At 39.9% G+C, this 124,405-nt stretch overlaps 3 protein-coding genes and 1 long non-coding RNA gene across 7 annotated transcripts; 3 read left to right on the top strand and 1 right to left on the bottom strand.

Annotated features, from left to right (window-relative positions):
* The first annotated feature begins 9,041 nt into the window (after positions 1–9,041).
* Positions 9,042–48,652, top strand: LOC120301559 (sushi, von Willebrand factor type A, EGF and pentraxin domain-containing protein 1-like). 3 transcript variants are annotated; one of them, XM_039328964.1, is made up of 17 exons: positions 9,042–9,168; positions 10,283–10,474; positions 13,487–13,654; positions 15,509–16,181; positions 16,716–19,495; positions 20,055–20,280; positions 22,857–23,012; positions 24,446–24,509; positions 25,595–25,768; positions 25,885–26,058; positions 26,314–26,487; positions 30,643–30,819; positions 31,942–32,112; positions 36,572–36,667; positions 39,686–39,781; positions 42,339–42,432; positions 44,449–48,652. In XM_039328964.1, the coding sequence occupies exons 2-17, from the start codon at positions 10,419–10,421 to the stop codon at positions 44,477–44,479; spliced, it is 5,310 nt and encodes a 1,769-aa protein (XP_039184898.1). In that variant the 5' UTR covers positions 9,042–9,168; positions 10,283–10,418; the 3' UTR covers positions 44,480–48,652. The 3 variants fall into 3 exon arrangements, with proteins under 3 accessions (XP_039184898.1, XP_039184901.1, XP_039184899.1); XM_039328965.1 differs by lacking the exons at positions 9,042–9,168; positions 10,283–10,474; positions 13,487–13,654 and having other exon boundaries at positions 15,861–16,146; XM_039328967.1 differs by lacking the exons at positions 26,314–26,487; positions 30,643–30,819; positions 31,942–32,112; ... (2 more) ...; positions 42,339–42,432; positions 44,449–48,652 and having other exon boundaries at positions 25,595–25,764; positions 25,885–26,024.
* Positions 23,968–30,129, bottom strand: LOC120301560. Its single transcript, XR_005554945.1, has 3 exons — positions 28,227–30,129; positions 25,589–25,808; positions 23,968–24,462 (listed from the first exon to the last, which is right to left on the bottom strand). It is a non-coding gene; the product is annotated as an uncharacterized LOC120301560 (long non-coding RNA).
* Positions 48,653–63,977: 15,325 nt separating the features above from the next.
* Positions 63,978–78,963, top strand: LOC120301578 (thioredoxin-like). 2 transcript variants are annotated; one of them, XM_039328990.1, is made up of 5 exons: positions 63,978–64,090; positions 65,374–65,478; positions 69,066–69,125; positions 70,580–70,645; positions 78,791–78,963. In XM_039328990.1, the coding sequence occupies exons 1-5, from the start codon at positions 64,067–64,069 to the stop codon at positions 78,851–78,853; spliced, it is 318 nt and encodes a 105-aa protein (XP_039184924.1). In that variant the 5' UTR covers positions 63,978–64,066; the 3' UTR covers positions 78,854–78,963. The 2 variants fall into 2 exon arrangements, with proteins under 2 accessions (XP_039184924.1, XP_039184925.1); XM_039328991.1 differs by lacking the exon at positions 69,066–69,125.
* Positions 78,964–97,241: 18,278 nt separating this feature from the next.
* LOC120301561 (thioredoxin) lies at positions 97,242–121,442 on the top strand. Its single transcript, XM_039328968.1, has 5 exons — positions 97,242–97,586; positions 110,324–110,428; positions 113,801–113,860; positions 119,989–120,054; positions 121,252–121,442. The coding sequence occupies exons 1-5, from the start codon at positions 97,257–97,259 to the stop codon at positions 121,312–121,314; spliced, it is 624 nt and encodes a 207-aa protein (XP_039184902.1). The 5' UTR covers positions 97,242–97,256; the 3' UTR covers positions 121,315–121,442.
* The last annotated feature ends 2,963 nt before the right edge of the window (positions 121,443–124,405 follow it).

Consider the following 124,405-nt stretch of genomic DNA (forward strand, 5'->3'; position numbering starts at 1 on the left):
CGGTTGTGACACCTGTGAAGCCTCTCATGCAGAGAGGACAAGATTCTAGACCTCAATGAGGTAGGGATCACAACCCTGCTACCCCATAATAGGCAACCTTTGAAAGTGGAAAACTCATGCTTCTTTTTCCAGAAGCTCTGAAACTCCGTATCGGGACATTTGTTAGGCCACCCTGACAATACCCATGACAACATGCATGTGAGCATGTGATCAGTGGCAGTTTCTGCAGCCACATCCCTGGCATTGAGGGGACACTCTGATAATTCCTGAATTGACAGAATATGAACAGCTGGAGCCGGATCAGGCTCCAATTGCTGCAAAGACAATCTACTCAGGCCATCAGCATGACCCATATCCTTTCCTGGTTTGTGAATTAAAGTCGTGTGCTGACAGAAAAATGGACCATCTCAGCATACGAGGAGAAATGATATGTGGGATCTGTTTGTTCATGGTAAACAACCCCAAGAGAGGCTTATGGTCAGTAAAGACTGTAAATTTGCGGCCATATAAGAAATCATGAAATTTCTTAATGCTGACCACTATGGCCAAAGCCTCTCTGTCAATCTGAGCATAACTACGCTCAGCAGAAGACAGGATCCTGGAATAATAGGCTACAGGGACCTGAGTCCCATCAGCCTTCAGATGGCTGATTACTGCTCCTACCCCGTAAGGAGATGCATCGCAGGTGATGCACACAGGCAGCTGCTCGTTGAAATGAGCTAAGACAGTATTGAAGTCAGCAAGACCTTAACCTCATTGAAACTCTTTTCATGGACCTTAGTCCACTGCCAAGGAGCCTGTTTGTCCAAGAGCCTATGTAATGGCTCCGCCACAGCTACCTTGTGAGGTAGGAAGGCATGATAAAAATTTAAAAGGCCCTGGAAGGCTTGCAATTCACCCTTGGATTTAGGGCTAGGGGCCTCTTGTATATCTCGCAGCTTGCCTTCAGCAGGGTGGATACCCTGGGCATCTATTCTAAATCCCAAGAATTCAGTGGAATTGACTCCAATTTTGCATTTTTCCTTTTTAAGTTTAAAGCCTGCTTTTCTGAAACGAAGCAAGACAGCCCTTAATCTCTCAGCTAGCATTTGAGATGACTCTCCAGCAATGAGGACATCATCAAAGTAGGGGCAGACTCCTGGAATTCCACACAGCGTGCTTTCCATGACGCTTTGGAGTATGCCAAGGGCTACACTAACCCCAAATTGCAGTCTCTTGACTTTAAATGCCCCTCTATGAGTGGCTATAGTTTGTGCTTCTGCAGCTGCCTCATCTACAGGCAACTGTTGGTAGGCCTGTGCCAGGTCAAGCTTTGCAAAGATGTGGCCCCCTTTAGGGGTTGCCAGAATGTGACTTACCACTGGAACTGGATAAGCATGCTGTTGTAAAGCCTTATTTAGAGTACATTTGTAATCTGCACAAATACGTATCTCCCCATTAGCCTTTAGAGGCATTACTATAGGGTTTTCCCATGGACTTGAATCTACAGGTTCTAAAATACCTTGCTGTAGCAATTTGTCCAGTTCATCATCAATCCTGGCCTTGAGGGCAAAAGGTACCCTCCTTGGCTTAATCCTGATGGGGGTAATTTTTGGGTCTAACCTTAATGAGACTGGAGGCCCCTTGAAGGATCCAAGCTCTGAACTAAACACATCTGCAAACTCCTTGCAGACTTCTGCCAGGCTTGACGTTTGCAAATTGTGCAGCCCAGTGATTTGGATGCCCAGAGCCTCGAACCAATCGAGTCCAATAAAGCTCGTGCATTCCCCCCCTTCTACCAACATGTCTAGAGGACCTTCAAAATCCTTATACTGCACATTAAGGGTGGCCTCCCCCTTAACACACACTTTAGAATTCTGAAAGTCTGTGAGAATTACGTTGGATCGTCTTAATTTGGCCTTAATGCCACTACTGTTGCAGATCTTTCTAAATGTATTGTTAGAAATAATAGAGAGAGCAGATCCTGTGTCCAACTCCATAGCTATAGGAACCCCTTTCAACCTTACTTTTAAAGACAGTTTTTTCTTTCAGGGTTTATGTGTTCCTGTCCTCAAAATGCTCCTGCACGATGCGCAGAAACCCACCCTCTTTTGGCTGGGGACCCTGGTACCTTTCAGACACAATTCTTCCTGAGGTTGTGCCTTCTGTTGACTCAAACATACGGCTGCAATGTGGCCTCACTTCCCACACCCTCTGAATATGGCGGACTGGAGTCTGCACTCAGCTCTTTTGTGGCTTCCACCGCATCTGAAACATTTGATGGCTGTAGTGGCCTTGTCCAGATGCCTCTTCTGCTTCTTTCCCAATGGCAGGTAAAGTCTATTCACCTCGTCTTCAGGATCTGTGTCTGACTTATCTTTGATGTCTTCCTGATGGACAGTTTCCATCTCAGGAACCTCCTGGTTGGCCATAGAGACTTTACAGCTCCTCCAGCTGCTTCTTCAGCCGTTACCTCTCTTAGTGCATCTTGGAATGAGATATCTTCTCTGGCAAAAAGTCTCTGCTGCAAATCTCTGTTTCTTAAACCGCAAACGAAGTGATCTCGCAGCCTCTCTTCCAGATCCTTGAACTCATAAGGCTTGGCTGCTCTCCTTAAGGCTGCAATAAAGTTTTTAGTAGATTCACCTGCCCTGTGGTCTCTTTGCTCAAATGTGTGCCTCTGTCAGAATCCAATTATATTTCATCTTTAATTATCAAACATAGAAACTCCCAATTCTGCCTTCTCTGGATTCTGCCATAAGAGGGAGAAAAGGGGCAGAGCAAAGGGGCTTTATGGCCCTCACTTCCTTCAGCACACTTCAAAGGACTGAATGTGTGTTTATTGTGGCCTCTAAGCTTTAACATATCAAAGAAGAGTAATTGCCTTTCATGTAGTTATCTGAAGTCTCCAGCCAGACGGAAGAAGAAAGGGGATGGAATTGTGATACTTGAAACTATCACTGGAAGGGGGGTTGATTGGGTGGGACTACTGGGGAACCCCTTAAAACCTTGAATGGGAGAGCTTGAACCCCAAGTCCTGTCTAGCATGCCTGCAACCATTTTCTCTTAAAAAAGGATTCCTGTTGGAAGAATTATTCCAAGAGTTCTGTCTTCTTAAGATGCAAAGTGGGGTGGGTCCTTACATTAGACAGGACTTGCAAAATTAATCCACCTGGAAGGAAGACCCTTGCCGGGGGATTTTGCAAAAATTTACCATGTCAGACAATGGAGCAAAAGAGGGGGAAAACTCCCTGGAAAGAGAGCCGCTGACCAGTTGGAACCTTGCCAGATGTTGGGATCCGAGAGGCCAGATTCCTCAGGAGAAGAAGTGGTGGAGACACAGGACCACACGCCTCGCTGGTCGATGGGCGTTGGACAGAAAAGTGAGTGGGGAAAGGAATCAAGAAAGGTGACCCTGAGACGGGGGACCAAGCAACCAGAATGGAAGCAGGAGATGGAGAAATCCCTGCACGCAAGTGAAAAGGGAGGAAGCTGGGCACCGTACTCAGACTGGATCCTAGAGAAAGCTATTGACCTGATGAAAAGAACTCTCAGCTCCCTAGGAGAGGAGAATCCTGAACCCTACGGCCGCCCCAGTTCCTGGAGCCGCAAAGGGAGAGACACCGAGGGGGACATGGAACCTGCAACCCCAGGGACATCTACTGATCCAGGAGCTCCCACCCCCTACCGGACCACAGATGGCAATCTGGACGGAAGACACTACCACCCACAACAGAGGCACCGATCCATTCCAAGACATCCACCGTTGAAGTGAAATTCAAAGGGGAGCCAACACGCTTGGGGTTTTTCCTAACCCAAGATCCTCAGCTACATGAGGAATATGGGCAGGACATTCCCAGCGACAAAGCCCGCATCCGGATCGTGCAATCTGCCCTGGATGGACCAGCTGCGGATTGGGTAGTGAACTTGCCTGACTCCAATGCCCCAGAACTCAGTAACTTCAACCGTTTCATGTCCTCTTTGAGAAGACGATTTGAAGACCCCCTGGCTGATCGCAAAGCCCGTGAAAGAATAACAACGATGAGGCAAGGCAAACGCCCAGTGGCCGAGTATACACAAGAATTCCGGGCCATTGCCAGCAAACTGAATTGGCCAGAAAACATCCTCCTTGGCCATTTCAAAGACGGACTAAACTATGATCTATATGAATGCTTTGCCTGCCCCGAGGGACCCACATCGACTTGAGGAATGGTACGTCTTTGCAGAGGAAGCAGAGATCGACATATTGAAGAGGCACCGCCGAGGAAACATGGACGCCGCCCCCCGCCCTGAATCTGACACACCAACCCGTTGAAATCATTGGATACCAGCCAAGAAGCAAATGGATGTTTCAAGTGTCGGAAGAGGAATGGCATCGACTGGTAGAATGCCGCTCAAAGGCCCCCCAGCACAACCCAAACAGAATCCCCATCACAAACCCGGAAAGTATTCAGCTAAGCCAAAACCAACGGCCATGAAATGATGGAAATTGCAAGAAACCCCCACCTCTGCTCACCAAGGGGAAAGGACTCCAGCCTACACCACAGGGCCGTTGGATGCCTCAGATGACAGCTCGGAGGGCGAACCCCTGGTAAGTGGATGCATCACACCCATCTTCAAAACAGTGACTATATTAATCCCCCCCATGCCCGAAGCTGTGAAGGTGAAGCCTTAATAGACTCTGGCTGTACCCGCTGCCTCATTAGCCCAACACTAGTGGGGAATCTGGGCATCCCATCCAGGAGACTGGAACAACCAATCTCATTTGGCCAGCTAGATGGATCCATAGCAGGGGGGGTGCCGGCTACCCTAGCCACTTTGCCAATACATCTCTCCCTGGGCAACCATGAAGAGGACTTAACGTTTGTGGTGACCCCAGGTATTGAATGCCCAATGATTCTAGGGATGGAATGGTTGAAAAAATGGAACCCCTGGGTAAATTGGAGGACGACAGAAATCAAATTCCCGAAGGGGGACCCTATGGACTTAAAACCCCAAGAGAGGCTACCAGAATCAAGAATAGAAAAAGCATCCATAGGAGAGGAAAAAAGATTAACAGAAAGACCAGAGGAATATAGGGACCTTGCTGAAGTCTTCAGTGAGGAGAGGGCGAATGAGCTTCCCCCCCACCAACCCACAGACTGTACCATTGAATTCAAGCCTGGGGCAAAACTCCCGAAGCCCAGATTATACTCCATGAGCCCAAAGGAGAAGGAGGAAATGGAAAGATTTATAAAAAAAAACCTGGAGATAGGGTTCATTGAGCCAGCCAAGCCTAAAGTGGCTGCCCCGGTCCTTTTTAGAGAGAAGAAGGATGGCTCTTTACGTTTATGCGTGGATTATAGGGCCCGATACAATCAGTGAAAGCAACCTAGACCCGCTGCCCCTCATGAAAGACATGCTGTCACACCTATCGAAAGGGAAAATTTTTCTAAACTAGACTTAAGGGAAGCTTACTATCGAGTGAGAATCAAGGAAGGGGACGAATGGAAGACTGCATTTAACTGCCCCATGGGGTGCTATCAATTCAAAGTCTTGCCATTTGGATTACAAGGGGGCCCTGCAGTCTTTATGCAATTAATCAATGACGTTCTAAAGGAGCACCTGTTTAAGGGGGTCCTTGTTTACTTGGATGACATTCGTTTCTTTAACCGAAAACATAAAGAAGAACACGTCAAACTTGTCAGAGCGGTTTTGTACAGAAGCTGCATCCGCCCACCTGATATGCCAAAACTCTCAAAGATGGGCTAATTCCACCAGAAAGGATAGACTACCTAGGCTATCGCATAGCCCCACAGGGCATTGAAATGGCCCAGCAAGAAGGTTCAGAGCATATTAGAATGGGCACCACCCCCACAATAAGCACTACAAAGTTCCTGGGCTTTGCAAATTTTTACCGGCCATTCATCGCTCCTCATTTGCACAGATACCTTGCCCCTCACTAACTACTAAAACGAAGGGAACATCCTCAGTAAAACTAAGCCAGGCCACTAACATGGACAATGGAGTGCCAAGCAGCGTTTGAGAGACTAAAGAGACGTTTTTCTGCCGAACCAGTACTAAGGCACCCAGACATGGACAAACCCTTCATAATACAGGCAGATGCAAGTGATGTGGCAGTGGGGGCTGTGCTATTACAAGAAAATGATGATGCAGTATTGCAACCCTGTGCATATACATCCAAGAAACTCACGGAAACAGAACAGCGCTGGCCCGTATGGGAGAAGGAGGCTTATGGTATACGTTGGGCATTACTCACATGGCGACAGTTCCTGGAAGGCAACAAAATCCCCTTCCAGGTGTGGACTGATCACAAAAATTTGGAAGCCCTGAAAACTTCCAGGAAACTCACTCCCAAACAAGCCCGCTGGTCCCAGCATTTTCACCAATTCCAATTTAAGCTCAAACATTTACCAGGAAGAAAGAACTTCCTGGCAGATGCACTATCTCGCATGCCCCAATATAACAGCGCACGAACCACAGACTCTAGACCAATAATGGCAGAGTCACAACTGGCAGCACCCGTAACCACAAGAACCCAAGCCAAATTAAAACCACAACTGGACAGCCAAGACTTGAATTGAATTCATAAAAAGTTTGGAAACAGATGATTGGTTTCCAGAAAACAAAAATGGTGCACCATGAAAACGGGTTGCCCTGGATAGGGTGAAAAGTTATATATACCAAACACTCAAAGAGTACTTTCATCACCTTTGCCATGACACAAAATCAGCAGGGCATTTTGGATTTGTAAAAACTTTACATTTAATTAAACGGCGATTTTGGTGGCATGACCCGAAAAGAGGACATTGAAAGTTATATAGCCATTTGTCCTAAATGTGCCACAGCAAGAGGTTGCAAGGGGAAAGTGCCAGACTATTGGCAACAGTGGCAAGTCCCTCGCCCCCTGGCGATAATAGCCATGGATTTTATAGTGGAATTGCCAAAAAGCATTGGATACTGTGGTCTGGAACGGTCACGACTTGTTTTCCAAACAGGTGCACTTTATCCCTTGCCAAAAGATTCCCACGGCAAAAGCCTTAGCAAAACTTTTCATCCAACACATTTACAGATTGCATGGGGCACCCCAACGCATCATCTCTGACAGGGGGGTGCAATTTACGTCTGCATTTTGGAAAGAATTTTTATCCCTCTTAGGAACCACTCAGGGACTGACATCTAGCCACCACCCTCAAGGAAATGGGGGGGCTGAAAAAATGAACTCAGTACTTAAGCAATATTTAAGATGTTTTCTTAGTTTCCAGCAGACCGATTGGGCGGACTTACTCCCCTTTGCAGAAGTTGCCTACAATAATGCAGTCCACTCCAGCACAGGTTACACTCCTTTTCAAATAGCCACCGGTCAAAGTTTCAACCCCCTGCCAGAATTAACCCCAAACGAACCAACGATCCCCTCGCTGAAAGAATGGATGGAAAAATTACAAAACACCTGGCCAATAGTCAGAAAAGCACTAGATGAAGCTAGGCAGGCTTACAAAACACAAGCCGATAAAAAAAGGGTTTAGCCTACACCATTCATTATAGGAGAGATGGTGTACTTATCTACAAAATACCTAAAGTCCCTACAGCCCTGTAAAAAACTTGGACCAAAATACATAGGACCTTTTCCAATTAAAAGAATCATAAATCCAGTAACAGTAGAATTAGAATTACCCAAAAATCTCAGGCAAATACATCCAATTTTTCATTGCAGCTTGCTGAAAAGAGAGCATCAGTCACCTCTACGGCCAAAAATCCCCCCCCCACACCTCCAATCATGGTGGAGGGCGAACAACACTTCGAAATAAAAGAGTTCCTTGACTCTAGGAGATATCATGGAGCAACTCAGTACCTAGGTGCCTGGAAACACCTCCCTCCCTCACAAAATGAGTGGGTCCATAAACGTCATGTCAGAGCCCCGAAGCTATTGAAGAAGTTTCACACAGAGTATCCTAACAAGCCTAACTAAAATTTTTACTTGCGTTTTCTTTCAGGTGGATCTCTCTTATTGTTAAGAGGGGCCGGATGTCAGAATCCAATTATATTTCCTCTTTAAATTATCAAATATAGAAACTCCCAATTCTGCCTTCTCTGGATTCTGCCATAAGAGGGAGAGAAGGGGGAGAGCAAAGGGGCTTTATGGCCCTCACTTCCTTCTTTACACTTCAAAGAGCTGAATGTGTGTTTATTGTAACCTCGAAGTGTTAGCATACCAAAGGAGAGTAATTGCCTTTCATGTAGTTATCTGAAGTCCCCATCCAGACGGAAGAAAGAAGAAAGGGAGTGGAATTGTGATACTTGAAACTATCACTGGAAGGGGGGTTGATTTGGTGGGACTACTGGGGAACCCCTTAAAACCTTGAATGGGAGAGCTTGGACCCCAAGTCCTGTCTAGCATGCCTGCAACCATTTTCTCTTAATAAAGGATTCCTGTTGGAAGAACTATTCCAAGAGTTCTGTCTTCTTAAGATGCAAAGTGGGGTGGGTCCTTACAGTATGTTTTGAATACTTATTATGATACAGATAGAAATCATGACAGCCTGGGGTAGGGAATTCACATATTATTTATAAGGAAAAAAATGTTCCTAAACATGATACTTAAGAGTTCATAGATTTCCTTTCATAGGTACTAGTACTGGGGTTTATAACTTAAATAGATGTTGTTATTGATAGAGACTTCCAGTGCTGTTTTCAGTTGTGATTATTTAGTTGCAGACGTATCAATAATTCACACTTAAGATGGCTGTACAGCCATTGCTTCTCATAAAGGAAAGGGAAATATTCCTAAGTCATTCAATGAAGTGATAGTGGAGCACCAGCATTATCTGAAATTGTGTAAAAACTATTGGATATTGGACATCTCTGTTGCATTCCAGAAATGCAATAAGAATGAAATTCTTTCTGAATTTCTGTTCCACCTACATATCTTTTTGTTCCAAATTTACCTTCTAATAGTATAAGATCTTTCTGTTCTCCAGCTATTTAATACTGACATTTAGTGTGATTTCCATTTCCCTTTTGGGGGTGTAGCAATGCTATAGCAATATATTTTTCATAATTTTGCGTAATCCAAATGATTGTTTTAATCTTTTTTTTTCTTTAAGCTATTTCCTGTGGTGTTCCACCCCTCCCTAAAAATGGTGCAATTGATGGCTCCAGATTTACATTTGGTAGTAAAGTAACGTTCAGGTAGGAAATCATTATATCTGGAACTCGTTACTTGGCAACAAATATGGAAAATATATAATAATCATTAGGGAAAAAATTAATAAAATATGTGATGTATTTATATAAGAGATAACTACAAAGTATTTATTTATTCATATCCCACCTTTATTGTGAGTACAAATAACTCAAGGCAGGGAATATATCCAACATATCTTCCTCTCCTATTTTCTCCACAACAAATCTGTGAGGTGGATTGGGCTGTGGTACTGAAAATACTGAAGTGCATATTGTTATTGAAAAAACTATCTGCTTCTCTCTGTGAAATTATCAAGTCACATATTTTGCATTTTGGAAGAAGCTGGACATTAATACAGGTAGTCCTCAAGTTACAGTGTAATGGAGCCTGCACATTACACTTGTAGCTCGAAAAGTAGAGTGAATCTCTACTTTTGTAGAGTGAATCTCGTACCTCGAACAAGATCACTTCCTTGCTCGTTAAAACACATATGGCTCATTAAGTGCACGTGAGGTATCTCAGGGTGGGGAAGGCCATGAGGGGCTATTGATGGAACAGGCCCCCAAGGCCTCCCCGATCCACTAAGATACCGCATGCTTCCCCCCTTGATTCTTGCTGCACCAGACTCATTTACCTTGAAAAGATCTGTCTCCTCTCTGCCGCGGGTCCTGCTTTTGAGGGACAGGAGAGTTGATGGAAACCCCTGTAATATCGTGCAAGTTCAGGCACCAATCCTCTTTCTCAGAGGATTCTCACGCTGTTTGCAGTGCCTCCCTCCTGCTTCCCCCCCAACTCCAGAGCCACGCAGCCACTGCTCCCGGAATGAAAATTGGGGGGGGCTTCTGCATGCCTCCATAGGTTGGATCCAGTCATTGGAGGACTGCTTCAAGCCGTTTGCACCCAGAAAGGAGCTTCGATGGCTGGATCCAAGCCTCAGAGGGGTCTTCCAAGCCGTTTGCACCAGGAACGGAGGTTGGGGAGGGCTTCTGCATGCCTCCGTAGGTGGGATCCAACCACTTGCAGTTTTACATTTGAGAAATTGAGCTAATACATCAGGAGAAATACTGTGAAACAGTCATGTACCAAAATATATTTATACCTATTTTTTTCTACCTACAGATGTGATGAAGGATACGTTTTAGTGGGTGAAGCAGAAGCAACATGTCTAGCAAACGGCAGATGGAACCATTCTTCCCCGTTTTGTGAATTAGTACAATGTCCCCTCCCAAAAGAAATAAAGAATGGAAAATATATCATGAATGGTGTGATGTACCTTTCTAATGTATCTTACACATGTGATGTGGGATACAGGTAATCAGAAAACCAGGATTTATTTGGTATATACTGCAGAAGAAAAACTAACATGTATTTATGAATTGAAAAGATAAGGCAAAATGTTCCATATGGAATTTGAACTTCTTTTTATTATTTGGTGCCGTATATTATTGCACATTGGAAGGTTATATGAAATTAGTCATTATTAACATTTGTTCAGAATTTAAACTTAAATTTTAAAAGTCTCACTGGGAAGTCTTGAAATGTGGATCAAAACAGTCCATGTTACCTTGAACCCCAATAAAATCTGAAAGGTATCTTAATGCTTAGGATTTTTTTTTCCTTCCTAGTAAAACTGATAAGATTTAACTAGATATCCATTTGGAAGGCTGGTAAGATTGTTCATTTGTTCGTTAGCACGTGTGTTCTGCTTTTTTCAAAGACATCAGGCTGCTAACATCAGACAGTTAAAAACATGAGACTAGTAATATTATTAGAAACCATAAAATGAGTAATAAAAGCTCAAAAATGTTATCACCTGTGTAAGCTTAAAAAAACAATTCCTGCCATTCCTCTTGATCTCCAGAAACTCACCGAAGTCATCAAATCTTAGTTGCTCAACAAAATGACAGGCATGTTCATGGCTTACAGATTACTGCAAGGAAGGAGCAGCTAGTAGTGACTTGGGAGGAATAAGGAGTCAGATAGATGGAAACAGGGTTGCTGTAGAGACAGTGCAGTTCAGCCAATAACCTGGAAAGCCGTATGTCCATATTTGTTCTGTCAAGCTATTCCCACAGTCAAAATCTTCTGAAGCGATCCCAGTATGATGAAATATCACTAAAGGCACAATGAACAATCAAACATTATACTACTAACACTGAAAATTCTGCTTCTTGTGATGGAAAAAAAATTCACAGTTTCTATTTAAGAGATGATGAATACAGGTAGTCCTTGGCTTACAAGTGGTCCTTTAGCAACCATTTAAAGTTACAACTGACCCTCAAAAGCTATTGATCATTTTTGAAGTTACAATAGACCCCTCGAAAGCTATTTACAATCCATTTCAAAGTTATGATAGATGTGTGTACACACATACACATATGCATACAAACCCAGAGTCATGTGATTACAGTTTGGGTGTTTAGCAACCTGCTGACCTATATGGCTGTTTGCCGAATCTGTGGTCACATGACTGATTTGTGACTTTGTTGGTGGTTTCTGGCATTTACTTACGGTTTCCAGCAAAAAAAAACACCCATTGGGAAAAATTGATTTGCTTAACAACTGCTTCACTCACTTAACAACCATCACAAAATTGTCAAAAAAATGAGCCTGGTCACCTGCTGCCTCATGTACAACCACAATTACTTACAATTTACTTTTGGGTTGAATTACAATCGTAAGACAAGGAGTACCAGTATCTAATTGGTTAGGTGATAATTGGAGAGTTCATTGGATAATTGGATCGCTTCAGAAGATTTTGACTGTGGGAATAGCTTGACAAAACAAATATGGACCTACAGCTTTCCAGGTTATTGGCTGAACTGCACTCTGACTTTCCAGCAAACCTGTTCCCATCAATCTGACTCCTTACTCCTCCCAAGTCACTGCTAATTAGACAAATGTGAATTAGACAAACAATACTTGTTTCTAACTGATAGGATCAGTTCAAGTTATTACCAAGTTGTGAAAAAAAATCCTTGTTTTATAGATTAAAATTATGAAAATAATATGATTGCAAAATCTGGTATTCTTTGACACCACGGAATCTGGGACATATTTTTTTTCTCTTCCTATCCAGAAATCATTTTGAATAGTGAATTTTGACAACTGAATTTTGAGCTTTATAAACTCAGGACTTTTTGAAAGTGTAAAAAGTACAATTACAGTGCTCTTTTACTATTTTATAATTTGAAGAAAAATGTTGATAAATAGTTAGCCATTCTACTGTGATGAATATCTTCATAAGATCTGCTTCACTTTGATTTTCTTTTCCTCTTGCAAATTGAAACAAACAATGCATTTATTTTTCTGTTTTGAAGATTACTGGGTTTTTTTTACATATACAAAAAAAAAATCTCTTCCAAGTTTCATCAAACAAGTTTTGTGGAATGTTACTGTTAACTATTTTTGTTGTTTTTTATTTCATTTGTCTTACTCCCTTAGTATAGTGATTCGCTTTCAAATTATGTGCTCATTTTTTTATATATATATATTTTTTGCATAAAAACAGTTTTCTGTATTTTGAGATTCTGTATTTGGTGAGACACTAATCATCAAGCCTAAAGAGAGAACATAGCTGCTTTAATGAACTAACTCATTAAAGCAGCACATGTTTTCAGGTTGAAAAATGACATGGCCTTTTTAATGAGCGGCAGAGGGCGATCTTGGCAAATGAGTTTCAAAATACTGTTTTCTAATCATTTCTGAGATGTGCACTGACTCAACACGGTTATTCAAGATTTGTGTTCCAAAGGTTATTACTTACAATTCAGAAATGGTGCACAGGCAGTCCTTGACTTACGACCACAATTGAGCCCAACATTTCTGTTGCTAAGTAAGGCAGTTGTTAAGTGACTTTTGCCACATTTTACAATCTTTCTTGCCACGGTTGCTAAGCGAAACACTGCAGTTGTTAAGTTAGTAATACGGTGGTTCAGTGACTCTTCCCCGTTGTCTTTGCTTGTCAGAAGGTCACAAAAGACGATCACATGAACCCAGGACATTGCAGCCATGATAAATACATGCCAGTTGCCAAGCGTCCAAATTAGGATGCTGCAATGGTCATAAATGTGAAAAATGGTCATAAGTCACTTTTTTTCAGTGTTGTAGCTTCAAGCGGTCACTCAATGAATAGTCATAAGTTGAGGACTACCTGTATATACCCTTGGACTGATTGTTAATCAAAGTTGAACAATTTCAACAAATCCTCAAATGAAAAAGAACATTTGTTGACCTACTTGGACAGAAAGACCTTTTTTTTCCCCCCTACTTTTTTATCTTACCCACTATCTACTCTATGTTGTTTATTTATTTGTTCCTCAGTCTACAAGGACCATCTGTGCTTGTATGTGAAGCTTTAGGTAACTGGAGCAGTTCACCTCCTGATTGTGAGATCATTTCTTGTGGCCTTCCTCCAGTAATCAAAGATGCTGTTATTACTGGAAACAACTTTACCTTTGGGAATACTGTCACTTACACGTGTAAGGAAGGGTACGTAAATCAGCATTAGATTCGAACTCTAGTAGTATCGTTTGATGAAATGTTATTAATAATTCTGTGGCTTTTTTTCTAAATCCATATTTCTGTATTAACCTAAGACAGGTTTCTCAAGGTTTTGCACCGCTGCAAATTTATTGTTTTAAGAACAATAAATAACTTTGTGTAATCCTCCATGAACCTAAATAACGATACCGTTAAGGTTGGGATTGGGCAAAGAATGATATCATTTCATTTTAATCATTCATTTTAAATCCGCATATCACAGGGCTTTTCAAACTTCATGGCCTCTCAGAGCAGCCAGATGCTATGCTGGCTCAGTAAAATGGTTTGAAAAATATGAGAGAGGAAAATGTGTTTCCCACTCCATAAAAGATTATTAAGATTGTGCAGCAATTAAGACTCAAAGGGCAAGATGTAACATACTGTATGTGTGGATTTATGCAATATTTGTTGGGAATATCTTAAAATGTTTGCATTTTTTTAGAGCTTACTCAGTACCTGGATTTCAGGTTGATGACAGATGCTACATGCATGATATATTGCAGCCATGATAAATACATGCCAGTTGCCAAGCGTCCAAATTAGGATGCTGCAATGGTCATAAATGTGAAAAATGGTCATAAGTCACTTTTTTTCAGTGTTGTAGCTTTTATTCATATTTTGTTCTTTAAATCCAGATCATTGTGCCAAACTGTATGCGTTGCCAAGGAAGCTTTCTAAGTAGTTGAGAAACTCAGGGAGAAATTGTCATTGTACATTCAAAAAGTAAAATTGCATTACTGCAGACTTCCACCTTTGTTCCTATTCAAAAGAATGCCCCAAACCTGGATTTCTGATTTGTTTTTTAAATGGACCATTAAACCAGGGAACTTACTTGATTAAAGCAAGAAAGCAAGCAGGCAGGATTTTGGGAACTAACATCTCCAGATGGGATCAAAGAATTAATTTATTGAAAAGCAGGAACAGGTGGTTCTTGAAAATCAACTAGGATAGAAAAATGGCTACCTGTTTCTGTTTATTTCAGCTTCTAGAAGGGCAAGAGATTAGTTCTTTTTTAAGAATGATTTATCCAATAATCCATTCTTGCAAACGTTCAATGTTTTGAGATAGATAGATAGATAGATAGATAGATAGAGATACAGATACAGATACAGATATAGATATATAGAGAGATGTATTCCTCTATAGATACCTTTTGTTCTCTTTCCCCCCAAAACTGCATCCAAGGAACTTTGTGGGGATATATATATACAATATGGAGGCATATGAGAATATTCTATATCTGCAATTTTCTATTATTATTGTCATGGTAAAAGAGAATTATCTGGAGGGAGGGGCAGGGAAGGCACAGCTTGCAGCTTCATAAAGTTCAAAGAAAGAAATTCAGGAAAAAACCCTCCATAACTTTTCAGACTCTACAAGACGGCAGGAGATTTGTACAATCCAACCTGCAAGATTCTGTCAATGTGGCCTTACAATAAAGTCGAATTAGCGCATCTGGTCATGTTTTCTGTCTGGTATACCTGAGAAGGCTGACGATTACATACAGTGCAGCTGAAGTTGTCTCCGTTCTTTAAAAAAAAAAAATGAAAACATTCTATGAAATTGATTGGAGTTAAAAGTGCTTAATTAAAGTTCTTGATAGTACACTTTTTTTAAAAAAAAACACGCATTGGATTATTTGCAATAACAATGCATTTTTACCTATTAGCCAGTTTGACAGTGACCTTGGAATGTGGCTTTCCCCCTGTAGTCTATGAGTTAGAAATCCATTTGTATAAGGCAATAAAAATTGTCTACTCAGTCCTTAGGAATCTATCCCTGCTGTTTTTTTCTTACCCATAGCTACACATTACTCGGCCCTGACACTGTGTCATGTTTGTCCAACGGCAAGTGGAACCTCAGTCAACAACAGTGTGTGGCAGTGTCATGCGATGAACCGCCTCCCGTGGAACATGCTTCTCCAGAGAGTGGTCATCGATTATTTGGTGATATAGCCATCTACTATTGCTCGGATGGGTACAGTCTGGCTGGCAATTCCCAGTTACTTTGTAATGCCCAGGGCAAATGGATGCCCCCTGAAAACCAAGATATTCCTGAATGCATAGCTGACTTCTGTGAGAGACCAGAGTCTGTATCATACAGCATCTTGGAATCTTCAAATAAGGCCAGATTTGCAGCTGGGTCAGTTGTGAGCTTCAAGTGTACGGAAGGTTTCGTTTTAAACACATCTGCTAAAATAGAATGTATCCGAGGTGGTCAGTGGAACCCGTCTCCCTTGGCCATCCAGTGCATCCCTGTTCGTTGCGGAGAACCAGCGAGCATTGCAAATGGGTATTCCATTGGCACCAATTACAGTTTTGGAGCCATTGTGGCTTATAGCTGTATTAGAGGCTACTATATTAAAGGAGAGAAGAAGAGAACGTGTGAAGCAACAGGAACGTGGAGTGGTACTATGCCAACTTGTCATCCAGTGTCCTGTGGTGAGCCACTAAAACTTGCAAATGGAATAATTAAGGTATTGGTACAGTCTTGAATGTAAGAAAATAATGTTTGTGCGTTTGGTGCAGTCAACATGCTGTCTGAAATCCTGAAAGCTTATTAAAGATCCTAAGATCCTGAAAGCTTACTAAAAGTGAGCTGAAGTTTGTAATTTTGAGGATGTATTCATGTTAGGTAAAATCAGAAATGTGGTGCCATATGATAGCTGCAATATTTACCCCACTGATACTTTCAAATCTGGGAAACTTTTCAGTAGGTAAGCAAGCAGATTTGCAGTAGTGCTAGAAATATTTGATTGTTCTGCATAAGCACTGAAAGAGAACTAAATCTATATATACATGCACATACACAGACACATTTTAAATACAGATACATACTTCATGTTTGTCAAAGCTTTGTAAACTAACATATTTCATTAACTGGCTGCCGAAAGCTTACATTGTGCCATTTTTTTAAAGTGAGGGATAAGTTAGCTACTGTTCTGTAGCATCAGATTGTCAAGACTTTGATCACTTTATCAGCTATAACATTTATTTCATCCATTTTGCAGAATATGACAGGACGATTCTTTGGAAGTGAAGTGACATACCAATGTAATGAAGGTTACCAGTTGACTGGAAGTTCAAGATTACTTTGCCAGTCAAACCGTCAGTGGTACAGTGAAGTACAACCTTCTTGCGTGATCCTCAATTGTCGAGAACCACCTACCTTCCAGCATGGATTCAGCAAGGGAAAAAAATTTGAAGTGGGAACCAAAGTCAGTTTTTTTTGTGATGAAGGCTATGAATTGATTGGAGATATTTCTTGGACCTGTCAGAAATCTGGAATGTGGAACAAAAAACAAAGCCCCCAATGTATCCCAACCAAGTGTCCAGAGCCACCATTAACTGAGAATCAACTTGTCTTGAAAGAGATGGCTGACCAAGTAGGGATAGTGCAGTTGTCATGCAGAGAAGGCTTTATTTTGTATGGGGCTTCCATCCTAAGATGTTTGTCATCCCAACGGTGGAATGACACTTTTCCTGTCTGCAAAATGGTACTCTGTCATAGGCCTCCTTATATTCCTTTTGGGGACTCCGTGGTGTCTTCTCTGCATTTTGGTAGCAAGGTGAGCTATACATGTATGGATGGATTTTTGCTCAAGGGAACGTCTACCATTATTTGCCAAGCAGATGGTACATGGAGTTCTCCGCTTCCAGAATGCATTCCTGTGGAGTGCCCGCAGCCAGAGGAAATTCAGAATGGTATTGTAGATGTACAAGGCCTTACCTATCTCAGCACAGCACTATATAGCTGTAAACCAGGTTTTGAATTAATGGGAAACACAACAATTCTTTGTGGAGAAGATGGACGTTGGCTTGGAGGAGAGCCTTCTTGCAAACCCATTGAATGTTCCAAACCCAGAGAGATTAAGAATGGTCGGTATTCATATGTTGATCTACACTACAGACAGACAATTACCTATTCATGTGACAGAGGATTCCGGCTTGAGGGGCAGAGAGTTCTAACGTGCTTGGAAACAAGGGAGTGGAATACAGGGGCTCCATCTTGTAGACCAATTAATTGTGATCCTCCTCAACCTATTGATAATGGGTTTGTAGAAGGTGCAGATTACAGCTATGGTGCCATGGTTATATACAGCTGTATTCCAGGATTCCAGCTTTCTGGTCTTGCGATGCAAGTCTGTGAGGAATCAGGATGGTCTAGTGTTAGTCCAGTGTGTCTACCAACTGATTGTGGCCTTCCTCCCCATATAGACTTTGGGGGATATGTAACAATCCGCAGTGAAGAAAAGCATTTTGGCCAAGAAGATGTATTCGAAGAGAGCTTACTTATGGCTAGCCAGTCTTATTTATCTCCAAAAGAAACACAACATTCCTCAAAAGTCATTAATAGCTTGCCACTATCCAGCTATTTATATGGCACTGCAGTGTTGTATAGTTGCTATTCAGGGTATGAACTCTTAGGAAATTCCGTGCTAGCGTGCCAAGAAGATGGAATGTGGAATGGTAGTGCTCCTGCCTGTGTTTCCATTCAATGTGAATTACCACTGTTCCCAGACAATGGCTTTGTACATTTTACAGAGAACACTGTTGGTAGTACAGTGAAATATTCTTGTAAGCCAGGGTATAAGTTGATTGGATCCAATACAAGACACTGTACGTCTAGGAGACAGTGGAGTGATTCAGCACCAACCTGCAAGATAATATCATGTGCAGTGCCTAGCAGACCCATGAATGGCATAATAAAAGGAGAATCTTACACCTATGGTAGTGTGGTCCAATATGATTGTGATCATGGGTTTCAGCTAAATGGCTTACATAAGAGAACCTGCCAGTCTGATCAAAAATGGGATGGAAATGAGCCACTATGCATTCCCACTTCCTGTGGCCAAGCTCCCTATTTAGAGAACGGTGAAGTGAGTGGAGAAGAATACACATACCAAAACTATATTGAATACAGCTGCAAAGAAGGTTTTCTGTTGGAAGGGGACCAGAAGAGTGTTTGTCTTGCAGATGGAAACTGGAGCGGGAACACTCCAGTGTGTAGGCCAGTTCAGTGTTCTGAACCAGTGAAACTTGTTCATGGCCAGATAATTGGATCAGAATTTGGCGTTGGAAAGAGAATTAAGTATTTCTGTGATGAAGGATATATATTGCATGGCACACTCCTTCGTACCTGCCAGGCTAATGGAACATGGGATAAAGAACCTCCATTCTGTGAACCCGTTGACTGTGGGCCTCCTGAGGACATCTCTCATGGTTTCCTGAATGGTTCTGTCTTTAGTTTTGGGGAATATGTAGAGTATGTTTGCTTCCCTGGTTATGAGTTGCAAGGTAACCCAGTGAGGCAATGTCAGTCAAATGGTTTATGGAGTGGAAGACCCTCTTCTTGTCTGCTTTGTGAGTGCCCTATACCCACCATTCAGAATGGGATAATTATAGGTAACCATTTTGGCTGTGGCAAGAAGATAGAATTTCAATGTCTAGAAGGTTTCAAACTGCTAGGACCTTCAGAAATCACATGTGAAGCTATTGGCAGATGGAGTTCTGGCTTTCCGCATTGTGGGCTCATTTCCTGTGGCCCTCCACCTGTGATTCCCAATGCTTTTATCAATGGAGGCAGTTCAGTGGATCAAAACACCATAATTTATAATTGTGAAATGGGTTATGTGATGCAAGGAAGCTCGGAATTGACTTGTACAGAAACGGGAGTCTGGAGTAGGCCATACCCAAATTGCACTTTACTGACTTGTGGACCACCACCTACTGTGCCTCATGCGGTTGCTTTTGGAGAATCAGAAGACTATGGAAGTAAAGTTCAATACAGGTAAGAAGTGTTGATAGTTTCACATTAGGATGGATGGATGGGTGGGTGGATGGATGAATGGATGGATGGCTAAGAGTTTCACAGAGTCTAGAGTTCTCTAATACAAAATAATTTCTGAATTACATTGTCAGGAGTTCTCCGCCATTAATCAGGACTTATACATCCAAATAGGTTGTCCTCAATTGCATTGCAGTAATTAGCTTTTGAATCAATAAGATGCAATTCTGCAGAACACTATCCGAAACAGAATGAGGCATAGCCAGGAAGCGTAGCAATACTCAGTTCCAGCTATTAGATGAAACTCTCTATGAATGATGTAGTCAGTGTGTTACCACTATAGATGTAATTGTTATCAGTCATATTAATTGTCAGGGTCACCTCTTGTTGGTGACTGTTTCTAAGCTTGTTCTTCCAACAAACAAACATTTGCAAGAGTAGGTCCCTGAAGGTAGTTTGTTTTTTTTAACTGAAATTGCCAGGCACATAATTAAAGGTGCAGAATGATTAATGTGGAATGTACAACAATTCATATGGGTGACAAATATTTATCTTGTTTCAGATGTCTGGAGGGCTATGTGGTAGAGACAGAAGTGGATATATGTACCTGTCAGGAAGATGGGCACTGGTTCCCTAACACTATTTCCTGTTGTCCCAGAAAATGTCCCATGCCACCCAATGTAACCAATATTATTATTTCTGATACTGAATTTACTGTGAATAAAAGCATTACCTTATCATGTCCAGAAGGCTATTTTTTGATGGGTACCAGCACCTCCACTTGCCAGGTAAATATTTTTTTTTCTCCAATCTGTTTTGGTTATAAAAAGCCCTGTCTTATAGCCATATATCAATACTGAGAGTCTGCCACTAGTGTTGTGTTTATTATAAAGAACCGCACCAAAACTGTTTTCAAAATTATTCTGCCCTTTAAGCTTTTGAATGCCAATAAGGGAAAACCTGGATTCACTACAACTATTGTTTTACAAGATCTTGCAAGATATTTTGAAATGTCTCTTCAGCCAGTTAAAAATCAAGAATGCTCAGAAGGTCACATTCCTCTGACTTAGGTAGCAAAGATCATATTTACCATAAAATAGAGGCAATTTGTTTATTTTGCTTTGGGATAAAGATGGTTAAAATTGTATGGTCCTGCCCTCAGTAATTTTTTCTAATGCATTTTGTCTGTCAATGCATTTCATCCTGTGTAATGATTCTGCAGGCATCAACAAAAAAATGATTAACAGGTTTATTATTGAGAATGGAATGACACAGGTTTCAGAATGTTCAGAATAAAATAGAATGTGATATAATAATTTAGAAGAAAAACTTGCTCCTAGTATTTGCTGCTAGTTCTTTCAATAACCTGATATTTGCAATGTTTCAAAAATAATCCAACCCAATAATAACCTCGTGTGAAATAATCTTGTTCTGCTGACATATGTGCTATCCAAAAAAAACAGAAATCATACTTCCCTTTGTATTAATCTACTGTAGATCTTTGACCCCTATACATTACTGTGCTGCATATCCACAGTTCCTGAAATACCTCAACGTTCCTGTAAATATTCTTGCATGCACTCTTATACAATTCTGTTTTCTTTCCCTTTTTCAAACCCATCAGTGTACTTTTAATTGAAGTAACATGTAAGCAATTGGCAGCAAACAAATGCCATGCTACATTGCCTATAGCTGGAGTGCAGACAGCTGGAGTACACCGTTTGACATTACAACTAAGTTATGAAATTTACCAGTTGTGGGCTTTCACACGCCCAGCGGGTCTCCCATGAGTGTAGAAGAACAGACACGAACACGTGGTTTCCTCGGGATGGGAGCCCCGAACAAAGCCGAAGCATCCTTTTTATTGCGTTATCAGAAGGCGGGTTTATATGCACCTCGTGACCACATCACACCAATCACACTGTTGCAACACAGCATATTAGCATATTACACGTGCTACAGTTTTGTTTTGCTCACATCCCTATACAGCTGTTACACCCGGCACCAATAACGCACCAAACACATTCCTTTGCACCGCACGGCACTTCTTGGTATTCTCTCGAACTTTTTGACTTCCGTCTTCCTTATACCTTGGCCTACTGCAGCTGATGACTCAGCCTCACAGGCCAGATAACCCAATAACTCCAACAATAATTTAGAAGAAAAACTTGCTCCTAGTATTTGCTGCTAGTTCTTTCAATAAACTGATATTTGCAATGTTTCAAAAATAATCCAACCCAATAATAACCTCGTGTGAAATAATCTTGTTCTGCTGACATATGTGCTATCCAAAAAAACAGAAATCATACTTCCCTTTGTATTAATCTACTGTAGATCTTTGACCCCTATACATTACTGTGCTGCATATCCACAGTTCCTGAAATACCTCAACGTTCCTGTAAATATTCTTGCATGCACTCTTATACAATTCTGCTTTCTTTCCCTTTTCCAAACCCATCAGTGCACTTTTAATTGAAGTAACATGTAAGCAATTGGCAGCAAACAAATGCCATGCTACATTGCCTATAGCTGGAGTGCAGACAGCTGGAGTATACCGTTTGACATTACAACTAAGTTATGAAATTTAACAACACATGTAACATGTGTTATATTTTCCCTGTTTGCTAAAATAGCAAGAGCACTGTTCTGCACAAAGGAAAATAAAAAGTGTTCCGTAACATTACAAGGAGTTTGTTTTGTTTGTTGTTTTTATTAGTATTTGTATTAGGTTTTTCTCCCTGTTTTTATTTTGTACGGGGGGGGGGATGCAATGGCTCAGCAGTTGAAGATGCTCAGCTTGTCAACTGGAAAGTTAACAGTTCAGGTTCAAGACCTGGGCGCCATGTGACAAGGTGAGCTCCTGTTCCTTGCCCCAGTTCCTGTCCACCTAGCAGTTCGAAAGCATGCAAATGTGACTGACAAATAAGTACAACTTCAGTGAGAAGGTAACCGTGTTCTGTGCACCTTGGCGTATAGTCCTGCTGATCACATGACCACGGAAGTGTCTTCGGACAATGCTGGCTTCCTCGGCCAAGAAACAGAAATAACCTCACCCACCCTAGAATCAGACATGACTGGATAGGAAAACCTTTACCTTTTATTTTGTACAAGCTGAGGTACTTAATGCTTCCATCTTCTATTTTCTCCTCAGCACTTTAGAAATTATATTGAGCTAAGAGAGTATAATTGGGCCAAAATTAGCCAGCTGGTTTTCATGCCTATGGGAGAATAGAACTTGCAATCTTATGGTTTTTAGTCCAGCATTGTAATCTCTTTGCTAATCAGGCTCTTTTATATATAATTAACTTGTTTGTAATTATTTTCATTGGTTAACAAAGCCAAAGATATTTTTCCCTTCTTTCAGCATAATGGGACCTGGCTACCATTATTTTCAAATGAGATCTGCGCTCCAGTCTCCTGTGGAAAACCTGAAACTCCAAAATATGGGATTGTGATTGGCAACCAATACAATTACAAAGATACTGTTCTTTATAAATGCAACTTGGGTTATGAATTAGAGGTAAGTCTATGGAATATTTTCTATAGTCTGCTCCTTTGTGTATCATCCATGCAATATCACGTTAGTTTTAGATCAGAAAAAAGTTAATTCATAAACCTTTTCGCTACAATTGTTTTTTGTTGGGACAGCTTCTTCCATTCCTGGGTAGAAAAATCTGAAAATAAAATACAAATTTGCTACAGGAGTATGAAGGGTGCATTTAGGCTTTACTTGCTGCTTGTCTCACTAAAGAAAAAGATCAAGTCATGTTAAAAAAAATTAAATGCAAAAATTGAGATGCTGTGCACTGCATTAACAGTCAACATGAATGCATCTCCTTCAGGGGAACAGTGTTTAAAATGCCCAGGCATTGCTTGCTCATGTTCAGAAGTTGAGGGAAAGAGAGACAAAATAAAGTGTTTAGCCTTGATCATAAAATATAGGAGTAAGGTGTTTCCAGATTTTGGTCATTCCTTAATTTTCATGGATTTGTTTTATTAAATAAAATCATAGTGCATCCCAAAGGGAGCAAAATAGAGATTATGTGACTAGTAAACACAGGATTCATGGATGCTAGTCAGGGAAGGATCCATTTTTTAACCAAAAAAGCAACAACCTAGTGTTACTTTCCTATTGCATACTTGTCTGAATGGTGTTAAGTGAGTATTATTGCATAGAAATCTACCAATTAATTAATTCTGCCAAATTTGCATGAAGGCTTTTAGTATTAGCAGTGGTGGTATCAAATTCTTAGCATTTAAACATTTACTTCTAAAAATTAAAACATGTTGTTTAAAAATAGTGTACTAAAAATAGGAAAGATTTGCATTTCATTTGGAAATTTGTCACATATGCCTGTGGTCATCCAGCCCTTTTTTCAATAAAAGAAATTAAGAAAATACCATAGGAAGAATGAAGATCAGGTTTATTTTTTTTTAAAAAAAAAATGTATTTCTCACATACAAATGAGATTCCATAATTTATTGCAATGTTTTCCTCACATTTTTATCCAAGGACCTACAAAGTGGTGACTCGTATCAAGGGAAAAAAGAGTAATAAAATTATTGTTGCAGTATGGTGGGTTTTTTTAAAAAAAACAAAAACAAAAGTAATATAGCAATGGAGTAGGGACATTGTTTTCTGAAAATGAAAAATCCTGCCCCCAATGCTTCAATAAAATAACAAAGGTTTAGCTTGTATATTCTTTAAATCTGCTTTTTATTTATTATGATGGATTCAGGAGAGAAAAGATCAAGCCTTGTAGAAGCCCAAGTTACTGCTATATAATACCTAAGAGAAAAATGGACATTCTGTTATCAAATATTAGCTTCTTGTCTTTATTAAATCATGCAGAATGTAAAGCAAAGGCATATCTGTTTTTTTAAAGATTGTGAGAGTATGACAATATGATGGATATATCATGGTGTTTTCTGAACCATTCTCTTGTTTGATAGGGTGATGCAGAACATACCTGTCAAGGAGATAAATTATGGAGTGGAGTAACACCAGTATGTAAAAGTAAGCAATGCATTCATTTATTTCCCCTCAGGCTTAGCTTGAATGTGATTTAAAGAAAGATAGAAAGACATTCTGTATTTGCTGATTTTGCCTGCAGAAGCTGAACAGTGTTTAACAATATTTAAAATATCACTTATTTATATGAGAATAATGTTGTAATAATAATGCTAGATAGATAAAAATGCCCAATCCAGTCTAAACATCTGGCTCACTGTGCAATGAACTCTAATAATAATAATAATGAAAGAGAAAGAATTGGAGATAAATCACAAAATACAAAGACCTGCAAATAGAAGTGGCAAAGTTTTTGCCTGTGGCAAATAGCACTTAGACTTATATACTGCTTCATAGTGCTTTACAACCTTCTCTAAGAGGTTTACAGAGTCAGCATATTGGCCTTCATCAATCTGGGTCCTTGTTTTACCAACCTCGGAAGGATGGAAGGCTGAGTCAACCTTGAACAGGTCAGGATCGAACTCCAGACTGTGGGCAGAGTTTGCCTGCAATATTGCACTCTAACCACTGCGCCATTAGGAAAGCAAAATTAGCACCAATAGGTACTATTGAACAAAGGGGGTACATTTGGAACTCACTATATTGAGTTTGATATACCTATTGAATCCACTATATAGATTGCTTATGATTTTAGTAATTACAGGTAGTCCTCACTTAACAACTGCCCCGTTCAAATTTACAATAGCATCGACAAATTTGATTGAGATTAGTGTACCTCACAACCATTATCTGTTCATGATGATCACAGTGATCTGTGCTCGTGTGATTGCCGTTTGCAGGCTTCATAGCTAGCTTCCAATTAGCAGAATCAATGGAGAAAATGGCAGTGAAACTCTAAGTTGAGGTTACGTCTTGCTTAATGAATTGGAATGATTCACTTAACAACCAAATGGGAAGTAATATTGTGAGTCCATCGCAGCCACATAGTATCACTTAGCAGTAGAATTGCAGGTCTCAATTATGTTTGTTAAGCGAGGACTACAGTACTTGTAGACATCTGCAAACCCTTTCAAATGAATCTGTCACAGTCCCACTCTTGCCAGCAAAATAATCTATATGTTCACCTTCAGAAATATCCTGTGGTTCCCCCGAACCAATAGATAATGGATCTGTTGTTGGCAAAGACTTCTTACTTGGAGATGAAGTTTTCTACAGTTGTAATCGGGGATATGAGTTACAGGGGCCAACTCGAAGGATCTGTCATGTTAACAAGAAGTGGACGCCATTCGCTCCGACATGTGTGAGTAAGTAAAAGTCCATGCACATTGGCCAAAAAATCATGTCCTAAGCATACAGCCAAAGAAGAAATAGAATAAGTAATAAATTTCAGAAGTAAGGATTCTTTTTTTTTTTTTTTTAGGCATAAGATGTGAAGCCCCTCCAACAGTAGCAAATGCCTTTTCCATAGCCACAGACAATATGTACAGAAGTAATATATCTTTTGTATGCAATTTCGGGTATCACTTACATGGACCTGAGGACATCACCTGCTTGGCCAATGGATCCTGGAGTCAACCCCTTCCAACATGTGAAGGTGATTATGGGGTTTTGTTTGTGGGGCTTGTTGCTCTTCTAGATTTGTTGTGTCTGGAATCTATTCTAAGCCAATTTGCTCAATATAGTACCCCAATCCTTATACATGTTGTAATGCTCTAGCATTCCATTTCAAAAGTAATTGTAGGTCTTTGAACCCTTTTTAACAATGTAGATTCATCCAGAAAATTCTCTGATTATTATTAAGTGATTGAACAGAGAAGAGATATCTTAACTATCATACCCCACTTTTTAGAAACCAGATGTGAAGATCCAGAATTGATTGAGAATGGAAATGTCGTCTCTGAAAATAATACAGTTGGTAGCAGAACTGCATATTACTGCAATAGGGATTATAGTTTGGAAGGTGAACCTATTGCAGAATGCACAGAAGCCGGAGCATGGAGCCACCCAACACCCTTATGCAAACGTATGTTACTTTTTAATAATAGACAGTAATCTTTACTTTAAAACTGAGTTCTGGATATTGTTTTTCCTCAAAATGTTCAAAATAATGAGATAGAACTGTTTAAATTTAACAAGTTGAGAAACTAGCTTCTGGAATATATATTTCATTATAACCATTATTCTTTTTTATTGAAGTTTTTAATAATTATACAGGTAGTCCTTGAATTAAAACAGTAATGGATCATCACATGACCTTGATTCGGCTTTTGTATTGCCATTTTGGTAATCTCAGAATTATTCTCTTCCACGCCTCCAAACTCTATTATGTTCAGATAAAAGATTTTAAGTTTTTTTTTCTCATAATCTTCTAAAAGTTTATCTGTTTAAACTTTTATCTGTATCCTTCCTGAAATATAATTTATTAACATCTCAGTCCAGTTATCAACAACTCTTTTAAGATAAGAAAATGTTATAGCTGGCTTAGGCATTTTTAACTCTTTTCTATCTAATGCTTTATCTCCCTCTAGTGTCCATTTGCAACCTTCATCAAACCTCAGTTCCATGGATTTAGTTCAAATGGAGTCATTTCCCACTAAGTATATTATTTGTATATTATACAAATCTTACAGCAAAAATAATTAATGTTCCAAGTCTCGTCTCCCAATCCATTTAAAACTTTCTTAAATCAAAATCCTAAGTTGGTTCCCTCCTTGATTAGTTTCCAAAAATGGGTGGAAACTAATCAAATAGAGAACCAATCTAGAACTAAGGAGAAATTTCCTGACAGAACATTTAATGAAATGACTTGTCTCCAGAAGTTGCGGTACTCCACCAGTGGAGGTTTTTAGGAAGAGACTAGACAGCCATTTTTCTGAAATGGTATGTTTCCTACTTGAGCAGGGGGTTGGACTAGAGCAGGGGTCCCCAAGCCCAGGGCATGACCTGCTACCGGGCTGCAGCCCATTGGGAACTGGGCTGCACAAGTGGTGGGTGAGTTTATGAAGCTTCATTTGCACATGCGCAGAATTACACTGAGCGCACAAACCCATCACCGCCCCCACTGCTACCGTGCACCGCCACTAGTCCATGAAGCAAAAAGGTTGGGGACCACTGGATTAGATGACTTCCAAGGTCCCTTTCTGCCAATTATATATTATTTTAAATTATTAAGTCTTTGTTTAAAATTTCTTAAACCCAAAGAACATAAAATTCACCAGGTGTCATATTAAGCTCACTGTTTAAAGGTCTCTAATATCCATAAACAGATTACACTGAACATTTCCAAATGTGATTAAAAATGTTGTTGACTGGCCTCATGTCCTTAAAGACTCCAGTGCTCTGACAACGATGTCAACTCCCTGGTGTTCAATCCCACAGGAGACCATAAAACAATGGTCTCCATGCAAGGAACTGCCATTCAGAGCAATTGTAGGAAATTTACCATTCTGTCCTCCTCCAGAGAGTATCTAAGGATCGGTCTACTCATCAGTCACAGCAGTTATCATCTCCGCTTGTTCAAGGAGATGTCTTCAGTCACCAAGATTCACAGCGGAAGTTGTAATATAACTATCAATTCTTTACAAGACTATCACTTGTAAAGGAATTATCATTTCTGTTTCTGTAGAAGGCCATACTGATTGGCCATAGAATAATTGTCTACAGTGTACATCTATTTAAAATTTTCAACCATATTTCTGTAATATTTATTTCATCTTTGAAAGTGTTTTCTATATAACATTTGCTATAAATATCTTACTTCACCTCAAGATGGCAGCAAAGATACACTGAGCCAGATTGTACAACCAAGCAAGCCATGATGTAATTTTTATCCTGTAAGACACATAACAACATTTCAACATTTAAAAACAATATTAGGAGGGGAAAAGGAAATAATTTTTACCCAATATTTCTAATCAAAAATTGAGCCTTTGAGGTCTGTTCAGAAACCTCAGATGTGTGGATGCAGGCATCCAATCACATTTGTGATTTTGGTAGCATACAAACATCCAAAAGGCAAAGCAACACCATTAAAAAAAACAAAACCTCCTTTAAATAATCATTTAAAAGATCTGGGTAAAAAATGTTTGAACTCCATTTGTAAACTAAAACAATTTTTCATTTAGAACAACAGGAACATAATCTCACTGATATAGTTTAAAAAAAAAAAAAAACCTCAGGCGCTCTTCTCTGTGATCAAACACCATTTGAATTGCTGGAATTAAATATCAAGCCCAGAACAGTTTACGGTCTCTAAATATTTGAAAAAAAATATATATCAACTTGCCTGTATGTTTTGATTATCTTTGGACTTTTTTTCTGGTGCTTCTGCCTTATGTACGACAAGTAATAAAATTATTGTGGAGTTTTTCAGTGCTTTTATTCCATTTATGGAATCCCTCCTCCAGTTAATTAAATGGCTTGAATTGTATGGGGTCATAATTTTCAAGGACTTTCAGTGGTCAACAATAGTGTTTAAAAATCCAATAAGTATAGAGCAGTAAGAATCTGAAAATGCCTTCCCTCCAAATATTTTTCAAGAAAGCCCCATTTTAACTAACTCCTGGAAAGAAAAGAAATAAGAATATAGCAAAGAAAAAGGCAAAATATATAAATATATATATTCTCCTTCATCATAACAAATATAAACAATTTTAGTACAATATCAACTTCTCTTAAAATATAGCCAATGATCTCATCCTATCATATCCCATATCGTATCTATAAACAAATCCACAAAGCCTCATCATTTTAGTCCTGATGTCAGCAAAATTCCATAAAATGTTAACAGAAATAACAGCATATCTATTTTGACCTTGATCAAGTAAAATAAGTTTATATTCCTTCCTTTTACTTCTAACAATCTTGATCTTTAGACCTGTCAAATAAAGTGCTAGAACTTAATTTCTTTTCCATTTTTTTTTGTTTCTTCTCACAAAATTCTTAAAAGTTTTAATAAACCTGTTTTCTAAACACAGTATTAAAAAAGTATCCAGGTCAGTCTCTTGGTGTGTTATTTGTATATCCCTTTTAATTAAGAGATCAGCCCATTTCTTTTATATGTCCAGTGTAACATCTGTCTCCATGTCATTTTTGCAGCCTATCATTTTTAAATCCACTTTTAGATCAATCTCAATTATGTCTACTAAAACGTGTTCTTCTTCCATAGCATCTTTTACACATAGTTTTTCTGTAGAGGCATAAACTCTTAAAACTAACTTATGGAACCATTGTTCAAAAACATTTTAACATTCTTCAGTATGTCCAATGTTAAAATAGTTGCTTCATTCTGTATTCATAAGTCAAGTTTGAATGTTCTTCTTTAATTGTAATTTTTAGTTGTTTATAGTTTTTTCTAAGGTCCATTTTTTAGTCTTGTCTTACTTTGTGTTTTATAAAAGAATTAAAAAAGAACATGTTCTCACAGGAAGGATTATTTATAATGAATTACAGAACCTTGTTTCAAATTTATCAGGAACCCTAATCCCTTTTTTAACTTTCTAAATTCAAAGTTATAATCGCTTTTAATTAAAGTTTTTGCTTGGAAGAAGGATACAGGGCGAAGCAGGTGGTTAATCATGCTATCCATTACCAGCTAGTATTGCCTGCAAGGTAATGGCTGCATTGGCAGTGATGTCTATGACTGGCAGCACCTGAAATGAAAAGAGAGTATTTATTGCACTGTTTCCTGCCCTACTCCCCCAGCAGAATAATAAAACAGTAAAAGGTGCATCCATGTACATTGTGCAATTCTTTAATGGGGGAAGCAGCAGAAAACCTTTAATGCACACTTCCTAATAATTAACAGCAGAATTCCAGGCAGGATTATCTCAAGGTTTTTCCTTTGTGTCCCCTTCAAGACACTTTTCTCTGGAAACATAAAAAGGACCATATTTTCCATCACATGATAAAAAGTAGCAGAACGAATCTTCAATAGAAAAACAATAAAGAAGCAAATGGTTAACATATTTTTTTTCTATTCTGGTAATAGCTGATGGAAGTTTACAGTTTTTTTTTCTGATAAGGAAAGGCAGGGAAAAAAATTGTGTACAATGAATAATGAGTAAATTTCTCAGAAGTAAGGGAAGGAATGGAAATTTGTAAGTAAATAAGGACAATCAAAATGTACTTTGGTAATCTTTTAAAATCTATCTTTTCCCCCTTTCTTTGCTTTAAACAGCAAATCCGTGCCCTGTACCTATTATAATCCCAGAAAATGCCATCCTCTCAGAAACAACGTTTTATGTTGGGCAAAAGGTATATATCAAATGCAGAGACGGCTATCGACTTCAGGGACAATCTGTGATTAGTTGTAATCCTGATGAGGTCTGGACTTCAACTAGATCTAAGTGTGAGAGTAAGTAGTTAATGAAAAACAGCTTTCATTTTGATTTTTTTGTTTAAAATCTTTTTTTTTTTTTTGTCATCTGACTCTTCAGGAAAGCTATGAAACAAAACTAAGAAATATAGATTTCGCAAGTGGACACATATTCATTCCGACATATTCAAATGCAACTTTCATACATGACAAGGTACTAAATTACTAAATAAATTCAAGAAAAGGCTGGGCAGCCATCAGTTGGAGATACCTTAAAATGGACAGCCTTTAGGCTAACAAGAAAAATCCTTGAGGACAAGAGGGCAATCCTTCAGCTAGAATTGCTCAAACATATCAGATGTCATTGCTGCTGCTGTAATCTTTCCTCACAAATTCTTGGCATGAAACAGTTAATACAACTATTCATCTTTTTTCTGGTTGTGGGATTTTTTCTCCCCTTTCTTGGAGCTGAATGGTATATATTAAAGGAGATAATAAAATCTTCCCTTGCTCCAATATACCAGCCGATATTACAGAAGATTACAGATAGCCATGCTTATATATCTAGATCAGACATGTCAAACACAAGGCCCAGGGGCCGGATGCGGCCCGCGAAGTGGTTTCATGTGGCCCGCGAAGCCATCCTAGAAACAGTGAGGGAACGGCCTCCGCTGCCTTGGTCCTGGCTCAGACCAGCCGGGAGCCAGTGTACAATTTTGTAGTGGCCATCTTGGCACTTGCCCCAGTAGACCATGCCTTGGTACTTGCCCCGGTCCCACCCCTTTCTGCCAGAGACCCTCAGGTCTGTCCCACTCCTGCCCAGACCCCCATAGGCACCCTTGATGCGAATGATGTAGAACTTACCATGCCCACCCAGTAGGCCACACTCACTCCATCCACGTCCACCCAGTAGGCTGTACCCACTCTGGCCACACCCACCCAGCTCCCCCCCAGGGCAACCGCAATGTTGATGCGGCCCTCAGTGAAATTGAGTTTAACACCCCTGATCTAGATGTTGGAATCTATCTGCAGCTTTCTGGAATTCAGAGAGATTGCCAAAGTTCAGCTTTGTAATTATTTATTGTCTCTAACCCTGTGATGCACTATGTCAGGTTGTAAGGCAGCTTACCATTACAAATTCTCTGTTGCCATTTTATTCAGGGATCTCCTGTGGGCCACCTGCTCATGTAGAACATGCTTTGATACGTGGAACATTTTATCAATATGGAGATATGGTGACCTATTCATGCTACAGTGGATACATGCTAGAGGGCTCCCTTCGAAGTGTCTGTTTAGAGAACGGAACCTGGACAGGACCACCAGCTTGCAAAGGTAAATTTGCAGTTTCAACAACTATGCAAGGGCAGTTTTCCTTATAAGAGCTACTGAGCTAATAGTATCCTCCAAAGACCATTTTCCAGAAATTTGCCAAAGTTGGCATTCAGGGTGAAATAAACAGCACATAACACTATGTATTTATTTATTTTTTTTTTTTGATGTCCTGAACCATAATGAGCCATCTGCCAGGAAATAACTTATTTTGAACTCGTGTGTATGTTTATGTGTTTCTATTCTTTCAAAACATATCTGTATTATTGTGTGCCATTATTATTGTTAGTTATTCTTAAGGGAACGTCAAAACCTATTAAAGAAAAATTAGACAAACAGACAGACAGTAGAGAGAGTGATAGACAGACAGGCAGACAGATTAAATGTGTGCTCTGGATTAAAACTCTGTTTACATACCAACATCTCATTAAGCACAACCCCCAATTTGACAGGGCACTAATGTGCTAGTATATTGCTCCACTTCTGCTTTCTATAATTAGTTGAGAGTAACAACACACAGCAAGATGAAGCCACTTGCAATCTTCAGATAGATATTATAAGGAAGAGCTTATAATATAATATAAAATCTTATAATATATAAAAGTTTGAAACATCTGACAATTCTGACCCAGTTTTATATTAAGACATTTTGGGGAACTGCCATAATATCCCTATTTCTTGTTGTCACAAATGTTTTGCATTTAGGAGCCCTTTTCTAAACTGAGCTTTGTTTTCCAAATCTGTACCTTTCCTTTGCTTCCTGTTTTGAATATTGGTTGGTATTCTACTTCTGCTCCTAAGGAATTATAGATTCAGGGCAAAGAGATGCAACGTTCCTTTTTAGCAGCTAAAGAGACAACTTAAATAGAAGACTAACAAATGCATTGCAATATGAATTTTGTGAACTGAACCCCCTTCATAAGATACACTTAAGCTTTTAATTTTTTATCCCTAATAAATGTTTAGACTTTAATATGCTACAAGATTCACAGTTGTGTTTGATATAATAAACAGAACCAGCAGCCAGGGATTTAGCAGACTGCTAGCTGTGACTTTGAGTCTACAGCTGGTCACAGTCTTCATCCCTTGTTGCAGAACTGTCCCTTCCCAATTTTTTCAGCCAGAAAGTAAGCAGTTTGCAATGGTGGCAAATATCTTTAGCTCTGGTGTAGGATGAGGGTGAAGGTTTTTTTCTCTGAGCTTGTGGGTTGGTTTCTGAACATTTCGTTACCAGGCTAGGTAACACCTTCAGCAGAGTTTAGGGGATGTCAGTGTTCTTCTGTTTAAGCAGTTTGTTTGCAGGTGTCTTTTCTGACCCAAAGAAAGGGAAATGTGTCAATCACTGCTTGTCTTCCAACAGTGGGTTTTCTACCCCATAACTATGACTGCCTACAGCAGCGGTTCTCAACGTTTGTGTGACGGCGACCCCCATCACACAAACGTTATGCGCGGTGCAGCGCGCATGGGGGCGCCCCCCCAGGGGGGAGAAAATGGCGGATCGCCGCATTTGGTGACCCCCGAAAAATGGTCGATCGACCCCAAATGGGGTCGCGACCCATCGGTTGAGAACCGCTGGCCTACAGCATTCTGTACTTACTAATGCTGGGCACACCTCAAAGATGTTTCAGAGGAAGTGTTTAGACATCACAAGAGCCCAATAGTTACCTGCTTTCTTTACAGCATAATTACATTTTCAAGCGGTATGTATGAGCTTAAAAAAAGACACTGCTGCTTTTAAGAAGTCTACTCTGAACGCAAATCTTAAAATAACAGCATCTTTTTTCCAGAACCCTGAAAAGGCAACCCTGGGTTGCGTTAATGAATAATAGAGAAAAACTGATCATGTGAGGTCCAAGCAATTCGGGAAGTAGGTATAGTCCATATTTAGCACCCAGGTTTCAGTTTTATTACAGAAAGAAGAAATATTCTTACTTTTTGTTTTCAGAAAATGTTGGTAGATTTCAAATTGGTAGACCAAACAGTTTGTGGCAAAACAACCTAGGGCAGGAGGAGGAATGCAAACGACAATATGCTAGGGCAGTATTGTCCTACAAGTATTGTGATTTACATACTCATATCAAATATCAGGATAAAAAATAAGAATAGTATTTGCATAATAGTATGACTATATGGAGGTCATTCTGACCTCATCCTGGTGTGCTGCGCTTGCCACTGTCCACAGTCTGTACAATTTCCTCTTGGATGAAAAACGTTCCATTGAATTTAAAATCAATAGGACTTAGTTTCCAAATAATATTGAATATGTAATTAATCTATTCCCAAATAGAATAGGATTACACAGTGACAACAGTAATATAAATATGCAGTCTTTATATTGTCACAACACTCCATTTGTGAAGTCTTCAAGTGTCTTATGGATTATTTATCACTAGCAAACACCACATAATGAGCAAAAGAAGATTATATTTAAATAATAACTATTTGTATTCATTCTCATCTTCCTATCTCAAAGCGGGTGACAGAAAAGGGTAGAAGTAGCAGAAATGGCCTATATTTTCCCGATTGATGTTATAATGGACTTCTCCTCACTCATTTTTAAAAGTGTGTTATAAATAATGTAGGCTTATTGACTAACAAAAGACTTCCAGCATTTTGCTTTGAAGGACCTACATCAGAGGCAGCATGAAAGCAGATCATGTAAATCTTTAGTATGAGCAATATTAGCAGATGTCCTGAGTTTGCGAAACTAATACGCTTTCAACCAATTACAGATATATCATTAAAGAGTATTATATAATTATAAGCATAGATTTTGTTTTTAAGCCTTGTAATCCAGAACTGTTTCTCAGTAAACAGTGTACCAGATTCAGGCTTCTGTTCATCCTATTATAGAATTTGCCCAGTAGACCCACAATTAGATATTTTCCACACAAACAATCACCTCCTTGGCTACGTGAGATAACATGGAGCCCAGATGACTCCCAGCTGGCAGAAAAGAGCTTGTGGGCAGCACAGGATGGGTGCAGAGATGCCTGTAAAAGGGTTACAGGTGCACGTTTATTACCAGAAGCATTTCTATTGTGGACAGGATATTTTGGGAGAAGGGCAAGGGGCAGTCAATTCCTTAGATTCCCACAAGTGGCTGTAATTTTTCCATATCCAGAATAATATAGACAATTTGGATGTAATTTTGTGGTGTAGTCAGGAATTAGGATCTGGCCAACCCTTATAGGCCACTTGAGGCTGCTACAGATATGGCCTCTCTGATCCTCTGGGGCCATTTTAGCTCAGGCTGCAGGAAACATTAGAACCATCTGCTCTCATAAAGCCAGGCTGATGCTTGTCAGTTCTTAATGTAATCTATCTATGTATCTTTCTTAGAGTTTTTTCAGTATAGTAAAAGTATACAAGACAAACAAAAAAAGAGATCAAAAATAACAGAAACAGAAAACAAGAAGGGGGGAAGGAAACAAAATTATGCCTTCCGCAGAGTAATTACCATCTTAATATTTTCCCCATCTTTGTCCCTTCTCAAATCCTAAAATCAACAACTGAATCTTTTTTTTTCCTTTTTTTAACAGAAAGGCCATTTAAGGTTTTCAGTCTTTTTTAAAAAAAATCTTTTTTCTCTGATCAAACTGATCAGCTTTGCAGTTTCTAATTTTATAATCCAACTTTGATTGCTTTTCCAATTATTTCATATAGTACAATAATCTTGCCTTACTTAACATATACAGGGCTTGGTGCTTTTTTTGAAGAAATAACCATCTATATTTCAAAAATAGCCCTGTGCTGCATAGAACAGAGTTCCCCAACCTTTCTGGCTTTGCGGACCAGACAGGGGACGGGAGGGGATGGTTCTCTGTGAGTGGCAGGTAAGTGCGTGGGCACAAACCTCCAAACCAAAACGCGCCTACACACACCTGTTGCTCAAGCAGGGATGCGTGTGTGCCACTTCAGCCCAGTTCCAAACGGCTCAAGGCCCAGTAGTTGGCCACAGCCCAGGGGTTGGGGACCTCTGGCATAGAAGATTGGTTTACACCATGGGTGTCAAACTTGCCACGTCACATGACGTGTCGCGATGTATAGCAACTTTTTTTGCATTGCTGGAGCTGGGGTGGGCACAGCCTCTGCACAATGCAACTGGCCCCCGGGCCGGCAGTTTGACATCCCTGGTTTACACTGAGAAATGAGAAATGACTGGTTAAAACTGCAAAAGTCCAGACAAAGAACTAGATAGTAGCAAAGAGACATAGTAAACTATTCTTTGCCACTGTCTAGTAACTGTCCAGATTTTTTCATTCCAAATCTGGTAGCCATAATCACATAGCTGAAGTAACATTAACTAAGGGATTTTTGCCTAGTAATTCTAATGTATTATATACCAGATGCTTTCCTTTTCATCAATAAATGTTTTCTTTCCTTATCAGCTTACTAATGTTTACTTTTCTGAGGAATCATTTTTGTTCTGTAATTTCCTGTTCTAACCTGCCCTTTCTAGCTGTTTGCCGGTTCCCATGTCAGAATGGTGGTGTTTGTGAGAGGCCAAATGTTTGTTCCTGTCTTGAGGGTTGGATGGGACGCCTCTGTGAAGAGCGTACGTATCTCCCATTTAACAATATTATATTTATTTTCATCATTGTTCTTTTGGGTGACATTTTTGCAGCTTCTTATAATTCTCAAATGTTAGGCTGAGGAAAGTTTTTAGGATTCTAGACCCTGGTTTTCCTTTAAAAATAGTCTAGACCAGGGGTAGGCAACCTTGGCTCTTTTCTGACTCGTGGACTTCAATTCCCAGAATTCCTGAGTCAGCTGACTCGGGAATTCTGAGAGTTGAAGTCCACGAATCAGAAAAGAGCCAAGGTTGCCTACCTCTGGTCTAGATAGATGCCATGCTAGTGGTGTGCCCAATTATTCAATAAAAGTTATTTTGGTCATTAAGACCAATAGAAGCTTGATTTTGCTTAGTACGTATATGATGAGATCGTTTTAAGACTTATAAATGTGCCTTTGATTGGAATGCCAACAATCTCAAGGAAGAATCAGTAATTATTAATTACTATTTTGTAGGTTTTCCAGCCTTAATCAGTTGCTCACTTTCATGCTATTTAGTGAGGAGAGGCAAATAAGAGAGAAAGGTACATTGCTTGGCCAATTCCCTTTGGTCTCATTATCACCTGTCATACATCTTCCATGTATTAAGGAAAATGGTGTGAAAATTATCTTTTCTCTACAAGTTTAGGTCATATACTTTGGCTGTGTTTGATTGTATTTTAAATCTTGAATATAATAGATGCATTTTGGACAAGTTGCATGAGTAGGAACACCTGAACAGGGATTCATAACTACAAAAACATGTGCTTCGCTATTTTGTTAGGAATTTTGTTTAGGAAAAGGAATAATACAGGTCTGTTTGAGAACTTCTGAAGAAACCTTACAGCTTTAAGCTAGATCAGTCTAGTAAAAACAAGCGGAAGAAGCTAAAGCAAGCCTCTTTCCTATTTTGGCTACAAATATTGCATGTAATAACTAAGAATCAAACTTGACTCTGAAGAATTTTTAATTTAGAGGCTTTTTAAGTGAAATACAGCCAATCCTGCTGGCATTCCTGCAACAGCCTGTTCAATTATCCTCTATTGAATGTCTATGGAAGATTATCAGTCATTCAGCAGTTGTCTCAAAGTTGCCCTTTCCAAAGGAAACTGGACTGTTTTTTTTTTCTTTGAGAAAGAAGAAGATTCACTTCTCATCCAAGAAGCTGTTATTCTGGGGCCACTGCTGAGTTTTACTCTACTGATGCGAAGCTAGGAATCTCTAAGATGCATGCAAAGCAAAAATGAAACAATTATAAGATCCAGGCACAGAGTTTAAGAAATGCTGCTGTGTAAATCTGTTTCACAATGGGGCATGAACTGTGCTAACATAACATATGCTGCTCCAGAAATATGCATATACACATTACCAGGCTGCAGATATCCAAAAGATCACTAAGTGGCCGCAGAGATATTGAAAAAAATCCTTCTTTACTATTTTCTATGGAGATTCTCAATCATCTAGATCATGGTTGCCAAAGGTACTTTTTCAAAAAGCAACTGGACTTTCTTTGTTTTTCCTTGAAGACATTTTGCTTCTGAGCCAAGAAGCTTCTTCAGTTCTGACCTCTTTACTATTGTTTGTGGTCATCAGAAATTTGATTTGGAGATTGTATGCAATATGGTAGTCCAAAACATACAGTCAAAAACATTCTTCCACCTCCTGCTATGACCATGTTCAACTGAAATAGACAATAACATAAAGATGGAAGGAGCATCTGCTTCACGTTATACTCATTTGTTAGTATTTTTATAGCCAGCTGAACTGATTATACACAAATGTAAGGGGGTTGAAAAATGTAAGCCTGAATTTACACTTCAGAGGGAGACCTGCTAGCATGCACTAAGAATTTCAGCTACAAAAGCAAAGGGAAATGACAGGTTCCTCATTGTTATTTATTTTTATTATTATCTTTAAGGGTTGTGTTAGTCATATATTAGAAATGCAGTATGTCATGTTGTCTTTTATCCAGAATAATGAAATGTCTTATTGGCAGAATTCACTAGAAGAAGGAAAATAGGGTGAACTTTAAGGAAAACATTATTTATATTAATAGACTTAACTTGAAACTCAAGGTTACTCATGTTAATTAGATATTGATTATACAAATTTTAAAACAGACTGCTTTCCAATCACTGTGGTCAGGAACCTCTCGGTAATCTAATTTTTAAAGCTTATATGTTCCAAAACGACAGCATATTGATGAGTAATCTGAAAATTTGTAGAACTTGATTGAAATGTTTATGAAAGTAATCATTGTGGTATAGAAAACCAGAGATTTATTTATAAACTTAGTATCTATTATAGCCAGGCTGTACTTTCTTTCTCACCCACACAAAAAACTCTAATTTATCATTTACAGAAGCAGGATGTGTTTTGACTTCCATTTTGAAGGGTGTTGCTTTAAAAATAGAATGAAGAAGAAATACGTTGTTAACAAACAGAAATCGGGGTATTATTCTAATAAAAAATGTGAAGATTTACGCTTTGAATACTGAGTTTCTGTGAATGTGATTTACTAAAAGAATACTTCATTGACTGAAATCAAAAAGCCTTTTTTCTTAATTTCTTTTTCTTTTGTGCCACTTGTACCTAAAATCTACTCTGGAATGATCAGAAATTTCAAGAATTCTATGTATGGCACACTAACAGTTACACCTTAATAATTAGAAGACAAGATTAGTCTGTTTGAAGTGCAAATTGTGAATGTTTTATATACTTAGAATGACGATAGAGGGAAGATTACAGTAAATGCTATGCATGATAAATATGAAAATTATTGTAGTATGTCAAAGACCAACAAATTTATTATATTTTACAATAAATAGATCAATTTTTAGGATGATAGGAGGCTCTTTATGATATTTTTAATGAAAACCAATATGGCTAAGCCTTTGGAAGGTGATTCGGGGGGGGGGCATAATTGTTCTAGTTTTGTGAGAAATAGAACCAGGGTTGTTTATTTGAATGAAACTTTTTTTCTTCTTCCCATTCCCACTCCCCCCCTTTTTTTTCTGTTCAGCCATCTGCATCCTGCATTGTCTGAATGGAGGTCAATGCGTGGCTCCTTATCAATGTGATTGCCCAACTGGATGGACTGGCTCACGCTGCCATCAGGGTAAGCACATTTAATTCAGAATTTCCTACAACCTCCCAATAGCACTTTAGTACAAAGCAGCTTAACCAGTGAGTTCTGAAAAAAAAAACCCAGCAAAAAGAACCAGTCAGTACAAATAGTCCTCATTTAGCGATGTTTGCAGTTACAATGATGGAGGAAAAAAAACCCTTTGTGAGCACTCCTCAATTTAAGACCTTTGCGAGCTTGTCAATCAAAGGAAAGCAGAAGTAAGATCAAAAATACAGCTGTAATTTCACCTAGCAACCATTCACTTAATGACCAAATTACTGGACCCAATTGAGATCTCTGAATGAGGACTACCTTTTTACCGTGTTTCCCCGAAAATAAGACCCGGTCTTATTATTATTATTATTATTTTGCCTCCAAAAGAGGCACCAGGTCTTATTTTCAGGAGGGTATCTTTTCCATGGTCTCACCTTGCGGCGGTGGCACTGACAGCCCTGCCCAACCAGCCCACTTCTTCTGCGGCTGAAGGAAATGCCTTTACAGCTGAGAATGGAGCTCCAGTCTGCATTTTGCCATCAGAGGCCTTCCGGAATGGCCTCTGCAGCTGAGAACCGAGCTACAGATTGCAGAGCTGCACAGCTGCAGAAGCATTTCCTTCGGCCACAGAAGAAGTGGGCCGGCGAGGCAGGTGTCGATTCATGAGAGGCCTAGCTGCAACGGTAAGCGGGTGCAAGGCGCGTGGGGCAGCTCCACCTCCCCCCATGGCCGCCCTAGCTTGATTTTTAGGCGTTCACCTCACCCCAAACCTAGGGCTTATTTTGGGGGTAGGGCTTATATTAGGCGCACCCCAAAAAATCAAGCTAGGGCTTATTTTCAGGGTAGGTTTTTACTTTTGGGGAAATACAGTATCTTTACATATCTGTTCTGGAAATGCGTGTCTTTGCTACCTTTGTATTTAGAAGTTGGAAGAAAGAATTATCATACATTGTTCTGGTTTTCAAGCATTACATGTTGTAAGGCAGGCGATTCTTTGAAATCAGTGGTTTAGGAGAAAGTTTTAAACCTTTCTCTTAATAAGCTCTCTGTACAAAATGTGATTATATTCACAAACCACTCACAGGGATATCTCCCTAGCCAAACAGGCCAAGCAACATACATTTTTCATGTAGGAGCTATTCAGAAATACTTTCAGTCCTAACTACCGTTTTTCCTCGAAAATAAGACCCAGTCTTATATATTTTTGCCTCCAAAAGAGGTCTTATTTTCGGAGGGTGTCTTACATTAGGACCACCACAGCCAGGTCTCCTACACCCAGACACCTGTCGTGATGCTGCTTGACTTCTGCAGCCGCTTGCTGCCACTTGCGTCTGGATGCCATGTGTGCATTGCGCCATTGCCGCTGCTTGCAGGATGCTGCATGGCGCTTTGGGCTGCTTCTGCTGCTCGCATGGCGCTTCGGGCTGCTGCTCATGCACCGCTTTAGGCCGCTTCTGCTGCTCGCACAGCAGAAAAGGCCTGAAGCACCTTGTGGCCCCCTGCCGCAAGCAGCAGAAGCAGTCCAAAGTGTGCAAGAAGCAGAAGCAGCCCAAAGCACTGTGCAGCTTCTTGCCGCTAGCAGCAGAAATGGCCCGAAGCACCATGTAGCATCCTGCCACAAGCAGCGGCATATGGCGTCCAGCCGCAATGCGCCATATGGCGTCCAGCCGCAAGTTGTGGCAAGCAGCTGCAGAAGTCAAACAGCAGCCTGACAGGTGTCGGGGTGTGGGAGGCCTGGCTGTGGTAGTCCTACGGGTGAGTGCTGGGCACGTAGGCTAGCTTCACCCCCCCTGGTCCCCCCTAGCTTGATTTTTTAGGGTGCACCTCACCTCAAAACGAGGTCTTAGTTTTGGGGTAGGGCTTATATTAGGCCCACCCCCTAAAATCAAGCTAGAGTTTACTATCGGGCTGAGTCTTACTTTCAGAAAACATGGTAGTTGGACAAAAAAAGGCACTTAATACTGTAGTACAAGGCTGTCATGTAGACACCATTTTACTGCATGTGTAACCTTTTCTATTTGTAAAGCCAAGTAATACTATCTGTCTGAAAAAATTCCATGTGTGCCCACAATATTTATTTTGCATTTGTATTTGAAAGAACATACGTGTTTTCACATTGTTTCTCCGAGATATTTGAAAGGCAAATACAAGGGATTTTAAAATGGAAAGTTATGAAGAATTAGAATCTTTAAAAAGTACGTAGCTAAGTTCAATTTCTGCAAAGGTAATTTTGTTCAGTAAAGACAGCATGACATCTTTTTCTATTTTTTTTAAACATCCTTCATATTCTTCAATCTTGATTTGCATATGAAAACATATCTGTACTCTGTTCATCTTGTATGTATATCTTCCTTCAAATGAATTGCTTAAATACTTTATGTACTGTACAGCATTTAGTAGTGCCTTTTGCTGTTTTGGCTCATTGGGTGAACACAAAGAGCTATGCTATTTCAGTATTAGTAGGTACTATAGTAATATATATATAGTATATAAAATTTGATCATACCCTAATTGTGCTAAAATGGTAATGTGTCTCTGTGATCTTTCAATGCAGCTGTTTGTCACTCTCCATGCTTAAATGGTGGGAAATGTATACGACCAAACCGATGCCATTGTACTTCACCATGGACTGGACACGACTGCTCTAGGTATACTTGCCATTTTCTTGTGAGATATTTAACCTACCAGGAATTTTTGTTAACTCACACATTTTTTTTTAGTGTCTTTCAATCAGTCTTGCAGGTTAGCTTGCAATTTCCCACTTGAGCGTTATCCCAGAATAGTACAGGAGAGGACAGAACAGAACAGAATAGAACAGAGTTGGAAGGGACTTTGGAGATCATCTAGTCCAACCCCCTGCTCAGGCAGAAAACCCTATACCATTTCAGACAAACAGTTGTCCAGTCTTTTTTTTTAAACTTCCAGTGTTGGAGCATTCACAACTTCTGGAGGCAAGTTGTTCCACTGATTAATTGTTAGTTAGTTAGCAGTAAAACATACAGGAGACCTGACTGTTTATAAAGTTATGGCTATCAGCTCCAGACCATCTGTTGGCTTGAAGAAAGCCTTGAAACCAAGACAAAGAGTAGTCTAATTCAAAATATTTTCCTGAATTGTTGGTGGTAGCTTATTTCAACCCATGTTATTAATTCCAAACATTAGGCCGTGCTAGTCTCACTCCAATTTACATTTACAATTTACCCATGTTATTAATTAATTTACAATTTACCCACAATATTAATTCCAAAAATTAGGCCATGCTAGTCCCACACCAATTTAACTAAAGCCAGACCTCTGCTCCATTCAATATTCACTTTGAACAGAACATCTGTTGGAACTGATTAAGAATGTGCTGGGCTGCAGCTTGGTGGAAAGAGATTTTCCCTTAAAATAAGGAACTGTGTTCACAGCTCCTCTTTCTGTCTATGGACATCCTCAATCATCCAGGTCAGGGCTTTTCAACCTTTTCACCCATTGTACCACTTTTAGGATATGGCAATATCTGAGTACCACCAGTCGCCTAGCAAGGTGTCAAAAACTTGATGACAAAAAAAAGGAAAAAAGTGATAAAGTGCAGGTAGTCCTCGACTTACAACAGTTCGCTTAGTGACTGTTCAAAGTTAACAATGGCACTGAAAAAAGTGCCCCCCAAGGCAGAACCGAGCAAGACACCTGCCTGCCTGCCCGGCCACGCTCTTCCTCCTGTCTGAGGTTTTCATTGTTGTGAGCATTTCTGTTGAGGATTGGTACAAGGGTGGGGTGGGGGATGTTTGGTTTTTATTCCCTCTGCCTGCCTGGTGGCTGCAGCAGGTTTTGGTCACTACACATGACCCTGGGACTCTGTGACCGTCATAAATATGAATCAGTTGCCAAGCATCTGAATGTAAATCACAAGACCCTGGAGAGGCTGCAACATTCCAGCTGATCGGCGCTTCTTCTGGGCTCAGCAGAAGCGCCAGGATCAGTGCTGCTTTCCAGCTGATTGGTGCTTCTTCAGGGCTCAGCAGAAGCACCAGGATCAGCGCAGAGCTCCAGCTGGAGCCTGGCGCTGATCTTGGTGCTTCCACTGAGCCCTGACAGCCCCGAAGAAACGCCAATCAGCTGGAGCCTGGCGCTGATCCTGGCACTTCTGTTGAGCCCTGACAGCCCTGCAGCTCCAGCCATCTTTCACTTAGGCTTGTGCGGTGCTGCCACCAGTTCAGCTCGTTTCCCTCCCCCGCTACACTTTTCTAAGATGGTCGCGTACCACCTGCCAGGTGCCAATGTACCACAGGTGGTACCTGTACCACTGGTTGAAAAGCCCTGATCCAGATCATGATTATCCCAAAGGTGCTTTTCCAAAAGGCAACTGGACTTTCTTGGCTTTTTTCTTGAAAACGTTTTGCTTCTCATCCAAGAAGCTTCTTCAGTTCTGAAGAAATGAACTGATCTGAAAATTGAAGAAGCTTCTTGGATGAGAAGTAAAATGTTTTCAAGGAAAAAAACCAAGAAAGTCCAGTTGCCTTTTGGAAAAGCATGTTTGGGAGTTCCTATTTCGATTTGGGTTTCTTCACACAGGTTGTGATATACCGTATGCAGCCAACACAGATTTCTCTTTGTATTTCACAAACTGCCAAGAATAATGGACTCTTTTTTCTCCTTTTCTTTGCTGTCTACTAACCTAGGAAACGGAAATCTGGATTCCACCACTTTTAATTTAAGAGCAAAAGCTATGAAGAGTCTGATTCCAGTCCAATGGACTTTGGTACTACAGTCACTGTAAAATCAAATATAGTGGATTTTTTAAAAAAAAACTTTTGAATTTATTATTATTATTATTATATTTTTCTTAACCATTTAATTTTGAATGGAAGCATCTTTATGTTTTTTTTCTCTTGCAGAAAGATACATGCTAAAATGTTGCTGCTGTCAAACACACAAATGTACAAATTTTGTTCACTGAAAGAAAAAAACTTTACAGTCTTTCATATTATGGGTGCAAAACTCTAGTCTAAGTTGTGTTCCATCGCCAAAAAAGATGCTTGCATTGGGGATGAAACTTAATTTGATTCATATTTCCTTTTCCCCTGCCACCTCATGTAAGTGATGTAACATAAGTGAAAATGTAAGTGAATACATTAGACTAAGAACTATGATCAAATCTTCTTCTACTTGGTCTCTTCTCTGTTATTGGATCCACTATGGAAAGTAGTTCAGAAATAGAGAGAGGAAAGGTAAGACATGGAAAAGGGGAAAATTCAGTCTCTCCATCCTGATCTTTTTATATGCTAACATACCCGATACCTTTATAAGTAAATGAGATGAATAATAAATGATTACCCTGTTAGATCTGGTTTTGGTCTAAGATACCTCCTGCAAACCATTTGTCTATTTCATTATAGTAGTTGCAAGATGGACAATATTTAGTTACTGTTGTTTGATGGAACAAATTGGAATCTGAAGCTTACAGCAGGGATCCCCAACCTGTGGGCCCTGGCCCACTATCGGGCCCCGGCTGCTTGGCCACCGGGCCGTGTGAAGGGATGGCCAGTGTACCCACACTTGCGTTAGCACCTCCCCGAGCATCCCACTCATTACTAGCACCACCCCGCCCCAAGCCCCGCCCCAAGCATCCCGCCAGTTCCAATGCCGCCCCAACCCCAAGCGTCCCACCAGCGCTAGTGCTGCCCCGAGCATCCCACTGGTGCTTACAGCATTCCAAATGGTTTGAACTTGGTAAATAAGAATATTCTATTTTCAAAATAAATATATGAAGGCCAACAACCCCACCACTCATGCTAAGAAAATACTTCAGATATGTTTCCATGTCATGGAAAACTGTTGCTTAAAGGAGAGCTGCCAATACGGAATTATTTCAGATTTGATAGAAATAATAATAAATTAGAGGCACAATCCATGTTTTCTTCTATGTAGGCCAGTGAGTGGACTATCTGAAGGAAAAAGAATGGGGAAGGGAGGAGATATGTCAGTAGAGACTCAGCTGTCTATAAAATTGTGTTTCTGGCTGCTAAAATCAAGTTTACTGGTAAAGTACTTGTTATTTTATCATGGATACATATTTAAAATATATGTGGATTTGGTGAATGATTATCACTTACCAGTCATAGACAGACAAGGAGACCTGAACTCTTTGGTAGCAGAAGGAAACAACAGCCAATTGCTAGCCAGCAATCGGCCAATAGGAAGGCACCACATAAGCACATCTCACAGAACAGACCAAAGCATGTATTCCAGTAGAAAGAAGTTCCCTGATGATGGGTTCCAGCATGAGTCTGAAAGCTCGGAAGAGTAAATCTCTGGTCCTGGTGACCGATTCAGATTCAACTTTGCATCATTATCCTAGGACACATATATTTGCCTTCGTTTGTGATTACCACTTAGTTCAAAATAAGTAAAACGGTAGTTGTCTTTCCCATGAAAAAAAAAGTGAAAATCAGATTTTGTAATATTATTTGCCAGAATGCAACATTTGTCAAAACAGGACAAATAGCTTCCAATTTCCACTGAAATTAATAAGTAGTAGTTCTTTACCCTGGATTTAAAATATAAGAAGTTTTTAAAATAACATTCCTCAACATACTTATTTCTCAGGAAAAGAACTGCTGAGACCCAACTGAAAAGACAGCATGGTATTCTAGAGTAATACAAAAAGGCTGTGGTTAAGTACTGTAATAATTATATCCAGAGATATCCACCAGAATAATTTACTTGCTGATAAAGTGAAAAGTAGGAAGGAGAACTAATGTGTTTTGTCCTCTTAAGTAAATCCCTTACTTTCCTTACTGCATTACCTTCCTGTAAGACAGTACATTCATATTACAATGGATGCATCTATATTAGCCCTTTTTTCATAAATGGAACCTTATATTTTCAGAGCAATACTCTTTATCTTTCCCTGTTCAATTATAACTATTTTATTTTGGGCTTCAGATCAGGTTGAAAGTTACTCTTTCCATAAGCAAAAACTAAAGGGTGGACATAACATTAAATGTGTGTCTGGGAATAGCATGACTAATTTTTGGGGAGGAAGGTTTCCTAATAGGTTTGATAATGACAGTGTCTGAAATAATAGGTTTGAAAAAAGAATGTCTTTTTCCTCTCTTTTTTTTTCTCCCCTTGTATTGCATTATTTGCTTTCGTGCACTTACTCATTTATTTTTATTCAGCATAGAGGTCTCTTGCTGATAGACACAAGACACTCCGAATTTGCAATCCATCTCTTAAGGGTTGCATCAACATAATTTTTTCTTCACAACAGCGTGGAGGTGGTTTGCAATTGCCTTTGGGGATTTTGTTAGAGACTTGACATTTTTAGATGTTCTCCTATCCAAGTACTAGCCATGCCCAACTCTGCTTGGCTTAAAAACCCAGAGTATAACAACTAGCTACTACAGTACACAATGTAAAAAATAAATATGAACATTTTAAAGCAAAGATAACTAGCCTCCAGTGAAAGACATATGTCAAATGCTGTGGGGGTTTTGTGGTTTGAACGATAGGGAAATAGAAACAGCAGTTTGCACATAACTGAGTTTTGGGGAGCCACAATTCATACTTAAATTGTTCAGATTGCACATTTTTCTATTATTTTACAAATTTACAAACTGAAACATCTGCAGATCTTTACAGATAAAGAAAACGGGATTAATTCATATCTGTAGTATACCATATATATTTATAAATACTATCCCACCCCAGTATAATTTGTTTTGTGGAGTGGGGCTAGCCCAATGTGTAGATTCAACACTGTAATTCCACTTCCAAATTTCTTGGGGAAGCTGCATTACAGTATAGAAATGAATAATTGTAGCTTGTATGGTGACGCTATTTATCCGTTTTTTTCCTTTCTTGGGCATGCTTGCATATGTTTATAATTTTACATTCAAGTTCTTGCAAAGGATTTTTAGTCATTTAGAAGGAATAAGCAGACCTAACTTTTTTTTCTCCTAAGCATTTTCCAAATTAAAAGGAAAGGGGAAATTGAAATGATAGTTTTAACCAGAAAGCAAAACCTCTGAGAGACTGCAATTTGCTTGTTAGCAAAGCAGCAGTTAGTAAATAAACCCATCAATATTTTTTCTTATAAGAAATTGGGATGTTTTTTTTCCACTCATTCTAAGGGCATCTATTACTAAAACTGAAATACATTTTATCTTATTCAAGCTTTATTCAAGCTCTTCCAGAAAATATAGCAATAACATTTTCAGTAGCTAGATTACCTTCCTAATGAGCTTTAAGAGGTTTCCAATTCTACATTACTTTGTAATAAATGCAGTCCATTCTAGGAAATCCATTTCACCAGGCCTACTCCCAGGGGGCCAGATCCTGAGTTAACTATGTATAAGATTTCAGCTATAAGACAATCTTCATAAAATGGGGAAAGAGCTCTAAAATAAATTAATCATTACTGTGGTATCTTTTTCTTTGCAAGATTCCTTCTTTTCCTACTTATTCATACACAAGTGTGTATGAGTGGCTGTACTTTGAGCCAAAATATTTCTGTCTGGCAAATGATAGAAGATAATGTACAATAATGAAACCATATTGCTTATTTTCAGTACTAGCAGTTCACACATTTTTCAGTTTATTTGGATTAATATAGAAGGTGCAAAATCTGACCTAAAAAGATCCACCAGATGTAGCTCTGCTGGCAGGAAGTGTGATGCCTGAAAGGAAAAAGCCGGAGAGTCAAAATTAGGTTGTTATTCTTATTACATCCGTAGAAGAATCATCACTGCTTTTTTAAATTACGGTTTAAACACATAAAATATATTGTAATTTATGTTATCACTTGTCTTGTGTTTCAACAATTTCTATGTGATGCACTTTACATTGTAAATAAAGTTGCACCCCGTTTAGTACCTGTAATCTTATTTGTGTTTCTTCTTTGGGTAGCTACTTTCTGGTACTGGGATAAAAAGCTTATTTGGTAGCATGGGAAAAAGTCCTGAATCTTTCTAATCCTCCCTCTTAGCTGCGGCTGCTGTTAGAACTGAACAAAGCTTCACAGGAGTGCTTTGAAGCAACCTTCAAAGTGTAAGATCTGGGCATCTCTGGAGTAAAAAGTCCATAGCTGTTCCCAAAATAATCAACCTATGCAGTCTGCCCCCTCTTCACAAAAAAACCCCAAGCTTCTCTTATTTACACTAGGACACTGGTCCTCAACTTTTATGGCTTGGTGGCCGGGGAGGGAGGCAAATTGGCCCACCACTCGCACAACTCAAGCTGTGCCAGCTGCCGCTTGCACAAGTTGAGCTACTCACGCGTCCCAGTTCCAAATGGGCTGTGGGCCACACAAGGGTTGGGGACCCCTACACTAGGAGAATCCAAGAATTTGCCCATATGTATATGTTTCTCATTTGAAAATACTATAGAATGTTTGCTGGAATTCATGTTTTGTTCCTTTAACTTTCTTCTTCATAAATCTTGCTTATCAGAGAGACAGGAGAAAGAGACTTGTTCTTGGGATTAACCACTTGCAGTCCAAGATGCTTCCAGAAGCTCGACCATAAAACTTGCTTTGTGAACAAGAGTGACCCCCATCCCCATTCAAAAGTGAAGCAGCCAAGTTGCTTCACTGGACATTCCTTCAGTGGTGGTTTTAGTAGTTCAAAAATGCTCTTGTGCTTGCCTCAGCTACCGAACCTGCCAAACCAGAGCCTTGATGTGACCCAGAGCATCTTGTAGAGCAGACACAAGTCACCACCAGGATTTGAAAGGACAAGATGAATCGCTATGTTTCCGTGGAGAAAAAACGCCTTGTTGATCCTGAGCCATTTTGTACAGGCCCAGGCATTGCTGGTTATTAGAGCCTGAAAACTGCAGCACAAGACTAACATAACCAGCCTACCAAAAAGGTGGATGACTGGTTAACATTAATTGCTCTTGGGGCAACAGGTGTGTCCCAAGTAGCAGTACAGTATTTTGTGTGTGTGTGCACCTGATTCCTGCTAATTGCATGGACGAATCCCTGCAATTTTCTCAAGATTTTCAGAAATGATTTACCATTGTCAGCTTTCTCCTCTGGTTGAGAATGAGTGGCAGGCCCAAAATCACCCAGCTGGCTTTATGCCCAAGGCATGACTAGAACTTAGTTTCCTGGTTTCTATCTGGGTTCCTTTAATCCCTAAGTATTGTACAACTATTAAAGCACAAGTTAGTTTGCGTTAAAAGTACAAATCCCATATACTCAACAGCAAACCTGTTCAGCAAGTCAGGAACATTGTGCAGACAAATTAGCACTCATGAATATAAGAAATGGAATTATTAGCCAGCGAAATGCCATTGTTTGCCAAAACTCATGAAACCTTTAGGGTTAAAAAAAAAATGAAAGAGCATGTGGTGCAGACAGCCTTCTCAGCAGCCGATCAATTATTGAGGGGAAAATAACGGAGACCTAGGAAAGGATGAGTAAAACAGAGTCAGCAAGGCTACACTGAATAGTGGAGAGTGCAGCACTCTTGGAAAGGGTTACAACAAGACAGAGCTCTGTAACTCACACAGCAATAGAAAACAAAGAGTTTAGGATGGGGTGCATCCATCATGTGCCCATGTAACGTCCTGAATTGTGCTGTGCCATCCATCTGACCTGCTGCACAAAGTTCAGTGGCTACATTACAGGTAGTCCTCAACTTACAACCACAGCTGAGCCCAAAATTTCTGTTGCTAATCCAGACAGTGAAGTAAATTTTGCCCCATTTTACGACCATTCTTGTCACAGTTATTAAGGGAATCGCTGCAGTTGTCAAGTTAGTAATATGGTTGTTAAGTGAATCTGGCTTCCCCATTGACTTTGCTCCTCAGAAATTTGTAAAAGATGATCATATGACCCCGGGACATTGCTACCGTCATAAATATGAATCGGTTGCCAAGTATTTGAATTTTGATCATGTGACCAAGGGGCACTGCTGCAATGGCCGTGTGAAAAATGGTATAAGTCACTTTTTTCAATACCATTGTCACTTCAAACAGTCACTAAATGAACTGTTGTATGTCGAGGAGTATCTGTATGGAAGGGCCACCCTTGAGTACACAACCTGCGGTAGCCATAATCCAAAGGAAATTCCCAAAGGTGGCAAGATATAAGAAGCTAGGCCTGGGTTTTCAAATGCTCTGGTCCAGAAGGGAGAAGCCTGCAGGCAGTAATGTAAATGAACCAGCTAGCAGCTGGAAATGGTCTGGGATAATGAGAAAAAGGTGTGGGGAGGAACAGTACTCAAGAGAGGAGCAAAAGGGAGCCCAAGAAAGGAAATTGCAGCTGGGTTTGGAAAAAAGTGGTCAGTGGAGAAGAAGGTAATTGGCCTTTAGGCTGACAAGAGCTACAAAAAGCAACAGAAAGGATTGGGGAAGCCTGTGTGGTAAGTTAGAAAATGAAAATGAATGGGAAAAGGGAGACGCTGCATAAATGGAAGAGGAACAAACTCTGGAGTGTGAGGTAGAAAACAGAATATTGTATTTGTGAGATGATAATCCTGAAAAAGAAGTACAGAAAAATAGTGTGTGCGCTGAAGTTTGGTTTTTGCCAGTTTTACATAGATTTGGAAGTGAAGTGAATTGTTAACTATAACAATTATTTCATTTAGTCAATTAAAATCATCTATGTGTCATTGATATTTTCATGCGGTGTTGTTCCAAATGGCTTTGAGTGGTAATCATTTGCCTCAGTTTGTCATTTAGATAAGTTGAGTTATATCACTGTACAAATGATATAAATAGATACAAATGATGTAAACAATCTCAATTGTCCAGACTTCTTAAAAACAATTAGAGTTTACTGCCTGTGGATAATGTCTGAACAAAAATGTTGTCTCTGGCATATAAAGTATGAGAATTGAATTTTTAATTGAATTAAAGTTTATTTGTTTTTTTTTCTGGATTCCAAATCTCTGGCAAGAAAATACCATCTTTCAGCATCAACCATTGTTCTGAAGTGGATGTGTTGTGATGGGCCACACCCAGTGCTTTTTTTGTAAGAAAAAAGATGCCGGAACTCAAATCTTGTTCATCTTTTATTTACCTTTCATACATAGTCAATCACTGTACACACACCCACACACATTAGTTGTCTAACAAAATATAATGGTCACCGCCCACAGTAAGCACTCAGCATGTGACCACATGACCAATCACAAGCTGAGCAGTGCCACAAGCCGAGCAGCCGGATGAAGTACACATGCACTGGACTCGACACACAAGCAACCCACATGTGCTGTTTTAATAATTTTGCCACCGACCTGCTTTGCTCGACAGGGCGATTCAAGTTCACATGGACCAAACATCAAATTTTCAAAAGTTACTTTTAAAACTTGGAAAATCCGTCAAAAAAAGGTGCCGGAACTCCGTTCCGGTGAGTTCTATGACAAAAAAAGCACTGGCCACACTCATCACGGCAGTCATTTTGTGAAGGCCCCCATAATACTCAAAATGTTAACATTCCTATGTGGCCTACAAATATTAACAGTATTGTTTGTTTCTAGTAGTCTCATAATTAAAAAAAAAACTTACTGAGACAAACTGCCCAGAGTCACAGTATAAGGGAGATGGGTATAAAAATGTAATAAATAATAATTTTCACTTTCTAGTTTTTGGATGTGGCAGATATAAATTACATGGCAGTAAGCAAAGGTGAGTTAAAATTCAAAGACCTATAGGAGAGTGTAAACATCCCAAAAAATAATAATGGGTGTATATACAGGTAGTCCTCAACTTACAACAGAACATTTAGTGACCGTTCAAAATTACAACAGCACTGAAAATGATTTATGACCATTTTTCACACTTATAACTGATGCAGCATCCCCATGTGATCAAAATTCAGATGCTTGGCAACTAACCCTTATTTATGATTGTTGCAGTGCTCAAAGATCATGTGACCCTCCCCTTTTGTGATCTTCTGACAAGCAAAGTCAATGGGGAAGCCAGATTCACTTAACAACTGGGTTACTAACTTAAAACAGTTGCAGTGATTCACTTAACAAATGTGGCAGAAAAGGTCGTAAAATGGGACAAAACTCACATAACAAATGTCTTACTTATCAATAAAAATGTGGGGCTCCATTGAGGACTACTTTTATTATGATCTTGCCTGAACAGCTTACTCAGATTAATTGATATGAAGCCTGTTTTTATTTCTTCCATTCCCCTATTGCACACATCCACATCATAGCCTGTAAAGACATGCTACACTCCACAAGCTACAGCTTTTGTCAAAAAAAAGGTCAAAATTTTGCTTCAAATTTAAAGCATTACCTTGGGGCATTTGCTCATGACAGCTATAGTAAGATGACTATTCCAAATTTTAGCTTCTCCAACAGTAGAGGATTAATTGATGAAAACATGAAACAAGATGTAATTTTTCTCTTTCTAACTCTAACACAGAGGTATGAAAAGCTGCCCATGATGCAGCAAATGTCTTTCACATATTGCCAGAATGTTGATGAATTTATATTACAAGAGTGAAATGCCCCGTGAAATATTCCAAATTGATTTTGTTCCATCGGGCCAAATTTCACAGTCTGGATTGGAGCATTGGAGAGACTAGCCTAACTTCCAGCTTCCTGCCACCTTTTCTTAGAAATTCTTCTGGTGTGTTCAAGGGCTGTTCCTTCCATAATGAAACAATGCTCTAACTCAGTGGTTCTCAACCTTTTTAATGCCGTGACCCCCAACCGGTCGTAAGTCAAGGACTACTCAACTGGTGCAGCACTGTTTGCAGAAGAGAGTCTATTCTATTGCCTTTCAAAAGCCAATAGAATAAAAGGGAGTAGCACAGCTACGGAAAAGGGGGGAAAAATGGCGGACTGCGTTGTTTGGCGACCCCCATGAAATGGTCGTTTGACCCCAAATGGGGTCCCGACCCACAGGTTGACAACCACTGCTCTAACTTGAGGGTTGCCAAACTTGGCCATTTTAAAATTTGTGGACTTCAACTCCCAGAATTCCTCAGCCAGCCAGCATGGCTGGATGAGGAATTCTGGGAGTTGAAGTCCACAAGTCTTAAAGTTGCCAGGTCTGGAGATCTCTGCATAATCTACTACAGCGTATTTCCATAGAAAAACTATATCTACTGACCAGCAAATGGAAAAGTGGAAGCAGTCTTCAGTACCTATGTTTGCAACCCAGACATCTAGAATCACCTTGGAATGCCAGATCCAACCTCCAATCTAACCCAAGCAAATTGGTGACAAGAGCCCACCAGCTTCTATGTCTGAACTGTGCTGCCTCCCCCCCCCCCCCCGCCGTCCCTGTCTCAGTCGGTAGCAGTGGAAGAAATAGAGCCAGCCCCATCTTGAGAAATGTGTGAGAAAAGCATTCACATTCAACATCATCATCATCATCATCATCATAATCAGAATTCAAACAGACAAGCACCTGCAACATAACACTCCAGACTTAACAATTGTCGATAAGAAAGACAAAAAAGTCTGGATAGTGGATGTGGCAGTGCCTGGAGACAGCAGAATAGAGAGAAAGAACTGGAGAAGATAACAAAATACAAAGACCTACAAATAGAAATAGAAAGACTGTGGCAAAAGCAAGCAAGGGTAGTACCAATAGTAATAGGCTCCTTGGGTGCAATCCCAAAACAACTGGAGCACCACTTGAACACCATTGGCATTGACAAATTCGCTATTAGTCAATTGCAAAAGGCGGCCTTACTAGGAACTGCTTCCATCTTGCAACGATATCTGTAATACCATCAAACATCCACATATGCCTATCCCAGGCCCTTGGTAAGGATTCGATAGGTAGACAAAATGCCAAATCCAGTCTGAACATCTGGCTGACTGTGCGATGATCCATAATAATAATAATAATAATAATAATAACAACAACAACCCCCAGTGAGACACTACCTTGACGTGGTTGTGGGGCTTGTGTACTCTGAGGAAGATGAGAGCTATGCCAGAGGTTCAACCATACTGGACAGGTCTCATCAGAGGAGTCAGACAAAGAGTGTCTCTTCCATAAAAAATATGGTGAGACGTAAATTGCAGAATGCCATACCGGCTCGGACGTCACCCGGGTTAACAAGGTCCGCGCTAGATATGGAGTTCCTGGATATCTGGTGAAAAATGGGTTACAGGACTCAGGACTGTTGGCTGAGCAACCAGGGCCAGCAGCTGCAGAACTACTGGAAGAAAAGGTGTTTACCCGTCGCAGATACACAGTGATGGAAAACAAAGAAATAATGATCTGTTACTACAGATCAAGTCCAACAAGAAGAGGATATCTAAAACGAATGCACCAGTTCTGGAAAGAACAACATCCAGAATCAGAAATAACAGAACAGAGACTAGCAGATCAACGCCGATTTATAACACGAAATAAAAGTATTCACAGAAACAGAATTGGACGAACTGCAAAGGTTTACCCAGGGCAAAGAAATCAAAGCCTTACCAGAAGTAATCCAGAATGTAGAGGCAAACCAGGGGGAGTTGGCAGTGAAGAAATCTAGCAGAGATATACAACTGTTCTCATTTGGAAACCAGGCACCTCTACCTCAGGAAGAACAAAACCCTCTAACTAAAGAAATAAAAGAATTGAAACAAAGAATAACTGAGCATCTAGAACAGCACAAAAACAACAGAATAAGGCTACCTGCATTGAAGCTTGTTCCAAAGAAACAGCTAGCACAAGCATTAAAAGATGCAAATACTGCAATATCAAGTATAAGCACCAATTCACTGCAAGAAACAAACCAACTAATGTACAGCACAGCTGCAGTTATAACAGAATACCTGGGATGCAAAATCAACAAAGAAGAAAAACAAACAAACAGTGCACCAGAAAAATGGAAGGTTAGACTAGAAAATAAGATCAGCAAGTTAAGATCACATGCAAGCAAGCTAGAACAGATGAAAGAAAAGAAGCTGAAGAACAAGAAGACCAAAGAATACCTAATCAAGAAATACCACTTAGAAACAAGGAAGATCAAGGAAGCACTGGAAATAATAAAGCAACAAATAACAGCTATAGCCAGGAAAATCAGTAGATATAAAGCTCGAATTGCAAACTATAGGCAGAACCTCCAATTTCAATCCAATCAGAAACGTTTCTACCAATCCATCAATGGAGAAACTGCAAGGAATCAGTCAGTACCTGACAAGGAAGAAACAGTGCAGTTCTGGAAGCAGATATGGGATAACCCAAAGAAATACAACAGGATGCGGCTTGGTTAAAAGAGGTGGATGCAAATAAAACAGAAGTTGAAATGAAAGAACTAGTAATAACAACAAAAATGGTAGAAAAAAGAGCAAAGAAAATCAAAAATTGGTCAGCACCAGGTGAAGATGAACTGCATGGGTTTTGGTTGAAACATCTAACTGTTATACACCCACTCATTGCCAAGCAGTTCAACAATATACTACAAGGAGGAGAAATTGAAAAGTGGCTAACAACTGGGAAAACCTACCTAATAATAAAAAATCCAGCAAAAGGGGCAACACCAGGCAACTACAGGCCAATTACCTGTTTACCAACAACTTTCAAATTACTAACTGGTGTGTAGCTGATGCAGTACAACAGCATCTAGTTGAAAACAATCTCTTTCCACCTGAGCAGAAAGGAAACCGCCCCAATAGCAGAGGAACAAAAGATCAACTCCTAATAGACAAAATGATCTTGGAAAACTGCAAGAGAAGGAAGACCAACCTGAATGTGGCATGGATTGACTACAAAAAGGCATTTGACTCTCTGCCACATGATTGGATAATAAAGTGCCTAGAAATAACAGGAGTCAGTAGAAACATCAGAAAATTTGTGCAAAGATCGATGGCACAATGGAAGACACAGTTGCAGATCAATGGTGAGAGGCTGGGAGAGGTTAATATCAAGAGAGGAATATTTCAAGGAGATTCATTATCACCATTACTATTTGTCATTGCACTGTTTCCTCTGTCAACAATACTGAATAACTCAGGACATGGCTATCAAACATCAAAAACATCTGCCAGACTATCCCATCTCCTTTACATGGATGATCTGAAGCTGTATGGAAAAACATCATCTGAAATAGAATCGCTGCTCAACACTGTCCGTATATATAGCCAAGATATTGTAATGGAGTTTGGCTTGGACAAATGTGCCACACTTACTATCAAACAAGGAAAAATAGTGAAAACTGAAGGAATCAAGATGCCCCACGAAAATAACATTAAGAGTCTGGATGAGGAAGAGTACTACAAATACTTGGGTATCCTTCAAGCTGACAACATCAAGCACACTGAAGTCAAGAAAAAGATTAGAGGTGAATACATCAAGAGAGTGAAGAAGATCTTAAAGTCCAAACTCAATGGAGGAAATACCATAAAGGCAATCAACACCTGGGCAATCCCAGTCATTAGGTACACAGCTGGAATAGTGGACTGGACTCAAGCAGAACTAAAAGCAATGGATAGGCAGACCAGAAAAATAATGACAATGAATCATGCCCTTCATCCACGCAGTGACATTGATAGACTTTATCTACCAAGGCAAATAGGTGGGCGTGGAATGCTACAAGTACATCAGATGGTTGAAGAAGAAAAAATGGCTTTGGAAGAATATCTGAAGAACAATGATGAAGATGCACTGAAATTAGTATATCAGGAAGGCTTACTGACTACTGGAGAGACCAAACTGGCCTACAAGAAAGACCAAATGAAGAACAAAATAGAGGCATGGGAAGACAAAGCACTACATGGCCAATACATTAAAAAAATAGCTGGAAAAGCAGATAATAATAAAACCTGGCAATGGCTAAGAGCAGGAAAATTGAAGAAAGAGACCGAGGGACTAAGTCTGGCTGCACAAGACCAAGCCTTAAGGACAAATGCATACAAAGTCAAAATTGAGAAAACAGCAACAGACAGTAAGTGCCACCTATGCAAAGAAGCTGAAGAAACAGTGGACCACTTGGTAAGCTGTTGCAAGAAGATTACACAGACTGATTACAAGCAGCGGCATGACAAAGTAGCAACAATGGTGCATTGGAAGATCTGCAAAAAATATCATTTGCCTGTAAGCAAAAACTGGTGGGATCATAAAATAGAGAAAGTCATAGAAAATGATAAAATTAAACTGCTCTGGGACTTCAGAATTCAAACCGACAAGCACCTGCAACATAACACCCCAGACTTAACAATTGTCGATAAGAAAGACAAAAAAGTCTGGATAGTGGACATGGCAGTGCCTGGAGATAGCAGAATAGAAGAAAAAGAACTGGAGAAGATAACAAAATACAAAGACCTACAAATAGAAATAGACAGACTGTGGCAAAAGCAAGCAAGGGTAGTACCAATAGTCATAGGCTCCTTGGGTGCAATCCCAAAACAACTGGAGCACCACTTGAACACCACTGGCATTGACAAATTCGCTATTAGTCAATTGCAAAAGGCGGCCTTACTAGGAACTGCTTCCATCCTGCGACGATATCTGTAATACCATCAAACATCCACATCTGCCTATCCCAGGTCCTGGGTAAGGACTCGATAGGTAGACAAAATGCCAAATCCAGTCTGAACATCTGGCTGACTGTGCGATGATCCATAATAATAAAGTTGGAAGGGACCTTGGAGGTCATCAAGTCCAACCCCCTGCTCAGACAGGTAACCCTATACCATTTCGGACAAATGGCTGTCCAGTTTCTTCTTAAAAACTTCCAATGTTGGAGCGTTCACCACTTCAGGAGGCAGGTTGTTCCACTGGTTAATTGTTCTAACTGTCAGGAAGTTTCTCCTTAGTTCTAGGTTGCTTTCCTCTCCTTGATTAGTTTTCATCTGTTGCTTCTTGTCCTGCCTTCAGGCGCCTTGGAAATTGCTTGACTCCCTCTTCTTTGTGGCAGCCCCTGAGATATTGGAACACTGCTATCATGTCCCCCCTCGTCCTTCTCTTCATTAAACTAGACATACCCCATTCCAGCAACGGTTCTTTAATAAACTAATTAATAAACTAACATGGTAATCGCAGCCCTCAGAACAGCTGGATCAATCTAAATAGTGCTGCTTAAATAGTCTTGTTTTGTTTGGAGAATTGGGAGGGGGGAAAAAACCAGGCCTTTTTGGTGCTGAGCTCAAAACACATGCCATATAAGCACATTTTGATTTCAGCGTGGAACATTCCAAAAATTGAAACCTGACTGAATTCCTCTGCCACAGGCAAAGTAATTGAAAACTGCAAAGGAAAAGGCATTGGGGGGGAGGGGAATAGAATTGTAGCATGGAAAAATCTGGGTGAATTGTACGATGGATTTTGGGAGGCGGCAGGGACCACAGATATGAGGCAGGGAAGATCCATGCGAGTAATCACTTACTCCAATAACTAACTTACTACAGACCTGCAGTATAATCAGAACCACAATTAAAATGACAAATAATTATCCGAGAAGCAGGAAGCACAGAGAAATAAATAACCTTTTCCTGCCTCATTATAGGCCTGAGGAAAATCCCTTTTTTGAAGCTGCTGTTGCATTTGGCTCTCATTTTAGTCTCTAAAGAAAAATCTGGTTTCCTGTGAGGCCTGTTAAGTTCCACCATATCCAGCCAATAATAATACCACTTGACCTGACATCAATGCTTTTGAAAACTCATAAACATGCAAAGCAAAACGGTATTCTTGGATAGATTTCATACTGAATTGCAATCTGATTTCAAATTGTATTTTCCTAATCCTATTTGTATGCCATGAAGAGGGTATAGATATAGTGGTTAAGACACTCGGCCAAAAACTAGGAGATGGTAAGTTCTAGTCCTGCTTTGGGCAGGAAGCCAGCTGGGTGACCTGGGGCCAATCCCTCCCTCTCATCCCTAGGAAGGAAACGAGGGTAAATCATTTCTAAAAATCTTCCAAAAAACCTGTCGAGACCAGTCCAGGCACTTAACATTGACTTAAAGGACCGTTCAAGCATACAGACATGATTGTATAGTGCACTTTCAAGACTGAAAAATTGACTAGCTGGCTATATTTATTTATTCAGTTTGTATAGCTGCACATCTCAAACCAGTGACTCTGGGCAATGAACAATCATCAAAACAATTCAGTTAAAAAATAGAAAAAAAATTAATATAAATAGCCAAAAGATATTATAACCCATTGCATTTCTTTTTAATTTGTGTTATTTGAGTAATTTTCAGCATTACATCACCAGGAACTAGCATCTTGTGGATTATACATAAAGCAGTGACTATACTGTAGTGTAGTATTTTTTTTTGTATTTTGTATTTAATTTTATTTATATGCCGCCCAATCCCAAAGGACTCAGGGCGGCGTACAGAGTTAAAACAATCATAAAACAATAAAATAATAAAATAATACAGTCACACCGCGAGTCCGATCTGTCCAGTCAGAACTGAGCTTGTAAATTTTGTACTTTTTACTTAATGTTCTTCTGTTTAATTTATTTCTAGGTTTTCTGGCTTGCAAAATATGAAGATTATGACAAAGAATGCTTCACACCAAGGTCATGATTGTTTAGGACAAATTAATTGCAAAAATTATAGATTTTTTCTATAATTTCTCCAGATTTCTTCTGGAGGCTAAAACATATAAGGAACGGTTGCTAGAATTGGGTATGTCTAATTTAACGAAGAGAAGGACAAGTGGGGGACATGATAGCAGTGTTCCAATATCTCAGGGGCTGCCATAAAGAAGAGGGAATTAAGCTATTTTCCAAAGCACCTGAAGGCAGGACAAGAAGCAACGGGTGGAAACTAATCAAGGAGAGAAGCAACCTAAAACTGAGGAGAAACTTCCTGACAGTGAGAACAATTAATCAGTGGAACAACCTGCCTCCAGAAGCGGTGAATGCTCCAACACTGGAAGTTTTTAAGAAGGGACTAGACAGCCATTTGTCCGAAATGGTGTAGGGTTTCCTGCCTGAGCAGGGGGTTGGACTAGATGACCTCCAAGGTCCCTTCCAACTTTGCTACTATTATTATTATTATTCTCTGTGCTATTTGGTATTATTTCTAGGGGTCATAACTTGCTTCCAAACCTAATGGGAAGGGAGAAAGGAAGTCAGTCTTTCAGTGACATGTTGGATGGAATTGAAATGAGGACATAAAAGAAATACAGCCATATTACTTTTGTGTAATCATCCATTGAATTAAAAGGAAACACCTGTAGGAGGACAGCACCTCCCCCCCAAAAAAAGAAATATTTGGGGGAATATTAAAAAGCAGAATATTATGCTTCCCAAAGGAATACAGTAATAGAGAAAGAAATCTTAAAAGACAGAAATCAGCCCCCAGAAACCAGCCCCAGCCCCTCTCCCCTAGGCAGAGGCCAGCTCTGTAGAAATGCAGATTTGATAATCCTATTCAGAAAGGTTGGGGCCAGGAAGCTTGGAGCTGATGAGATTAGAAAGACAAAGACCCCTAAAATCTACATACCCCACCCAAACTCTAAAGACATGACCTTTAGGACATAATAGGATTAACCCACCAATTCCACAAAGGATACACTCAAAAGCTCAGGTCAAAGTTCAAGCCACAGGAACAGGAAACAACACCAAACACAAAAGCCCAAGAAGGTATAAAAACCCACCACTCCCAACTACAAGTGATCAGTTTTCCCAGAGCCACATTTCTGTCTTGTGGTTCTGCTCTTCGATAAACTACAACCTTTTTAAAGCAGTCTCCATTTTGTTTATTCACAGCTTGGACTGGACCCTGATGAAGGTTTTTCCTTCAACACACCTTTAAAGGAACTACCAATTTGCAGAAGCAATTATCTTCTAGGTTGGCTTGAAATGAAATGGAAGAGTCAATTATCTCTTAAACCTCCACCCTTTCAGCATATTATCTCTCAATCTCATTAAAATTAAGCTTCAGTTCTGAGCCAGACTTCACAGTTAAGCAAACTCCTATGGTGTAGCTTTTCTGATCTTTCAGAATTCATGAAAGGGAAGCCATGGCTGAATTCTAATACAGAAATACCCATTATTCTATTTTGGAGGCAAACAAAAAAATAGAAAGTTGTAGCCCCCCAAAAAATTAAATGCAAAATATGGAAAGAATTTTAGTTATACTGTATCTATTATCATTACTATATCTGTATAATTTACTGTTGCTTCCCATTCCTTTTTATCTTTGCAAATCCTACTTTTGAACTTTAATTGTAATCGTACAGTTGTGCTTTTAGATTTAGTCCATATGAATAGGCTGATGCTTAAATTGCATTGATGAAAGACAGCCCATATTAGCTCCATTTTCAGCTTATCCACTGCTTACTGCCTCAAAAGAAAATGTTGACATGCAAGAAAACAAGTATTCAAAATCCTAACTTATTATTAGGCATGATACTTGTTGCTTTAGATGAATACACTTCTGGCTAGCCTGTTTGGTGGAAATTAAAATCTCTTACATGAGTATGCAGGTATCCTTAACAGATAGGCATGAAATTCACATAAGGGCCATCTCAAGTGAACAGAAAACCAAGTATCTTGATGAAATTGAGACACTTTTCCAGAGCAGATGCATCAAAAGTTTGGTTCTTACCAAACCAGTAAGCCTGTTGTATTGAATCACTTCAGATTGTTGGAAGTCAAGTCCGTATGTACCTCCAAAATGAGCAAACCAAAAAGACATTCCACACAAAGCAGAGTTATAGAAGTCTTGTATTTGGTCTCCCTTTAATTTTAACATTTGGAGAAGGGGGAGTTCCTTTTGGGTTAACTAAGCAGCATAAAAATCACACAAACTGTTACTTGCTGTTGGTAGTAGAAGAATCCTTGCATGTTTTTACTATGACCATGATATCTAAGCCAAGCCACCCTATAGTGAAGTAAGGAAGGAATATAGCAGTGATGGCGAACCTTTTAGAGACCAAGTGCCCAAAAACCACCCCGCCCGCTCCTGTCACCGCTCCGTCCCTCTGCCCTGCCCCCACTACACCCCACCCACCTGCAGGACCACCCACCGCCTCCACAGCCCGCTGTAGCAGAATGCCCAGGTAGCCCAGCAGCATCATGGCAGCCATCTCCTCTGTCCGCGCCCCTCAGCATCATCTACACGCAACGGACGCGAGGGTGGAGTCTTGTCCCTGCTGCCATGTGCTTGGCTGTGCTGTTCTGTGTGGGCCGTGCCTAGGGGCGAATCTCCTCTGGGGGGGGCTGATGAAGAGGGGGCCGTGGGGGAAGGCAGGGCTGGGGCAACAGCGCGCATGCCCACAGAGAGGATTCTGGGTGCCGCCTCTGGCACACGTGCCATATGTTCGCCACCACTGGAATATAGGAAGGAATCCTATGTACATTGAGAGTCTAACCAGAAAGGTCAGATTGGGAGGCTTGATACTGGTCAGTCTTAGCTAGCCACCTACAATAATCCAAAACTGGATCAGAAGTATGTTTGAGTTATGTACCATATCTCTATATACCTCTTCCCTCTACAGTTTGTCTCGGAAATTCAAGCCCAGGAACTAAATCTATCCCTAAGCACCATCTCTTTGTCTAAATCAGCATGTCTCAACCTTGGCAACTTTAAGATGTGTGGATTGCAACTCCTGAAATCCAAATTTGATTCTTGGAACCAGGAAGAACCTAGCTCTGGATGGGTGCCTGACCGTCGATTTCCTGCTTTGATCTCTGGTATCTGAAAGCTTGAAACCCAGGAACTAAAGGAAGAGGATCGCTAGCTATACCAACCTTATATTTGGATATAAGATGCTTTATTATATCTATGACACTTTATTAGCTACACCTCTATGCCCTCTAAGCGCAGCATGGGACATGCAAACTAATAAGTTAAGGTAGAAATAAAGGTTGAGGAAAACCATTGGAAAAAAGTCAACTCCACATTTGAGCACTAATGATGGCCAAAACACATCTGTGATTCTTCCAAGCTGAGTTCTTTAATGTTTCCACACCTATAGTTCTATAATGTTTCCACAGAATCTTGCCAAACTGAAGCACTCTATAATCTGCCTCTACCATACACTCTGAGACCTATTACGGATAGTATACCCCCCCCTCTTTCTCTCACACACAATCTGGAGTGAATTTCTCTTATTCCTCTGGAATGCACCCCCCTTCCTCTTGGAAATCCAGCCTACTACAGTCCATGAACATTATCCAAGAACATGAGGATACAGTTCTTGTAAAGCTTCACTTGGATTTCAAGTTCCTCTCTAATAGGCATGTAGTTAGGCAAACTCCACAGCTATCTGAATATTGAAAGAGCCATGAATGACATAGTTTCCTATGTCACAATAGCATCCTGTCAACCTGATTTTACTTGAATCATTCTGAGATGAATAGCAGTGAGAAAAGAAAAAAGGTATTAAGTGAGCTTTTTGGAGACACTCACAATGTTGCCAAAAATGCACAATAAGGCAAGTATTTCAATTATAGATTGCTATAGATTCAGTTTCTACTGGGTAGAAATCTAAGCTCACCAATACCTGGAACAGTTTTCTAATTTGGCTGCATCTTTCTGAAGCTATGAGCTGATTGAGGATGCTCTTGACTCACACCAATTTGCAGAGAACACTCAAATTCTCAGATAAACCAAGAAAAGATTTTAAATTGAGATGGCTACTAAACATGAGCAATACAATCCCCAAAATTTCCATGTAGGAATGGAAAAACTTCCACTTGAAACATTAATTCAGCATTAACTGAATCGTGAACTAGATAAGCTAAGGAGTTGCATCCTTAAAAGGGGCATGGTTGGATAAAGCAGCTTTAAACAATTCTAATTTTCTTAAACAAATAAGAACCATTCATTTTACAAATAGCTCATATTTACAGCTGTATAAACAATGAGTAAAGATAAAGATTTCTCCTATCCAGTTGTGTCTGACTCTAGGGCAGTGGTTCTCAACCTGTGGGTCGGGACCCCATTTGGGGTCGAACGACCATTTCACAGGGGTCGCCAAACAAGGCTGTCCGCCATTTTTTTCCCCTTTTCTTTGGCCACGCCCCTGGCACCCGGTGATGTATAAGTGGTTGGGGGTCACCACAACATGGGGAACTGTATTATGGGGTCGCGGCATTAGAAAGGTTGAGAACCACTGCTCTAGGGCGTTAGCCAAGGGAGCCAGCATTGTCTGAAGATGCTTCCATGGTCATGTGGCCAGCATGACTATATGCCAAGGTCAATGGTGGGATTCAGATATGTGAACAACCGGTTCTCTGTGTGGATGCCACTTCTGGAAGTCCATTCTGGGCCTGGGCAACAAAAAATTAGCTACCAGTTCTGCCGAAGTGGTGCGAACTGGCTAAATCCCACCACTGGCTGAGGTGTACAGGATGCTGTTAACTTCCCGCCACAGTGGTACCTATTTATCAACTCACATTTGTATGCTTTTGAACTGCTACATGGACAGGAGCTGGGGCAAGTAACAGGAGCTCACCCCATCCCACGACACTCAGGTCTCAAACCCAGGCTGTCAGCTTTCCTGCTGACAAGCTCAGCTTCTTTAACCGCTGAGCCATTGCGCCCCCATAAACAATGAGATTTAATATAATATAAAAAATAATTATAAATAAAGGTATGCTTAATTTGTGAGTAAAACTGTTCTCTCAAAAAGAGTCAAACCTTTGGCATTTTTCATCTCTCACACTGTGTGAAGTTTTTAACTGCTGATTGCTTCTGCACTTGCTTCCCAAACAGAAAGAATTTGCGGAATTTCTGAAGAGCGCAGGACCCCGCCTTGTTGTGGTGAACTTTACAGCAAAATGGTGTGGGCCTTGCAAAATTGTTCGTCCTTTTCTTTATGTAAGCGAAAAGATTTTTTTAAAATCCTGTATCATTCCTTTTCTTTCCCCTCCCATTGACATTCTAAAATGTACTTCCTACTGGTTGCTTAAATTCTTTCCTCAACCCTCTGTTCTTAAGGTGACCAACTTTTTTACAATGAAAAGGAGGACACAAATAAATTGAAGAAAAAAAATTGTAAATAAAAAAAACATTTTATTCATTGCAACAATAATACAGACAACTTGCATGTGCAAAGTTTGCCAGCCGGGTGTTTTGGGGCGCTCAGCAGCAATTCCTATTGGCTTTCGAAAGCCAATAGTGGGAGTAGCACAGCTCATGCAAAAGTTGAAAAAAAACATCAAAAAAAGGTGCCAGAACGCCGTTCTGAGCGTTCTATGAGAGGAAAAAAAGCCCTGCAGATTAGTCTTCAAACATCGAAAAGGAGGACATGAAGGAGGACACTTTTTGAGGGAGGACAGAACTTACAAATGGAGGACTGTCCTCCCTAAAGGAGGATGGTTGGTCACCTTAGTGTTCTTCCCCACAAGTTAAATGAAGCCTAAATACAACTGCATTTGCTCACATCTGTGTCTTGCTAAGTTTATTATTTTTATTTACATACTTGATACAATTATTTAGAAACTCTCTTCAATATGATGCTCCCAAGGTAAATAATTGGTATCATGAACAGTTATTTGTAAATATCAACATGATAATGGAAAAGACAATAATCCTTTTTAGGTCAGAGCAATTGATTGAAACTGCCTTGCCAAGGGTCAGTGTTTTTGCATAAGTGGTCCTGTTGAAGCAGGACTAATAAAACATGTTTATGACATTGTGGCATACGTTTCATCTTTTTTGGCAACATGGTTAGGGCCACATGTCTATGCATGCTTGGCCTTCTTCCCTTTGCTGGAAATACATTCCCCAAAATATGGATTCTTATTGTCTCTCTTCGAACCTCTTAATTCATATTTCTGTCCTCCCTCGCTCCCCATTCTAGCATCAGATTGTAAATGTCTTGGTCTTTTTGTATCATTGGGTACAGAGGCATTAACACTTGATGCTGTTATAGTAACAATCTGAACAAAAATAACCCTAATGCGAGTGAATGGAAATAGTGCATATTCTCTGTACTGTAATTCAGACATTTATTTGATATGGCATGATGGAGTCAAGACCAGGGATAAGAAGGACAGTATTTTGTTCATCTGGACCATCCATTCCATACCTTTATAGAGCCCCTTTTAAAAGCTATATAGCAAATAAAACTATTTTTTTTTTAATTTGGCAAAGTTACAGGAGCACGAGTGGGGATAGGGAAAAAGAGATAATTGTTTACCTATGTGGACGCTCACCAAAATCAGTGGAAGCATATCTAGTTGGAATGATAGCAATGAAGATGTTTTTTAAAAATCCTACAAGAAGTCAATTGCAAGCAACTTATGTGTTGTGCCAAGAAAACAACCTGGGGGAGTCCCTGTAATTTCTGGGAATCGAACTAAATTTGAGGGAGACTTTAACCTAAGGTCATTTTTAATAAATGTACGAATGACAGCAATTCAAAAGCAGTGATTTTCCCAGCATAGGATGGGAGCTGTTCTCTTCCTTGAACTTAACAAAAGAGAGGAGGGAGATACAAGAACAGTGCAAGACTATTGCCAATGCGTACATTATCCTAGGGGTTTTTTTTAGCAGGATACAACCTGATGCTAACCCTCTCTTCATATCTGAGTCATAGCTATAGGTACTCAAGGATAACACTCAAGAAAAGCATCAGATATAGACTACCTGTACAGTAAATAGAGAGTAAAAGATTAGGAATGCAACAGTGGGCTTTAAGGAGAGCACCTATAGAAGAGATGGTTTATTTTAATATATCAAAATATAAAATCCTTTGGATGATTTGGCTGAAGTATTTAAGACAAGTTATCTGCTGCTTTTCCAGCAGTAAGGTGAACCAAGCAAGCAACTTAAGCCATAGATCTCTCAAGAAAGTATTAAGCCCAATATGGGATACAGAGCTGTCACAGAGTTGGCATTCTTGTAAAAGATAAAGGAGTCCCTGCAGATTTTACTCCGCTAATCATAGCCAACTTTAGAAGGTGGTGCTCACCTCCATTTCTAGGCCATTGAGCCAGCTCTATCCAAATGTGGCCAACATGACATTACACCACAGCACAGAACGTGCAGTGAAACATGGAATGCTACCTTCCCACTAAAGTAGTACCTATTTACTTGCATTTACATGCTTTCAAACTGCTAGATTGGTAGGAGCTGAGGCAAGTGACAGGAACTCACTCCATCACATGGGGGTAGGACTTGAACAGCCAGAGAATGGACATTCTTGTACCTCTTCCATAAAACAAAGGGACCCTTGCCCATATCATATAGAATGTATAGAATCATTTTATTCAAAGAATTAAGAGATTTAGATTTAGATTATCCAATTTTAATAGCTTTTATTTCAACTCCTGCAAACACAATCCCTGGCCACAAGATTCCTAGCATGACCAACACGCCATCTAAGTGGAGGTAGTGGTGAATGCCTGAGCAAATCTATTATGCATAAGATTTTAATTTTTAAAGCTGTTTTCCTTGATCCCATATTCACTTTCAATAGTGCCTGCTTGGGACTGGACTTAGTTCTTCTTTGAAAATGATTTCAGAAGGTACTGCCAGGGAATTATTTTTCAGAGTCATGACTGACTGCATCTTGAATTCCATCTTGTTCCCATGCTAAGACTCACAAAACATTTAGGTTTATACAAGGCCTGCATTTCCAGTGATCCACAGTCATCTTTAGAAGTGTCCATGTCCTGCAGGTCATCATATTAACCAATTAAGCACTGGTCAACCATCCAATAGGCTAAATCACAACAGCTTAAAATATTTGGAAACCCAACTAATTTAATCAATAAGCTTTATTTATGGCTTTTTTGGTTTGTTTATACTACTTTAAAATGTTGTGCAGAGGAACTGATTCATAGTTGAGGAGAGAACGATCATATATTTATGATGTCTGATGTGTTATAGTCATGATCTGGATGAAAGGCATATTTTTTTATCAGATTCATATCCTATCCTAATTATAAGATTCTTGGCAGCTCACCTTAATAATGGAGCACAAGAATATCAAACACAGTATTTTATAATATATGATGTTGGGGATGAATAAAACTTAAATGGGAGGACAATTCAAAGGGCTGGCCTCATCATAACAGATTTCTAGATTTCAGCCCCCTAACCTCTCAACAATGGGGGATCGCCCTCTGGTTTTTTCAGCACAAAGTAGTCAGGCAAAGTTTCATGGGAAGATGTTATCTTGCAGTTAATAGGACAACAAGCCATAAAGGTCTTTATGGGTTGAAATAATCACATATCTAACTTTCACCCCATGAAGCAATAATTTCATTCTAAATAAACAAAATCCTTGTTTCAATATCTTGAAATTCATTATGTCATTTCATCCATTGTCTTTGTAACTCTTCATTTTTTTTCTCTTAGAGGTACAACTTTATATTGTAAGAGGAAGGAGAGAAAAAAACAGAAGTGGAATTATATCACACTTAATATCTAAATTTTGTTCCATTTTTGTTCTGAAGGAATTGGCTGTTCGATATGAAAATGTCCTATTCTGTATTGTTGATGTGGACTTAGCAGAAGTGAGTACCTCAATCCGCGAGGATTAGATGCCTCCTTGAGCAGCTTTCTGCAGTCCTAGTTAGGATGATGAAACTTCTAATCCAACTTCTTAGAAATGATAGAAAATATTTGTAGCTCGGGTGGTAGACTTTGGTGGTGGTTTGTTCTCAAGGCTTGCTGTTTAGCTTCCAAATGTTTCATCACCAGGCTAGCTAACATCCTCAGTGGGATTTCTGAGGAAGCCTTTGAATCCATAAGGAGCCGTATCAATCGAGAGACCAATGAACAACGGCACTGACCACTCTTCACACAACATCACCAGCCAATTACACGGCATGTCACATGGCATGACCAGCTGATCACATGACCCACTGACCACATGACCACATGAGATCCGTAAAAGTGGAGAAGAACTGAAAGAAGTCACTTCAACCGAAGTCTAGGATGTTACTTAGCCTGGTGAAGAAACATTTGGAAGTTAAACAACAAGTCCGGAGAACAAACCACCACCAACAACAACTTCATGTTCTTAGAGGGCAACAGATAGAAACATCTGTGTTAGAATCTTAACTGCTTGGTTATCTTTAGTTATTCTAACCCAGCTAAACACTACTAAAGGGAGATAATCAGTCCTTGGAACTTTGAATGAAAGCAAATCCTGAACTTGACAGCCAGAACAGGCTTTGGTAGTCCAATTAAGGAATCCTGCAAAACACTGACCATACGGTCCTTCTGAACAGGAACCTCCCAGTTAGAAATGTCCTTTTGTTAACTCTTTTTATAAAATCATGTTTGCAATGAGATAAAATCCTACTAACTCTAGGTTATATTGCAAAGCTGATGTCATCTAAACATACAATATTACCAACAAGCCAATCCCAACAAAGGTGTGTGCTAGGCTTAGCAGAATCGTAATCAATGAGTACACAAATGTTCAGCAGTTGCAAAGGGACTTCTTTCAATCTTAAACAACATTTTAAGCTAGAGTTTCTCAATCTTAGCAACTTTTAAGACGTGTGGACTTCAACTGGTTGGGGAATACTGGGAGCTGAAGAATAAGAATAGGAATAGAATAGGAATAGGAGCAGAGTAGAGTAGAGGTATAAAATAGAATAAGTAGAATAGAATAGAATAGAATAGAATAGAATAGAATAGAATAGAATAGAATAGAATAGAATAGAATAGAATAGAATAGAATAGAATAGAATAGAATAGAATTCTTTATTGGCCAAGTGTGATTGGACACACATGGAAAGACCTTTAACATAGCACAAAGGCAATTATTTAACCTTATCAAATGTGATCATTCAAGCTGACCTCAATATTAGGGAATATTTTATGCAGCTCTCAAGAGGCTGTATACAATGCCCTTTTTCTTTCCTGTTTTTATTACAAGATTTTTTTAAAGTAGTGGCTAACATATCTGAAAAAGTTCTAGGACTTTTTGGCATATGAGTTGATCTCTCTTTAACAGGATGTAGCAGTCCTCTGCAATATTGTCGTTGTGCCAACATTTCAATTCTTCATGAAAGGAGACAAGGTACGTGTGGCCCAAAAGCACAGTCTAGTACACTAAGCTATGTCTAAATCTCTGCGTTCAGCATTTGTTGCCCTGATTGTTCCCCTCACAACTTTGCTTATGGGAGAATATTAACTGAAAGCTAGAAATATTAAGTTCAGAGAATGAACATTCCCAATCCCACAATCAGTTGTCTAAACTAGTGTTTGAATCCAACAGTGGCAGAACACCCAATAATTTTGAGACAGGTTGTGATTGTTGTTATTCACTGGTATCATGTCCCAAAGATGCTTTTTCAAAAGGCAACTGGACTTTCTTTGTTTTTGCTTGAAGACGTTTCATTTCTCATCCAAGAAGTTCTGAAGAAGCTTCTTGGATGAGAAACAAAACATCTTCAACCAAAAACCAAGAAAGTCCAGTTGCCTTTTGAAAAAGCACCTTTGGGACAACCATAACCTGGATGACTGATAATCTCCATAGACATTGGTTTATGTAATATTTAGTTTCCCCTGAGGATTTTACTTTACTTATACTCTGGGGGGGGGTGTGAACGTAATACTCTGTTATAAACTAAACTGAGACTATTGGCATTTTATAATTGAAGATAACATCAGTAGAAAGACTTTGTGTATTTTTTTGTTCTGCAGTTGAATCAGCAAATGCAATCAAAAAGCATTTTTTCTCTCTCAGTCAAGCAATACCTTTTGCTCCACTGTGCATTTTCGTACAAGCTAAAAAAAGTATTTCAGAAATTTATGAGATATCAGAGATTTTTGCTTCAATAACTGAAGGGAGGATTCTGCACGCCTAGGCATAAGGAGGAAAAATGGTACACCTCAACTTTAGTCCTTGTCATACTTAATTATCATCTTTGCACAGTACTTGTCTGATCAACAAATTTCTTATTATTTGGTTCTGGTATATAATTCCCATATTGCAGATATAAAGATGAGTCTACAATGCAATGAGTTGCCGGCCCAACATAATGAAGGCAATAAATATGTTATAGAATTCCCCCATGGTCTTCTGGAAGGAGAAAGGGAGAATGAGAGAGAGATTTCCAGCCTTTTATTATTATTTTTAAATAATTTAAGGTGGCAAATATACCTAATACTCCTTCCTCTTTCTCTTTTCCCATTTACAAAAACAATAAAGTGATTTTCTAGCATTCTTTAAACTATACTGTACAGCATTTTGTTCAATTATCTTACAAAGAGATTTCCTCCCATCTCTGTCATCTCCTGGACTCACCTTGGAACAAAATAAGATTGTATACTGTAATCTCAGAAGGCTCAAAGAACAGAAGGAATCTCTCGATAAAAGGTCTATCAGCACAATATGTGTGCGCTAAGCTTTCTTTAAAACATAAAGAGAGCCAGAAAAGATCTCCTTGACAAATGTCACTTTAAAAAAAAATAAGATAGTCTGAAGAATTTTTCTATAGATCAGCGTTTTTAAATCATTGGAAAAAACATTACATTAGAAAAGTGTCCAAATTTGCAATTCTGGTTTAGAATATAGGTCCCAATAACTTTACTGGGATTTATTTTTTTTAAATACAGGTAGTCCTCGACTTACGACCACAATTGAGCCCCAAATTTCTCTTGCTAAGTGAGACATTTGTTAAGTGAGTTTTGCCCCATTTTATGACTTTTCTTGCCACAGTTGTTAAGTGGATCCCTGCGATTGTTAAGTTAGTAACATGATTGTTAAGTGAATCTGCCTTCCCCACTGACTTTGCTTATCAGCAGTTCGCAAAAGATGATCACATGACCCCAGGACACTGCAACTGTCATAAACATGAGTCAGTTGCCAAATGTCTGAATTTTGATCACATGACCATGGTGATGCTGCAATGGTCATAAGTGTGAAAAGTGGTCGTAAGTCACTTTTTTTAGTGCTGTTGTAACTTCGGATGGTCGCTAAATGTAGTGTTATAAGTCGACACCTACCTGTATACAGTGGTGGCCAAAACTGTGGAAACCTTTTGGGAAAAGTGTACAGTAGAAATGCCATCTTTGGTTAAGTTTCACCAATTTTTCTTCTAATTTCTTTATAACTGTAGCCTTGTTCCCTTAATAATACTATTTTATATCGCTTTCTGGGCAACCAGTCAACTCTTTGCACCATGACTTTAATTTTATTACGTTTTACAAGCTCACTAAATGAAAGAACACAAAAAAAACCCCAACCAACTTAATAGCGATCACATAACACACTGACAAACATCCTCCTCTCAGCTTCAATACAGGACATCAAGAACTGAATCCCACTGTGATCTGATTGGCTCATTGCCAAAACAAGATGACACCTGATTGGCTCTCTAAACACTCATGCTCATTGGCTACAATCAGTTGAAGGAAAGCTACCTGATATCAACCTAAACAAGTTGTGCTTCCTTTTTCTGGTTATTTGGCTATAACTTTTCATAGAATACAGTACAGATAATTGAACAAACTATGTTGCATTACATTCTTGATTAAATTATCTTTCCATTGATATATAATTTTATGGTACTACTCCAAAAAGAAAGTAGTGTTATTAGCCATCAAACATCAAAAATACACTTTTCCCAAAAGGTTTCCACAATTTTGGCCAGTACTGTAGGTATAAACTAAAACTGAATACAGAATAGAAGCAAGTTCTGAATCTGAATCAATTTCCTGACTGAACCAGCATCCAGGTTTGATATACTGTTTTCCCTCATCAAATCTCTGCTTATAACAGCTGCCTCCTAAATTCTAATCGCACATCAGACTTTTCTTCACTCTTTATACATCAGCATGAAAATTATTAATGGAGGAGAGAAGGCAGAAAACATCTATTTAACATAAAGTTCAGCCAACTCATGCATGTTATTCAAACTGCAGTTCATGGGACACGCAGAGATCTAAATGTCATTTAGGAAAACTACCTTTGGTTAGTGCAGTGTTTCCCAGACTTGACAATTTTAAGGCATGTGGACTTCAACTCCCAGAATTCCACAGCCAGCAATGCTGGCTGTGGAATTCTGGGAGTTGAAGTCCACATGCCTTAAAATTGTCAAGTTTGGGAAACACTGGGTTAGTGGTTTGGGGGTATAGTCCAGGAGGGGAATACTTTGGGGTCTGTTGAAGTGTTAAATGGCTTTCCTGCAGGAGTGCAGCTTAAAAGTTAAACCAGGTTAAGAAGAGGCAAGGAGGAATACATTTTGCCTTGCAAACACTTATATACAGATAGTCCTCAACTTACAATGGTTCATTTAATGACCGTCCAAAGTTACACCACCACTGAAAAAGTGACATATGACCATTTTTCACACTTGCACATCCCCATGATTCCATGATCAAAATTCAGAAACTTGACAACTGACTCATATTTAGGACGGTTGCAATGTCTCAAAGTCATGTGTGATCACATTTGGGCACCTTCTGACTCACAAAGTCAACAGGGAAGCCAGAGTCACTTAAGACCCAGGTGATTAACTTAACGTCTGTTAAGTGATTCACTTAACAACTATGGCAAGAAAGGTCATAAAATGGGGCAAAATTCACTTAGCAACAGAAATTTAGGGTTCAGTTGTGTCGTACGTTGAGGACTACCAGGAATATTCTGCTGGAAAGTCTGGGAAACATAACGGCTTTGCAGGTTTCCAGCAATCTGGACTAGGTAGGGCCAGGCAACTAATTGCTCATACTTGCATCTCTGATGTCCATCATTTGGGGTTGCATTGTGTCCCCCTTTAAAAAAGATAGACCTTTATTGGGATAACTATCCAGTCCAACTCTTTTATAAAATGTAAAAACCTATCAGGTGGAAGAGCAGAATCAATATTTAGTAATGCTAGGTCTGCAGATCAAGAAGATCTAGATTGTTAACTGATCACAGCTTTTGACACAATCAATATATTACTTTTTTTTCCCCTCCCTCTGCTACTGAGTAATACCGGTAATAGCTATTCCTCAATTTGCATTTATGGCAATAAAATAACAAAGCAGATTCAGGAAAAAAAATCTTCAAACAATCTTTTTTTTTTTTTTTTTTATTGAAATTTTTCAAAAGTTTTACAAGTAAGAATCCACCCCCCCCTCCCCAACCACCCCACCCCCCCCCGACTTCCCAGAACTGAATATAGGATTATTTAACAAATATTTTAAAAATAACATTTGCAACTTATAAAATAATTAATAATAATAATAAAAATCACAGTAATAATATATATAATAATAATATACATAACATGAACTTTAAAATGAATAATATATACTAAAAAAAAAATAAAAAAAGAAGAGAGAGAGAGAAAGAAGAAAGAAGAAAGTAGACGAAGAATAAAGCATATATATATAAAAAAAAAAAGGGAAAAAAATATATGAATAATAATACGTAAAAAATGTATATATATAAAAAAGAAAAAGAAGAAAGAAAGAAAGAAAAAACAATCATTACAAATTATAAAAAGGCTAAATAATATTTTTCCATATCCAGATTTTGTTGTATAAAATTTATCCATTTTTCCCATACCGCAAAAAATTTTTCTTGAGATTGCTCCTTTAAGAAAGCCGAAATCTTTGCCATTTCTGCCAAATACGAAACTTTATGAAACCATTCTTGTAAAGTAGGCAAAGATTCCTTCTTCCAATATTGTCCTATTAACAACCTAGCGGCTGTAATCAAATTTAACATCAATATAACCTCCTTAGCATCACAGTCAATAACAATACCTAGTAAAAATAATTGCGGAGTAAATTTTACCCTCCTTTTAAAAATTCTTTGAATATTCCACCATATCTTAATCCAAAAAGCTTTTATATGCTTACACGTCCACCAAATATGGTAATAGGTAGCATCCAAATATCCACATCTCCAGCATTTCGGCTGTAGATTAGGGTACATAATGGACATTTTCTTTGGGTCAAGGTGCCATCTATAAAACATCTTATAAAAATTCTCTCTTAAATTTTGCGCTTGTGTGAATTTAACATTTCTTATCCAAATAAGTTCCCAAGTATCCATTGAAATCGTTTCACCAATATTCTGTGCCCATTTAATCATACAATCTTTAACTAGTTCAAGTTCTGAATCTAATTCCACTAAAACCCCATAAACTCTCTTAATATGGGTTGGCCTTTGATCTCTTACTTGTTTTAAAAAAATTTCATCTTCTCTAAGCCAGCCCATTTTACAATCCATCTTCCATCTATCCACTATTTGTCTATATTGGAACCATGAATAAGTTAAGTTTTCATGTGTTAATTCTTCCAAAGATTTTAACTGCCAGTCTTGGCCATCCCATCTTAGTAACTGTACGTAAGAGACCTTGTCCATATTTACCCCTTTCCTTATACCTTCTATGGCATGCCGAGGTATAGCCCATAATGGTATTTTGAAGTCACTTTTATAATACTTTCTCCACACTCTTAGCAAAGAGTTTCTTATAATATGAGACTTAAAAACCCAATCCACTTTTTTATTAAATATTAAATAGGCATGCCATCCAAAAAGTAGGTCCCAGCCTTCCAAATGAAGTATTTCTGTATTTGTTAAATTCACCCAGTCGCTAATCAATGTCAATACTACAGCATCATAATACAATTTCATATTTGGTACCTTGAGTCCACCTCTCTCACGAAAATCTTGCATTATTTTAAGTTTCACCCTTGGTTTTTTCCCTGCCCAAACAAATTTATTAATACCTTTTTGCCATTCATCTAAATTACGTTCATTCTTTAAAATAGGTAACATTTGAAACAAAAAAATAAACTTTGGCAGGACATTCATTTTAATAACTGCAATTCTGCCCATAAGGGATAACTGTAAATTATTCCAGTTTTTTAAATCCTTCTGTACCTCCATCCACAGCTTTTCATAATTATTTTTATACAATTTTACATTAGAAGCAGATAATGTAACCCCCAAATATTTTACCTTATCAACAATTTCAAAGTCTGTTAAGTTAACTAGAGCCTGTTTATCACCATTAGTCATGTTTTTGGCTAATATTTTGGTCTTATTATTATTAATTTTAAAGCCAGAAACACGTCCATATTGTTGAATCAATTGTAATAATTTCACCACCGAAGAAACAGGTTGAGACAAAGTAACAACCAAGTCATCTGCAAAGGCTCAAAATCTTCAAACAATCTTATTAGGCTGAAGACCACACAATCCCCAATGCTGTTTTAATATTCTTTCACTAAGGATAAGGTGAACAAGGAACACACACATCATACGTATCCTTCTTATCAACATAATGAAAAAGTAGATTAGCATATATATATTTTTTTGAGAAAAATCTCAGCTCTCTTTTTTCCAATTTGAATCAAATTTTCCAATTTGTGAGTCCTCAACTTACAACAGTTCATTTAGTGACCATTCAAAGTTACAACGGCATGGAGAAAAGTGACATGACTATTTTTCACACAATCATTACAGCATCCCCATGGTCATGTGATCAAAATTCAGATGCTTGGCAACTGACTCATATTTATGACAATTGCACTGTCCCGGGTTCATGTGATCACCTTTTGCCATTTTCTGAGAAGCAAAGTCAATGGGGAAACCAAGTTCACTTAACAACCGTGTTACTAATTTAACAACTGCAATGATTTACTTAACAAATGTCTCACTTAGTGGCAAGAAAGGTCCTAAAATGGGGCAAAACTCACTTAACAAATGCTTCACTTAGCAACAGAAATTTTAGGCTTAATTGTGGTTGTAATTTGAGGACTACCTGTAGTTCTTTTTTACCTCAGTTTATTAGTAGCATGATTAGCATATCTGCGTCAATTAAAAAAAAACTAGATTAGTGAACAATAACACAATAGTTAAAAAATAACAAAAAAACACAAGAGTATAAAATATATTGGAATTGGATAAATAGTCATTTTATGCTACAGCTAACAGTTATGCTGCAACAATCCAGATGACCAATTGATGGCAGAAAAAATGATTTTCTACATATTTGTTCAACTTTCTTTAGTTCCTTCTAGTGTTCAATTTTTATAATCTTATTATTTTATAATCTTTATTATTTTTTTAAATTCAAAACAAAAGCATTTTCCCCACAGACAAGATTATTTATAATTAAATCCAAAGTCTTATTTCAAATTTTTCAAGAGCATTGAAATTGTAACTTTATAAAATCAATATTTTAATCCTCTTTTGCTGTTTATTAAAAAGAATTATTAAAATTCTCAAACTTGCCGTTAAATCTTTCTTTCACTAAGGATTGAAGGGAACTCATCAAACGGTGTAAAGCTTGTTGATCCAAAAGTTCCTAATAGCTGAAAAGCAGTTAACAAGTAATTTCCAAAAGTAATTAGAAAAGGAAGTATGCAAAGATAGTGTCCTTTCAATGGCACCATCTGTAGTTTAAGCAAAATGTTTCTTCTCTCAACTCTCAGACCTCTAAACCTGCCGGAGAAAGCTATCTTGTGGTTTCCTTGCAAGGAGCAGCTGTCTGAAGTGCTTGTGGGCAATCTCAAATCCTCCCCTTGCCTGGAGAGGTTCAAAGAGCTGGTCTCTTCACCGGCTCTTTGCCGATGTCCTCAGCTCTGCTTTTTGTGGAGCTGTTTTCAGTCCACTATTTCTTCCTCTGGAAATCAGAACTGTTTATACTGTTATGTTTGGCAATTCTGCCTTTTCCCAGAGCTATTTTTCTAATCGAGTTCAGTTTCTCTCCAGTTGTTTGGTATCACATTATTAAAAAGAACCAGTTTGAGAAGATACAGTCCTCACCTGCTTTTCCTAAAAGATCTTAGTTTCTAAAGAACCCTCAGACCAAGAGAATACTGATAGAGCAATCAATACTGTAGCCTTAATGAGAATGAAATAGTGTGAAGTTCACTTTAAAAAAGCACTGAATAAAACCAAGCAGTGTAGAAAATCTGTTTTTTAGAGTGAAAAAGCAGTAACTTCTTAGGCTAAGAGTAATCTTTGTAGAAACTCTCTTTAATAACTAATAAATCAAATATATATTTTGCTGATGTGAAATAGCATTAATGGAAACATGCGATTCTCTGGGCAAAACATTGCAGCACTGAGCTTATTCTCATCGATGACTGGAACTCTACAGAGGAAAGACGCCAAAAGGGATTTTAAAAGTACTCGAGGAAGCTTACATGAGAGAAGTACTTTCCTCAAATTCCTGATCGTCCATTAACTGTGTTGACTTTTGTTTGATCCTAGATTTTTGAAGTAACTGGACCTAATACAAAAAAGCTTGAAGAGAAGATTGGAGAATTTATGTAATCTTGAAGAAAGGACCACTGAAATTCCAAAGCAGCTATATTGCCTTCAAATGACAGTAAAATAGCAGGTACTAGCCCTAGTACCCGCACATTGAATCAAATAATACAGAGTCAATACAACAGTATATGGGACTATATATAAGTGGAACGAGGGCCTTCTCAATCAGGTATCAGGAAAACGTCTAAACCAGGGGTGTCAAACTGCCGGCCCATGTCACGCGGAAGCTGCGCCCACCCCATTGCCGGCAATAGCAAAAGAGTCCAGATACGTCTCGCGAGTTGGCCAAACAAGGGAAGATATTTCTGGTCTTCAGAAGGCAGGAAATTGGTCCTCCTTGCTCTTGATTTGCTAATAAGCATTTGGAAATATGCTAATCTGGACTGCAACTTTATATCTCAGTAGGAAGGAACGTTCGGTCCACAGGCCAACTTTGGCTAATAAATCTGCTCTGGCCTGCAAAGTATTGATAGAAGGAAATCTTGCCTTCTCTAAAGTCTTCCTCTATCCTCCAGTCTGATTCCTGTCTCTTTCTCTGTGTACTGGAGAAGGTAGGAACTCTTATTTCCTTCTATCCATAGAGAAAGGAGAGGAGACTTCTGTATGTAGGAAGAAATTAGGAACAATTGCTCCTGATTTCCTCCCTCAAAGAAGAAATAACTGATGTTGACATGTATCATCTAGCTCCCAGAGCACCCCAGCAGGCCACAGCACCCCAGATTGCAGAGAAGTGTCAGCTTCTCATCTTCCCCTCCCAGACACAATGGTCTCTACTACTGTTTGTTTCTCTCACCCTTTCTCTTTCCTGCATCCATTCCACTTTTAAATTTGGTGGGAAGATAGATCGGCATGGAACAAAGTTGTTTGATGTGTCACCCTGAATCCCTGCTTAGCGGTCCAACTATAGCAATACCATGACTTCTCCTGAGTCCCAGTGTCTTGTATGTGCTTGTTTTCTCTCTCTCTTGCTAGCAAGACTAGAGAAATGGTGGCAACAGCAACAGCAGATTCTTCCCTGTTTGCAAGGTGTTCCAGGTATTAGTGACAGGCTTGATGTACTGTTCCACATTCTGCTGCTTCTGGAATAGAGTTCAGGCAAGGACTGATATTGTTAGATTTTACATCAGGATAGCTTTGGCTTCTTTACATCTGGCTTGGCAGATATCATTGTTGCTGAGAGCCGAGATGGATGGGTAAATGGATTGGACTTGCTTAGCAGTTTTGCTCCAGCTTCTCTTCTCTTCATTTTATTTTATTATTCTTTGCTATGCTTTTTTATTTTAATCTTTTACACTCTATTTTATTCTTTCATTCGACAATGCTTTGGTTGCAAGATTTGTTTATTTCTATTTGACGTTTCTAGATGTTGCCCATCTTCCTCAAGGAAGAGCTCCATATTGTGGTACTGTCTGTGACATTCCTTTTGGGAATGGATGTTTTGTTTTCTTTTAAAACCACTCAACCAAATATATTTTATTGCCCATTAATACACTCCTTGGATTACAGCCAAAAGCATGGCCGAAATGTTATTTTTTAAAGCAACATAGTAGATGAGAGAATCAACTTCAGCATCAACTTTACTGATAAATTATTGAAGAGCCAGACCATACAGTTCATCTGGTTCTCATTAAATCTTCACAATGCATTTAATTCAATTTGGGGAAGAGATGCTGAAGAGAAAGCTGCTTTAATGAGCTGCAGACAGCTGCACTCTCATCTCACGGAGGGAGCTGGTTTGTAGAACCATTCCCTATGACCCAGGAACCTGGGTGATACAATGGTTGTATATATTATTGATATGACAGGGAGAATAACTGAGCGTGAAAATGACGCTGAAACCGGATTAAATATTGCAGTACAAGGAAAATTTTATCAGAGGAAATGGTAAAAATAGGACTTCGGGGCAGAAGTTCGAAGTCCCAACCAGAGAATGATTGGAAAATTTTAATATTCCTTATTTTATCCTGCCTTTATTATTTTTATGAACAACACAAAGCGAGTTGGGCTGAGAGAAAGTGACTGGCCTGAAGTCATCCAGCCAGCTTTCATGCTTAATGCAGGACTCGAACTCACCGTCTCCTGGTTTCTACCTTGGTGCCTTCGCCCTTAGATCAAACTTGCCATCTAAAGAGAGGATTTGCTACTGTCTAAACTTTAACCCCCACATATGAATTATGTGACTGAACATCTGGCCAAAGGAGCCTTTAGAAATTAACCTTAAATGCAGGAATTGGCATCCCCTCCAGATGTTTTGGATTTCATCTCCCATTAATCCCTGTTCTATGGGCAAGGTAGGGGGAATCCAGTGGTCAAGAACATGAAAATCACAAGACTCCTTCCTGCTGTTTAAATTTTAGAATTAAAGAATTGCAGATTGTAAGGTTTGGAAGTGGAGGTATCCATAGGATCTGATGCATTTTTGTTAAAATGACAAAAGCAGTGTCCTGCTGTCACTGCCACTTTCATAAATGCATGCTGTGTTGTGACACATGTGCCAAAGGGAAAGAGGTTGTGCTGCAATGGCACAGCGCTGTATTCACCATATGCCTTCCTTTGATCTCCCTGCAGATGGCTCTGATCACAGACATGGGGGAGGGGGATGTGCATTGCAACATCACAACCTAAACTCCACCTCTTTCATGCATGCCATGCAGAGTTAGATGCAAGTACATAAGGAGCTAGTACACAAGTACATAAGGGGCGATGCGGTGGCTCAGGGGTTAAGATGCTGGGTGTCAAGGTTCTGACTGACAAACCCAACCAAACAAGCACGATCAAGATGTTCCGATCTCTTAATACAAACTTTATTGAGTACATTATTTGGGCGTGAATAAAGCAAAACCAACTTTGGCTATTTCCTGCACAATCCACTATAGTTAAAACATAGAATTCTCCCTTCCCTTTATTAGTGCAGGTCATATGGTCCAATCGAATGTCAAGATATTGTTATGAGAAAGTGTCTCTGTGTATTTGCAAATGTCTGCTGAAACGTCCTTGGGTTACATGGGCTGACTTCTTGTTGTCTGGAACCTGCATTCCATTTCCTCCTCCCCTCCCCCCTAGTGCGTTGGCAAGCTGAGAAGCAAGAATGATGGCAATATCATACATGTGCTTTGAACCTGACACTGGGCTTGTTGGCTGGAAAGCTGGCAGCCTAGGTTTGAGACCTAAGTGTCATGCGAGGGGGTGAGTTCCCATCCTCGCTGTAGCTCCTGCCTACCTAGCAGTTTGAAAGCCATGCAAATGCAAGTAGATAAATAGGTACCATTTCAATGGAAGCTAACAGCGTTCCGTGATGTCATGCTGGCCACATGCCCATGGAAGAGTCTTTGGACAGCACTAGTTCAATGCCCTTGAAACAGAGATAAGCATCACCCCTTACAGATGGCAACGATAACCGGAGTAAAATCCGCAAGGACTCCTTTATCTTTTACATAAGGAGCAGAGTTCGTATCGTGACATTACTTCATGTTTAGTTATTTTGGAGAAATCTTAATATCCCTGCCCTTTATAAGAGGGGGAGGGAGAGCAAGGGAAGGAAAAGTAAAGACTCAAAGCAGAAGTGTGAAAAAAAATACAGTTGCATTTATTTGGACTTTGCTTAGTTTGAATCTGGATGGGAAAGTTAAGGATCAATAATATGCAAATGCAACCAAAGTAAACCAAGCAGCTTCAGCTTTTGAATTTTTGCTAGACAATGAATAAGCCAGTTATAAGCAGTCATTTCTACTATATTCCTTCATCTTTTATTTTTGGGGAAGGAAAGCTCCAGGTCAGCACTGAGTCCTGGCCACTGCCTACACTAGTTCTTGCGGTTGTTTTGATAGCATTTTTGAAAGTGGTGGGAATAACACTCCACTTCTAGAGACTGCCAGGTCATTTTTCATCACTGGAAAGAGGTGACGACTTCTTAGCCAATGTGTACAGGTAGTCCTCAACTTACGACCATTCATTTAGTGACAGCGCAAAGTTACAATGACACCGAAAAAGTGTGTTAGGATTGATTTTCACACTTGCAGCATCTCCATAGTCAGATGATCAAAATTCAGGTGCTTGGCAAATGACATACGTTTATGACAGCCGCACTGTCGAGGGATCATGTGATCACCATTTGTTACCTTCCCAGCCTGCTTCCAACAAGCAAAGTCAATGGAGGAAGCCAGATTTGCTTAATAAATGCAAGATTCATTTAACAGCTGCAGTTATTGATGTAACAACTGTGGCAAAAAAGGTCATAAAATGGATGCAATTCACTTAACAACTGCCTTGCTTAGGAATGGAATTGTGGTAGTAAGTCAAGGACTACCTGTATTCAAAGATTAGGAATATGTATCTTCTTACCTGAGCATTCTCTATGAAAACTTAGTCTGCCCAGTAAGTGCTTAGTAGTAGATCGCACCCATTTATATTTTAAGGCCCTAGTGCAGGGGTGTCAAACTGCCGGCCCGTGGGCTGGATGCGTCATGCCAAAACCACGCCCACCTCGTTGCCAGCAATGGAGAAAAAGTCACACCACATCATGACATGTCACATGACGTTGCGAGTTTCACACCTCTACCCTAGTGTATTACAGGAGTGGGAAATGAAAAAAAGAAAAGAAAATGAAAAATAAATAAAGAAAATGCTTCCTTAAGTGACTCATTTATTGGTTGAAGCTCATTGTGTTTCTGGTATTTGTGAGGAAAGTATGATTACTTGTAACCTTAAAGGAACTCCATCAATGCACAAGAAGGATATAATATCAGCAGACCTAGAGGGATGCCAAGATATGGAAAAGCCAAAATCTTTAAAAAGAATATTCTTCAGGTAACTCTCTTACTCTCTACAATGACTTTTTGTGTTGACTGGCTACCACAGTCAATTGGCTGATTGTTCTGATACAACTCTAGGCCATAGGCTTACAAAATGCTATGGATGTCTTCCATAACACCAGATACAGCAAATAAATAAATAAAAATCCCTGGTTTCTCTGATATGCAGCTAATAAGTGCTCTGAAGGTCACTTCAGTGGGGAACAGCTACTCCTTTCAATCACAAACTGGCCTTCTGTGGCCAGCAGGAGTCATCTCATCTCTGAGAACCAATAAAGGGGAAAAAAATGGGGTTCAGTCAGATTTGGGGGTGGAAGAGGTTGAGCGTCCTTGGAGTATTTGATAGAACTGCAGATGAAAGGAGTTATTTCAAGCAAGCTTGGAAGGAGTTAGACTGAAGCCCGAGCACCATCCAGTGAGCTCCAGGCTGAAAGAAGAATGCAGCAACAGAAAGAGAAAGTGAAGCAAAATGGAAAGCTAAGAAAAGAGAAAAGGAAAGAAGTAGGAAAAAAGGAGTATGTCGAGTGTGATTTTTTTAAAAAACAGTTCCAAAATTATGAATCAGGGCAAAGTTAATTTTAAAAGGTATTTGTTTATTCTCCTTCCCCTAATCCTGATTCTCCCTCTTCTTCTGATGTGATGTTACCCATGCCAGGAGTTGAAATTCACCTATCTTAAAAGTTGCCAGGACTGAAAAACGTTGCTGTACAATATCAACAAATGGGTTGGTCACACTGAATATATGCCACAGTGGCTGCTGAAATTTAACAAAAGGGTACAGTATATATTTACTTGATCAAGAACTGAAGGATAAAGTATATTACCTCTGCTCCCCCAAACCGCTTCAAAAGGCAGGATATGTTTAATATTTTCCTTCCTAATGGGTGAATTAGTCCTTGGTCAACTTACAAGCAGCCGAAGATTACTTTTTCCCATCCCTATCTCAATCCACCTATAACTCTAGTTTCACACATTGAGTAAAACAGAAAGTTATTTCCTTCAGAGTGATGACGATGTTATCCATTCAATCATATCTGACTCTTGGGCCACATCTCTCCACATCTTCTGATCTTGCAGTAATTGTTTAAGTTGTTGTGTGCTCCAGCCGGTGTCAGCTTTGATGATGTCCAGCCACTGTGTTCTTTGACAGCCTGGTTTCCTTTTACCACTAACTCTTCCAAACACAATTGCTTTCTCCAGTAAATTCCCTCACATGACATGACCAAAGTTAAGTGAAATGCATTTTCGTGATTTTTCCTTCTAGTGATGTGTCTGGTGTCATGAGCTCCAATATTTGCTTGTTAGTCAACTTTGCTATCCAAGGAATACACAGGAGCCTTTTCCAGCACCACAGCTCAAATGCTCAGTTTTCTTCCTGTCTTGCTTTTTTTTAAATCCAACCTTCACAATCAGAAATTCAGAACAATAGAACAAACTAACTTACATTTGGTTGCCAGACTGATGTCCTTGCTTTTCCATATTCAGCTTATATTCATCATTGCTGAGTGACCCAGTGCAATCCAGAATTTTATTTCTGTGCTGCATTCACCACTTTGATCAATTTGCGATCTTAGCAAACTGATTTTTAATTCACATTCTATTTCTTCACCAACAATTTCTAGTTTCATCCCTTGCATGGTTCACGAGTTTGGTTGTTTCGATGCTCAAAAAAGAGACCAAAATTCTCACTTTCTTCTTTGATTATCTTAATTGGATGTTCAGGCCTTCTTTGGTTTCTGAGAGGATCCTTCAGGGTCACATTAGTTAATTATGGTTAACAAGAATGGATTAAAGAATGTTTGATCAATTGAATGGATTAATATTAACCTACCCATTATGAATTTTGGTTTACCTTAATCAGAATTCCATGGTTTTGTTTGCAAATTGAATAAAGCAAAAATGTTTGCAGCCATAATATAAATTATTTGGCTTTATGTTGCTGTATAGTGTGACACCAGTCATTGTGACTGTAAATCCACATTTTAGTTTGTCTCATATTTGAAAAGAATCCCTGAATTTTAGAATGGTCTTCTCCCATTTAACTACAAGGAGTTGTAGGAAAAGGTGTAGTATTTATGGGGGGAAATTGCTCTAGCAACAATCCTATGAGGTGAGTTGGGTTGAAAGAGAGTGACTGGCCAAAAATGATCCAGCCACCTTTTCATGCCCCAGACAGGACTAGAATTCATAGTCTTCTGGTTTCTAGCCAAGTCTCTTTGGTTCTTGCTGAAATTGCAAGGATACACGTTTGGTCTAGTGGTTAAGGCACTAGGCTAAAAAGCAAGGGACCATGAGTTCAAGTTCCACCTTAGCTATGAAAGCCAGCTGGATGACTTTGGGCCAGTCATACTCTCTAAGCCCAAACCACCTCACAGGGTTGTTGTTGTGGGGAAAATAGGAGACAGAAGGTGTGTGTTTGCCATCTTGAGTTAATTGTAAGAACAAAAAAAGATGGGATACCAACAAACAAACAAATGTTCTCTAGAAGAACTGAAGTCCTGAGGTAGGATGTAGTTATTTCTTTGAAGCTATGTACATTCAATAGCTAAAAAGTTGTCTTATAGACCAAATTTCCTGAGAACCATACAATTCAGGCTCCTTAAAATGTTCACATGGTATATTTTTATAGCTCATAGTTATAACTTGTGTAAATGACAATGGGACTGCCGAGGTGGCGCAGCAGTTAGAGTGCAGTACTGCAGGCCACTTTAGCTGACTGTGTTCAGCAGGTCAGCGGTTCAAATCTCACAGGCTCAAGGTTAACTCAGCCTTCCATCCTTCCGGGGTAGGTAAAATGAGGACCCAGATTGTTGGGGGCAATATAAATATATATATATATATATATATATATATATATATATATACACATTGCTTACTGGTGTACACCGCTTAGAGAGTGCTTGCACTTAAAGCGGTATATAAGTCTCATAAATAAATAAATAAATTGTGAAAGGCAAAGCTGCATAGGAACCAAAGCTCACTTCATCGGGAACATTTTATGCAAGGGAGTGCAGTTTGGATTGTATTCTGTGCTTGTCTTTGTTTGCAAATTACAAACATTTTTTATCAGTTATATCTGTCTGTGACTGTGCACATTTTGATTTAACTCTTAGACTTTCATCCCTGGGAGTTCAAGAGGCCACCTGCATCAATTGAACTATTTTGAAACTGAAACCCTAAGCTCACTTGCTAGGATATAAGATAAGGTGGATCTGAGTAAACATAGTCAGGTTTGAGAGATAAAGTTCCATTTTTCTGCAGGCTTTTTTCAGAAACAACCTAAATTTAATGCAGACATACCTTGGAATACTGCATTCCAGACCACCACAATAAAGCAACAGCATTATGTCTGGAAAGAAGTACAAGTAATCCTCAACTTACAACAATTCATTTAGTGACTGTTCAAAGTAACGAGACTAAAAAAAGTGAGTTATGACCGCTTTTCACAGTTACGACCTTTGCAGCATCTCCATGATATGATCAAAATTCAGATGCTTGGCAAGTGGTTCATACTTATGACTGCGGCTGTATCCCAAGGACATGTAATCACTCTCTGCAACCTCTTCACAAGCAAAGTCAATGGGGAAGCCAGATTCACTTAACAACCATGTTACTAATTTATCAAGCGCAGTGATTCACTTAAAAACTATGGCAAGCAAGGTTGGAAAATGGGGCAAAACTCACTTAACAATTGTTTTACTTAACAACAGAAATTTGGGGCTCAGTTGTGATTGTAAGTCAAGGACTACCTGGAAGTATCTTAATTTTAAAAATACTTTATTGCTAACAATATGCTTATTATCCGAACCTTTAGCAAGTTGTAATCATTTTCCTGGTGAAGAGTCTTCTAAAAAAAAAAAAAAAAAGCAATATCTGCAAAGCACCATAAAATGAGGTATGCTATATTACTTTTCCTTCTGGATGTTTAGAACTGGCCAATACAAGTTTGTTGTTTCGGCACTGTGATCAAAAAATTAAAAAAAAAAAAGAACAAGGGGAGATTTTAAAATCTGCGCACTAATGCATGCTATTTTAATTTAGTTTAGGCAGACTATGTTTTGTTCAGACAATAGCAGATGAAAAGAGGAAGGAACTTATGTGTGTGTTGTTCTTTTTTTACTTCACACATGAATTCCCAGCACTAGGTGGTTTTGAGAAAAAAAAATGACTTGGCCTCTTCATAATGGCGACATGAGATTCCTCAGAAGCTACTTAACATAATAACCCCAGTGGAATATTTTCCATGAAGACAGTTGTTGACAACGGTGCCAATAATGCAGTGAGTCAGAGGAGGCAGAGCAGGGAGGGAAATGTGCGACAACCCTGGATGTGGACTGTGTGTTTGCAAAACTTCCTGCTCATCATTACACAGCAGTTTTCCTCCCTCCTCCTCCCTTTCTGGGAATTAGGAGCAAGGGGACCTGTAATGCAATTACAACCCAGAGCTATTTGCCGTCTGCTAGGTAGATTTCAATGCGGAGAACTTTACTTCTTTCCCTCCTTGTAAATATATTCTTAACGGGGGAGAAATCTGCCTTTAAAAAAAAACAAACTGGTATTCTCACATCTGTTTTCAATATTCCTAGAGGCAAACTGAATTTACATTCTAACTCTTTATTCAGAACCAATTGCTCTTTCTTTTTCCATTTCTCCTGCTTGTTTCCTTTCTCTTAGTTTACATCACAGTCTGTTCAAAAGCAATTTCACTACTCTCTGACTCATAATAGATCCTGCCTCAATTTCTCTGGCGTAACTAAGGGGCAAGATATGCCAAAAAAAAAAACCCCATCTCCTCCACATGTATGGTATTTAATTCCCAGAGTTCTCATCAATTGCTGGGCCTGTGAGGAATTCTGGGAATTGAAGTCTAATATAATGGGAGAATAACCAGGTTAGGAAAGGCTGGTTCCAACTACCAATGAAAATGAATTCTGCAGCAGTTCTGGGGTTTTCCCCCACCCTTCTCAATGGTTTTTCTTTGAAAAATAAAAAGAGCAAACAAGCCACAACTAAGGGATGTGAGCATCTGGACCTCTTAAGAAAATTCCACAGTTCACCCCAGCTAGTTGCACAATAAAAAAATACTGGTTGTGTTTGCACATTTGCTTGGTTTGGGCTTAGTGTGTCATCTAAACTAAGCCACTGAGTTTGTAATCACAATTCCTGGCTTAGTATAATGTAATTTATTTGATTATCATGATTAAGTAAATCATGACCTGGTGTGATATATGAGTCGATCATTATCTGCAGGTCCTGTGCACTGCACTTCTTTATCATCATGGATTTCATTAAGGATACTGATAGACCCATCCAGACAGACACTAGATCCAAGAGGCCTTAAATCCCCAGCCATTCAATTTTGTTAGGGTTCAGCAGAAATCTGTCCAGACCCATATATTCTCCAGAAACTAGGAAAGAACCTTAACAATATCACTTGATCAGCATGAAGTACGGAGAGGGAGATGGGTGACTTCTAAATGGGATGAATGAATGAATGAATGAGAATATCGATGGTACTTAAGCATATATTGACAGATAACCTCACCTAATGGCTTCATGTAAACCTTATGGGAACAGAGAATGGAAAGTCCTGAGGAATTTCTCCAAGCAGTGGTTTAGTGCAAGGGTGTCCAACCTTGGCAACTTTAAGATTGAACTTCCCCAGCCAGCATGGAGTTGAAGTCCATAAGTCTTAAAGTTGTCAAGGTTGAACACTCCTGGTTTAGGCTAAATTCCTCCCCCTACCAGCACCAATTGACACTGGCTCCACCACTACACATAGCCCTCCACTCCTAAGCCCTGAAATTGATCCAGGATGCCATGATTGATGGAATTAAAGGCTGCTTGACGAGTCAAGGAGGATCGAGATGGATGCATCACCTCCTGCCAGAGGCCATCAAGAAGTGTAATCAAGGCCAGTACTAACATGCATCAGAGTTTTGAGAATAACCCCACGTAATTTCAGAAACCCAAGAGGGTCCATGAGTGCCTGGGGCAGTGGGATTGAATAAGTCCTTCCTCCATCTGACAGGGAGACACTGGAGAGAACTCCAAGTCTAAGAAGAATGATCTGATCTGACCATGGCAAGAGATTGATGCTAGCATCTCCAACTCCACATCATTATTCCCCAAGAAGACAAACAAATAGATCCAACGGATGACTTCCAATCAATTTGGGGAGGAACCAGGGTCATAGCCATTGGCTGCCAGAGTGGCCATGGATTCCTAAGCCAATTAAAGCAGATTAAAGCTCCATAGTAGGATACAATAAGTCTGGGGAACTTTGCTCCGATCACTCTCTAATACATATTTCCTCTAGAAGTTTAATAGTGTGAAACAACTGATTGTGTGAATTGATTTTCTAATTCTGGGCTGCCTTTATATGCGGAGAAATACAGTGTAGGTATTTCCTGATTTGCAACCATTCATTTACTGACCACTCCAAGTTACAACGGCATTGAAAAAAGTGACTTACAACCATTTTTCACACTCATCGCTGCTGCGGCAGCCCTGTGATCAAAATTTTTTGATACTTGGGTTATACTGATGGTTGCAGTGTCCTGGGGATCATGTGATCACCTTTTGCAACCTTTTGACAAACAAAGTCAATGGGGAAGCCAGATGCACTTAACAACTAGCAATCAACTTAACAATTGCTGTGTGGCAAGAAAGGTTGTAAGCTGGGGCAAAATTCATGTAACTGTCTTGCTGAGTAACAGAAATGTTGGGCTCATTTGGGATTGTAAGTCGAGGACTATCCATATGTGAAGTTAGAACTCCTAGACTTGGAGTTCTGATTACATTTTTAATAATATGTTACTAAAATTATATTTTGTACAAATTTAAATTCATGCCATTACTGTCCATTATCATGAGAATGCAGCAGAGGGAGTTAAGGGCATTTTAAGGAAGCCAATGGGAGAAAATGTCCCTTTATACAGCAAGTGCAGCATCCAAGAGGCATCACTTATCCCCACTTTTGTTCAGTTGCTAAGTTGTGTCCGACCCTTTGCGATCCCATGGACTGTAGCACACCCGCCCCCCCTCCTCTACAGTCTCCCAGAGTTTGCCCAAATTCATGCTCATTGTGCCGATGACGCTACCTATCTCATCCTCTGCCGTCCCCTTCTTCTTTTGTCAAAATGTGGAACACAATTCTGTGTTCGTGGACTGTTGATTGCAGCACCAAGGAAAAACCTGGCGTGAATGAGGACCTGTGCAAGAAAAAGAATAAGCGACAGAAAAGTGCACAGGCTCTTTGATGTAATAGAACTCAGGCTTTTAATTATTCACATATTGACAGCAATTATCCTTGGCAGAAAGATGTGGAATTGTTGCTGAACAGCTGGAAGAGAGAGAGCTAGTTCTTTCTGCAAGCTTTTGCAGAGTTGGAATATACATGGGTATCCTAGGGATGTGGTCAAAAAAGTCAGCATGGTGGAATATATAAAATGCTTTATAAAATGGGGGGAAATGGGCAAATGATACATAGATTTGTGAAAATCTATTTCCTGAAAATAGTACAGTGGAGCACACTTGCATTAACTGAATGGATTAAACGTGAAAGTTTGTTACAAAAGGCTAGCAGGCACAAATCTATGTAAAAACTGAGGAAAGACAGATGTTTGGCTTACCTAATACGCTAAGTGGACATTCACAGTGACACACATATACCCCTCAAGCTTTGGATGCAGAATCCAGGGGTACTTCAAATTGTAATTTATATATTTTTTAAAAAGAACATTATTTAACCTGTGGTTGGAGAGTAATCACATTTACTCTCCACATTTGAGAGCAGGACAAGAAGCAATGGATGAAAACTAATCAAGGAGAGAAGCAATCTAGAACTAAGAAGAAATTTCCTGACAGATAGAACAATTAATCAGTGTAACAACTTGCCTCCAGAAGTTGCGACTGCTGAAACACTGGAATTTTTAAAAAAGAGATTGGACAACCATTTGTTTGAAATGGTATAGGGTTTCCTGCCTGAGCAGGGGGTTGGACTAGATGATCTCCAAGGTCCCTTCCAACTCTGTTATTCTATTCCAGGGGTGTCAAACTCAATTTCACTGAGGGCCGCATAAGCACTGCGGTTGCCCTGGGGGGCTGGGTGGGTGTGGTCAGAGTGGGTGCAGCCTACTTTGGGCGTGAATGGAGTGGGTGTGGCCTACTGGGTGGGCGTGGCCAGTTCTACATCATTCGCGACAAGGATGCCTATGGGGGCCTGGGCAGGAGTGGAACAGAACTGAGGGTCTCTGGCAGAAGGGGGTAGAAGTGCCAAGATGGCCACCACAAAATTGTTCATTGGCTCCCAGCTGGCCTGGGCCAGGGCCAAGGCAGCAGGGGCTGTTCCCTCACTGTTTCCAGGATGGCTTTACGGGCCACATGAAACCACTTCGCGGGCCGCATCCAGCCCCCAGGCCTTGTGTTTGACATGTCAATTCTATTCTATTCTATTCTATTCTATTCTATTCTATTCTATTCTATTCTATTCTATTCTATTCTATTCTATTCTATTCTAATTTCAACTGAATTGCATTTGATCCATACCAAAACGAAACAAATCCAGATTTTTCCTGGGGCCCCCTTCAATTGCTTTTTGGACTGTGGCCATCAGCACTTCTTCAAAAACCAAGAAATGCTGTCGGGGGGGGGGGGAGGGGGGAGGGGAAAGGTGCCTTAAAAGCCACAATCAAACCAAACAAATCACAAAATCACCCTAGTCCCTAAATCAGCCAATAAATTATTGCTTTCAGCAATGTGTGAATTTGCAAAATCAGACATGGAACGCACTGGTCTAGGCCCTAGGGCATTCTGTTTCCCTTCCAGAAACAACTTGGTGGTTTCCAATCGTAAATCCCATAAATTCAAGAGTGATTAGCTAGTTTCTGGAAATAAATCCTCCAATACAGAAGTAACTTGGGGTGGTGCAGAGGTGATTCATCTCCCAAACAACAGCTGTTTCATAGCCTGGACATGTTGAATTGCTTTGGGCATGAAAGATTTAGTTCTAAAAACTATGAACTCCCTAGAATGGCATGAGCTGGAGAGGTTGGGCATAGACCAGAGGGGAATCCCAGTATGGTGTCCACTCCTATAACCTCTCAAATGTTCCTTTCCAATCTGAATCATGGTGTATTGAACTTCTACAGTGTAAGTTCAATCAACTGTAGTTGATTCAGTTAACTATAATTAAGCTTAATGTGTTTATTGCATGGAAATCCTTTTCATGATTCACTTGGTGAGAGGAACTCTGATAGCCATAAATATATCTGCGGTAACATATTTATGTTAATATAGATTCTCAAATAAATATGGCTAACTTTCAATAATACCTCAGTAATGAATCAATCAGTAAACACAAGAGATCATAATTAGCACCAATACTCTTAAGATCTTATACCCCATTTTTAAAAGCAATGTTTCTTTGACTGTGTTTTCAGTTTATACAACCATGGTCAACTTGAATGGCAGGTGTAATAGAATTCTCTAGTAATTATAGAGGTATATGTAGCCAAAATATATATTTGTTACATTTATATCCTATCTTTCCTCCAGAAGCTCAAGAGATAGACACAGCACTTTGTGATCCTACTTTTCTTGCAACAACGATGAAGTAGGTTGGGCTGAGTGAACTTAACTGGTTCACAATAGTGAATCTCCATACAGACATATTTACATTGACGAGGACAGATATATTTACATTGACAAAGACCCCAGAGAGATATTTTTGTTAAGATTGTCTTAATGATAGTACCGTGGTGGTCTGGTTCACACGATGCACTGAATCTAAATAGGATTTACAGTGTGCGAAGTCAGCTTCTGCAGTTTGTTTATTCCAATAACAAATCATACCTTAATGTAGAGGTGTCCAACCTTGGCCACTTTAAGACTTGTGGAATTCAACTCCCAGAATTCCCCAGGCAGCATGGTTGCCTAGGGAATTCTGGGAGTTGAAGTCCACAAGTTTTAAAGTGGCCAAGGTTGGCCAACCCTGCCTTAGTGAGACAAATGAACCAAACTACTGAACGCAACAAGGCTCCCACATTTTTTATGTCCAGACCAATACTGTGTCAATGTTTCAGTCAGATCAATAAAGAGTTCATGAAACAGTAAGCAAGCTTTTGAGTTTCCTGTAATACTTCCTTATGCTCGATACGGTATACAAATGAGCGGAAAGGACATTTGAAGAACTGATTAATGGGTAAGATAGAACTGTTTACTCAACAAATAAAATGATCCTTGTTACTGTGACTCCAAGCATTCGTCTCACATTTTGTTAGATGTGTATTTATTGGAATCGATGTTTTTTTTAAAAAAAACCAGCCAGGTACGTAAAGCTATTGTTTTGCATTGAATTTTGGTTTTATGGAAATAAATAGTACTAAAAAGGGCACCCTTTTGGAGCATGCCAACACTTTCCCAAGCTTCTGAATTCAGTATAATGCGAAGAAAAATTTATTCATGCAATGGGACTTCTAGTTTCTCTTCCTCCTTTAAGCACCCACCTCAGACCGGATCCAGACCAATGGGGGACTCTCTGGAACAGATCTGTAGATACAAAGGAATTTTGCCTTGGTACATGCACATATATATTCAAGATATATTCAGCTGTGGTCAGTGATACTTGTTTTTCCTAAATCTCTTTCAGAGGATCAGATACTTTTATTTAGAAATGTCCACTGATTACATTCCAGTGCTCTTCTAAGATGGTACATCAGACCGATTATAATCACAGACAGAATTCATGCCTTATGCTAAACCCTGATGGTTAAACCATGGTTTATTCAATGTCTGAACATACACCTCATGCTATGCCAAAATTGAATAAACATGAGAACTGAGCACAGTGTGTAAATTGTAGGCTGGATGTGGAGTCTCAATCGCCCTTCCATTTAAAGGAAACCCTATAAACCAGGGACTTACCAGTAGGCAAAGCAGAGAGAAGGGTTTAGTGGTTTGAGAAAAAGGGGACAGGACTTCAATAACACAGTTGCTCCCACAATTTTAATTTTTACGACCTCCAGATTTTTGATAGACAAAGATAACTGGAGGGATTGTTAAAAAAAAAACTGTTTTAAGAATTTAAGACCCAAGCCCTTATTTTTCACATTGTCTTTGGAACATGAGTTTCTGCCACACTTTCTTAAACCTGGGATATATCTTTCATTCAATGTGCCCTTCGTGCTTCCTTTGAAGCTGATGTCTATCACTTTGAATAGAGTGTGCTAGCTGTAGCCACCTTTGGTAATTGAACCAGCCGTTTTCTACCTAAAATGGCTCCATCTTTGATCCCTGCTATCATCATCACTGCAGGCTACTAGTTCGGCACTAGCTTGTTATCATACAGTACAAGCCACTAGGGCAGTGTTTCTCAACCTTTGACAATTTTAAGGCATGTGGACTTCAACTCCCAGAATTCCACAGCCAGCACTGCTGGCTGTGGAATTCTGGGAGTTGAAGTCCACATGCCTTAAAATTGTCAGGGTTGAGAAACACTGCACTAGGGAAAGTTTGCTTTGAAGAGAAATGGCTCACCTTTATTCTATGCACACGTTTGAATGCGCCTGGATAGTTACCAAGTGTATTGCACTCTAGATGAATTTGCATTGCAATCCCTGCCATATTTATAAATGTGGATTTTAAAAGAAACAAGAAGGGATTAACTATTTTTTTCCAACCTTCATCAACCTCAGAGTGGGGTGTGTGTGTGGGGGGGGAACGATATCCAAAAGTAAGGCTACAGACTGACATCCAATTCACTTGAATGCAAACATAGTAACCGATTCCAATTATATGATTTCATAAAAGATGGGGAGGGAGACAAGTTGCATCCTACCGCTCTGGCACTCTTAAATTCCCGTACTTGTGAAGTTGCCTTAATTTCCACCCCCTCCCTTGCACCTGTCCCATCTTCAAAATATACGGGTTTGTTTTTTCTCTCCACTACATGCAAACGTAGTTACCTTGGATCAGGAGTCTTCAAACATGGCCCTTTTATGACTTGTGGACTTCAACTCCCAGAATTCCTCAGCCAGGTACGCTGGCTGAGGAATGCTGAGAGTTGAAGTCCACAAGTCATAAAAGGGCCACGTTTGAAGATCCCTGCTTTGGATCTCCTTACGGTTCAAACGCAATTAAACTCTAAAAGTGAAAGGGCTCTTGAAGAACAAAGCCAGGGAAGCACTGTTGGTCGTGTGTGTGTGTGTGTGTGTGTGTGTGTGTGTGTGTGTGTGTGTGTGTGTGTGTGTGTGTTTTTATCCCCTTGGTCAAATGTTTCTAAAGACCATCTGTTCTGTCATAGATGCACCATGTAGCCTCAGTTAAGGAATTACTGCTTTATCTGTTAAGAAGGGGGAAAGGTGGCCAGCCACATGTGGTTCTAAGAACAGTTCTAGAATCCTCCTTCATTGACTTTCCTGGCAGCTGGGAATTCTCTTTGAAAATCACATTGGCTAGGGAATTCTGGTAGTTTTAAAGTTGCCAAGATTGCAAAGCATCATCTAGAAGGTTACAGGTCCACCACTTTTTCATTACAACATGTAATTTTTATTTAGTCAAATCTAATTCAATTCCTAGATACTGAGGCTCTTTCCATGTAATAGGTCAAAGGAGTTTCTGATTGAGTCTAGAGCACAAACTTGTTGCTTACTTTAAGAAATAATGTCTAGGAGCCACCATAGTATGAAATGGCCTACCCCAGGAGTAGGCAACCCAAAACACTCAAAGAGCCACTTGGACCCGTTTCCCACCGAAAACAAAACACCGGGAGCTGCAAAACTCTTTTGATATCTAAAATGAAGATAACATTGCATATATCCTTTTTTACCTTTATTATAGGTGTGTGTGTGTGTGTGTCTGTGTGTGTCTGTGTGTGTGTCTGTGTCTGTCTGTCTGTCTGTCTCAGGGAGGAAGGATTGAAGCTCTGCAGCTGCTCTTGAATCTGTGACTTTAAAGTCATTTGAAGTAAAAGAGAGAAAAAAAGAGGGGGGGGGAGGAAAGGCGGATTTCTGAATTAACAATAATGCAGTGCCGTAGGACTACACCACTGGGAGAAGGCCTACAACTTGTAGCCTTCCCCTTATGGGAGTACACCTCCCCCTGCTGTTTCAGGCTAGCAACAGGCTTCCTTCCCCACCTTGATATTTGTGAAAGATGAATAGTGGAAGGCGTCGAGCTCCAAATACGGCCGCAGTGGTTGCCCTTAGCATGGCCGAAGGTCTCAAAGGGTGGAAACAGAACATCTGCAAGCCCATTTCCTAAGCACGCTTCCTCCATTTAAAGTTGCAAGAAACTAACTCCCCGGGAAGTAAAGCTCACTAAGCGAAGGCACCGAAGGATGAAGTCAAATCCCCTTTTCTGGCAATGGGTAGATGCAAGCGATGCGCTCCACTGGACCTCGCTTCTCTCTCCCCTCACCCACACTCCACCCTAACATCGAAAGCTACATTTATTTTTTTTATTTTTTTTTTTTGGCCAAGCGTGGAAAGGCGGGGTGAGGAAAGACATGTGCGCGTGCGCAAATCGCCTCCGCCCAGCGGCGGAGCGCCTGCGCAGAACATTTTCCTGGGCTGGCGTCCGCACTACATAAGAAGATGCAGGAAGGCGGTGCTAATGAGAACGAGTCTGCAGCCATTGAGGAGAAGGAGGAGGCGGCGGCGGCGGTACTACCACCACCAGCAGCGGCAGCGATAGCGGCAGCAGCAGCAGCACCATCACCACCACCACCACTACTAGCCGAAGCACCACCACCCGAAGCACCACCACTACCTGTAGAAACAGTAGAGGCGGCACCAGGAGCAGCAGCGGCGGTAGCAGCGGAGGCGCCAGAGGCAGAGACAGAGGCGGCGGTAGAGGCGGAGGAAGATAGCGTTACAAGCGAGGAATCCGAGGCTGCCACAATGGTGAAGATCGTAGGAAGCCTGGTAAGGGAGGAGGCTTCATTCATTGACTATAGTAGGCCTCTCGGTGGACGGAGGGGAGGACCCCGTATTGGATAACGCGCAGAGGAGGATCGCTCTGCGCTTCCGGCTTCAGCCGTCCCGGAGGCCGTTCGCGAGAGGTGGCTGCACCCCGGGAGCGCCGCATACTGACCAGTTCTCGTGGCTTCGGGAGGGCAGGCTTTGGGGAAGCCCACCCCGTCTTGATACCCGCCAGATGCGTGGAGGCTACCCTACCTCCAACGCCCCACATAGAATAGATTTGGAAGGGGACCTTAGAGGTCTTCTAGTCCAACCCCTCTGCTCAAGCAATACCATTTCAGACAGGTGGCTATCCAGTCTCGCCTTAAAAACCTTCAGTTGATGAAGTACCCACAACTTCTGGAGGCAGGTTGCTCCACTGGTTAATTGTCCTGGCTGTTAGGAAGTTTCTCCTCAATACCTGGTTGCTTCTCTCCTTGATTAGTTTCCCTCCATTGTTTCTTGTTTTGCCTTCTGGTGCTCTGGAAAATGGTGCTGGGAAATGCTGGAGCCGATGTCCCATGCATCATAACAGGTTGGGCAGGGCGCGTCTCATCCAGCTTCTCTGCCGTTTCCCGAAAATTTGCCCTGGAGGCGCCTTCTGTGGAATCGGCGTCTGGCTGAGCGCCCGCAGGCAAAGGACTGTCCTCTGGCTGGGTTTGAACGAGCTTTGCTTTCCCCGACTCGATTCCCCTTGGGGGCTCGCTTTGGCCTCCTGGTCCGGGCTGCAAATCGGCTGCGGCGGTCGCCGCCAGGCTCTGCGCCTTTGGAGCTCGCGTTCATTTCAGGCTTTTGCGAGAGCGGGCGAGCAGGATAGAGCGGGCAGGCTGGTTTAGCCAGAAACGACTCGCTGTTCTTGGCCTTTCGATGTTTATTTTTCTCAAAAAAAAAAACCAACCACAACCCATGGGATTTTCCTTCCCTCTTTGAAAATGCAGTGCTGTAAACATGTGGGAAGGCCCACCTTAAGTAAATAAGACTTAAACCTAGATAAGGTGTAGGGAGGGCAGCTTTAAATGGGAATTGGGAAATCTTAGAAATTCATATTTCATAGTTGACTTTCAACTATCAGAGCTGCTCTGTGTGTGTGTTGTTATTTTAGTTACCAACGCTGTGCACTGTTAGCTAATTGCCTGATTGAAACCGTCCTTTCTTGCAACAGACTTTTAATCTACCCACAGCTCAGGAAGACAGATAAGGAAATTGCAAGAGAAAAGTCACTTTTTGTAGTCGGAGATGAGTGGAACTCTACTAAGTTATAGAGGGTCTCTTGTATGTGCTTGTTGGTCTCTTGGAGATTTTTTCTTTCTGTCTCTTTATATCTGGTTGGGAACCTTTGGCTGTTCAGAAGTTACTGACCTATAATTCTTGGTACCCTTTTCCATTGGATGGATTTGCTTTGAAGTTCAGTGACTTTCTGTGGGGTGCAGGTTCCTTATCCCTTTTCTTAAAAACATGTACCTCTTTACTTAATATAACCCTGACTTGCAAGATAAGTGGACTCCATTATAAAGGAACTGGATGCACCTTTGGAAGACTTGAAATACTAAGTTAAGGAAATGGGATTAGGTTTTCCTAGAGAAAATCTGTGTGGACATTAAGGGTCCACACCAACTAGATAGCACGTAATTGGGAGTCTGGCTTGTTTGGGCCTAGTTTGTTGTCTCTTGCAAGACTGTAGCCTCTTCCTTGTGGAAGCAAAGAAACCATGTAGGGTGCTGCTAATTGACAAGATTGCTATGTTCAACTCAAGTCATCAGAGGAAGCAGATTATTTTCAGGACTTTACCATCTTGAATAATACTGTATATGTCAGGGGTCTTCAAACTTGGCCCTTTTATGACTTGTGGACTTCAACTCCCACAATTCCTCAGCCAGGCACACTGGCTGAAGAATTCTGGGAGTTGAAGTCCACAGGTCATAAAAGGGCCAAGCTTGAAGACCCCTGGTATATGTATTTCTTTGTCTGCCTTCCTGATAACTATGACATACCTTTGCAAACTAGGAAATCGCTTTTGATAGCATGACTTGAATTTTAACTAGTTGGTGATCTACTTTGTTTATTATAGTCTGGCAACCATGTTGTCTTGTATATTATGATAATACACACCTTATAAGCATAGATGGATTCATGTTCAGTACTATGCCAAAACAAACCAATTTTTTTTGTCTCTACCCCAGTTCTTCCTGTTGCATCTCTGTTCCTATCCCTCTTGCCACTCCGAAATCTTAAAATATAGTAGTGTGGCTAGCTTTGGGGTTTAATTTTATTCACCAGGGGCAAAAAACTTACTATGACCTGTTTTTCCTTTCCCTCTCCCACTGATCTGTGGGATTGTTTGCCCAGCATTTGTGAATGAGTCATATTGTCATGAGAAATTTTTACATGCTGTAAGGGGTAGCTGACTAATGTAGTGTTGAAGGATTAGGGTGTTGGAGTTGAAAGGAAATAGGAGAAGATTAACTTTCCGCAATCTGATTTTCTCATAGGAAAATTTGTTTTACTAATTCAGAGTGTTGTGCTTGCAACACAGTATTGTTGGTGTCAATAATGTTGCTTGCTTTCTTGATTTTGGGCAGGAATTTTTCTAATGCTACTTGGAAATATCCTAGAATCAAACCTGCAAGCATCAGCATTGTGTTCTGCCAGTGCACTAGCCCATGAGTATTGAATTATCTTTTCAAACAGCATGGTCAAGAGCATAAGGTTGAGAGAGGCTGACTAAGACAAATTTTGTTTTGCTCTCTTCAGAAATGATTCTTGTGAAAATATTTTTTTTTGGGGGGGGGGGGTGTACCAGCATTTATAGCTCCATCTGATGGAGAAGGATTAATGAACCAGGTAAACTGGTAAGATCACCTGAGGTGACAGTAGAAGCAGGGTTTTTTTGGCTTGTGGTTTTGCATTAAGCTTTCTGTAATACCTGGTGATTTAGGAATACATGCTAAATATATGGTATCCTACAATATTTAAATGTCAATAAGAATCCAGCCAAAAAAACCAAGATGTGCCATTTTCCTTAGTCTGTTGGTTCATTATCTTGATCTTTAGACTAGTTTTTTTTCCTTCTGAAAAATATTGCTATTTGATTTATTCTCATAACTAATGACCTGTTCTTGGCATCTTGAATAAACTAAAATCTGATGAAATTTGCTGTTATTTGTTATATAGTCAGCTTAAATATATAAAAGCAGCCATTTATATATTTATAGATTATATATTTATATATATATGGCTTTCTCAGAGAAGGCCAATCCTGAGCAAATTTGCACAAAGTAGTATCATATCAAATCATTTTGTTTTATTTGCTAAAACAAGATTTGCAGAAGGCATCCCGTTGGATTAGATTTTCAGTGTCCCTCTATTTTGATGGAGTATTCAAGTTAACCCTTTCTGCTGTGTATTGCATTATTATTATATTCTGTATGTAACATGGAGTGGCATCATTTCTTGTTCTTGTCAGCTTTTCAAATATGTTTGCCATCCAGAGTCTGAAAGATTAGAGTGGGATAAAAGCTGATAGGTCTGTCCTGTTTGTCCATCTATTTATCTTCCCACACCAGATCCTGGCCTCCACAAATATTAAGTGTGCCCCAAGAATCAAATGATTACCTATCTCTGATATTTAGGAATACTAGTTTGAGAAGGTTAAACTCATGGAGCTACACTTGGTTGTATTTGATGATTACATCTTTTTGAATTCCTTCCTGTTGCAGCTAATTCTAGGAGTTACACACCCAACATATCAGGCAACACATGCCTTCATCTGGAGGGCATCAGGTTGGAAAAAGCTTCAAATTAAGCTTTCAATAAGCTAAACTTTGCTGGGTGTTCCTGTCCACTTCCTGTAAAATTATTATTCTGAGCTTCTTATAAATTATCTTTGGGAAAGATCAGCCTAGTTACTATATTAATGCTGTCCTTCCTTTCTCCTGGCTTGTTTAATGATCAGAATGGCTTGTAATTTAGAGACCAAGCTTTTATAATTATACATTTCTAAAGAGGCATTCCCATTAGGCAAATTAAAGTTGCTAATTAAAACATGTTCTGCTCTGCAAAGGACTGGCACCATGAATTTTTGGAAACTGTTGAGCAACTTAGCAATGTGGCTAAATTTGGTGGAATTCCCCAGATCGAGAGCAGCGGCACAGATGGTCAAGGCATCTGGCATTTGACATCTCTACTGTTATGAGTAGGGAAATGTCTCATCTTAACCACAGGTGAGATATGAGGGAGTAGTTTGTAGAAGAAATTCTCAGAACCAGAGTGATTTGTCAGATTGAGGGAAAGTACGGTACTGCTAGCTGACCAAGCACTCAGAAATGGTAACAGGAAATATCCATGCTAGGCATAGTCTACATCAGGAAATTTGGGTGTTGAACTTAAAAGGGACAATTTGTTGGTATGGAGGGACTATGAAGTTGGACAGTCAAGGTAAAGAGGTTTTAAATATGGTATTTATCCCCTTGGTCAAATGTTTCTGAAGACCATCTGTTCTGTCATAGATGCACCATGTAGCCTCAGATAAGGAATTACTGCTTTATCTATTAAGAAGGGGGAAAGGTGGCCAGCCACATGTGGTTCTAAGAACAGTTCTAGAATCCTCCTTCATTGACTTTCCTGGCAGCTGGGAATTCTCTTTGAAAATCACATTGGCTAGGGAATTCTGGTAGTTTTAAAGTTGCCAAGGTTGCAAAGCATTGATCTAGAAGGTTACAGGTCCACCACTTTTCCATTACAACATGTAATTTTTATTTAGTCAAATCTAATTCAATTCCTAGATACTGAGGCTCTTTCCATGTAATAGGTCAAAGGAGTTTCTGATTGAGTCTAGAGCACAAACTTGTTGCTTACTTTAAGAAATAATGTCTAGGAGCCACCATAGTATGAAATGGCCTACCCCAGGAGTAGGCAACCCAAAACACTCAAAGAGCCACTTGGACCCGTTTCCCACCGAAAACAAAACACCGGGAGCTGCAAAACTCTTTTGATATCTAAAATGAAGATAACATTGCATATATCCTTTTTTACCTTTATTATAGGTGTGTGTGTGTGTGTGTGTGTGTGTGTGTGTACATACACACACAGGTAAAAAAGGATATATGCAGTGTTTTCATTTTAGATGTCAAAAGGGTCTCTCTCTCTCTCACTCTCTCCCTCCCTCTCTCTCTATCTGCCCTTGGTCTGCCAGTCCTCTTCCCCCGCTCTTTCTTTCTCTCTCTTTCCTCTCTCTCTCTTTCCTCTCTCCCTCCCTCCCTCTCTCCCTCCCTCTCTCTCTCTCTCTCTCTCTCTATCTATCTATCTATCTATCTATCTGCGGCTCACCTGGCAAGCTGGCTTCAAGCTGTTCTCCAACAAGCTCAGGGGTAGGCAACCTTGGCTCTTTTATGACTCATGGACTTCAACTCCCAGAATTCCTGAATCAGCATAGCTCTCTCCTGCCCTTCCTGCTTCCTGCAGAGATGCAGCAAAGGGAGGAGCTCCGCCCAATAAGCTTTTCAGCTCCTCAGAGAACACTGTGAGTGCACTCTCTTTTACACACACACACACACACACACACACACACACACACACAAACAGAAAGACAGAGAGAGAAGCAGGGAAGCGCAATTGCCTCTCTCTCTGTCTCTGTCTCTCTCTGCAAATGGCAGAGGAGGTTGGGAGCCATAGGGGAAGGCTCAAAGAGCCGCATGCGGCTTCGGAGCCACAGGTTGCCGACCTGTGGCCTACCCCATATGTTGATTGTGGTATGTGTTGCAACCCCCATCTAGATATCCCCAATCAGCACAGTGGTCCTGGGTGAGAAAAGTGGAAGCTGCAAACCTGAGTGCTAAGAATCAGTTTGCCTTATTCTACACAATTGTTACAATAGTGTCTCTTGGACATAGTTACTATTTTTTTCCATGCAGGTTAGAAGGACTTATTGTTAGTGTTGCTTTTTTGTCTTCTAAAGGATACCGATATAAAAGTAAGCTTTGTATTATCATTTTGAAATGGGTATTGTTGAAACTTCTTAATAAAGGAATTAATATTTGATACAGATACATAATGTTCAGCCAGCAGCAAATGGCAGATGCCAGTGTGTACCTTCAGCTAAAATTTCATAACCCTTAATGGGAAAGTTGGCTGGGAAGACAATGTTTCCAGCCCTAAATATTGAGTTTAATATGCAAAAATGATGTAGCACTCCTTTAAGCTCTTTGTTCCATATTGGGTTTTTTTAAAAAAGACAAACCCCTGCAGTTTATTTGTTCTATTCTCCTTATGTGACCCATTTTAACTGGGCACTACAAAACTTGGGCTGTAGAAAAAATGAAAGTCATTTTTCCAGCTGTTGATTTGAACTGTTTAAGTCAGGCAGTGGTGTCAGTTTATAGAGATCATTGGCCATCTGATCTAAGATAATATTTGCAAGTTGGAAAAAGCTGAAGGGAAGGTCTTAGTTCAGGGGGCTTCAAACTTGGCCCTTTTATGACTTGTGGACTTCAACTCCCAGAATTTCTAAGCCAGGCACGCTGGCTAAGGAATTCTGGGAATTGAAGTCCGCAAGTCATAAAAGGGCCAAGTTTGAAGACTCCTGTCTTAGTTTTGTGTTTATGCCTTGGTTTTTTTTTTTTTTTTTGGCTCAGGCCACAATTCAGGGTAACCTTGAATTCTCTCTTGCCATTTCTTGTGAATGTTTTAAGCTCTCAGTCAACTGGTCAATAAACTTTCCAAGTCCACTTTGGTTATCTGTCTTGTTCATAGTTCTTAGTCTAAACATCAACACCCCATCACCCATGCAACTACAGATAGTCCTTGAGTTACGACCAGAATTCCCCAAATTATTGTTGTTGCTAATTGAGACATTTGTTAAGTGACTTTTGCCCCATTTTACAACTTTGCTTGCCCCAGTTGTTACATGAATCACTGCAGGTGTTAAGTTAGTAACAGGGTTATTAAGTAAATCTGGCTCCTCTGTTGGCATTGCTTTATCGAAGGTCATAAAAGGGGGTCACATGATCCCAGAACACTGCAACCATCATAAATATGAGTCAGCTGCCAAGTGGCTGAATATTGATCATGTGACCATGGGGTGGCTGCAACAGTTGTAAGTGTGAAAAACAGTTCTAAGTCACTTTTTTCAGTGCCGTTGTAACTTTGAACAGTCACTAAATGAACTATTATAAATTGAGGACAACCTGTATCTGGTTTTAAGCAGTGAGGTCCTGTGCTCGCAACTGGCGGATATCATGAAGTTTGACCTAATCTGGGAGCCAGTTCCATTTTTTCCCCCTACTGCATGGACCTTTTTATACTCTAAGTCCAGTAAGAATATTTTTAAAAAGCAAACAAGAGGTAGCAGGAAATACATTACCCATTTACCATAAAACCAGTTCATGACCCTCATGGGTTTTTTTTTTCCAAGCACAAGCTTGAAAGGTAGCACTTTAAAATGTTTCACATTCTTTCTTCTTAACAGTCCTGTTGTACTGGCCAACAATCCTGCTGATTCAGGTTAGGGGTGAATTGAATGCTCTTGGCTTCTACTTAACTTTATGCTAGATAAATCAGAGTATGATGCCAGAAATCTGGAAATAGACACCTCTATTAAGTATGCATCTGAAGTAGCTGCAGCAAACTGTCAGGTGGGTTGGATTGCAAAGCTGCACTGACTTGCAACATGGTAAATGGAATAAGAAATGGATTTCAGATTAATATGAAAGCACGGCAACCAATATTGCTGCTCCTTTTAAGCTAGCCTAATGTCTTGCTAACTCATCAGAGTAAAAGTCATGGTTTGCTTCAGTACAGGGTAATGGGCTGAAGTTCATGCAACATCTGAAGCCAAAACCAGAGTACATTACAGCTTTAACCTGATGCAAAAGCCATTAGTAGTTCTCATTTACCAACTTTTCATTCAATGATTGTTCAGAGTTAGAATGCCGCTGAAAAGGGAGACTTACGACCAGTGGTAGGATTCAGCCGCTTTGCACCACTTTGTTGCCCAGGCCCAGAATGGACTTCCGGAAGCAGCATCCACACAGAGAACTGGCTGTTCACATATTTGAATCCCATCACTGCTTGCGACCATTCTTTGACGTTGTAGCCATTGCAGTGTCCCCACAGTCATGTGATTGTGACTTAGGCACTTGGCAACCAACGCATGTTTACAGTAGTTGCAGTGTGCTTGGTCACATGATCACATCAAGCTTCCAACAAGCAAGGGAGAAGCTGGCAGGAAGTCGCACACTGCAGTCATGTGACATTGCACTTAAGAATGTTGGGTGATTTGCCAACAACCAGAACTGCTTTCATAAGTCAGTTTGGTTGTGTAATATTTTGCTTTATGATTGTATCGCTTAGCAATGGACTTGCCAGTCCAAATTAAGCAAGGACTACCTGTATGCACAATGTCAGTCAGTGCACACACTAAATATAGGTTGGGTTATTATTCCCAAGATGCTACAAAGGGCATCCTTTTATCCTTTGAATGAGAGATGCTTGCAAATGATCTTCAGGATGGATGAGCTGTAGTGGATATGGAGATGCAAGGGGCAAACGTTTAAGTTGCAAAAGGCTTTTCGATGGGCTGCATGATATGACAGTTATGTTAATAAATACTCAGCCCAATGATTGATTGCTGGGCCATTTTTTTGACTATTCTCTATGGACTCAGAACCCCACCACAGCATCGAAATTGGCTATAAGGCATGGTAGAATGGTTTCCTAGCTTTCTACAGCACCTTACCAACTGCTCATTCAATGACAGAAGTTACCAGGATGATAAAAAGGTCAAGTTACAACTTATTTCTCAAAGTTGCATCCATTGCAGCGTCCCTGAATTCCCCTGGCAACTTTGCCACAGCCGCAGTGTCTTGTTTGCTGTTTGTAAACTTCACTGCCAGCTTCTGATGGGCTGGGAAAGTAGACCTAAGTCGCAAGTTGTGGTTACATGATGTCACACCTATCAAACCAGAGTGGTTTGCTAAATAACTGCAAGTTGTAGGTCGAGCACAATCACAAGATGTCTCGCTCTATGATGTGTTAGTGATGGTGTTTCTGGTCCCAATTGTGGGTGTTTCTGGTCCCAATTGTGGATGTTAAGTGAGGATTACTGTTTATTCTGCCAATGATGCCAATAGAAATCTTCAGTCTTTGGGAATTGCAGAACAGATAGAAGGCCGAAAACCAGCCCAAGCAACTGCTGCTGCTTCCTAAATGAATATGATATAGATCAAACTAAAGTATTTTCACTAACATTGATGAGTTTGAATAGTTGATAAACTATCAGGCAGATAAAATAGGAAATCTTGCATGCTGGTTCTCTGACTGGGTTGTATTAAGCTTCACCCAGCTGCTGATTCTACAGGGAGAATATTACGTTAACCAGCCCCAGCTGTTAATAACTGCAACTTACAAGAGCGGTTCTTCCAGCTTTTTAAAGGACCTGGGGGAGAAAAAGAACCCTTTTAAGAACCTTTTTAGAAATTTCAAGATAAGGCTCAAAATGATGGAGGTGGGTCAGTTTTAAAAAGTAGAGCAAGATGGGAAAAAAGACTCTGAAATAGGATGTGTTCAATCTATGATTGAGAACCAGTTTGGTCCAGCGGTTAAGGCATCAGCTTAGAAAGCAGGAGACCATGAGTTCAACTCCCATCTATCTGTGAAAGCCACTTTGGGCTGGTCACATTCTCTTAGCCCAGGGGTAGGCAACCTTGGCTCTTTTATGACTCGTGGACTTCAACTCCCAGAATTCCTGAGCCAGCATGGCTCAGCTTGGAAACCTCTCCCTTTCCCCTCAGCATAGCTGGCTCAGGAATTCTGGGAGTTGAAGTCCACGAGTCATAAAAGACCCAAGGTTGCCTATCCCTGTCTTAGCCCAACCCACCTCACAGGTTGTTGTTGTTGTTGAGGGGAAAATAGGAGGAAGGTGTGTTGGCAGGATATAATCAATAAATGGGGAAATGAAGCTGCCCTGATGGCACAGTCAAGCTAAGCATGCAGCAACATGCATTTTAATCAGGTTATTTATTAATTGGGCGTCCCGATATGCATGGGCAAACACCAGCGGCAATCGTTTGAACAGAGACTTCCAATAACCCAGTGCAGAGATTGACAGAAGGAAGAAACTGGGGTACAGTGGGAAAAAAGCAAAACTACACGGACCTCACTGTTCTGGACATGAAACCAAAAGGTGGACAGCAGAATCCGGAAGGTTCTGCCCACAGGCTACTCTTGACTACCCCCATGCTCAGAATGTTTAGTCAGATTAACTTGATGGGCAGGTTCAGTCTGGAAAAGCTGTTGTGTGCATCCAAGAAATTTGAGAGAATATTGCGAAGGCTTCCTTTCTTGAGATGCGAAGGAAACAGAAGGGGATTGGCTTGTTTGCTGAAGGTCTTAAGTTTCAGAACAAGAGTCCAGTGTTTTGGCACTCTCAGCTGTTGTGCAACAACTCTCGGTTCCAGTGGGGAGGGAGGGAGGGAGAGGAAGTGGGGATTTCATCAGCTCTTGCTGTTCAGCTAACATTTGTTGGAGATTTTTTTTCTCCCTCATTTCCAGGCTTTTGAATCATTCTGTATTTTTCTCCTTCCGTCTCCCTTCCTCTATGTCAGGGGTTCTCAACCTTGGCAACTTTAAGACTTGTGGACTTCAACTCCCAGAATTCCTCAGGGCTGAGGAATTCTGGGAGTTGAAGTCCACAAGTCTTAAAGTTGCCAAGGTTGAGAATCCCTGCTCTACGTGTCTTTCAGATTCACAGGCTTTTCCTTCTGTCCCCAGACTCCTCAGATTCCAGAACCAATTCCTAGAACAGGGGTAGGCAACCATGGCTCTTTTATGACTCATGGACTTCAACTCCCAGAATTCCTGAGCCAGCATAGGAGTTGAAGTCCACAAGTCACAAAAGAGCCAAGGTTGCCTACTCCTGCCCTAGAATAATTTCTTTCCATTTTTCTTTATTTCATATGGACAGTGTTTAGAACAGAATACAGAACAACCGAGTTGGACGGGATATTTGAAGGCTCCTAGAACGTGCAGCTGGTGTAGAGCAGTCTGCATGATGGCAGGGGAAATCGGTCTTTTACACCTGTGTTTGCGGGTCCTGTGCGTATTGCCTGTTGGGTCCAGGTATAATCAAAGGATTGGTTTTGACATTTTAAGCCAGTGATGGCAAACCTTTTAGAAACCGAGTGCCCAAAAGCTGACTCCACCCCCTTCCCCTCCCCCCTCCCCTCCCCACTTGTCCTGCCCTGCCTGCCCGCAGGGCCACTCACTGCCTCCAGGGCCCGCCGCAGATCACCCAGGCAGCCCAGCAGCGCTATGGCGGTCACGCCCTCTGCCCACACCCTGCAGCATCAACTGTGCACGATGGGGTGTGAGGGCAGAGTCTTGTCTATGCTGCCTGGCTGCCATGTCCTTGGCTGTGCTGCTCCACGTGGGCCACGCTCAGGGGCAACTCCCCTTCAGGGGGGCTGCTGGAGAGGAGGGGATCACAGGGGGAGGCAAGGCTGGGACAAAGGCATGTGTGCCCACAGAGAGGGCTCCGAGTGCCGCCTCTGGCACCCGTGCCATAGGTTCGCCACCACTGTTTTAAGCCCTTAATGAGTTGTCTCCTACATCCCAGCACAAGCACCTTCTCAAGTTAAAACTGACTTCTTGAGTATGATCACTGCAGATGAAATGCTGTGGATTCCTATTTAATGAGAAATGAAGGGGGGGTGGCAAGTACCAAAAAGCACCTTTCCTGGAATTTAGGTCAGCAGTTACTTTGTCTCTCTCTCTCTCTCTCTCTCTTTTGAAAGGCAGGTAAAACAATGTTATTCTAAAGGCTGTTGGAGTTAAAGTTACTCTATTCTGATCGATAGTCTTTGATGATTAAAATAATAGTGGAAATTAACTTGATCTTTTACCGTGTTTTTATTTTTTTTAAGCGCCATTGTTTTTGTGTATTTATGATGGTAAAGTGCTAGGAATGGTTAGATTCTGACAGTATATAGATATGATTAATTAGTTAGACAGTTGGATTATTTTTCCCTTTGGGCTATTAACTTTTCATAGATTACAAAACTGAATTAATGCATATGCTTCAATTATGTCAGGCATATTTAACCTGCCATTTTCTAACACTCCCTACCAGAAAAAGAGACTCCTTTTTTCAAGCCTTTGAGTAGTCCTTGATTTACAACTATTCATTTAATGACCGTTCAAAGTTACAACGGATCAGAAGAAAGTGACGTGCGACGTTCTCACGGTCACATGCTCAAAATTCAGACACTTGGCCACTGACTCATATTTATGACATCACGGGGTCACGTGATCACCTTTTGACAAGCCAAGACAAGAGGGAAACCAGATTCCCCTAATAGTCATGTTACTAAACCCCTGCAGTGATTCACTTAACAACTGTGGCAAAAAAAGGTTGCAAAATAGGGTAAAAACTCACTTAACTGTCTCCATTTAGGAACAACAATTTTGGGCTCGATTGTGTTCGTCAGTTGAGGAATACTTGCACTTCCATCTTGAATGGTGTTTTTTTTTTTTTTTTAAACTTACGTTGACTGGGTTGTGATTGGAAGGTGACATAGAAAGTCTCCCTGCAGGTTTGAAAGCACTGAAGAACATTATGTTAAACACTTTTCAGGAAAGATGCAAAGGTGTTGGGGTAAGGAAGTATTGTATTGCTTCTTTAAAATGCTCTTGACTCTTTCCCCCCCCAGACTGAATTCCGAACTGAGTTGGCAGATGCTGGGGACAAGCTGATCGTCGTTGACTTCTCTGCCACCTGGTGTGGGCCATGCAAAATGATCAAGCCCTTCTTCCATGTAAGTAATTTGGATTCCTTCAGTATTCGGTTTAATGTAAAGTACAAGAGAGTAGGATGTTATATATGGGGATTCCTTAGAAACCAAGGTCGCATAAAGAGATGCGTAAGGATTCTTGAACCTTAGAGGGGTTGAAATATTTATGTGCCTCTGCTCAGGCTTACCTTGTGAAATTCCTCTGTGCTTTCATGAAAAGAGGGTGCTTATCTTTTTCAAGCTGTCAGTGGCAACAGCACTATATATATATAGAAACAATGGCACCTATCAGTCAACAGGAAAAGTTTACTTTGTTTTATTTTGTTTCTCAGGGTCTCATGCCATTACAATCATAATTTTTCCTTAATTCAGATTAAAACCATCATCATCATCATCATCATTATATCCTGGGCTATTACTATCGTATTAATGTTCTATTAAAGGTTCTATTAATGTCCCTTGGAACGATGCGAAAGATGCTGTGAATGATCCAAACCAGCGGAAAACACTTCTTGCCCAATGTGCTCTGCCCAGATTAAAACAATAGTATAGCAATAAATGACAAATCAGCAAAATATAATTTCCAGAGTAATGCCACATCTTCATTAGGGCACACCCTAAGAACATAAAAATGTGTGCAAGTTTCAGATGTTTCAGTATTTGTCAAGTACTGAAGATGTTAGCAAAAATAAGTAATGGGGAAGGAAAATTAAACCACATGTTACATTGCTATAGTCTTGTGACAGAGTTACAATTAATGTATGGTACAAACCACAGATTGGAAGGCTGAATGCTTTTTCTTTGATATATATATGCAGGCTTATTATACAAAATATGCACTTATGTATTAACCCTAATATTTACAATATGTGCCTAATGATATAAGTGACAATATTCTATCTGTACATGAGAAGTTACAATACTTTGGTTACAATAGCTTATCTCTTAGCTAAAGATAAGGCTACATCAATCAACCTTCCTCCCAGCAAAGGCAACCAGATATAATTATTTTATTCTTTTAACCTTTTGTCACTTTTAAAAAAAATCTTTCCAAATCTTAGCAGAGTTCTTGTATATCCAGAAGAGAAAACAAATATCCAAATAAATGTCTTCATTTAATATCTGTTCATCTTCTTTAGGGAATAAGGCATCTATCAGATCCATTTGCATTACATTGATATCCCCCTTCAAATTAATTTCATAGATGTCCATTGCAGCTCTATTTGTTTTACAACTTCATTAGAACATGGTCTTTCAGTTTTACCAAACATTTTATCAATTCTGTCCCAAAGCATGACTGAGAGGTATTTAAAAGTTTACACTATCGATTTCTGTTCCATTTTCGTTATGCCCTTGCTGTAGCATCCAGCATTCAAGTTAACCTTATTATAAAAAAAAACCCTAAAGCAATCTCCATTTTCTCATGAGAAAATACCTCCTAAATAATTCAGAAGTGTAATTCTGAATCCTCTGGCCCCTTAATCCATTGTAAACTTTTCAAAATCTGTGTACTAGTCATCCTTTTTCTACGGTCAAAAAAACCCCCAAACCATGTATCTTAAAAAAAAAAAAGTCATCAAATTTGCACCACCATCTTTTAAGGAGGCAGAAATTGGTGTGGGAGACCTTGCCAGTTCAAAGGTCTTAATCACTTCAATATACAATTTTTAAAAATCAAAAAAGTGATTAAGATGTAAGGCATGGTTGAGCCTAATGTCCATAATGGCTGTTTTGTGAATATGAGCTTGATGTAATCTTGACTCCCAGCCACTCCACTCATAAGCTGACCCAAAAAAATGGCATTTCCTATGGTCGTGTTCATGAGGATAGTCTGCCCAGTGTCATATGGATGATCTCAGCTATCCAACATCTAGCCACGGTTCCCGTTGAAAAAGCTGTCTTGCTAGCTATCAGAATTCAACAAGCCATCAACTCGCTGAGGTAGGAAGTCAGTATTAAGGACTGGAAATTCTGCTCCTGTTACCAGGGCTTCATGTCTGTTTTCTTCACATTTAGCCCTATATTATTCTCCACTCTCCAGCCCTTATACCTCAGTAGCTTCTGCTGTAGTTAAATTAGCCTTGCGGTTATTCCCTTATACTGAGTTGTTTATGTTTTTTTTGCTTTGTTTTTTTTCTCAGGCCTTATCAGTGTGTAGGAGGATTGCTCTTACAATTAACTTGTGGTTGGCTGGCTGGCTGACAACAGCTGTCTGCATTTTGGAGAGCTGTGAGGCTTTGCGACTCCTTACACAGCTGTGGTAGCTTAAGTGTCTCCTTGATCAGATCCATTTAGTTTCACCTCATCCAGACACAATTGGCTGCTGCTTTAGTTCTCCAATTTAATTTATTTTCTCTCTTCCACAACCTCCACACCCTGTGACTTTAGTGTTTCTTTTTTATATATATCCCTGCAGTTCAAACGTGGTCCTTTACTTCTTGAAATCCATGAGTTCTTAAAATCATGAGAAAGAAAAACTCACAGCAATTTTTGAGTTTCTACTTCCACAGTCTGCAGATTAATGTCCGTCTCGGAATAGAGATTATAGATTTGGTGATTTAGTCAAGGTTAGATATTATCTGAGACGAGTAAGATAAAGCACATAGACAGCAAGAGGAAGACTAACCAGCCCCACAAGTTTTAAAAACATTAGAGCTCCTAGGAATAGGTTTACATAACATGTTCGGAATAAGGTGGAGACTGTGAAATGCTGGGAAAAAATGTAAGCAGCATTGCAACATCTGAAACCCTATGGAGAAGAGCTTCTCTCTTACCCATAACTCACTGTGCTCCATTGTTCTGGCTAGCAATATGAAGTGAAGAGAAAGCAGGAGGGTCTCTGTAGGTATGTTCAGTAGCATCTTTTAGGTAAGGAGCAATATCCCCTCCCTCTTTTTGTGTGTGTGTGTGTTTGATGCAATGTAGTAAGCTAGTTGGCTACTAAGCTTTTTTGATTTTGCTGGCCCTACTGAAGGTAAAAATCTGCTTGAGCAGTTGATCTTAGCTGCTGCAACAATCTTGAATGGCTGCATTCCTTCTCTGGGACACACACATCTGCAGTCTGTTTCCTTTCAACAATGAACAAATCCATAACAATAGGGCAGTGTATATATAAGAGCGGTATAATAGAATTAATACTTGATGGTTTCTTTCATATCCTGGTTGTGGATAGAGATGAATATTTTCTCTTGAGGTGGAAATGTATACAATGGCCAACAGTAAGATATGTTGGATGACAGGTTCAGGAACATCTAGTAAAGCCCAGAGATATGTATTAATCAATTGTGGTTTAAAATGTAAGCTCCATGTGCCTAATAAGGAATAATATTATTAAGTGCTAATTGAGATCAGCAAGCATACTTTTTGTTCAACAGATTTTTTTTTCTTTAACAACAGAGCATGGTTGAAAAATATCCAGATGTAATCTTCATTGAAATTGATGTGGATGATGCTCAGGTAAGTTGTAGAGTAGTGCTCTCAACTTTGGACAAAGATAATGCAGTATATATATTCTCATAAAATCCTTGAATTCATATGACTTGTAGTTATGTAAGACTGGTTTGTTAGGGAAACTATACAAACCGCAGTATGTTCTGACTAATGAAAATGAAAACTGGACTTCCTTATTTAAATATTCCAGTAAAACTTTTGAAGAACTCAGCTTTTGGGGGGATGAGAAAGTTTTTTTATTATTATTTATAGCACAAAGTGAACTTGTCATTGTAATTTGGCTGCAGAGGAGTATTTATGTGGTCAACTGAAAATGTCTTCAACGCAGTTAAAAAAAATGTGCAGACTTCAGATAGTTTTCTGTGTGAATAATGTTGATGGAACATAAAAGAGTTTTAGTTCTCTTTTTCAGTTTGGGTGGTGAAGTACATAGAAACACTAAGGAGAACAATCTCTAATAACAGAAGATCTATAGTATGGATAGGGAGCCAGTGACCAGTCAGAATTTGTTACCTGAGATTATCATTGATTAGGCTAGTTAAAACTGCTAGGATCTGGAGTTTTTTTATATATATAAAAACAATTTTTATTAGTTTTCCATTTTATACCAACAGAAGCTTAAGAGCCAGCGTGGAGATATGGTGGTCAATTACAGAAGAAACAATAACATTATAAATATACAATTCATACAATGTTTCTTAAAATTTCCCTCTCTATGTAGAATATTATAATCAAATAGATTCAAATAAATTCATTCATTAATATATCTAAATATAAGTTTCGTTAATCAATAGAAACAATATCAATGTAATAATCAAATTAGTACAATCCTATAACCAATTCATTCATTAATATATCGCTGTATATAAATTAAATGCTTAAATCAAAACTAACGCTCTCTATCTGTTTAAATTATTGCAATCTCATTAATACATTTCTAACACAAATTTTCATTAAATATATCGCTGAATATGAATTTCATCAATCAATAAACGTTTAAAAAAGCTCCTTATCTATCCCAAAGATCCTGTTTTAAACTTTATTAATTTTTCAAATATTTAAATTTAAACTAACCTATTTATTTTACTATTCAGGGACCCCAAATTTCTCATATTTAAACATATTAGCTCCAAAACTAAGTTCTTACATTTCTCAGCTATATTTCTATTCTTTTTCAATAATTCTCCAATTATTAATTCCGTCTCATTCCCCCCCCCCCAAAACACACACACACACACACACACACACACACACACACACAAAACATACTAGGGACTGGAGTTTTGTTACATCTGGAGTTTAGTTGCACTTGCTTGTATTCTGTACTTTACAGAAAACGCAAATGAGCTCTAAATATAACATGTTGCTCCTAAGTGCTCATCAGAAGTTGCATTTCCCCCCCCCCCAAATATGCAGCTCATAAATAACACAGTACAAAAATTAATAAGGTAGGGCATAGCAAAGGATATGGAAATACAAAGGCAAATCATTGAACAGTGCAAACGCCAAGCAAGCATGAAATGGAGCCCAGCTATAAAAGGCTAGATGTGCCCGCTTCACAGTCTTCACTTGGTGTAAGTTTCAGCACTACAGAACAATACAGCTACAACCATTCTCCAGTGACCATTTGAAGTTACTGCCCATTGATTGAATTGTAGTTATGACTAATCCCAGCCGTCCCAGCACCCCTGCGGATGGTTGTGATCTGGACCCTTGGCAGTTGGTTCAAATTTATGATCAGTTGCAGCACCCCACAATCGTATCATCACCATGTACAGCCTATCCTGCTGGCTTCTCCAGAAAATCAGTGGGGAAGCCAGCAGGAAAGGCTGCAAGACCCTAAAATAAGTCTCTCCCTCCCATACATTCTACCCCACCAATTTTGGCTTGTGCCAAGCCAATCAGTCATGCAGAGGCTCACGCCATGCCTCTTGTGCACCCCCCCCCCCAGTCTTCCCTTGCATACCTTCCCCAATTCAGCCCCAGGCACCACTCAGCAACAGCCACTTACCTGCCTGTCATCCTGGGACATGCAGCTTCCTTCTGGTTTCCCCACTGTCATCTTCGTGGGAAGTCATCAGGAAGTTGCCTTGCCTAACAACCATGGGATTCAGTTAACAATGATAACCAGGACTGAAGGGATTGCCATTTCTAAGTGAGGCGGTTGTGCTTTTTGACTGCTTCATTTAGCAATGGAATTTTGTCCTAATTGACTCTAGAGTACAGAGAAGAGCAACAAAGATGATTAGGGGACTGGAGGCTAAAGCATATAAGGAATGGCTGCTGGAATTGGGTATGTCTAGTCTAATGAAGAGAAGGACGAGGGGGACATGATAGCAGTGTTCCAGTATCTCAGGGGCTGCCACAAAGGAAAGGGAGTCAAGCTATTTTCCAGGGCGCTTGAAGGCAAGACAAGAAGCAACGGGTGGAAACTAAACAAGGAGAGAAGCAACCTAGAACTAAGGAGAAACTTCCTGACAGTTAGAACAATTAACCAGTGGAACAACCTGCCTCCAGAGGTGGTGAATCCTTAAAAACACTGGAAGTTTTTAAGAAGAGACTGGACGGCCATTTGTCTGAAATGGTATAGGGTTTCCTGCTTGAGCAGAGGGTTGGACCAGATGACCTCCTAGGTCCCTTCCAACTTTATTATATTATTATTATTATTATTATTATTATTATTATTATTATTATTATTATTATTATTATTATTATTATTATTTGAGGAAAACCCATGTATGTTTAAACAGTGGCAGCTTAGTAGCAAATACAACATGTATTTTTAATCATTTGCTTTAAAAACTTGAAATATGACTTCTCTCTTTCAAAACACAGAAACCAAGCCCATTTCTTTCAGTATCTCCTCTAACTAGCTCAACTGTCAGGAGTTCAAACAAAGGGCGAGGTGCCGTAGATTAAATGTTGAAATATGACATATATTACAAACATATGCAACATGCTGTAAAGCCGCTCCCTTTGAAAGGTGAAATTGGATCTATAGCAGTGGTTCTCAACCTTTTTAATGCCGCGACCCCCAACCGGTCGTAAGTCGAGAACTACCCAACCGGTTGTAAGTCAAGGACTACCCAACCGGTCATAAGTCGAGGACTTTCCCTGCCCGGGAGTGTCGCGCATGCGTGGTGCCTCCCCCTGCGCTTGCCAAGGCGTAGCTGGCAAGGGGCAGCGACAGCGCAGGGCGATCACTGGCTGGGCCACCAGCTGGCCCAGCCCAAGGCAGGTAAGGCACCAGCCGGGCCCCACGCATGCCAGCAACCTTCCCTGCACCCGCCGCTGCCCCTCTAGCCTTACCTTGGCCACCGTCTGTTCGGGGTGGCGGCAGGCAGGCCCAGGCGCTCCTGGGCAGCCACGGCAAGCGGCAGCAATGGCGCAGGCCAACCACCGGCTGGGCCACCAGCTGGCCCAGCCCAAGGCAGGTAAGGCACCCGCCGGGCCCCACGCACGCCAGCAACCCTCCCTGCGCTCGCCGGCCTCCCACCCCTGGCCCTCTTTTACTTACTTTTAGTAGTTGCTCAGCAGGGAGGGAAGCTTTCCAGAAAGTTCACCTTGCAGCACCGTTTTCAGACTGTGGCTTTTGGCGGGCTCAGCAGGGCAGAGACAGCCTGGACAATTCCTACTGGTTTTTGAAAGCCAATAGAATTAGACTCTATTCAAGAGTATCTATTCTATTGGCTTTCGAAAGTCAATAGATTCTATTGGCTTTCAAACGCCAATAGAATAGAGTCTCTTGAATAGAGTCTATTCTATTGGCTTTCAAAAGCCAACATAATAAGAGGGAGTAGCACAACTAAAGAAAAGGGGGGAAAATGGCGGACAGCCTTGTTTGGCGACCCCCGTGAAATGTTCGTTTGACCCCAAATGGGGTCGCGACTCACAGGTTGAGAACCACTGATCTATAGGAAGATTTAACCAGCTTTCTGAATTGTGCAAATACAAGCCAGAACTGTAGGCAGCTTTTATCAAGTTTTGTTGAAGAAGTCACACTCAACAGTGCATTAAGCCATTCTGGATAGATCCACATAATATACCAAACCAAAACTGAACATATTATAATTTAGCAAGAAGGCTTCTAATGTGCGTATTGTACATAAACTGCACTGGGAAGCCTGATATTAAATCAGCGGCGTATTTTGTTTGAATTATTATCTTTTCAAACAAGTTAATTTAAAAAAGTGGCGTGTGAAAACCAATTTTCCCAAGTGTGCTTTTTTGATATAAATGAATCCGACTCACTTGAAATAAAGTACAACTTCATTTTTGATGTCTTGATAGTGAAGTGTTTGGGAGTGATTAAGGTGTGTAAAATGAAGTATGGCTTTGCCCTAAATATAAAGCAGAGTGATAATTAAACTTGTTTTACATTGCTTGGAAGCAAGAAGGGCCATCAGAAGTAATAAGCTTTTATTAGCTTGATGAGTAAACAGTACTGCCTACACTTAAAATTACACATAATAGTGTCTGCAATTGGCTTTTAACAAAGGCCTTAACATACATAGATGACATCTAAATTAACTGCTGGAGTAGAGAAAGCTAAGTTTGCTTCCTTCAGGTGGAATGAAAATGGATGGGAATGTTTTTTTAGTTTTAAACCTAAAAAAAAAAGGGAGTGTTCTCACATTTGACACATGTTACATGACCATTTGTAATGAATCCTCTTGAAATTGCAGCCTTCCTTTCACAACAAAGATGTCTTCAGATTGCCGCTAGGCGTTGCCTAGGAACTCTTATTAGGGAATCCTCCAAGTTTTTGTTTGGTTAATGCTGTCAGAATATCATAGGTTCCACAAGCCTACTGTGGTAAGAAGGAGTTTATTAAAAAATTTGGCCTGGGACCAACCATTTTGATAGGTTTTCAGAGGCTTACAAGTAGGTAAGTTAACTGCAGTAAATGCAGTATTCTTCTTAAGGTATAACCTTAACATGTTCATAACCTTAAGATGGTCATAACCTTCTGATATCCAGAATTATAGTTTCCATAAGTCTTATTCACACCGCTGATGGTTAAAAATTCTAAATGTGTGATGTTGTATATGCTGATAGCAGCGAGAATACTTTATGCACAAAAATGGTTACTTTTGATTCCCGGAACTGATCCATGGCTGCAAAAGTTGACAGACTTTAGCAGAGATAGGTTTGATGTTACAGAAATGACTAGTATATATTATTATTATAAAAGTAAAAAGTTGAGTTTTATATTAACTACCTTATTCTACTGCAGGAGTAGGCAACCTTGGCTCTTTTATGACTTGTGGACTTCAACTCCCAGAATTCCTGTCAGGAATTCTGGGAGTTGAAGTCCACAAGTCATAAAAGAGCCAAGGTTGTCTACTCCTGTTCTACTGCACCAAAAGGAGTCGAAGGTCAACACCTTTTTTTTCTTTTCCTCTCTACCCTGCACTTTTTTCTTTTCTTACCTTTCCATTATCTTTATTTTTCTTCATATGTTTAACATTTTAAATTTTGACAAACCAATAACACTTGTTACCCAGAAAGAATTCTTAAGTGTGATATCTGGAAGTTACCAGGTGGTTCTCAACCTTTTTAATGCCGCAACCCCCAACCGGTCATAAGTTGAGGACTAGTCAACTGGTCGTAAGTCAAGGATTACTCAACTGGTGCAGCACCGTTTGCAGAATGGGACTTTTGGTGGGCTCAGCAGGGCAGAGACAGCCTGGACAATTCCTATTGGCTTTTGAAAGCCAATAGAATTAGACTATTCAAGAGAGTCTATTCTATTGGCTTTCAAAAGCCAATAGAATAAAAGGGAGTAGCACAGCTAAGGAAAAGGGGAAAAAATGGCAGACTGCGTTGTTTGGCGACCCCCGTGAAATGGTCGTTCGACCCCAAATGGGGTCCCGACCCACAGGTTGAGAACCACTGCACTAGAACATGTTTCACTTTTCTTCGCCTCAAAAATACTCAAGAGAAAAATATCCACCTATCATTCATTTTGATAACAGAGTTTTTGCCTTTTCATCTCTGCAAGACACTGATACTGCTTTTTGCCTCAGTTGGCAGCGCGTGAATAACAGAATGGGAAAGAATTCTGGGGCACAAAGAATTCTGCTCACGGACCATGTCACACGGAGTGGAGTAACCTTTTTCATCTCTTCTAGGATGTGGCCTCTCACTGTGATGTGAAGTGCATGCCAACATTCCAGTTCTACAAAAATAATGAAAAGGTATTTGCTCTCAGATTTCTGGCAAAGCATGTGTTGATCTTGAATGCTTTACTTGCAGAGGGATCCAAATGCATTCTCACCTTTAAAAGATTTAGTTTGAAATCTGGTACATGGCTACATTCATTTTGCCCAAGCCTCCATGTGTACAGGTAGTCCTGGACTTAACAACAGTTCATTTAGTGAGCGTTCAAAGTTACAACAGCACTAAAAATAGTGACTTAATGACCATTTTTTCAGACTTGCGACTGTTGCAGCATCCCCATGGTCACGTGATTTACATTTGGATGCTTGACAACTGATTCGCATTTATGACGGTTGCAGTGTCCCAAAGTCATGTGATCCTCTTTTGCGACCTTCTGACAAGCAAAGTTAATGGGGAAAGCAAATTCACTTAACAACCTTGTTAGTATTTAACAACTGCAGTGATTCGCTTAACAAATGTGGCAAGAAAAGTCATAAAATGGGGCAAAACTCACTTAACAAATTTTTCACTTAGCAACATATATATTTGGGCTCCCATAAGTTGAGGGCTACCTGTACTTTGTTTCCCATGAGTTCTAGATGAGGTTTAAATATGGAGTAAGAGATGTGCTTTTGTTTATTAGTAATATAGTATCTTTAAACAGGCTTGTGAATTAGGCCACAAAATCTAGTAACCTTGGGTTTCAGGAACAAAGATCGAAATGTATGTTACCATCCTGTTCAAAAACCATTGGCCCCTCCCCCCCCCCCCGGTAGGTCCTAGGAAGGGTTACTTTTTCCAGAGCAGCTTCTGCTCTCTGAAATACCCTTTCCCTCTGGAATCTGGCAGATCACCACTCAACCTTCCAGAAAGCTATAAAGAATTGTTTTTTCCCCAAAATGTTAGGATGTGGTGAGATTGGAGTCTGGGGATTAAGAAGTTAGATAGTTTGGCAAATGATGGTTGGCAGAAGGTTTGGGGTTTTGTTATAATGAGCTGCTCAGAGTTGTGCTTCATAATATGGATGATTATAAGTCTCTTAAGTACTATATATAGAAAATTATATTCATGGTAAACTACTCAAGGAAGCAAGTTGTTAAGGAGCAGCGCTCACTTCCTTTGATCATCATTGCATGGAATCAACATTAAATAATCATCTAATGTTGACAATATCTGTTAACAGAGGGGCAACTCTTCAAGTAAAAAGGCTTAAACTTGGACTGTCTGTATTTCAGGTGCATGAATTTTCTGGAGCAAATAAAGAAAAGCTGGAAGAAGCCATTAAGAAGCATATGTAACCAAAGGTTCTTGATTCATGACTGACTGTTAAATTATAGCCTTTTCTACCTAACACATTGATCAAGTTAGAATATGTATTCAAGTACACATTGACCCTTCAGTCTGTAAATGAAGATAATAAAAAAAATATATAAAAGGTTCTTTGTCTTGCTTGAACTCACAGCGTGTCAATTCAACTTAATGAGAAGTAGCCCTGCTACTCAATTTGCCTTCAAGAGCTTGTGACTATCTCGGGGGGGGGGGGAGTGGGATGAGTGCATGCATGGCTATGTTGACACTTGTCCTACATTAGCCCTTCCCAGGGGAAGATTGGCTTTGAAAAGAAGTCCCAAAAGGGCTTTTTTCCAACTGGGCTTTCTTGTTGTTGTTTTTCACTTCTTCAGTTCTGAAGAAGACTGTAGAACTGAAGAAGGTTCTTGGATGAGAAGCAAAATGTTTTCAAAGAAAAAAAAATGAGAAAGTCCAGGTCCCTTTTGGAAAAAAGCACCTTTGGGACAACTCTGACCTGGATCAAGGGTAGGCAACCTTGGCTCTTTTATGACTTGTGGATTTCAATACCCAGAATTCCTGAACCAGCCATGCTGGCTCAGGAATTCTAGGAGTTGAAGTCCACAAGTCATAAAAGAGCTAAGGTTGCCTACCCCTGACCTGGATGGTTGAGAATCTCTGTAGACAATTTGAAAGGGAGATTACTTGGGTAAAGATACTGTCTGCCTAAGTGGGATGAACAGCAAGCAGCCATACTTTCATGTCATAAAACCAAATGCAGAAGGCCTAGCATGTATCCTATTAAATCCTACATCAAGGGTGTCAAACTGCTGGCCCGTGGGCCGGACGTGTCATCCGGAAGCCATATCCACCCCATTGCCGGCAATGGCAAAACTGTCCCGAATTAAAAATGGACACAAATGGCTTTTTAAATTACAGTGTTCTATCAAAACTATGGACAGGAAAGCTCTCCTGGGAATGGAGAAGTCTCTAGTGATTTATCCACTATATAGAAATAGCAGAAGCTCTGCAACTAAGAGAATCCTACAGATGTTTTTTCTTCATATCTCAAGAGTTTTAAATGAAACTGAAGAGGCAGTGGACTTCTGGAAAGATTGGTGGGAAATAAAAACCAGTGCACTCCTACAAACACTGTTGGCCTTTCATAATTAAAGAAGGGCAGAAACATTCCATCTCTGACTTTTGCTCTTCTAACTTAATAAGACCTGGGGGGGGGGGAATTGTCTGCCCAGCTCTAGTTTTAATAATTTGTGAATAATTTGGAATTTTTAAAAATAACATAAGCAATTGATATTTAGGGGGGAAAATCAGAACATCCAGATTAAAAATAAGGACCACCAGTGGCAGTTGCATCCCTTTTTCATCTACACAGGTAATCAACCTACAACCAAATTGGGACCGCAGCTTGTTACTAAGCAAAGCAGTCACCTGATTTTATGACCTTGTTGCTGCAGCCATTAAAAGAATCATCATGGTCGATAAATGGATCACATAGTCATTGAGCAAATTTCTGTTGACTTTGTTTGTGGGAATCTGGCTGAAAAGGTTACAAGTGTGAACATGGGATCCCAGGACTCTGCAACCACTGTAAATATGTGCTGGTTGCCAAATGCCCAAGTTTTGATCACGTGACTGCAGGGGTGCTGCTACCATCATACATACGAGGACTAGTTAGAAGTCACTTTTTTTCCCCCCAGTGCTGTCATGACTTTAAAAGAATGCTAAATAGATGGCTGTAAATCGAGGATTACATGCATTCTTAGCAAAATGTACTTTTCAAAATAGCAAGAATAACGAATGGGAACAATGGGGGGGTTTTTTTTGAGCAATTTCATTTTGAGCAAGCAGAGTAGTGAGTTAGTCTGCGAGAAAGGTGTTTAAGAAAAAGGGTGCATGGGATTGGATCAGATGCCTCTCAAAGGGAGCTTGTGCGCTTGTGGGTAAGCGTATTGTTTGAATCCATCTTTCGACATTTGATTTGTAACATCTCCCCATCTTCCTTTATATGGATGATGCTATTATTCTATTGAGTGCTGGCCTTACTCTCTTGGTCCAATATAGTCCTAAGGAGATCTGATGGCTATCCAAAAACTTAAGGTAAAGGTTATTAAGAAAGCCTAAAAACTTTAGTCAGACCAGTGATGGAACCATTTTTTAAAAAATATTGGGGGGGAACCCAATGGCAAAAGATGCTACATTATGTCACCAGTGTAGCCCAAAGAAGTACTGCAGCAATCCTATCATATCATTCCACACAAAGTAATAGGTGCCATCAGACAAAAGTTTTATTACAACTATTATTTTACATGATATTTGACCCATGTTCTGACTTTATACTCTTCTGGACTATTCAATCCAAATTCCTTAGCTCTAGATTCAGTATTCCCAAATGCAGCTTTTAGGCTAGAACCAGAGTGGAAAGAAGTTTGCCTTTTAATCTTTCATTATTGGCTTAAAGTTATCTGTCAGCCACTCAGTTACTCTGTTCAGTGATACTTTCCCATCCCCTTGGAAAAAGTCATTTAAGCAAAAGCTGCTTGTGGCATTTTTCAAACACTTCCTACAAACTTGTTCGGTTTCCAGATAAAATCTGATTGCCCAGTCACTTGAAACTGAGTGACAGTATAATTTGAAATGACTGCTCAGTTTTTGTAGTTATCAAAAACAATCGGAAGAAGCATGGCTGCCTATATTTACTCCCTGATGGAGTGTTGGGCATTTACTCATTGTAACCCTCTTCCTTCACTGTTTCAGAGTAGGTATGGCAATCTCCTCATGGTTCATTGTCTCTGCCCTTGTGGCACTCAAGATTTGGAATCGCTAACACATACCGGTAGTCCTTGTGTTACATCCCTTTGTTCAGCAACCATCCAACAAAAAGGTGGCACCAGTGGTAGGGTTCAAATATGTGAACAACCGGTTCTCTGTGTGGATGCCGCTTCCGAATGTCCATTCTGGGCCTGGGCAACAAAAATTTAGCTACCGGTTCTGCCAAACTGGTGCGAACCAGCTGAATCCCCCCACTGATGGCATTGAAGAAAGGGACGCTCGACCAGTTCTCACACTTACAACCATTGCAGT

This window comes from Crotalus tigris, unplaced genomic scaffold (assembly GCF_016545835.1).
Source record: "Crotalus tigris isolate CLP2741 ecotype Arizona unplaced genomic scaffold, ASM1654583v1 scf7180000024386.1433019, whole genome shotgun sequence".
Lineage (NCBI taxonomy): Eukaryota > Metazoa > Chordata > Lepidosauria > Squamata > Viperidae > Crotalus > Crotalus tigris.

Excerpts from the sequence above, each read along its gene's own strand:
- LOC120301559 (XM_039328964.1), top strand. The coding sequence starts at position 10,419 with ATGAATGGTGTGATGTACCTTTCTAATGTATCTTACACATGTGATGTG. Across the intron at positions 30,820-31,941 it reads AACTAGATCTAAGTGTGAGA|GGATCTCCTGTGGGCCACCT; the intron begins GTAAGTAGTTAA and ends CATTTTATTCAG. Across the intron at positions 42,433-44,448 it reads ACTGGACACGACTGCTCTAG|GAAACGGAAATCTGGATTCC; the intron begins GTATACTTGCCA and ends CTACTAACCTAG.
- LOC120301578 (XM_039328990.1), top strand. The coding sequence starts at position 64,067 with ATGTTGCCAAAAATGCACAATAAG. Across the intron at positions 64,091-65,373 it reads TGCCAAAAATGCACAATAAG|AAAGAATTTGCGGAATTTCT; the intron begins GCAAGTATTTCA and ends CTTCCCAAACAG. Across the intron at positions 70,646-78,790 it reads TCTTCATGAAAGGAGACAAG|ATTTTTGAAGTAACTGGACC; the intron begins GTACGTGTGGCC and ends GTTTGATCCTAG.
- LOC120301561 (XM_039328968.1), top strand. The coding sequence starts at position 97,257 with ATGCAGGAAGGCGGTGCTAATGAGAACGAGTCTGCAGCCATTGAGGAG. Across the intron at positions 97,587-110,323 it reads TGAAGATCGTAGGAAGCCTG|ACTGAATTCCGAACTGAGTT; the intron begins GTAAGGGAGGAG and ends TTCCCCCCCCAG. Across the intron at positions 110,429-113,800 it reads TGATCAAGCCCTTCTTCCAT|AGCATGGTTGAAAAATATCC; the intron begins GTAAGTAATTTG and ends CTTTAACAACAG.